The 121,896-nt window shown below is 45.0% G+C and overlaps 1 protein-coding gene across 5 annotated transcripts; it reads right to left on the bottom strand.

Moving 5' to 3' along the window:
- Positions 1–836: 836 nt before the first annotated feature.
- Positions 837–84,733, bottom strand: LOC142579324 (sialin-like). Of its 5 annotated transcripts, none has more exons than XM_075689389.1 (11): positions 84,625–84,733; positions 43,422–43,547; positions 31,493–31,701; positions 30,738–30,974; positions 22,756–22,939; positions 16,383–16,513; positions 16,051–16,200; positions 15,257–15,389; positions 12,926–13,081; positions 9,201–9,286; positions 837–3,707 (listed from the first exon to the last, which is right to left on the bottom strand). In XM_075689389.1, exons 1-11 carry the CDS (start codon positions 84,641–84,643, stop codon positions 3,510–3,512), a joined length of 1,629 nt encoding a protein of 542 aa, XP_075545504.1. In that variant the 5' UTR covers positions 84,644–84,733; the 3' UTR covers positions 837–3,509. The 5 variants fall into 5 exon arrangements, with proteins under 5 accessions (XP_075545504.1, XP_075545505.1, XP_075545507.1 ...); XM_075689390.1 differs by lacking the exon at positions 84,625–84,733 and adding an exon at positions 56,585–56,943; XM_075689392.1 differs by lacking the exon at positions 84,625–84,733 and adding an exon at positions 48,165–48,274.
- Between the last annotated feature and the right edge of the window lie 37,163 nt (positions 84,734–121,896).

The raw sequence follows: 121,896 nt of genomic DNA, 5'->3' as shown, positions 1-121,896 counted from the left end.
AGCTTCTGGCGCTTTCACGTTGTGCACGACTACGAAGACGACGTGCTGGTGGATGATGGTGCTTCTGTATCCGATGTGGTGCCTGCGTTGACCGCCATGAGGGCGTTCGCCTGGAAGTGGGGCCTGATGGAGAAACTGGCTCGCGGACTTGCCGAGTTTGAGGATGCCGCAGATGCTGCAAAGCCACCCTGGCGGCAAGAGAAAATCGCAAAAGTTCCGCAAAAAAAAAAAAAGCTCGCAAATTAAACTCGTTTGCCTGTGTGTTTGGGCGAGAACTTGGACGTAGTTCTTTTCTGGCCGGTAAGTCTATAGACGCTCGTCTGTCATTATCGGTTAATTAGTACATCGCTTACTGCGTACCTGATTGATGTTCCCCACGAACCACTTATTAACGAGGTTTTACTGTAAAGCCAAGACACAATGAAGCCATGGAAAGTATCAGGGAAATTAGCTGTAGTCGAAATTGAAATGTAGAAAGTAATAAGGGGGGGGGGGGGAGGGAAGTGAAAGTCGACGAAAAGGTAACTTGCCAGCGGTGGTAGCGGAACCCACAATTTCTGCATTACGCGTGCGTTGCACTACCAATTGTGCTAGGGCCATGGTTATCGATGCGTCCACTTACTAGGGTATATATGTTTACTAGAGCTAGCCTTGGGAGTGTTAGCCAGCGCCACACACAGCCATATGGAGATGGAACATTCTTTTTTGCCCGATGGCGTCACGTTGAACGTGAAGTGAGGAGAGATGGTACTGGGCTAAAATACCGTCGTATGCTACCTAATGACATCAAGCTGCCAGATTTGAGACCCTCGCTATGAGTGAGCGAGAGAGCAGAATGAAAACGGAGGGGCTCTAATTTTATTAATCAAATCCATATAAAGCCACCAGATAATGAAGCCAAGGAAAGCATCGGGGAAATGTCCTGTGGCTGAAATTGAAACGTACAAAATAATAAAGGGAACCGGAAATGAAATTGAAGAAAAATGAAGCGGTAATTATCAGGTTTTTTAGCGTAGTAACGCTAAAAAACCTGTGTAACGCCAGCGCAAGACTACGTAAGCCAGTGAAATTCAGCATTATAGATAACGTTAGCATTACTTAGAAAAACATGAACATTAACAAGGAAATATAATGGCAGACATATTGCAACGCTGATTTACATGAGGAACAAACAAACTAAGCGGCTCTTTTTTGAACATATAGATTTACTTGTTTATTAAATATCATCGTAGTTGTCAACTCTGAGCACAAAATACAACAAGTGCACAAAACATCATGTGTGCCTCAACAATATACATATATATATATGCATTTTCTTTCTCACTAACACAAACATGAGTAGATAAATATGTACAAGCGAACTTGGTGTTGGCTATTTTCATAAGCTTTCTGTCACCCAACGTCATGAAAAATATATATGGTATAAAACTGTCTAATATTTCGTCACCTTGGTCCAGTGAATGGCTAAAATAACTTTATGTGCCTGCTGAAAAGGCAGCATGACGAGTTCTTAAGTTCATGTATTCTTTGGCACACCTGAGCAGATAGACTACCCGATACAAAGAGAACGGTCGCTATTTCCACAGCTACATTCAAGGGCTTACGAATTTGCCCGTCTAGACGGCATGGCCAGCTAATAAAATCACGACCTACTGTCAGCTGAAGTATAAGGTTACATGCGTTGTCTCATTAAATGGCCATTAAAGTGAGGCTATAATAAGGGTGAGCCTGTTAAGCTGCCATTTTGTAACAGTCTCATTGTTCCATCAGCCGAAGAAACGTCACGCGTCAATGGCGAAAGACTACGAGACAAATTTGAATTTTGAACCGCCACCGTGGCTCAGTAGCCGCCATGTTCTACCGCTGAGCACGAGGTTGCGGGTTCGATAGCTGACCGCAGCGGCCGCATTTTGATGTGGGATGAAATTTATACTTAGATTTGCTACGATGAATTTAGGTGAACCTTAAAAAAATCTCTAACTTGCCCAAACTAATATGGAGGTACCCTCCAATACGGTATCTTTGATAGTCTCAGTGTTGTTTTGGGACCTTCAACTCCACTAATCAGTCATTCAGCTTCGATTTTTATTCCTAAATTGTCACCGTGCCGGAACTCAGGAAGTGATGCTGTAATTGCGCGACCGTCCAAGTTTGCTTCAACAGGCAAATCCAGATCCATTGCCAGGTTAAATTATTTCTTCCATTATCATTTTCTAATAAATCTTGTTTTATATTGAACAACCTTCTTTGACTTGCCTTTGAGTATGCACCACATGGAACGATTTTTATGTGGTTGAAGACTTGCCAACAACCATGGACAGCGCTTGACTTCATATGGATTCAGCCAAAGCATGTGGCACCTCCAGTAAACAAAGCGCATTCGCAAAGGTATATTTTGTGCGTAGATGTCGCGGCTGATTATAAAACGCGCCAACCTACCCGCAAATGTTTCTCTTTTACGCGTCGCTAAGCAAGTATACTATAAGCTTAGAAAGCTTGGCCGTGGAGCCCCTTGCAGCTAATTGAATCTATATTGTACGGACCTGCGCGCCGATACGGGCATGTGATAGAAGCGGTGGGAGCCACGGCCATATTAAACCTCCTCCCAAACTACCACCCCAACCCCCATCCCCTTTTTGTTTCGGCGCAGGCGGATATTGACAGCTACGCGAAAACGCACCAAACTCCACAAGAACCTCACCAAGCAGGAGCTGATGCGAGTACGTTCAGAAACGTGACATGGCAGTCAGCCAGCAGTCTGGCATGCTTCCCCTTAGGTCGGTGCGATGAAACGGCAAACCCAGTTTGCAAAGGGGTGTTTCAGCTATAGCAAAATATCATTCCGTACCACCGCTAAGCGAGCACAGGCCCCTGTACGGAAATTTACTCTTTTCCTTGAGGACGCTCTGCGGACTTCGTTTACTGAACGAAGGAAGCGAAGGGAAGTATTTTCGCAGAAATCTTAAATACTGTGAATATGATAGTTTTGACTACGTTGTTGCTTTACTTTTTGCTTGCAAATGTATCGTTAAAATTTGTCACGGTGAATGATCAATGACAATGGTCCACATTTACTTCTCAGAACACACTTCGCCTTTTTTTTTTTATCTTTCTTCATTTGGGCGCACGCATCTCGCGTGTAGTTCTGATGGATAGTTGCGCAACAGCTCTATTTCGCGAATCAACATCGAGGTGACGCCCGACAACGTACACAAGTATGAGATGTTGCGCAAGGGACAGTACCCCGAAACCTATGCTTTACCCTTCTACCCTGTTCCCCTTTCTTGCCGCAAAACACATTTGATGACCCTATACTTGTAAGCTGAACCAGTGTTCAAGTCTGACCAAACAAACAAACAAACAGCTGTCTCGGTGTTCTGGCCCCACTGGTGCCTCGGAAGCAGCGGCCGGGAGAACATGTCTTGATGTAGCAAATGGTGGAATCGCTTTCCTGCCCGCCAGGTGACGTACATGCTCGCAGTGTCCCGTTAGAATAACACGACGAACGCCTAGAGTCTCGAGCTTTCCGTCTTGCTCTCCTCCTTGGCCGGTTTCTCCTTCTCGTCCATGACAGCCGGTTCCTGTGCTGCGGTGCCCTTGCCCCAAGGCTGAAGTTCGGCGGTGCCGAAGAACAGGAAAGCGGCTGCGCAGATGATGCCTACGGCTGCGGCGATGTAGTAAAAGTAGCTCCACGTCCGGATCGAGTTCTGAAGGGGGGGAAAAGAAACGACGTTCGATTGATACGCTTGCGTGCATTTTGTGCAAGTCATTTATTTTTTTTCCTGACTAGCTGCAAGAATAAGGAACCGCAAGGTATATTGAAAACCTGGCAGCATTAAAGCACAGTAATGAAACAAACACTTTCTGCTGAAGAAACTTGTGTTTCGTAATCTCATCATTTAATACTGGCGCGTGTTAACGGGCCCAGCCATTAATGAATCAAATTGAGTTTCACAACTGCGTGGTTATCTCGGCTTTGAAGCCCAATAGTTTCAGTCTGTGTATCAACGTCTGTCAGGGGTTGCAGACAGGTAAACACATCCGACACACACTGCAGCAGAAAAGTTGGTGGGGCTTTGTCTCTCTCTTTCGATCATAAGCAGCACACAACAAATTATTCTGAGAACAAAAAAAGAAGCAAAAGTAACAAAAGGAAAAGCCGAAACCGTTCGAGATAGCAAGAACTTTAAACAGCGTCGGGGTTCCTCGAATTTGAACACACATACACACACACATAGGCGCCACATTTGTTCGTGCTATACGCGCCTCGGCTTGTTGGTGCAATGCGTGCATATGCAGCCTTTACATAGCGCTATGCAGTAACGTTATGCATGCATATGTACAAGCAGATTACTACATATTTATGTGCGTTGTATTAGAAGCACTAAAGTGCGCACACACTAACTTCATTAACTTGATGTGAACTTGTATTGAACATCGAGTGACATCTCTACCGCTAAACAAATACGAAGTCAGCGAAACAAACAATTAAATTTTATCTTATTTCCTTGCAAACAAACAAACACTAATAACGGCATGGGCGTTGAAATCTAACTATCTATTAATCATATCTATTAACTATCATTAATCTATTTTAGCCGACTTAAGCAAAACATAGTAAACACCAACTAGGCCAAGCTCAACTTCTCGAAAACCGGTCGAGTGGAACCACCGTCCACTATTCGAAGGAATTGGTGGTATGTGAGAATTATATACCCCAATCAATGTGCATTTATCAGGTAGCTGTTCAAATAATTTTTTCTGTAAAGTTGCGTTACGTATGTTTGAAGTTTAGGCAGTTTAAGCCCACTGTATATACTACTTTGTCTTGAGCGGGTACAAATAACTATGTTCACATTCTAACTTGCTCAAAGGACATTCTCACGTTACGTTTCGTTGTCATGGCAGGAAATACTTGTCAGGTTTTATTTTATGTACGCGTAATGCGGCAGCGCCAACGTTAATTTTTTTTTTGGGGGGGGGGGGGGGAGGGGTTCTATAATATTGTAACAGATACGAAAGGCACGGACAAGAAGAGAAGGAAGAGAAGACGAAGAGAACGAGGAGTTTGAGAGGCCGGGCTGCGCTACGATCACGCTACCATCATCGTCCAATTCTCCTGTAAATAAACCCATTCCTCCGCAACTCCTCGTAACAGTTGTGGTGGAGGTGCTGGGTAATCGACACCCGAAGACGGAGGCTGAACCACAAGTTCTTCGACGGAGCCGTCGCCTTGCTGGACTCCCACCGAATTCACCGGAGCTGAACATGTCCCACGACGCAGACGAACAACGGCCCAGTCCAACTGCTGCCCCGACAAGTTCTGTTCTGCAACTGAGAGATGCGCGTCCCTTCGCCGGAAGATCGGACGAAGACGTCGAGGAATGGCTCATCCATTATCACCGGGTGAGTGCCGCCAACAGGTGGAACAGCGCTTCTCAGCTTTCTAACGTCGTGTTCTTTCTAACGGATACTGCGTTGGTATGGTTCGACAACCACGAGGAAACATTCACAACATGGGGAAGATTTGTTTCAGAAATCAAAGAGCGTTTCGGCGACTCCGCGACGAAAAAGAAAAGGGCAGAACAGACGCTACTGCAACGTGCGCAAGTCCACTATCTATCCACTACCGCGAATAGATGACGTCATTGATTGCTTACACGCTGCTTCTTACTTCTCAACACTTGATTTGCGATCGGGGTATTGGCAAATACCTATGGACCCTGCCGACAAGGAAAAGACCGCTTTCGTGACTCCAGATGGCCTATTCGAATTTAATGTTATGCCTTTTGGCCTTTGCAATGCTCCTGCCACCTTTGAAAGATTCATGGACACAGTACTCCGTGGTCTAAAGTGGGAGATATGCATGTGTTACCTAGATGATGTTGTAATCTTTGGCCGCACGTTTGAAGAACATAACGAACGCCTCAGCGTCGTTCTCGACTGCATTGAGAAAGCTGGACTGGTCCTAAACGCAAAAAAGTGTCGGTTCGGCGAACGTCAAACACTGGTCCTGGGACACTTAGTCGACAAGGATGGCGTCAGACCCGATCCTCGTAAGATTGAAGCAGTGAGCTCCTTCAAGCCACCGCAGTCAGCACGAGAACTCCGCTCATTCATTGGCCTATGTTCGTATTTTCGTCGTTTTGTTCCCCGGTTTGTCGACATCGTTTATCCGTTGACAAGTATTTTGCGACAAAATGCATCCTTCAATTGGACACCAGACTGTGACGCATCATTCTCTCAACTGAAGTTTATACTAACGTCAGCACCCCTCTTGCGTCACTTCGATCCATCTTGCCCGACTGAAGTTCACACTGATGCTAGTGGAATCGGGATAGGAGCGGTGCTTGTACAACGTCACAGTGGCGCCGAACATGTTGTCGCATATGCCAGCCGTTGTCTGAGCAAATCTGAACGCAATTATACGGTCACGGAACAGGAATGCCTGGCAGCCGTTTTCGCCGTACAAAAGTTTCGATGTTATCTCTACGGTAGACCATTCAAGATTATCACCGACCATCATTCTTTATGCTGGCTGGTCGGTTTGCGTGATCCCTCTGGTCGCCTCGCACGTTGGGCACTGCGCCTCCAGGAATACGACTTTGTGGTATCGTACAAGAGTGGCCGTCGTCACGCTGACGCAGACTGCCTCTCTTGCGACTACCGACTGCGATGCTGAGAATTTTGAAGACTGCCTCGCTGCTGTTACTCCTACCTTCCCTGACGCGGCAGACTTCGAGCGAGAACAACGGGATGATGTTACCCTTGATCCGCTTTTTGTCGCCGCCCGTACTTCTAATGGCAGCGGTCGCTTTACTGTCCGTGATAAATTGCTGTACAAAACTAATTACTCCGGGCATGGAGCGCGTTTTCTGCTGGTTGTCCCCGAGAGTCTCCGTTCCGACGTTCTACGCGCCATGCATGACGATGTGACATCCGGCCATTTCGGCTTCGTACGAACGCTGCACCGCACGCAGGAGCGCTTTTACTGGCCCAAGATGTACGAAACAACCAAGCGCTATGTCGCTAGTAGTGAAACGTGCCAACGTCACAAGCGACCGACCACCGCAGCCCCGGGTCCCCTTCGGCCATTGACACCGCCCAGTACGCCGTTCGAGCAAGTAGGCATTGACCTTTTGGGTCCATTCCCATTATCCAACAACAAGAACCGCTGGATAGTTGTCTGCGTAGACCATCTTACACGGTATGCAGAAACTGCAGCCATACCGTCTTCCACTGCTGCTTGCGTGGCGGAGTTCCTGCTCCGTTCCGTGGTCCTTCGTCATGGCCCACCACGTGTCATCATCAGCGACCGTGGTCGCCAGTTCACGGCTGATGCCATTGAAGAGTTGCTTCGTTTGTGCACTTCACAGTTTCGTCATTCCACGCCGTATCATCCACAGACCAATGGCCTCGTTGAAAGGACAAACAGAACGCTGACTAACATGCTTGCCATGTACGTCTCCTCCAATCATAAGAACTGGGACGACGTGCTGCCTTTCATCACCTATGCGTACAACACGGCGAAGCACGAAACCACGAACTATAGCCCATTTTATCTCCTGTATGTAAGGTTACCGCGAAGCCCTCTGGACACTTTCTTACCCTTCGTTCTGCACAGTGATGATTCTGTATCGGAGACTTTGCGTCTCGCCGAAGAAGCGCGTCGAATAGCTCGTATTCGTACTCTGGCCTCGCAAAGTCGTTCGAAAGAGCGATACGACGACCGTCACGTACAAGTATCGCTGCAAAAAGGTGACTTAGTCCTTCTTTGGACACCGCAACGCAAGCGTGGATTGTGCCAAAAGTTCCTGTCACAATATTCAGGCCCATATGTAGTTGTGGACCGCCTGAGCGAACTCACTTACGTCATAGCTCGCCTACTGTGCAATGGTCGGCGATCAAGCAGAACTCAGCTGACTCATATTGCTCGCCTGAAGCCTTTCTACCCTCCTTGTCCATCCTGACTCGCCCCACGGGCTTCGTCTGCTTGCGGGGAAATGTAACGGATACGAAAGGCACGGACAAGAAGAGAAGGAAGAGAAGACGAAGAGAACGAGGAGTTTGAGAGGCCGGGCTGCGCTACGATCACGCTACCATCATCGTCCAATTCTCCTGTAAATAAACCCATTCCTCCGCAACTCCTCGTAACAATATATTCGCTTGACTGTGTTATGGCTAAATTAACAGTCAATATTATTTAACAGCTTGCGAAGACAAGCATACATTAAACGAATTTAGCTTAACTCTAATTATAACTGAAACGCGATTAAAAAAATTCTAACTAGGTGCACAGTTTGAGCCATCAACTGCTAATTCAAGTAACTTGTGTCCTGTATGGCCCTTTTCGCATTATTAGTGAAAGGGTTAGGCCTGGATTTGCGAAATTTCTTTTACGTAACTGCCCTTTATGACTTGCCGTCGTCGTGGCGATTCTCTATATCATGCCGATCGCTATTACCAGTGGCCGACGCCCAAACGCCTGCCAACGAGGCAATGCTCTCACGCAAGAGAAGTCTGATAATGCAGGCCTTGTTGAAATCTGTCAGGACGTGAGAACAGAGAACAAACGCGTCAAGCTGCTCCTTCTTCCTTTTATTGTTTCTCTTTCTTGGAACTAATTTCAAAGTGTAAAATTCTGGGGGAGTCGGTATTCCGCACTGGCGACGAATAACACCACACACAAGGGCAAAGAAAGAATCACGACACGAGTGCAGTGTCGCGATTCTTTCTTGTCCCTCGTGGGTCGCGCTATTCTTCGTCAGCGAAGAACTACTAACTTCGCAGCCTATCGCTGAGCCCAGAACAAGGTGAGCAACTGCGAAAACTCACTATATTTTCGGTACCGTCGTGTTCCTTAACGGTCGCTCAACTTCTAACTCACCAGTTAACTCACCCGTACACACAGACGCCCACGAAATGCGCAGGTAAAATAAGATTAACTGGAGAATACTACATCCTCGTTTCTTGGTTAAACAGATCACGTCACTAGCGCCGTTACTGCTCCTATATGTAACCTGTGCATAACAACGGAAACTTCGCCGCGAGTGGGTTCTAGTGCTCCTCGAAAATGAGCTGCGGCGCTAGACAATAAAAAGAAAGTGAACAGAGCTGTTTCTTTTTTTTTTTTTTTGCTTGTGTTATGTTCTTGTTTCCCACTCAACCCAGCTGAATGCGATAAGTGAAATAAAACTCACTTCTTCACTGGTTAGCACTCCAGCGACGTATGGCATGAGAAATCCAGGGAGATTTCCGATGGTGTTTGTGACTCCAAGAAGTGTTCCTGCGCAGAACAAAAGAAAACACGATTGATGGCTGCAAAAACGCTGCGCCAGAATTCAATCTAACGTGTACATGCGCTTCCGCCAATCTCAGTAGAAGCCTGTGTCAAAGTTTCCGAGACTTTATTGGTGCGTGAGAAAATATTGGATGCCTTCCCTCGTTGTTCATTACGTTTGCTTTGCTTCTACTCGTGTCATTGAGGTACACACGAGAACCCTTATTGAAAGACATGTGACAGAAATGCGATATCCCCGCTTGACTGTTGTTGATAGTCTGTTGACCTGACAGCTGAGGGACAGTATGTTGTTGCAGAGTAACTTAACCGGTCAATTGTCGCTAAGTAAGGACAGCGAGTGTCAGCAGTTTAGCTGTTTCATAATATCTGTTTAAATTGTCCTTCGTTCTACCCTCACATTGCATGAACTTATCTGCCTGTTCTTTTCTTCTTTTTTTTCTTTTTAAGGAATATCGTTGAAGAACGCTTTAGGACGTTACTTGAAGAACAAATGGCGGTATTCGAACGCTCTTGATCGTACGTTGCGATTCGACGCGGTTAGAAGACAATTCTCCCCGAGGCAAGCAGTCACCGCCCAGTGTCACGGGCAGAAGCTCGTGTTTCACTCGAACGTGGACGCGAGCGAGGCCTCATTTCCAGGAGCTGACGGAAATTAGAAACGGTCTTTGTTTGCCTCCGGGTGGTCCCGAGATAAGGCGGCATCCGCCGAAGCTGTCGCAGAGGCGTTCTGCATTCGGCACGTTGAAATAGCAGAAGAACCATAAAGAAGGCCTCGGTAAAGAATGGTGTACAAAAGTAAGTCTCGAGGCACGTCGTTTGGAACATTTCCGAAACGCACCGCTGACAGCACGGCAAGCAAGCACTCCAGGCGTTCACGACGCCTCAGTTATTGCATCCTTATCGCTTGCGCAAGTTTACCGTTCATCAAAAGAAAGAAAGAACGAAAGAAAGAACAAGAAAAAGAAATAAAGAAAAAGTCATCAAGTAAGGAATAAAAGGGGTGTCGTAAACGGTGTTGATCGCTAAGCAAGAAGAAAGAAGTGGATTGGCCAAGGCAGTAGAGAGCGCCAGTTAACGACTGTTTAGTGTTTGCGCAGTCGTTGTGTTTACCGTGTCACGTGTTCTCTAGCCTGCTTCAACACCGACATTCTTAAGGGTCCACATTTTATCGGGGTATGGTGAAAAGGTAATGCGCTCGTAGCTATATCCCCGGAGCACTGCTTGTATAGCCTGACGTCTAAATTGTCAAAGCCTGCGCTGTCGCTGGGAAAGTTTCGAGGCGGTGCTTATAGAAACCTATAGCTCGGTTGTCGTCCCTTTAGGGGGTCTCATTGCTGCACACTGTCATGTGACCGAAATTTTCCATGCACGCATTCCAGGCTAAGTTGTTTCTGTGCGAGGAAAACCAACGCAGCAACAATTTAAGGACGTCGGAGAAGGCCCAACTGCGCCTTGTCACTCTACTGAACTCTCTTGCTCGCACAGCTGCCCACACATGTTGTGGGAACGACGACAGTTGGAAAAAGTTAACGTATTTCACGTTTCAAGTATGCTGCCTGCAAACAGTGGCTCTTGGAGCAACAGGCGGGAATGTGCATATTCACTCAACCCACTTAAATATACAACAGTAATGTGCTGGCGTCGCCAGTATCCAGTGGGGTATGCAAAATGTATGTGCGGAAACACGGGTTGACCTCGAAATTTTATTTTTTTCTGGTGACTATTATCAGTAAGAAGATGAAGGTTTCGTCACTTTAGACATTCTTAAGCACTGCTTTCCATGTTCGGACAAGGCGATGCTATGTTGTCACATATATTGTGTGTAGCACGGTGAATGCTGTTGCAACATTAAGATTTTGTGACTTGTCACTTGTTAATCTTTTGTCACATTTGAACGTTTTGCAGAATGCAATGTTCCAGTACTGTCCTCATAAGTAGTTCAACTTTACTGCGGTTCGTTAGAAGAGAATACGGATGGACAAACAGAAGTTATTTCATGTTTTACCTTCAACTTCTCATTTTAGATCTATCTGGCCTATTGGCAACCAAACAATGGTGGGAAGCTACAGGTTATCTGATTATCATGTTACTAACATAATATCATCCGCGAATAGGACGTTAGGATTTTTAAAACGCCGACTATATTATGATCCTCAACATGTAAAATTATTAGCCTACAAATCATTTGTCAGGTCAAAACTAGAATTTGCATTGTCTATTGGGGAATCCTCATCAAGCATACCTTATTAATGACCTCGAATCTCTACAAAATCGCGCCGCTCGTTTCATTCAATCGTCATATTCAGCATTTATCAGCATTTCCTCCCTAAAAACTGCATCCGCATTATCCCCTTATCGCTCCGTCCTCACATTGCCAGCTTATCTTTATTTCCCAGGTTCTTTCATAGCACTATGCGCATTGTACCTTATATCCTTCCCCCTACACGCATATCTCACTGCACCAGCTATCAGCTACAAGTTGCCCTGTTTTACAATTCTTTTTTTTTTTTTGATCGCACAGCAGCAGACTGGAACGACATTCCTAACGGCGTTTCTCTCATCAAGCGCATATCGCAATTCATTGAAAAGGTAAGAAAGAAACTTCCTGTTATTGTGACTATGTATTTTTATTCTTGCCACCCCTTATGTAACACCCCATTTATTGGAGCCATTAAGGTAATAAAATGAAATGAAATTTGTATCAGAAAACGAGCGCTCACCTTTGGGAAGGAATAAATGCATACATTAAAGGAAAGAAAACGACGGCGATTGAAACTGATGCGAAGGCAGAAAGCGGTGATGGATCGCCAAGTGCAAGCGATGGAGACACTCACGGTTTAGTGGTTGGGGGTTCGCTTCAATGACATTTGCCGTCTTTTTTCTATAACTACTTTCTCTCTATCCTGCCCAGAGCACTCCCCTACCCACCCAAATGAACTTGTTCTAACATCCCTCCGCCCCATTTCCTTCACTACACTAAGGAGAGCTTAATTCCCTAAACTGTGGGCACTGCTGCTTGTCCACATAAAGCACATCTATGGGTCCGGCCAACTGGACTGAGCTCGATTCCGACAGTGGCAACTCGGGCTGAGAGTAGTTCATAAATAATGGCTCTCTCTAACTCCGCATGGTAACCGCTCTGCGCGGCAATGTCATACTGGTTAGCGCATAAGTGAACCGACCTCCCTTCTCATGTGGTAGTCTGTATAGCGAGTTAAAGAGAGATCTATGTACTGCTACGACTAGAGAGGCGTTACGTCCTGTCATTCTCTGATCAAAGCAATCGAGCGACAGTGCGAAGGAGGCCGAATGAACTACGCCCGTTCTCTCCGTATAACAGTCGCTCATAAAAAAAGACAAAACAATAACAGCACGTATCCTGTATCGAGGGCTGCCCACGTGGCACTGCACCTCTGCAAGCCACGTTCTTCTCTCGTGCCACAGACACAGACAACAATTCTGCTGATTCAATGCGGCATTAGAAAGAAAAAAAAAACTCGCCTGTACATCCCGTTCTCTCCTCTCTCTCTCTCTCTCTGTCTCCTCAAGTCAGCGTGTGTGTGTGTGCACGGCGTGTCTTTCTTTGTTGTACACGCGTTATGGCGGAGTGCATTCAAGGCCTACCGGCGAAATCGGGCGACATGTCGATGTGGGTGACCATGAATCCCACTTCTCGGACGCCGAGCGCCGCCCCGGCTAGGCTGAGGAGCACCACGGACCAAACTCTGTCGCATCCGGCCAACGGCATCCCGATCAGCAGAAGTGCGGGCACCACAGCGGCTGCGAAGGCGAAGGTCACGGCGCGATTAATCTGAGACGGTCCCGTTTCTCGTGTACTGCAAGAGGAGACGGAGCCACAGAACATCTCGTAATGGGGCCGGGCCTGGTTAGCCCGACTACGGTTTCACTCGGTGCATTTACCACGTTATAAATAAGGGTCGCGACGGGAGGGGGTCTTGCAATAAAGAGACTGCCACCGACACCAAACCAACCCATTCCGCACATCCTATACGGATGGTGCTGTTAGCCTCATTGGCCGAAGCCGTTGCACACTGCGCTTTGTGCATGTAATGAAGAAAGCTTTGTCGGGGAGTCTCGGCGTAATGATTACGAGGCCTTCTGCTCTGTCTTGTTATCTAACAAATCCTTGCCATAGGACGCCATTCGAAAGGCGTTGTAATCAAGAAAAAAATTCTGCAAACGAGAATCTGGCTCTTCCGCATTTGGAAGCATAAAAGCAATGTACTGGAATAAGGATCAAGAATGCAAATTGTGTTTTCTCTGGAAACAGTGGTAAGTTAGCTTAAGCAGAGTCTTTTGTTTACTTTGTTCGCCATGAAACAAAGAGCGAAAGAGTTCGTCAGATGAGGTTATGGAAATTTCATCAATTTCATTAGGATGCACGATTGAAAATGACGCAAGATCTGGAGATTCTGACATAGCTAATATCGCGTTCTCTATAGAACACTATATCAAGGTTTTCTTTATTTCTTTAAATTAATTCTGAACTACTTCGTGCAATGGCGAAACTCAAATTAGAATTTGGATTTTTCTTGATAAAATTATTCTTTAATGTAATTATCCGTTGGTAGCATAACACAAAATTGCCCCCTGAGCATCACAACTTTTGCTGCCGAACTGTTTCATGTACAATGACACTAGAAACATTCACGATTACATGCAGCACATGTTGGACCCGTGAAGTACGACACAAGTTATGACGCTTACTGTGCGAGCTTTACATCTCAGTACAAACGTTGATCTCGCGTTCTCTTATAACCACTTCGAAACGGTGTTTCTGATTTTAGTCAGCTTAACATGAAACCCCCTAGCTTTTGTTTGCAGCTATACACAATGCATCAAGCACCACCGCACTCATCGATCACACTGTGTGCCTCATGAGCATCCCCTGAGAGTTTCTGTTTGTTGCGGAATGCGCTATATATACAGGTGTAGCGTATGCGTTGCACGTGATAGCTTCCACGACATGACCCATTCCGCACTACATAGTCTAATCTGCAAGGGCGATTGCGATCGTAATTTGCAAGGGGAACATGATTCTTAGGTGCATTAGTGCAAGCTCTTGGGCCAGTTGGTGCATGATGAACTTGAAAAAGGCGCCCCGCCTTTTTGCGCGTCCTTTATGTTACCTCCCCCCGCCCCCTTTTCCAAGTTCATGATTCTTAGGTCAAAGAGATCAGCAAAAAAACCGACTCCCGGACGCTTATCCGAAAATGAACTCCTTGCTTAATGCCCTAGTTCGCCGTTTCTTTTGTTCCATTTTCTTTGAGTCGCACTAGCAATCCAGGTTGGTTGTACATATATTTTTCGCTCAATACCTGGACTACCATGCCAGGCCGTAACCTAGGCAAACATCCCCAGCTTTTCATTATTTATAGCATTTTCTTATGCAAGGTTTCTCGAGGTAAACTTCACTTACTAAAATTAGGGAGAAAATGAAATCATGCATTGACTAGTACCATGTCTCAACGGGATGCGTTTATCGATTATTCTTTTTTTAAAAGAAAAATGCCAGTTTAATAACTGTGAAACCGGCAAATACTGAAGCTAAGGAAAGCGCATGTGAAGATTTAGCGGAGGTTGAAATTTGTGCTTAGCTTTGATGCTTCTCTTGTGCGTTCACCTTCATGTACTAAGTAACAAATGTGGCATAAATATCTCTATATTTCGCATAATTATCTCTCCGATCAGTTAACTTGGTGAGAGGAATAATGTTTTGCCGGGGGAGAATTAGTTCTGTTCCGTTTTAAACTTTTGGCGTGCGATGACAAAACAGAAACAGCGGGAGTGCTTTCCTTCGACACGTGTAGCTGACTTCTTCGTAGTACATCGTTCGAGTAACTGTGCGGACCAGGTCCGGATGACACGTGTTTTCAAGGTACTCGGGCGTCACCTGATCAGCAGCAGCTCATGAGGACGGCTAAGAAAACACACCGGAAGTGTTGAAAAACTTCCGGATGGCTGTGGTGCTCATGATGCCCTTCTTTCGCAGCACGTCAGCGTAAACGCTCGCCAAACAGCTGGTGATCGTGGTGAGGAGGTACGGGAGCGAAGAGATGAGACCATTCTGAAAAATGAGAAGGCGGTGCACGTGCAAGTAGCTTGAGGGTTTAAAGTTTCCTTTCTTTACTGAAATGCTCATTTAAATTGTGGGATTTTATGTGCGAAAACCACTTTCTGAGGCACGCTGAAGTGGGGGACTCCGGAAATTTCGACCACCTGGGGATTTTAACATGTACCTAAATCTAAGTACACGGGTGTTTTCGCATTTCGCCCCCATAGAAATGTGGCCGCCGTGGCCGGGATTCGATCCCGCGACCTCGGGCTTTGCAGCCCAACACCATAACCACTGAGCAACCACGGCGGGTTCAACTGCACTTTTCCCGTTAATGCAACGCGCGCGTTTCCGTCAGGCGTGTTCAATATTGTTCCAGGAACTGCTAGCCTGCTACAATGTACCGCTGCACTTCAGGTTGCTAGGAAATTATAAGGGCTGCTGCGCTCAGAAAAAAAAAAAACAACCTTTGTTTATAATAGCATAACCAAAAAGCTTTTGCGCAGTTAGGGATCGAAATAACTGGAAACAGGGAACACCACGAAAAGTGCTGTATTTACTTCCGTGCAAGATAAAGCCCTTATGAAAGGAGACAAATTACTGTTCTCTTCATTATTACAACATTCTTTAAAGAGATGACTGGGCAGCGACACTTTATTTATGGTTTACCCACCTTTTTGATGTCGTAGAGAAGGATTGTAGACAAATACGAGGGAATGATGGTAAGGAATGTGTAGTATATCCAATTTGATCCAAAGTGCGCCAGAGAGAGAGCCCACAGTCCCTTCGACATGGCGATGGGCTTCCATGGTATCTTCAGGTTCTGGAAGCCAGACAAATCCGTTTACGTTCGCACAGCGGAAGTGGACCTTCATGATGCATTGCTTATCTCTTACATTCACCGAAACTGGAAGGAGTTAAACCTAGCCATCTTTCCGCGCGTCACATGACTAAAAAGTGCAGGTCAACAGATTACCCCAATTTTGTTAAGAGGTTTAACTGTACCTTTTGTACTTTTTCTTCACCTTGGTTGATCAAAATGTAGTCATATTCCTCTTGAGTGATTCGAGGATGGTCTTCGGGGCTATCATAGACTAGGAACATCCAAAATACGAACCATACGCAGCCTAGAAAGCCTGAAAATTGAAAGCACACAAAATACACGTTACCTTCATTTATTACATTAATGTAATAAATCTAGCCCGTTGCGTAACCGCAAAAAAGAAGCACAGTGAACAATGGCATGCGCAGGACTGCAGGCTGTATGGCTGTATCTAACGCGACTAGAGAACACAGTCAGTAGAAGAAAGCGACGAGCGCGAGCGCTACCTTGAACTGCCGCCGCAGTGTGGTGCGTCATTCACCAAATTTTCGCCTGTCTTTAATGCTTTCTGTGTTTTTGCAATAGCCTAACAGAGAAGGCTGGTTGCCCATAAACTGCGTGCTTGCTCGGCAATAATTTGCGTGTGTAAACAGCTGTTTACACCCGCAAATGATCATAAGATGATGATGATAATGATCATCATCATCATCATCGGAAGCCCAGGCCCGTATCGGCCAGAAAGGGCGATACTTTGTTCTGATTAAAACTATTGTGATTCTTTTGTTGCTACAAAAGCAAGCTTTCTCTTTGCGAAAGAAAAAAAAATCATATCGCAAACCGGTCTTTCTACGGTGTGAATGTTACAGCATATTTGACCGCTCTCGATACGATTATATTAATGAAATCGCGCCGCTTTACCGCGTTCTTTATTTATTGCTCCGCTTTGAAGATTGCTTTACGGTGACAGCACTGTAAAAATGTTTACGCCCTTTAGGATGTTTTCTTTTTTTTTTTTGGGCGCACTGGTAACACCCTTACCGTTAGGGCCTTACAAGAATTGATAGAGGACGACAACGGAGCTCTAACAAGACGTGTGATCAGAAAAGACTTATTTGAAAACTATGTAATCATTCTAACAGCCTTCAGCGCACAGAAATATCCGACAGTGAAATTATCATGTGCGACAAGAAAAGATCCTTAAGGGTGTAACCATTCTTACTGCATGCTGTAGATATAGCTGGCCTCCACTCCAACAACATTCACAATGTTATTCATGGGCCGTAAATTTATACACAAGTGTTGTTTCGTCGTAGGGTCAGCAGGGCTTTAGTATAGCAGTACACTTCCCACCTTTTATTTCCCTGCCCATCACGCCCGTTTGAACATGCAGCGGATCTGGTACCTAATATAAGCTTAAGCCCCCTTTCTTTCTTTTTTTTGGGGGGGGGGGGGCGGCAAGGAACTCTTTACAAGAGCCATCTTATAGCGATGGCAGTTAGGACTCTGAAGGGGCGCTCGCACCGCCGCACTCGTGCTGTCACGGTCATCCTCATCATCATCATCAGCCTGGTTACGCCCACTGCAGGGCAAAGGCCTCTCCCATACTTCTCCAACAACCCCGGTCATGTACTAATTGTGGCCATGCCACAATTATCACGGTATCGATGCGCAAGCGTGGCTCGCTCGCGGATGGAAAAGGGGGGGGGGGGGGCATACAGAGACGCGGAATGCGCTTAGCTGAAAAAAGCGTCGCAGCCATGTTACCCTCACCACGTAGGATACGAGACTAGGCTGGCTCGTGTTCCAGTTTGTTCCGCGCTCTGTAACAAACGATTGCTTCGCCCATGCAATCGACACACGCATGGGCGCTCCTGCATACTTAGCATCTGTGCGCTCACCGCACCGTGGTGCCATACACTCGCCTCGGCGGAAAGTACGTCAAGCTATATCTAGCGCTGCCAAGTGCCAACAGGTTTATCGCAGTTTTCACGTCGCTCTCATCTCGTACACCATCCAGGTGCGACGTAGTAACGTCGTTGCCACATCCCTCACGCACTAGCCTAGTGATACGGCGACCAAATGCCATGGTGCTGTTCTTGATGCGCCGCAGCGGCTGTCTCACTTGCCTCATCGTACCATGTCGCCTCCGCATATTGTCATACAACACAGCGCGACTACTTAGAGCGCGATGTCGAGCTTCGTTATGGCTGTCAATGCTTCACCTTCGGGCGAAACTCCCTTTTTCTTTCTTTTTTTACAAGTGGGTACAATCCTTCTGGTTTACAACATAAGGTGTACACACCAGCTCTAAATGAAATGCGTTGAGAAAAGCTTTTAACCGAGGTTTTGCTTCCGTCCGCCTTTTCATGTTAGCTGACACATGCTTAGTGGGGAAAATTTTTTCGCAGTGTTTTATTATCACGTACTGCTTGCAGTTTTATTGTAATGTCTTAGAATACACCACCTATGCAATGACAGTGTTAAGGCACGTATAGACTATGTTCCTGCGGCGGACGCGGGCCAATAAATTTAGCCCTTGCGGTGCTCTAGTATAGCTTCCTTTAGTGCTGTAGTACAACTCCGGCCCTATCGAGCTCTTCCATATTGTTTTGTTATCACGAATATTTTCAAAGTATCTCGCTTATTTCAACTGCTGACCAGTTAACGCACTTGTCAGCTTTAAACCCTAGCGCTTCTGCAAGGTGGAGGTTGCCTATAGTTATGGCTGGGCGAGCATCTTAGTTGTTATGACGTTACAATGTACCAGGTCATCTCCAGAATCTGGCTGCAACAGGCACGTGCCTCATTCTGAGAGAATATTTCCTCCGTTACGTTCTTGTTCTCAGGCAGTCAGCAGCAGCCTGAAATAGCAAAACACTGCTCTTAGTGTTATCATAAAAATTTTCTCTGCTCATTTCTTTATTAACACGCAGCTGACAAAGTTAATCTCCAATAGTCTGTCAAAGGACAAGCGCTCATGATCGCCAGTCGGCTAATATAGTCTCTGCAGGCGTACGGTTTTCTAAGTCAATTACTCACAAAGGACCTTGACCGTGAGAAGGAAGCTTAGAGAAGAATAAATATGGGTTGGAATGCACACAGTAGGCATTGCCGAACTCTGACAGGGAGCTTACCGCTGCCGTTGAAAAGTGTACAATCATTGCATTCTAGTGGTGCTAACATATTGGACAGAAACTTGGAGGTTAGCAAACAAGCTCGAGAACAAGAACTACGCAAAGAGTGATGGAACGAAAAATGTTATGCGTAAGGTTAAGAGATGAGAAGAGAGCGGTGTGGATCAGAGAGCGAACTGGTATTGGGGGGGCCAATATTCTAGTGGACATTAAAATGCATATGGCGGATAACCGGTGGACCCTTAGAGTTACAGAATGGGTGCCAAGGGAGAGGAAAAGCAGTCGAGGACGGCAGAAAATTACGTGGGGTGATGAAACTTGGAAATTTGCAGCCGCAAGTTGGAATCGGCTAGCGCAAGACAGGGGTAATTGGAGATCGCTGGGAGAGGCCCTCGTCCGTCCAGTTGACATAAATAATGATGATGATGATGATGATGATGATGATGATGATGAAATACTTTCCTGATTTCTTTCTTGCGGTATTTGTAAATTTCCATTGATTTTTTTTTAAATCCTTAGCATTCAATTTGCCGTGTTTATTTCTCTCACTTTTTTTTTATGACTCCGGCTTGTCTATTTGAGAGAGATGGAGAGAGATAAATGTATTTACAGAAAGGCAGAGAGGTTGGCCTGAGCTATAACTTGCTCTCGCCTGCTACTCTACACTGGGGAAAAATGACGGGGAGGAAAATAGCAGATGAATGGTGATAATGATATGAGGAGGTCCGTATATACAAGTTAACAGCGTTGTGGCATGTCCAGCGTTTCTCTATATACAATGGCTGGGGAAAGGCTATTGTGGCACTTGTTAGCTGGGCTGCGCTGTTTGCATTAGGCCAAGGACCTAAAAAATAAGTTCGTGTGATAGTGGCCTCTTATCGACGTTTGCAATGGTAGAGACCAGTTTCCGTCGTTCTTGCGCGCAAGCGCGAGAAACGTAAATGATATGATCAATTGTTTCTGGTAGCCGACAGTATTAACAATTTAGGCTAGTATCACTGCAACCTGTAGAATGCCTATAACGCTAGGTCAATGCGACACCAAGGCGAATCTGGTGCACCGCGCTTGTTTGGTTTTTTTTTCAGCTTGTGAGGCACATGAAAGTTCATTTCTGGGTCCCATTTATGCACTTGCTTCTGTCGTCAATCTGGTTGGGTAGAGTGCTCCAACGCATGGTTGTGTATTACGCAACGAAGTAGGGCATTTGTGTCCGTTAGTGAGAAGAGAATGCGTATCTCAGAAGCATTATCTACCGCAGTCTTCGCTTAAGCGTCTGCCTGTACGTTCCCTATCACATGAAAGTGTGAAGGTATCCACCGAAAGGCGATATTATGGCCATTTCTATTTGCGTGGTCGAGATGCTCTGTAATTTCTATAGCCATTGAATAATACGGCACACGTCTGAGGACACAGTAAATGGTTTGAAGAGCTGGCTTGGAATCGTAGAATATTGTTCATGTACTAGGAGACACCTCGGAAAGAAATCGAAGTGCCTCCCAAATAGCAACAAGTTCTGCTGCAGTTGACGTTGGTTTACGGTCTAGTTTAAACCGCCGTGCTTGTCTATTTGAACTTTCGATTATCCTATACTTAGTTGCCAACTTTCTTGATCTTTTCCTCAATTCTGTGTCCACGCTTTTGATGTACACATATCTGCGCGCTTTAGTCGTTTAGTTTTTTTTTCATCCATCTTTCTGTGTCTTTATTGCTCATCGCATCTCTTCGTCGTAGAGAGGTCCAACCTTTGTCAGCCTGCCAAGTCTCATTTTTGCTTTTACGGTGGTTCTCCAATGCCAACCGACCTTTGGCTGACTTCCAATCCCGTGATGATCTCCGATTTTAAGCATTTGCTAACGTTAGCGATGGCACCATTACACCTTTCCGAATTTCTTACACCACGTCATATTTATTGTTGCCCCAAAGGGCTCTATGTTTTATTACAGCTGCATTTCGCTTCCCCTTCATCCTCAGGTTATCTTGGTGGATGCTTGAGTAGGCCTTTCCTTCGCTTATGCATAAAACCAGCTATTTATATTACTTGACTATGGGTATGACTTACTGCTGAATTGATACGAAGTAATTACTCGTCTTTTCCTTAAAAATTCATAATTCCTAATTTTGCTGCGCTAAAATTAAGACCTATATATGCCGCTTCATTGCCACACGTGTTCGAAAGTTTCTGTAATTTCCTGCATTGTCCGCTATTAGCACTATGCCGCCCGCATACATCATCCCAGGGGCCAACCATTGCACCATCTGGCAGTTACGTGTATAACATAAGAACCCAATTCACTGTTTCCAGTCTACTGGAAAATGGAAACATTTCTCAACCTAACTGATTTCTGCCGAACTGATTTCCTTGACCAGGCTCCACTAACAAATATAGACACAGATGAACTGTGCCCCTTTCTCTCACTTATCATAGCTCTGATATTTCCACTTATCTTCACACTTCATCGTCTTCATCATCATATGTTCGCTGCAGGACGAAGACTTCTCCAAGTAACATTCCATTACGCCCTTCTTGAGTCTATCGTCTTTATTTATTTATTTATTTATTTATTTATTTATTTATTTATTTATTTATTTAAAGACACCTTACAGGCCCCTAGAGGCATTGCGTAAGAGGGGAGAGTACACTAAAAGGTTTTACAATAATTAGAATACATATGTGAATACACATACAAGAAATACAGTGTAAGAAATACGCTAACATGCAGTAATGTACTGTTAAAAATTGTGTAAAAGACAAACCGAACGCTTTAGAACGCGGGAGATCAGTGAACAAGAATGTTTCACAAAGTAAAATATAACCAATAGAATTACAGAGCAAGCGGGACAATATTTGGCTATAATAAAACAGTATTTAAGGGGTAGTAGCACAATAATAACAGGAAACTCAAGAAAAAATAACACCTCAATTATTCGTATGTTCGTCATGTAAGTTAATCGTCTGCCGCCTTCACCTGCGTTTCTCATTCCTTGGCACCCATCCGGTTATTTTAATACACTATCAGTTATCTGCTCTTCGCACTGATCGATGCGACCAAGCCTACTTGTTTCTCAACTAAAATATCACATACACAAACACACACGATTTGCTCCCATCCATGCCACCGTTTTCCCGTCCCTTAATGTCGCATATAATGTATACCAATTAAATTGCTCATTGCGCTCTCCTTAGGTTATTTTTTTTTCGTCATCTTTTTTATCACATCTACACCACCTCGAAAGAAAAATAAAACCGGTTTCATTGATACAGAAGGATTAAGAGAGAACTGCGGCAGTTTTCACGTTCTGCATTCCCGAATGAGCGTTCACTAATTTGATGGTTGTTGCTTGCTGTCTCGCAGTGATTTCGTAATGGGCAAGGATGGTTTCAATGTGAGCGTAACGTGCGCCGAAGCACGTGCAACGTTACCGAAGACGTAGAATACAGCTGGCCAGCCGCCGAGAAACGACGACGCCGCAAGGAACCCCGAGAAGGTGAGCGCGGCCATGGCACCCACGTGGGCTCCGGCGTGAACCAGGGCAGTGGCAGTGGAGCGCTCGAACTTGGGAGACCATTGCGCCAGCATCGAGTGCATTGCTGGGTACGTAACGCCCTGGAGAAACAAAGCGAAATTTGGTTGGCAGAGGTAATGGACGGACCTAAATGAAGAAGTTAGTTAAATAAAGAAAAAAGCCCCCTGTTGACAAAACAAAACAAGTCACAGTATGCGCAAGGGTCGACGTACATTACACTTCTTTCTTTTTGATCCCGCTTGTTGCAATAGATGACGTACTCAAATTGAAGCTTGTGAAGTGCTTGTACAGTGCTCAGTGAGAGACAAGGAATAATGGCTACGCGTAAACAAAGCGGAAAGCACTTTCTAGTAATTAGAATCTATGGGAAGAAAGGAGCCGGATATTCGCATGAATAGCAGGGTGATTGGCTCAGCGTGTTAGGCACTGGCATGCCGCTCATCGCTGAGGAAACACCCATGTCGAGCACCAGCGTGAAAGAGACGTGAAGGTTACGATATGTGAGATTATCAATGGCGATGCCTGTACGACTGTTATATAACCTTGCAAGATGTTAGAGCAGGCCTTACATGTGCATCGCGTGCAACGAAGGCGCTTTTAGTGTCTTTCCTGGTAACTGGCCCCGACAAGACATTGCAATCACCTGCTGCTGTACGTACTTGCGCAGGTCGTGTACCACGCACGAGTGGCGACTCATTTCATTCATTACTCTTGTTGTTTGAGCTGCATGCTAAACGTTTATGACCAGTCAAACGCCACCAGCAGTCATTAAAGAATACCTCTCTTTATTTTCATCACGGACCCAATGGTTACAACAACCCTGTATGTAGTTCTTGAACGACAAAGGAGCGTATTGGGTATTACAATATGTTATCCCACAAAATACGGTGACATAATAGCAAATGGAAGGTCAGAGTTAACGACTTGTAAAACGTGCGCTCAAAAGGGGCGCAGTCAATAAAAGCTAAACCGAACTCGTGAAATAAATGTTTTCGGTAACAATGTTACGCACATGAACGAAAAATTAATTCTAGCCACTCCGCAACGCTATGCGTCAAAAACATACCTTAGCGCAAGACACAGGCTACAGCGCGCACCCGCCTATAGTTGCAGCTGCAACAGATAGAATTCTGGCGATTTGTTTACCAAGCAACACACGAGTATACATTGCTTAATATGATCCCTTTCACGAAGTCCTGCAATTAAATACGTACTGTCACATTTTAAAATTTACCCATTTCAACATGATGGCCGGGGATGCATTGCAGAAGAGTTGACATCCGGGCCACTTGCAGTAGCGGATGCAGCAGCAAGTGAAAAGACAAATAGAGGTCAATGCACGAGCGGAAGTCCTCAGGCCTGCTTTGTTACAGCAATCGAGAACGCAGCAGAGAACGGCTGGCTGAAATACTACCTATGCGGCTTGCTGAAGTTCATGCTGACATAAAGAGCCGATACTGGATATTTGTGGCAGACAGTGGCCGTATCGAGGTCACACTGAGGAAAGTGTACTACGCGAAACCGGATATGTGCCGGCTGTTTCACGACAGTTCTATATTTGAAAGAGAAAAAAAAAGAAATAAGAAAGAAGGCTGTTTTCATGAGAGTGGCACGTGAAGCCGCAGCCGCTTTGTTAGAATTATGGATCTTCGAATTACATGGTTGAGAGGCAGCTTTTTACGAAGTCGCTGACATATTCCACGCGGGACACCCGAGAAGTTTGTGCACCTTTTCGAACGGTAGCTGCTGCATTATTTCGAGTTTCTGAAGCTTCTGTCTCCTCCTTTCTGAAGAGTAGGCGGGCGCTATGCCCCTCTCGGTGGCCGTTGCCAGCCTGCTCCTCGCTTTCCCCTTCATGCCATGTGTAGATATGTTTTCAAACAAATAATAATAATAATAATAATAATAATAATAAAAATAATAATAATAATAATAATAATAATAATAATAATAAGCTCATGCACAAGGATCCACACAAAAAAAAACCGGGGCGGCGACTCTCATGTTTTGCACCGGTATGCCAGCGTTTGCACCTATTTTTCTTAGGCTTCAAGGAATTAATTCTACCAACAGCTTCTTTGTTAATATTACCGCCTAGAATCTGACGTCTACATTGTTTACTTTTCAACTTGGCTGAAATCAATGCAGTCAAACCAGCCCGTACCAAAGAGCAAGCCTACTGTATATAATGTGTGTGTATTTGTGTGTGTGTATCTATCATGGTTTTCCTGTATACGTGTCGCTTTCTTCCGTAGTATATATATAAGTCGTCAGCAGTGGCTCTGAGAACCGCAAGTTCCGATCTCGTTAACGCTGAGAAGTTAGCGAACTTGAATCTAATCGACGCCGATATCGATGATATGACCACCACACCGGACGAGCTGTTTGCAGTAACCGAGCCATCTCTATATACATGCAAGCAATCAGAGTATGTATGATTCTCTATAGCAGTAAGCGTATATGAAATGCCGGTATGTCTGTGTGTGCGTGCGTACATGATGCTTTCAGCGCAAATGCTCATTAGTTTACATAACACCATGCGATTTCATTACAAGACTAAATGCATAATTAGGTAATTTAACCCAACAATGAATGATTTCGTGAACATAACAAGGAATGCCACAATATTTTAAATCGATGAATTGCTGTACCAATAAGAGGACCTGGCCACAAGCCTCTCGGGAGCATACAGACGCTACTGTGGCTGTACGAAAAGAAAATTCGATACAGGCTACGAGAAATATTTATATAAAACTGGGCCTGGAACATAATAACGCCTTCGACTACCGCCTACCGTTACTGCTATTGCCGCTGTTCAGTGTACCCACCACGTGTTCTTGCTTGTCCGTGCTGCCAATTACACATATGAAGGCGCCGCTTGGTAGGCTAGTTGACGAGAGCAGTAATGACATGCGAAATACGCTATATTTAGAAAAAAATAAAGAAAGAAGCCGCGGTTTCACCCCAAAGGTGAAGCATCGATTGCGATAGCAAATTAGTGGACAGCTATACTAAGTAAGGATAGTAGTTTTATCGGCCGTGCAAACTTGCAAGATATACATGCTAACTAAATTAACAAGAATGGTGTCGCGCGCGTTCAAGCGAAAATGAACACGTCTCACTCGATGACCACGGAAACTCGCTGTCAAAACGCTGCGAGAAAGTGCGGCTGCAGCAGCGAGCGAATTCACCTCCGAGCTGCGTTTTGCATCAACACGAGCTAAGCCGCGAAAACACAGCGCACGGCAGACCCTCCTATCCCCGTCGCAGGTGGCTTTCAAGAAGTAGCGACTCAGGCGAGCGCGGGCAGGCGCCCGGGCCACCCGGAGTAGCACGCGTCCGCGTCAACTCCCTACCCTCACCCGGAGCGTTGCGCGCGACGGAAGACGACGCGCTCTCTCCCCGCTTTCCTGACTTGCGTGCACCATACTGAGCCCTGAAGGCAGGCTCGCCCTCGCACGCGTTGACCCGCACATGAAGCAAACGGCGCGCGGCGACGACTTTAGCGCCCTTGGACTTTATAGGGAACATCATGGCGACAGCAGGAATGCACCTCGAGTGTCCATATAATTGCTTTCGAAACAAAAAGTGACGAGCGAGGTAAAACCTTGGATGTACTGCCCTCGACGTGTGCACATCTGCTCGTGAACATTCCTACCTACCCATGTGTCCGCGCATGCGTGGTTGTACGTGCGTGTGCACCTGCCGTGCCAAAGTCATGCATGCAATGAGGAAAGTTCCCTGCAGAGCAAGGATAACGGAAACAGAGAGTACCCGTATGAAGCGTCATGCAATGTGCAGGCGGCGCCAAATAGTAACACAATAACGTCGGCGCGCAGCCTCGAGTGCACTATGAGACGATAGCGGTTGTGAGGTGGAAAACCGCTCCCCAATGAGTTATTTCGCCCCACGCGTGCGAGGCTGGGTGGGCTGCGACTTACATGCTTCTGTCTGAGACCAACTATAGGGTGTCCCACATAACCTGAGCCAAGAATTTAAAAAATGAAAGGCGCGTTGGAAGCGAATAGAACCGAACGCAAGCTATTCGCAATAGCGTATAGTAACTCAAACAATTTTTTTTTGTTTTCTCCATAACTCACTAATTATTTAAGTTGATTTACCCAACTTTTTAATTATTGGCTGAGGACCGCAAGTGTGATACGCACATTTTAACAGCACCTTCAGAAACCACCGATCGAGTTGTTTCCTTTACGCTACGTCTCACGTAGTCCTTTTTTCCGCGTTGCAAAGAAGGCCCGCGAACTATGAAAAAAGCCACGTGACGGAGCGTTTGCGCAGTGGTATTGTGCTGCTTTCAAGCGCGCGTTCTGTGATCAAGGTCGGCTGCATCGTGACTGGCGACGAGGAAGCGGCAGGGCGCTCTTTATCTCATCGGCAGTGCTCAGCAAGCAGCCTGCATTTTCTCCGTCACCCGACGGGAGCCAACCTTGTTACCGAACGCACGCTTGAGAGCAGCACGATACCACTTCGCAAGCACTCCGTCACGTTTTTTCTTTTTTTTCATATTTCGCGGGCTTTCTTTGCAACCCAGAAAAAAGGACTACGTGAGACGTATTGTAAAGCTAACAACTCGATCGGTGGTTTTTGAAGGTGTTCTACAAATCTGAGTATCATACTTGGGGTACTCAGCCAATAATTAAAGAGTTGGGTAATTACACTTAATTAATTAGTTATGGGGAAAACAAAAATTGTCCCAGTTACTATAGGCTGTTGCCAATAGTATGCGGTCGGTTCAATGCGCTTCCGACGCGCCTTTAAATTGTAAATATTGGCTCAAGTTATGTGGGACACCCTGTATACCTACATACAAAGTATTCTGGCTAACATGTACGAAATTAAATGAATAAAGAGTTGCCATCTAAGCGGATAAAATTAAAAGGTCGAAACCAGATACTGTAAGCCGCCACTTAAAGAAAAAGATGACGAGCATTTTTTGCGTTCTCCTGAGTTAATGAAATGATAATGATTAATTCGCTTTTAGCGATTCTGCTTACGGCCAATGCGTTAATACGAGCTTTCTTTTTTTACGCTTGGAAATATGAGTTTCATTTGACGAAACCGACGTATCTTTTGCGTATGTCTTTTTTGCTCGTTTAAAATGAAAATTAGAGGACGCTTAAGCTTAGTCTTCAAGAGTGGAACGCGATAGCGTTATCGCACCCCGTTCACACCGCCCACTCATTCGCTGGGCTTGCTCTTGAGTCACACAAAGACATAATGATCTACGCGAGCCAAACGTCGTGATCGGCACGGACAATCGGGCCGCGACGCGCCGTGAAGGTGGACGCGATCATGGGGCTGACGCCTCGATGGGATCGTCCTCTATCTTGCTGAGGAGCACCACGCAGACGCATGACTCCTCGCCAGCAGCCCGGCACACATCGCAGGGGACGCTTTCTCACCAGACGCTACTGCGCAGCGATCACGTCAGAGGCGTCCCGCATCGCACGCTGCACCTAGGAATCACGCTGTGAGCGGAAAGAGGAGCCGCGTCGCCTAAACACGAGGGTTCGAGTGACGCATGCTGGTAGAAAACTTATTAAACGAAATATTGAGGCATCCTCGCACCGGTCCCCGCACGGCCCCAATGCGCTCAAATGAGACGAAGGGGAGAAGCGGGTGAGTGGCGCCCCACCTGTCGGGTCAGCGCCGTACATTGCGAGGAGGGGGTATTCTGTGTTTGCCGCAAGATGGCTATGCGTGTGTACCAAGCGCACAATAAATGTAGCGGAAACGTACTTCGCTACTCGTTTAACTGCGACTTCTGTAATTTACATTCTCATAATTATCGATATACACCGCAGTATAACTTACTACGGCACGTTTTTAAGGCAACACCGCATTCACTAGAGGCGCTTTTGTCCCATTTGAACCATCGATCTCATGGCTGAGTGGCAGCGTCTCCGTCTCACACTCCGGAGACCTTGGTTCGATTCCCACTCAGCCCATCTTGCAAGTTGCTTGCAAGTTGCCGCCGACGACACCAGCTTTTCTGCTATACGAGCTCCTTAACGCTGTCGCTTTAATATGGCGCGACATCTTAATGAGCCTACACGGCATCCCTCTTGCGTTGCAGCAATGTACTGTCGAACGGGACGCGGACGTGTTCTGCCGATTTATTGGGCCGTTGTCGCCCTTAAAGATTGAGTACACGGTGGCTTTATTTGTGGTGACTACAACATTCATGGCTCTGTTTGCGTTTGCTTGACGCGGAAAATTGATAGCTTGCGCAGTGGTTCTTGATCACTTGGCTTTCGCGGTTTGCTTATGACAGTCACAAAGCATAGCGCGCTCAAACTAGGCCTGAGTCTAGGAGCTATAGCACGAATTTAGCGGCCACGCCCACATAAAAATTGGCGGCTGTTCAACGAATTAACGAGAATATGCTGAGATTGGCTTCGTCGCCAGTAACGCAACTAGACGCTTTGTTCCAGCCTTGTGCTGAGCACCAAGATGTGCCATGCGTGTCTGCGGGTGTACGTACTGTCTGTGTGATTGCAGTAGATACCGTCACTTTCACCCAATTGTTGGACGTCACGCGATTATCCAGGCGAATATCGCCAGCTTTTCATTTAAGAGACACTAAAAGTAAACACTGGATCATTTAAGAAGGATAAAGTAATCTTGATGAACTTTAATTTTGCAGATATCGCGGTATTAGGTAGAATATTAGAAGAAAGAAATTACAGTCACAGTGACAGTTTTGAATTTCGCGCTAAAACTCCACGGCCGGTACATCAGCGTGACGTGATGGATTGCAACCTATTTCTTTTCTTTTTTCGCATTTCGGACGTTGTGGTTCAGTAAACGTTCTTGAAACTGCCTAAGTTCACTCCATGATTATTTTAAAATACAATGTTGTCCATTTTTACCAATAAATATTTAACTAGGCTCGAGCAGACGGCGTCAGAATCCGTGGCGTCATGGCGCACTGGTGCGGGAACTTCAAGGCTCCGTCATCACTCGTTTTTCGTTTTTGCGTCTTTCCTGGCTTGCCGAGCGTCTTCTCCCGGTAAGAGTGGCGTTTTTGGTATGGCGGAAGGGTACCTTGCTAAGCTCAAATAATTTTTTTCTCTTTTCTGGTACCTTTAAAATCAACATCTCTGTTTCCCATATAGCATGCCACGGAAGAGGAAACTGCTGCTTTAAATGACGGATATACGTACAAACTCAGCAGGCGAAGTGAAGGCTGGGGCGGGGAGTAAGTTTACTTTCACATGTACTATTTAGGCTCATCGCTTACGCTGCTTCTCGCAAGGCCTCCTAGGTAAAACAAATCGGCGACACCGCACTAATGGTCTGACCGCCCATTGACTCAAAGTCATGGGAGCAGCGCCACGCTGATGACGTTCGCGCTTCCTTAACCGCTCGTTCCGAAATGGAAGCCTGAGACCACTGGCGTGACGCCGCTGTTCCGAGCCCCCGGGCCTTTGGTCATTTATGGGACTTTGCTGTGCAAAAGGGTGCGACGTTGGGCTAGTTGGTTCATCTTAAAAGGCGCGTAAAAAGCGCGCTAAAGAAAAGCTAAGACAGGGACAAGAAATACAGCCCTCGAGCGTTCGATTTGCGGTGGTTTCCTTGTCCGCTTTCTCGTTCCTTGCGCTGTTCCCGCACCTTCTAAGAGTCGTTCCTTCTTGTCCCAAAGAAATGATCACCGCACTCCAAGCAACCTTGCAAAAGTCAGCGTCGCCGAGCGCCAGCTCTATCTCTCCGGGGGCAAGTCTCGAGACGAGCACGTCGTCATTGCAGCCCATGGTGACAGCACGCAGCCGCGGCCGTCTCTATACTAGCTCCGAATCAAGTCCGAATAGGGAAAAAGCAAATTCGATGACGCTGCATGAACGGACGGCCACTCACTTCTCCGAGTCCCTGGAGAACGCGGATGGCAATCAGGGCGCCGTAGTGGGCTCTCGACGCGACGGGGATGGCGAGCGTGAGCACCGCGGTGAAGAACACGCCCAGCCCGAACATCCACCTGGCGCCCAGCACCTCGGCGATGCGGCCACCGGGCAGTTGCGTGATCACGTAGCCATAGAAGAAGGAACCGAGGATGATGCCCTGCGTGTAGCTGTCCCACTCGAACTCGCCCGCCTCCTGCGAGACAAACGATGCCCTCAGTCGGAGACAGAAGCTCCATCAAGTGTCGACTGCGAAATTCACCGGGGGAGAAAATTTGCAGATTTGATAGCTGTCCTGTACTCGGCTAATGCTTCAGTGCACATTGTATGCTAATTCAGTTATTACGGTACAGCCACTTCTCATATGTTATGCCAACATATCAAGCAGAAAACTCGTTCTGAAGATTAAGAATTGCTCGCAGCACCGATCTATATGTATTACATACGAGTTTCGAATGCATGATAGTCAAAGAAATGTTGACCGTGAGAAAAAGTGCAATAATGCAGATAAAATGCATTAAAGCCCACGATTTCACAGGCCTAGTGGCGTTGAATTTATTTTGCAGCACGAGTCCTCAGCTCGTATTCGAGACAAAATAACATATATATATATATATATATATATATATATATATATATATATATATATATATATATATATATATACACACACACATAGAAATCGCTGTCCTTCCAAAGGTCCCAGAAACTTACCGGCTTCTGGTCTTCCGTCTTGTTAGAGTACGCATCCGTCGCGTTAGCATAACTGTAGCTGCATTCCGAATGGTTGTGATACTTGTCTCCCGAATCGACACTTTTCACCATGGCCACGAGAGCGACGCTGAGGTTGACACGTAAGGAATACACGTTCAGCAGACCTAGAAATCCCATAAGAACGAAGACGTGTCGGCATGGAATGAAATCTGGAAAGACGTAGAAAAAATAAAGTGGCACAGTTAGAATAGTGCAGTCGTCTGATAGTATCAAATATGAAACTTTGAAAAAAAAATAAACTGGATTGCAATTTTGAATACTTAATTGTTTGAACAGAAAATTAAATTAGCAATGAAAGTAATTAGGAAGAAGGGAGAACTGCAGGGAAAAAAGGGCATATTGTTCACAACACGCAATGAAAAGAAAGTCCTGAGACACATATCAATAAAGCGAAGGAACTAAACAAGTAATGCACGCAGGAAGCAGGCTTCATTTAAGTAAGCTTACTGATATGTATAACTAAAGCCACCGAGACAATGTGGAAACCTATGCGCCGAATTCCTAACTCTTGCGTGTATCCGGAGAACTAAATTTCCTGGTGTTTAAAACTTCGTGGGCTTCTCCAGAGAAATGGAAAAAAATAACGAAAAAATGCACGCTGCATAAGTTAACATAATTCACCTGCAGGCGCTCATAAAGTGAGTCGCGCTTATACTTGAAGAGAGAGAGAGAGAGACAGACGAAAGGCGAAAGATCCGATTAGCTGCCCTACGCTGGGGAGAGAGTGGAGGGGGAGGTAAAGTGATAACAAAGTAGAGATAAAGAAAGAAAGCAGCATAGACATACAATCACAGTCGGTCACTGTCGCCGCATACTGTCATCGCACAGGACCGTAGCACTTGCAGCACTATAAACATCTGTTCAGGCTACAGCCACGTGACCAATTCTGTTGCCTTTAAAAATTGCAACGGTGCCCTCGTCGCCCTCCGCGGCGATGGCTTGTGATGGCGGCATTTTAAAATAAGTTCCTCTGTTAGAGGTCTTCGGTGAAAGCGCGCTATCGCGATTGCGAGCGGTCGCCTCTGTACATTGTAGCGAGGGCAGTCACAGAGAAGGTGCTCAAGGGTCTCCTCGTTACCACAGTCATCACACGAGGCGTCGTCGGCCCATCTGATTCGGAAAGCAGAAGACTTGGTGAAGGCCACCCCTAGCCATATTCGACAAAGCAGGGTAGCTTCGCAACAGGAGAGTCCAGCTGGAATGCAAAGGCGTAGAGAGGAGCCTAGGTTGTGCAGCCGGTTGTTTTGAAAACCTCCTGCGTTCCACAAGGAGAACGGGCTATCACGACTGAGCATTCAATGTTTTCTAGCGGCATCTGTCCTTGGTAATGGTATCGGCTCCTGTTCATCGCATTGAAGAGCCGACTATATTACTTCAAAGTATGTAAAGAAAGATGTGTCAGGCTGGCTTCGTAATTGCTCCCTGTGTAATATGGAAAACTGCTATATCACACCACATTCTTTTCATAAAAATAGCGCTTGTAAAGGTTGCTGGTAGGTCATAGCATAAAAAAAGAAAGAAAAGGAACGAGATAGAGAGATGGAGATGAAGGAGGGAAGGCAGGAGGGTTAACCAGTAACAGATTGAACGTACATGCTAGAATCTTGGTGAAGTGAAGCTTTAGTCAAGCGGTGCTCATTAACTTAAATAAAAATAGCGGCGATGCGTACACTTGTGCTTACTTTCATCCTACGCAGCGTGCAACCTCATAAAATGTTTGCTTTTAACAATAGCAAAGGTAACAACTTGAATCTTGCGCAAATTTTTATGTTTAGGCACTGTGTTTCCCACAAGCTATTTCGAAATGAAAACACTATACATCAGGCGTAACACACAGTGTAATGCGTCTACGCAGCGATGTCACGATGACATAGGTGACGTAGATTATGCTTGTCGATCCTTGTGACGACAGACGTGCGCACTAAGAAGTACGACACCTATCTCGCTACACATTGTACTCGGTCACATTCTCTAAATACGAAGTAAACACTTATGCTTGTGTCAGCACATTCACAGGGCTGTTCTCCCCTCACCTCGGCTTTTATGTCCCCCCTTCCCTTATGCCGGCGCAGAGTAGCAAACTGAGAGCAATCCCGGTTACACTCCTTTTTTTTTTCTTTGTCTCACATAAACAACCGAAAATGAAAATGGTGGGAACACTGTTGCAAGGCAAACGGTAGCCATACTTTCAATTACGCTGTTTATCATTGACTGCAAGGAAGTCTGCTCATTTAGTTCTTTCTGTCGCAGATTTCGCTTCGATTGAGACGTCGACTTTCGCAGCGAGTTTGCCGGAGTTGAAAGACTTTCGAGTGAAACGTCGGCACTTTACTTACTTGCGCAAGCGTTTACACTTGAACAATAGCGAAGAATGGCACCTTAATTGTTCAAAATTACCATCTATAAATCCACTCCAATGATGCAGAGGCCATTGAATCCGCCAGAAGCTTGGCGGTTATATTTTGGCCGTCGGCGCCTTCGTTTGAATGGGAGCTGAACTGAACGTTGAAAAGCCCCAGTCGATCCAGATTGGCCCGGCATCTTCTACTATAATTCCCCGTTCTTCAGAGTCCACGTGCCGTTCCTGCGGCACGGTAGTCGAGGTAATCTCACTTCTTTCGTTACCTTAGCCTCGTTCACGTTCATCCCACGTGTGTAGACGTTTTTCATCGGGCGAGGGGGAAAGGTCTAGCAACCAGAGCGCGGCGAGCATTTCCTCCTTTCTGGCTTGTGCTGGCCTGACGCGGTGCTGCTAGAAATGTGCTGTTATCGCGTGGTACAGAAAAATTTGGGGATGCTTTAGGCTTGTGCTGCGAAATATAGTTGCGGGGGTGTCAGCATATATGCAAGGCAGTCGAGTAAGCATTGTGTAATTTTTGGGCGCAGCAATAACTACAGCAAGCGAAAGTTCTTGGCTGCGCAAGCATGCGACGTGCGTCACCAGCCGCGGTGAATGTGTTGTGAACTATTTTGCCTACATCGGTTTACACATGACGAAGAGCAGCGGTGTGTAAGAATCGCCAACCTAATTTAAATGTCTTCTCACAATATCACCACTTGGCGCGGGGACCAAGACATAAGAGTGCTCGTGCGCGCTCAACCCAGTGCGACCCCGGAACATATAAGCCCCAATCGTTGGAATATTTGCGTCAGCCACCAGTAACGCTCTTACGCATTTCAAGTCTACTTTGCTATGTCTACGTTGGGCCTCCAGTATGAGACTGATGGCGCCGGTCAACACAGAGATCACTGCGATTGGTAAACCAACATCACACATAAGCTTTGTGCTTCAGCTCGACTTCTTTGTCCTGCAAAGGGGTGATATCCAGCAGAAATCGCATGAACATCATGCAGCAGCTATTTCTGAGGACGCAATTACCGGATAACGGGTTTGTGCGTTCGAGAACGGGCCAAGCACGACGGTAAAAAAAGTCTTCCCTTCCTTGCGGTTTGTACGGTATACTGTTATTACTTACAAAAACTATTTCATTCGTAGGCACGAACCGCGCTGACTAATGAGGAAACAGCCCAGTGCATGTAAAAGGAAGTTTAAATGTTCTTCAAAGTAAACAGCAGAACTTAGTACGTTGCAGAACGGCACCCACGCTGTTACGATCGTCCCGTATGTTTCTTAGCTGCTCAGTGGTTCTAAACCACAGCCAAGACGAACTTCATGGCGATTGTTTCAGTAAGGGTACATCCGTGAAACTGATGTTTATAGACACAGTACTGATCTCCGAGGGTCAACGAAGGTTCAAGCGCGCACGCATGCATCATGATGGGTTCTACTCGTCCACCTCACCCGCAGCAGAAACTCCTGTCACGTCGAGTTAAATCACTTAAGTACGTCTCGCAGAATCGTTTCCAATGTAGAATGTATCACGTCGCCCTAAGTAGACCCTGCCAGCACGAAAACGATCACCAGTAACTACTGTGTTTTGCAGTGTAAGTACTCATGTGCTGTGTTTTGGCATGCAAAATATTTGACTTTATATGTGCACACGAGTACTGGTCTTACGCACAGAGCTATGAGATTCATATACTGTTGGACTATATTGTGTTTATAGATCCGGTATGCTACTGAGTGCCATATTTCCTGACATTATTAACTCTCTTTGCGGATGTTTGTTTTCTTTTGCTAAGTGAAAAGGAGTAACCTGTGCCGCCACAAAGGCGCCCCCGTCGACCATTAATCATTTCAATAATTAAAGGAAAAAAAAACTGCTGCCGAGCGTACGTCTGGCAGACAACAGCAACACATTCGCTCAAGTCAGCACGGCAGCGAAATAAGCCTCTTCATAGATGGCGCCACTGCCTGCACAATATAGCAGCGCCCTTGAAAAAAAAAAAAAAAAGAAGAGGTCATGGCATTGTGGTGATAAGATTATTCGGTAGATCACTCTGTTGACTTTCTCGGTAGAGATTGAAAGGCGCAGCTCCTTCCCAGTGTCTCTCGTTTACAGCGCGCTTTTCTGTGTGAATGCCACGGTTTGGGGGTTGCGCGCCGACGCCACGTGGCCTAGGAATGCTCTTCGGAAGAACGGATCGCGCCGCCTCCCCCTAAGCTGAGGTCAAGGTGGCGGGTTCGATTCCGGCCGTGACGGCCGCATCCAGATGGGGACGTAAGGCAAAAAAAAATTATAAATTAAATGAGACTAAACGCTCGTGTAATTAGGTTTGGATGCAATTCAGGGTAGTTAAAATTAATTCGTAACTAAGGCGTGCTTTATGAGTGGATTGTGGTTTTCGAATGTAAAACTACATGTCCCTTTTTCTTTAAGTTGATCAGTTGCCTTCGCTCACAGCAATAGCAAAACCAGCTTGGACAAGACTATCAGATTGTGGAAAGTTGCTTTAGATAAAATGAAACACGTGCCATATTCTGGAATTTATAAATATCTGCGATGAAAAAAGCTGCGCAAACACTGATAAGCCGACGCTGGCAAAAGCGTTCTTTGCAGGCATACCAGAGAGCATCATCATCATCATCATCATCATCAGCCTGGTTACGCCCACTGCAGGGCCAAGGCCTCTCAAAGGTCATGTACTAATTGTGGCCATGTCGACCCTGCAAACTCCTTAATCTCATCTGCCTACCTAACTCTCTGCCGCCCCCTGCTGCGCTTCCCTTCCCTTGGAATCCAGTCCGTAACCCTTAATGACCAGAGAGTATAGGTAGCGCTTAAATGCACGACAGCAGATTGAACAGCGTAATGCTCAAAAAAGGCAATTAAGGTGCGGGTACGACGACTGCGTATACGTCTCTGGAAGCCATTTTATTTATAGCTCGAATATTATTTTTTTTTTGCCTGAAAAAGAAATTATATCTGACAATCATAGCAGCAACTCGGAAAGGGCGTTAACTTCGTGGCAGCCGTCGAAGAAGGCGTGGCACAAGATGAGAAGTCAGGCTTTCCATTTTCGAGATGTTCCCAGCGTAAACTCGTTAACCGGCCGACGGCGCCGCTCCACTCGCGACGGCCTCGTTTCCAATGCACGACTGTTTGATGGTAAACGAAGTTTTTTTTTTCTATCTAGTGTTCGTCCGTGAACTTGGCGAAGCATAAGGGACTGGCTGCGATCCCCACCGAGTTTCAATCTATAAATACGCGGCGTAGTGCGAAGATAACTTTTTTTTTCTGATCGGGTAAGGCTATTGGGCATGGCAAAGCGCTACCCGCGGTTTTTGTATTAACCCGCCTTTGTAACTCAAACAAGGAAAATTGCCAGACTGCTCGAGGAAAATACTCGAGGCATGCCCTGCAGCCACTGGTTCTTCCTCACAAGTACGCGAAGTAAACTCGGGAAGAATCCGCGCGTTTTATTTATCTAGGGAAAAAAAATGAAGTGCGAGTACACGTATTCAAAACGTGCGTTCTCGTTTCACGTTCACGCTTATACCGAGGTGAACGGACCTGCGCCAGATTTCCCGCTATATTATCGCTGTATATGTAGACACAGATCAACTATCTGCCTTATCATAATTTCCTTTTGTTCTCACCTGTTTTTTTTTTTTTTTTTGTCAAGTACAACACTAACGCCTCAGCATCAACATGGCTGCAATAGCACGAGGTTGGATTAACAAATTACACTGACTATACGATGACTATGTTCGGAAATATTGGCATATACCAGTGCAAAATGAAAGAAGGTTAGATCTTTATATGCCTGACTACATGCTTCCGCAATTCACCAGTTTCCAGCGAGAGTGCAAACGCTTCGGGAAGAGCAAGATCAACCTAATTGCTTTTACCGAGAGTGTTAACGCCTTCGATAGAATATACATTCTAAAACCGAAAAACGAGCCCTATCCTTGCGCAGCATTGCGAGACAGCAACGTATCTTTTAGCTATTCTAGTATTTATTAGTTTGCAAGCACGTAACCAGCTTAAACTAAAGAGCGCTGGCGTGGTATCTAAGGTATCCTACAGCGTGTCCCCACGAGATGGAACATTGACATTTTTGAACACGATGAGTATTTTTTCAACAATAGCACGTTTAGCTCGCAAAGAAATCCACAAGCTCTCACAAAACAATTTAAAAATATAGAATGACGGAGGGGTGGGGCGTGGAGGCTCTTTTAAATACTTCGTATTGATTTTTTTTCGCCAATCTACACATTTACAGGTTACAGATATTTCTCGTGCGTTACACTGACCCAGTCGAAGGCTCTTTAAATGTGTGCGTGTCACATTTTTTCTTATTACATTTCCATACATACGCACGAACACTTGGGCATATGCGCACATGACGCCTTGAACTCAGGGGAGGAGAAGGAGGAAAATGAGTGTTGCTTGTTAAAAAGCAGCTGGCAAATGTTGCTTGATAAGTTGCTCTCGGGCGGATTATGACGTCGGTGTAGCTGTCTGACGTTAGGGCATGTTCCGAATGCACTGGGAACAGTGAGTTTGCCCTTCTGTACATTCCCGCCCCGTATGGTATAGTGCTGCTCTCAATACACGGAGATGCACCTGCTTTGTAATTTGATCACCTTAACATATAAATCTGGTGCTTTTTTCATACAGAAGGCCTTACTGTTGTAATTATAGAAGCCACGCAACACCCAAAAAATCCTGTTTGGTACATTTCTAGAAGCACATTTCTAAATTTCTTCAAACACCTTGTAAAGCACGTTAAAAGGCGTATCAAAGTTACCCTGATAGACGGCTTAATAACGTGTTAACTCTCATGATAAAATACAAGTATATTTCTCCGTAGTTTAGAGAGCGGCGCCGTAACGTCACGAATACGAAATCTCAATGTTATTGAAAGGAAATATCAATGCTATTTACTCTAGCTTTGTTCGCCAAAAGCTTCTTTGGAGGTGTCGAATAGTAATGGCATAGAAATGGCATTCAGGTGACCAGAATAATGCCGGCGAACTATATTACATACGTGTCCTAACGCGTGCCGTCTAATACTTGAGGAAGGAAATGTTTTTTTTTTCTATATCGGTGGTAACACCCCCCCCCCCCCCCCCAAATGCAAATTAAATCGAAATAAAATCGCGGTGTTCAACGTTCCGAAACAACACACGGGGCTATAAGGGACACCTTATATAGGGGGTGCTCTCGAGTAATTTCGATCACCCGTGACTATCACTTAAGCCTTAGCCTATGCACACGAACATTTGTCTTTCTTTTCTTTTTTTCTTTAGTTCCGCCCCAGCACGAAGACGGCCACGCAGGTCTGGAATCGCGCGCGTGCACAAATGAAACCTATAACGCCCCCAATAGGACAGAATGGCAGGCATAGTAACTCTACGTGTGGTCACAATGTGTTCGCTATCCAATGTCGCGCTCGCCGGCCTCGTGTGAAGATGCAACACGTGTTTTCGTTAGCTAATGGAAAAACACAGGCAGGATATCTATAGTCAGGACGACAAAATAGAAGTAGTCTGCTTGAGGAAAGAAATGCATTAGTCTTCTGATATCACCATCGATGTGAGAGACAGCCTTCTTTGTATGCGCGAACGAATGCCAACTTTACTTGAAATCCATTAGCAGTAGTCCTTTTCTCGCTCCGTTCGCCTCCAATTACATGCTAACGATAACAGGTGCAGGAAGCAATAATTTCTCCCAACTGAAGGGAGAAATTATTGCTTGAATCAAAGCCGAAGCAGTAATATTTTATTTCGCTGTTGGAATGCATGCTAACTCAGACAGAAAATGGGTGGAATATGACAATTAGAACTGCACGAACAGGCATTCGCATTATGTGAATACGCGCACAAACTCAAAGATATTATTTAGTAAGCTCCACAGAGGTGTGCGAATAGTAATTTTTGGTACCAAATCGAACACGTATCGAATAGCATCGGATAGATTCGAATCGATTCGAACAGTTTTCGAATAATGATCATCGACTATCACTATTCGTATAGAACGATGGTCGCGTCTAGTATTCATAACGCTAGCAAGTTGTTGTAAATACAGTGCACGTTACGAAGCGTTCTTTATTAAAAGCACAAATGGAGCATTAAGAACAAATAAACATCTTGTTCGCATACGTAGGACTATTCAGGGTGTGCGAAAAACCGCTGTATTTCCGGTCGAGTCACCCTGTGTTGAAATTTATCGTACTTCTGCTCGAATTTTACGTTAAATTCCGCAGAGTTGCTGCTTTGAAATATTCGAAAACTATTCCAATATATTCGTATTTACCAATAGCGACTGTTCCATTTGTTATTCGTCCGAGGCCGGGGGATAAAACCTCGGCTGCGACGACCTGATTTCGATGAGGGTGAAATGCAAAAACGCCTGTATACCGTGCATTAGGGGCACCTTAGAAAACCTCAGGTGGTAAACAATAATACGGGGTCACCCACTATGGCGTGCCTCATTATCATATCATGGTTCTCACGCGCAAAACTCCGGAATTCAACTTGTTAATTTGTTATTCGAAAGTTTCAAATATACGTACACCCCTAAAGTCTTATCCGGTCTTCTGACGAGTTGGCCCACACGCAGTTTTTGTAATGTCCTTCACACCCCACGATGCGGTGAGGTGCCGTACTTCTAAACCTTAATGAGAAAACGCGACCAGACAATTACATGTGGTCTTAATTTACCCTCTCATCTAACTGCCCTCTAGATTTTCCCGACATGCGATCATACCTATTATGCTACAAAACTTTTCTTCCTCTTGTTACTATTGCGTGAAAAGAACTTGCCATCACCGTCACAGGTGACTAAATCTTTCATTTTTTTATTTCCATATTAAATAGAAAGTCAAAGTTACCTCACAGCCTTCACTGTCTCAGATGTTAATACAATCATCAACAAACGCAATTATCGACCTACCAGTATTATAGTAATTTCGAGGCCTACGCCTATTCTCGCGCAGTCTCTGTGTCCAGGGTAAAATGAAGGTTATTCGCCGTCTGTTGGCCAAACCAGTACGGCTTTCGTTAAATACATTAATCACAGCCAGAAACTAAACGCTAGCTTTCGTGGTAGGCTTCTCTTAAAATGTCTGCGACATTTCGACGATCCGGGTGACTATCGCGAGCCTAGGCGCAATGCAGCCCCCTTTAAAGACGCCGGATTGACGACTTGAATTCATGCTCGTAAATGTACGTATGTATAGGCAGCTATGCATACTCTCTATTGTGGTTTTCCATCAATTTTTATTCTGCATATGTATTTATGTAAGTTGCTTTGAATGAAATGTAGTAGGATTTAGGCCAAGCTCTCAGCTGTTAGTTAGCCTTTGATCGGCACAAGCTTCTAACTATAGGACAATTCACTATATTTGGCGCGTGTTGCGCTTACGCGAACCGAAGTTAGATACCTCTCCTGCTTTGAATTTCCCTCGAAGGAGAGGAAATTACGATCTTGAGCTGGAAAGCTGTGATAAGCTGTTGCTTCTTTACCAGTAGTTTGTATAGTATGCAGGCCACGTTTAAGTGGTTGATCATTGTTCGTTAATTTTCATACGTATTCCATTCAGAACCCTTTACACACAGCGCATAAATGTTGTTCACCGCAGCTGCGTAGTTGCCGCAGCTTGAAGCGTTATATTTTGCTTTTCCTCTTTCTGAAGCGGCCAACGAAAGAAGCCGGCAACATTATGATCGCTAAAGGTCACGCAATGAGCAGCTTTGTAGAAAGTGCGTGTAACTGTGCGCCACTGCTCATGCGCCGAATGCAAGTGTTTCACAATAGTTTCAAACAAATGTTGAACTTTAGCAATATGCGGTTCTCTCCATATTTGCGGTGAAAAGCGAGTAGGCTATTCCCCTGTGTGTGTGTGAAATTCAGCTTTAGTCACTTCGATAAACAAATACATTTTGCTAGAGAACTCAAAATCAAGTTTACAGGTTTCCTATCGGGAGTGACAGAAATGTGAATGTTAGTCATAGAAAGACAGTGCCAAACCGGTGTAGGCGCAGTAGCGTTTTTTAGTACCTTTTTGCTATCATTTTCAACTTTTTTCATTATATTGCCTGAAATCATTACGTAGAAGATAGGTACCAATCACGAGCGGGACTGACGCCTCTGTAAGCGGCCGAGTGACCTCAGGCGCCCAAATCGGTAGCACCTGTGTGCACATTTCCTGCTTCTTCGTGTGACCACGATTAATGAATCCTTTTCAATTCCTGAACGTATCACGGTTACTAATGATGCTCGCGTCATAGTATTTCGGCTCTCTCTTCTGATGTCATATGCTGCTGTCCATCGCGCTAGGTTCGACAACTGCAGAAACCGGAGCTTGTTGTGGACAACACAGCTGCAAAATGCTTACTGCACACTGATTCAAGTTGAGAGGTTAAATAAAGGCTGCATAACTGTGTCGGTGCGCATTTAAGTCCCGCGACACGTTGTAAGTTTCATAGCAAGGGTGGGGCCTTTAACGGACGATGCAATTCATTCATTCATTCATTCAACCAGCAGCATAAGTTTTTCATGCAAATAACTGTAGAGTAATTATCTTCAGCATACGCTACAGTGTATGGTCGACTACTGGTAAGGACGCGCTTCAAGAGCTTGTCAGTACTATCTAAATCAAGAAGGGGCCATGAACACGGGCGCATTTTCCTGTTTGAAAGCGTCGAGGCAAACTTCCAGTTTTCTTCTTTTTCTTTCATATACAGGGTGTTTTAGCGAATACTTCAAAAAAAAATTTAAGGTTGCCTGTAGGAGATAGCACAGTTCTTGTTCATGAGCTGATCTACTCGAAGAGGTGGACATTACGGGCACCCAAAAATGAAATGCATAACCGACTAATTAATAAATATTCCGTAATAAAGTTTTAATAGTTACCTTATGGCCTATATTGCAATTTAAAAATTCTAGCCATGGAGTTCGCAAGCCGTATCCAGTTTGAGCGAATTCTCATGATGACTCCAGTTTCGAGATATTGATTCCTGCACTTTGCGGAAAAATGCATTGGCGTCCCAGTTACTTCCTTAACGAAACGTTGTTTTGTGCACTGACGCACAAAAGTAGCTGGAAAGCCAACGCATTTCTGCGCAAACTTCGGGAATTAATATCTCGAAAGTAGCCTCTTGCTGAGAATTCGTTACAATAAGTGGATCCGCCTACAATTTGTAAATTGCAATATGGGCCATAAGGTAATAAGTTAAAAACTTCAATACTGATTTTTGTTAATTAGTCGTTTATGCATTTCCATTTTTGATGCAAGTAATGTCCGCCTATTCGAGTAGACCAGCTCATGAACAAGAATTATGCTATCTGCCACAGGAAACCTTAAAATATTTTTGAAATTGCTCGTTGAAACACCCTGTATATATAGCGTCAGACCCATGCGTAGCTTAACAGAGCGCTCACCTACATAGATTAAGCTATGGCCCCTATTGCGTTCAATCTTCCCCAAGACAAAGAAGGTAAAGAGGAAGAACACTCACCGAAGAGTTTTTCTCCTTTTCGATGTTTCTTGATTTTTGGAGGAGATTCCACGGGCAGTGCGGCACCATCTTTGTGGACGGGCTTCATCATCAACGGCGCACTCTCTTCGCCCGGATTTTGGCCGTCTGCAAGAAAAAAGAGAGACACGTTCTCGTTAATTAGGCACGTGCCTCGAGTTTCCAACTTTATTATATCCTTCTTCATTTTATTTCTCCCCCTAGTGGCACGTTTTGCAACCGCTGCCTTCGCGGAATGAAAAAAACCGAAGCCATTTCCATGCATGTGTTTCCGTGCATTTTTTTCAGGCGTTTCCGTACATTTTGCATCGTCGTTTCACGCGAACGACGATGCAAATCGGTGCGTCCTTCTTCTCTGATAGTTCGGACGATTTGTTGAGTAGTATGCGTGAAGTGATAGGTCGTGAATTTGATTCTTGGCCGCAGATGCTTCAATACGATGGAGGAAGAACGCAAGAGAAAATGACAACCATTCCACCCTGTTAAGGTGGAATGGCAACGAAAGCTGACGATAGTCAAAACTCTCAAACGAAGAGCAAAGTGCTTTCGCTGCCATTCCATCTTCACAGAATGGAATGGTTGTCATTTTTGTCGTTGCGAGTCTGGCGTCGTTGCTCCTTCGGAGGTGCCCGGGCTCGCGATTGTAGTTTTTGTTCAGCATCGCGGGAACGTTTTTCGTCGGTGGTCGTTTTGCGCCGGTGCCTTTTACATTCTCGTTGCTGTTCCCTCCGGCGCTCCTCGTACGCATGCTGTTCTTCGGGTGTACGAACTACACGTGTCTTCCCCATCGATAGCGCAGCTGTTCTTAGCGCCGATGCCTCTACTGCTGATATACTGCGATAACCTTGACGTCACGCTATTGTTCACGGCGAGCGTTGTAATCTGCATGTTCCGCATTTTGACATCTGAGCCGCTGCACTGCCCCCATATGGGTTTGTTAGGAATCGCTAAGTCCGTTTCGGTTGCCGGACGCCGAAAAAATTACGGAAGGTTAGTCCCTATATACAGCTTTCGCTGTAAAAAATAAAAAAAATGCTCGCGTGGCGTGCCTTGGGAGCATGTTAACCATATATCATAGTCCAACGTATTATTTTTGATACGCTCGCACCTCCAAACTCATTTAAGCATGGGAAAGTTTATGGAAAGCATGTAGTAGTGTTTTTCAACATTCTGGAGCAAGTGTTTAGCTATGGGTAGCTCGCAAAATCAATTGCTTATAAATTACGGTACTAGCTAACCGTTTACTCAAAAGACCTCTCATGTTTATTTATTCATTTTTTTCTTGCCCGAATGCGCTCTCAGTGGGCAGAAATAAAGGCGAACAACTTGCTGTAATTTTTCTTGTTGTTGATTGGTGCTCTTGCTTTGTGGGCTTTCTAGGTGGCCAAAATTAATTCGGATGCTTTACGACGGCCCCCATAACCCCGTCGTACCATTTAGGAACGTTAAATTCATACTTTAATTATAGTTGAACGAGCAGCTGCGAGTTTTGCGAACGATGCAGCCACGTTGACACAGGGAAAGAAATGTACGCAACAGCATGGTACCTTGAGCCCAGCACCTGTTTCTTTCGCTACGTAGCGAATTCCCACAGTTCATCACACCTGTAGAAGAACGACGGGCTCCGCCGCACCCCGCTTTAATCACAGTTTGATACAGGGGCCTCCTGTAGCGCACTGCATCGGGCAAACCGTTCGAGTTGTGCGAGTTCGTTGGCGCTTAATGGGAACACCAGCCGGCTGGGATGGCCGGGTCATCACGCGGGCGTTCGGAACGAACGGTGCCTCGAAACGCAGCACGCAGCTGTCGCATGGCCTACGTCAGTCGGGAAGCTAACAGAAAAGCTACAAAAAATAATAATAAGAAAACTAAATAAACTAAAAAATAAAAAAGTAGAGAGGGCGAAGGAACGGTCCTACATCGAGAGTAGAAATAGAAATTGCTTGTTGATTTTAAATATAATGTGAAGTACGAAAGTAAGTAAAAAAGCTGCTGACTGCGCTACAACTGTCTATAGCTACATCTGATTAAACCTGAACAGCGGTCAGCAGTGGGGGGGGGGGGGGGGGAGGTTGATGGGTGAAGGAAGAGCCATGGAAAGATGATAGAAAATTATTCGCATAATGGACAATGAGCTTCAGTAAAAATAAATAAATAAATAAACAAAACGTAAACAAAAAAAGCCATAGTTAGCTTGGGTTGTCACTTCGCTGAGAGGGCAAGCGCGAAAAATGGTAAGTGCACTATAATGGTAAGTGCACTCAATAAGTGCACTATAAGTAGCAGCATGTATAGTGAACCGTCTAACTTAGACACGCACGCCACAGCCTCTCTATGTTTATTCATTTCTCATTTTACTTCGGCTAGATAAGCCCACCCACCTGTCTAAACATCAAACTCGTATATTTTAATTTGTCCCGTGAGCATAGTTCCGCGATGTAGAATTTCTGGCACGTCTTGCGGCTGTATTAAGAAGAAGCTCTCTTTGCCTCTTTCTTCGACTTTCCCGCTGCTGCTGATGATGATCAATATGATGATGATGATGCTGTCCTGCACGCCCCTAACGCCGGCCGCCTCGGGACGTCGTTGAGACGTGGCCATGTCACAAAAACATATTTGACATTCGCTGTCGGTGTTTTGTTTCACAATATTTGTTTAAAAGCTGTCATTCTCAAATTTCTGAGGAATACCTTTGTAAAGAATGTAAGACAAGATGTGAGTCACGTGTAGGGTCGGCCTGGATGTGGTTCAAAATGATTTCCACGGATTTTCTGCGACACGGGGACCTTAATGCTATTGCAATAATGCGTGACAAGAGTGTGGCACGAACCAAAGGCGACGCGAGAAGCTCGTGTCAACATTTACGCCGCATAGCATGCGCACAATGCCTCCTGGAGTGCCGTAATTAAGCGTGACCCCCCACAAATGCAGTGCAGGAGCTGCCGCGCTTGTCTCCGTGCTCAGCCGCAACAGCAACGACAGTAGAGGGAGGAGGTGGGGAGAATGTCAGAGAGGGAAAGAGAGAGAGAGAGAGAGTGGGGCAGTTCTGTGGAGCTACAACCCAGAATGGCGCCGAAGCGCACTTAGGGCCGAGAAGACGGAGGCTCGCAAAAGCGTCGAGCGGAGCAAGAACGACGAACACGAGTGGTGCAAGCAAGGTAACTTTTTACATCACGTCATGGCTGCCGTATTCCGTCAATAGATCACCGTCAAATAACGTCAATGAACGCTTACAGCAGACAAAGCTTCACTTACATCGATTCCTACAGTACGTGGGATCTGTATACTTTTTGTACATTACTTATTATTTTCACATTTGAAATTTTAGAAATAAGTCTTCAATTATCAAAACGAATAGGGAAAGTCATGAAATGTTGCCTTAAGTTCAGAAAAATAACTATGCTGTACTACAAATGAACAGGCTGTAACTCGGAAGAATCATTTACGACAGCGATGCGAAAGCAGGGAGACAGACACAAACGCATGCGTAAATATGCATCCAACTGAGGAGGAAGGAAGAAGCAGGAATAGATGGAAAGACAGGGAGTTTGGCCAGCTCTCAGACCAGCTGGCTACCACATGCTGTGGAAGGGGGTTAGGGGAATAAAGTATAATAGAAAAGAGATGTTATAAAAAAAGGAAAGAAGAGTAAAAAGGAAAGGGGAATACGGCACTGCTTAAAGTCTGTCTCTAAGACCAGTTCTCCGCAAGAAGCACAACAACGCTTTCAAAGCCTTCTGCGCTGAGGACGGTCTCGGCCGGTGTCCCAGGACCCTTTCCTCCGACAAAGGGCTTTTGTCGAGACTGCCTACATCGGACTGAAAGTTTTCACACAGGTAAAGACATACATGCGACTACACAACACCAACAGTCACTCGGCACAGAAGTTGAGTCTGTACGAAAATTCGTTTTCTCTATATGCGGAATGAAATGTTTACTGCAGCAATACAAACGGTCGTAACCGCAGATGTTTCTGCACTGGGCCGATGAAATATAAAATGGGGCACACTTCATCAAATTGAGTCGATTATTACCAAAAGCAATGTGGGTGACGAGAGACGTAGAATGGTTGAATGTAAGCTCAGCATCAGGAGCTGGACAAAAACAAACGAGGACTTAGTCAACCGCGTCCGTCTCGTCGAACATGTCAAGAAAGTTGTACTGAAGTACTTGATTTAGCAAAGAGTAAGCTAAGCATGCTACTGCGTTGATCATGTTTCATTGAATTTCGACAGCTAATGACAACAAATCAGAGAAACTATAGCCACCCAACTGGAAAAACAGCGCAGCGGCACGTCAACGCTTAAGAATTCCTCGGTGTACTTACGTCAACCAATCGGCTAGCTGGGAACTTTCAAGCGCTCGAAACACGGCGTTGCCTTTTTTGCTGAGGACCTCAAAGCAGTCAAACAGGCGAGCGACGACGCACGCACAATCGGATGACCACCAAACACACACGGGGTTTCCCGCTTCCGGAAGACGACAGCACACGGGAGGGGAGCTCGAATAAAACAAATAAAGCAAATTGAAACAGAAAAACGTTGAAGGAATGCGGCACTGAGATGGCAGCAGGTGGCAGGCCCGCGCACGGGGCAAGGCTCTTCAAATTCCACTCTTGGCGTCAGCGTCGTTGGCAGTTATGCAGCAGCTGCGGAGCGTCGGCGCAGCGCCGAACACGTTTCTCGGCGCATGTAACGTTGTGGCGGCATCGTCGTGCCTACCTACCTGCCTGCCGGCTTGCCTTCGCCACACGCCAAGTCTAGTGACCTTGTTTCGCGCGACTGGCGGAAGCCGAAAGGTTAGCTTTGCGCGCTGCGACCCACCCCAGAGGCAAAGGCTCGGAGCGGATTGGTTCTATCTTTTCTTTAGTCTTTCTCCTCCTTTTTCTTTTCTTTTCCTTCTCCCTTCTTTGCTTTCTTCGACGAGTGAGCTCAGGTAACGAGAGCGGCTGGGCGACCGGTCTTTCGATGCGGAGGGAGCGATGCCAGAGTGTCGCCAAAAAGACAGCGAAAGAATAAGCGAAAAAAAGAAGAGAACGAACCACATAGAAAGGAATGAGGCTGAGGGCGAGGTAATTGGTGCACTCGGCTGCTCCGAAAGTGAGTGCTTGGAGAACATGCACAGCTCCAAGCGAAGTGGAACCACGACCGTGTACACAAGGCAGAAAAAATGAACACCTGACGAGAAGCCATACCACTGACGTAATTTCGGCGCCGATTCACGGAACACTTTCGGGCTGTATTCTCTCGACTTAAATGGCGTGATTGATGGCTGAAGTGTCGCCGTAGGGAATATGCTACAGTTTGTCGGGACGCAGTGACTCGCACCGCGGGTTGCTTGAGAGGAGGAAAGCCTCCGCTTCCGCGAGCGTCGCCAGAACGCCGGTTTTACAAGCGCGAAAGCTGCTCACTTGCTTTTTCCTCTTTTGCTGATTTGACTCGCTGCATATCACTCTTAATTATGCATGCAGTTGCCCTTCCTATACGGGAAGAGTGTACGTGCACGTGTAATCCAAGAGTGCGTACCAGACTCCGTTGAGGATTTTCTTTATGGCGCGTACGATTGAAGTCCTATCTACCCATTTAACTGAAGTTTCTACTGAAATTATGAAAGAATAAAACAAAAATAAACTTGACTTGCAAGGCTAAGTATCAGGCCTCTGTTATTTCGCTTTTTCACCTTCCCTAATCCTCAGTGCCGTAAACGCGACTTTCTTCCCATGAATTCAAATAATGATTGCAGCTTATTATTATTATCTTTTAGCTTTGTTCACTAAAAGACATTTCAGTGACAAAACAAGTCACGAAAATTTCGGCAGATTTTCCCACGTTGGCAATGTCGTACGTTGTAACGTTATTCCTTTACAAACAGGCCGAATGAGACTCGCCATTAATGCCTGTCCAAAGTGTGGTCAAGAAAGTCAAAGGGTGCTCCCTTTGGGACAAAAAATATAATGGGCTCACTACGTACATAGAAAAAAAAGAAAAGAAAAAAAAGAAGAACGCGTAACTTGCATGCATATAAGCTTACGCGAAGCTCCTGCGTTGCCAAGATTTTTGATGTGGAACAACACCGCGGGAGCGCGTTAAGTCGTGCAAAAGTGTACTCAAGTAAAAAAAAAAAGGAAGAAGAACAAAATGAAAGAAAACCAATTTTTCGTTCTACAACTTCAACATCTATTCATATAAGGTTGTTTCACACGGTGTGCTATTGGAGCACGAAGACTACTCGACATAGGTGAAAGTGTTCGTAGACGACGAGGAGGCAGTCTCAGGAAGCAGAAATGTGTTTAGAAGGCTTCCGAAACAATTGCGTGAAGCGAGGGCTGAGATGGGATTCCAAATAACGTTGTATATCGTAGCTGAACATGAACAAAAAAGTTACAGCACCACTGCTTGACCTTCGGTCACGTACGTTGACCGCAGCGGTCACGCAACGGGCGCCGGCACGCGCCAGCAAACCGCCTCATTCACTCAGGCATCCTCACACATCCTCCCAAGGACGACGGAAGTCGCTGTGGTAATGGCACAACGCAGTCAGCATTTTAACACCCTTAAGGGTGCTAAACTGGCAGTATCTTGCGTCGATTCAGCACCGATATATATAGTCTTAACACCTCGTAACAGGGGTGTGTGCGTAAACATCGCCACGCGCTTCTTGGGTAATAGGGGCGCTAACTATTTTGGTTTTATGCCCCGGTCGGTCATAACAAAGACATTCGCGCCGACTGGAAAGATCCGAGGCCTAGTAAACTCCTGGCGATAAAAAATGATGGCCGACGTACAATCGCGGACGTCGCCTCTCGAGATACGCGGAATATTTTATCACCTTTATCAGGCAGGCACGCACACGAACCCGACTTGCTCAGAATTATTCCGCAGCAATGCTGTCACGCTTACGGACTTTACCGTCGGCTACGTTCGATGGTCTCGCTTGAGTGCTCGAGGAAGATACACAAATGGGTCAGCGTCGTATCGCACTGCTTTGACGCTGTGGATGCTTGTTAATGCAAAGTGGTAGTTCACAGCTTTGTCTGATCGACTTCGATATGTAGGTCACAGACCTATGCTGAATGGGAGTGGTACGCGTACTTCATGCAGCCAGCGTCTTGAACAAACAATTCTGTTGCACCACACTGTATAGCTACCAGTTATATGTATGTGCCTTAGGCACACTTTTGAACATTTGGATAACTTAAGGGATGTCCCAACTTCGGAAAGCCAGATTTTATATGTCTATTTTGGAGCCTTTTAGAACATGCTGTCAGTAATTTACGCAGTGAAAAATAAAACACTGAACTTTGATGCGTGCATTCGCGTAATAGAATGCTTTTAGTGCGTGTGACACGGTGGTATATATTTAGTAATTCTTAATCTTCCAATCTGGAGCGGCAGTCTCAACTTTATGAGTGCCACCGCGAACAGTATATGCCGTATCCCCCTTCCAGTGACGCCAACGAAACCTCCTTGTGAATGTGACTTGATTGATTAGCTAGCTTGCCTCGCGTTTACCGCCAATGGGATTGCGACCATCGTCCGAAATTCGCTGCTGATTCAATGGTAGTGTTATCCGTGGTGAAATCCTCGCTACAAGAAAATCTGGCTTCCAGGCTGTATTTTGCATCTCATGTTCAGACAATGCAATCGTGGTTGCTTCTGCTAGACCCGCCGTGCCATCTTGGTGACTATGGCGTTTTGCTGCTTAGCTCAAGGCCGTGGGTTCCTTCAAGGCGGCCGCATTCTGTTGGGGCTGGAAGGCAAAAGCACTCGTATACTTGGATTTAGGTGCATGGTAATTAAACCCAGGGGGTCAATAATAATGTGGAGTCTCCCAATGTCTCGTCGTCATGTGGCTCATAATTACATTGAACGTGAAGAAAGGGGGTTAACCGAGGGGCCCCTCGGTTAACCCCTTTCTTCTCGTTCATTACAAAACGAGGGTCTCGAATCCGACAGCATTGATGCATTCAAGTAGCACGCATTGGTTTATACAACAGTTGCCTGCACCCAAAAAGGTCATGCACTTGCGACGCCTGCGACAGAAAGGATATTCCACATCCACCGCCAAGGTTTGTGAAAGGCGGCGCTGGCTAACATGCACTCTCAGGGTTAGTTCTAGTGGTAACACATAATTACCCCAGAAAGTGGACGGGAAGACGGTGCCGCGGTAGCTCAATTCGTAGAGCATCGCAAGCGTAATGCGAAGACGTGTGATCGTTCCCCACTTGCGGCAAGTTGTTTATTAATCCACTTTCAATTCCATTAATTTACCATTTCTTTAATTCAATTAGTAAGTACCAGTAATTTCCCCTCTGTTGTCCTTGGTGTCTTTGTTGGCTTCTTATGATAGATTATGGTTTTGGAACACGACCAAAGAGAAAATTATTTTTAATACATCCTAATGCATTTTTAATGCATCCTAATGCAGCTAATTTTAGCCAGAGTTTAAAAACATGCAGGTGCCACATAGCTGGACGTTGCTTGCCGTCGCTTGGAGATAGATCACTTTTTTCACTCCACCTAATTAGATAATTAGTCACAAATAATTTACTTAGATGAAAATGGTCAATGGGAAAATTGTAGAGCGACATGAAAAACTCCCGATACAGCTTTCTTTTGCGCAATACGTGCTACATAAAAGTGTTTTTCCGAGCGTGAAAGAAGCCCGCAAATGCGCGCAAAATTGCCGCGCGACTGGCCACTCGAGGCATTTTGCGTGTGTTCGCGGGATTCTTTCACGCTCGGAAAAAGGACTTTTATGTAGCACGTATTGAGCGACAGATCGAAAGCCGTACCGAGAGGTTTTCATGCCGCTCTACAATTTTCCCATTGACACTTTTCATCTAAATAATATATTTGAGATGTTGGCTACTTAATTGAGACTAATTATATAACTAGCTGGAGTCGGAAAATTGATCTGAGTATATCCAAGCGACGGCAAACAACATTACCTTGGCTCTGTCCAGCTACGTGGCATTTGCGCATATTTAAACTCTGCCTAAAGTTAGCTGGGACAGCCTGCATATTCTTATGATATAGCCTTAAATAATAGTAATCCTACTGTAACTCTGTATGTTAATTTCAAGTGATCCTTAGGTAAGCTGTACAGTATTACATATGTTATAGTTATGTTCCGATATGCATATATCCTGCGAACGTCGTATGCTGCCGATGTAAAGGTCTTCAGGGACTCAGTCAAGCTGTCTAGAGCAGCTTTTAGCCCTGAAGACCATCCAGAATTTTCAGGTGAAATAAACTTTGATTGCTTGCTTGATTGATTGATTGATTGATTGATTGATTGATTGATTGATTGATTGATTGATTGATTGATTGATTGATTGATTGATTGATTGATTGATTGATTGATTGTAAGTACGAGCATGCCGTAGCTTCGGGCTTTGCATTCAAGCTTACTCACTCTATTCCTTATATTTCTGTCTGTTCTTTTTTATTCATATGGACACTTCATCTCGTTCTGAGGACGATATCGCAACCAGAATTATCTAAAGTGACACGCGGTACGCCTGCACCTATCCACCTCGAGTCGTCTTTCTCTGAGCTCCTCTGCTGACGAAGAGCGTCGCTTGCGACACAGGGACGCTCCTGCCGACGCCGTGTTGCGCCGTTCAATTTCCGGTGGGGGTAGGCGTACTAAGAGGGGGACGGCCGCGTTCAAAGGCTCTCTTGTGGGCAAGAAACTTCTTATCGTGTACCACATTCGCACCGGCCAACTTTTACGATTTCATCGTAAAAATGCCTGATTTCTAGAGGTCGCTTACGATTGTCCTACTAACAGCATCAATTTTAAGCTGTTTTCTAAATTTGTGGTTTATTTAGTGCTACTCTGATTTCAACAAAATGCAAATAGAGCCTTCAAGTAATTTTTTAAAGCCTGACTTTTCGGACCTGCTCGATTATTCGGACCTACTGGCGGTAGCGCCGCCAGCTAAGTGGCAGGGGAAACTTTGCCTACCACTACACGAACATTTGACAAATAACTACAATGAACATCTATGTTTTTCTGTGATCTAGAAAAAAATTTTTTTTTTTGCTGTGAATATAGAGCAGCGTTCCTTTTTACAGCGTTTCAAGAAAATAAAGTCAGCTAATGTATTTTGATATACAGCGTACGTCTTGCGTAGAAAACAATTTCGATTACTTTCTCCCCAATTTTCTTTTTTTTTTTAAGGTCGGTAGGTCTGCATGTTTATATGGCGGCAATGGATAAACTTGCAAACATGGAGTAATTAAGTGGACATGCATAGCGCAAGTTTGAATGTCAACTAACAATGACACACACAAGAAAGTATGTGAACACGCAGATGTGATTCCATGCCGAATTTTCTGCGCGCTCATACCCTTACAGTAAGCGAATTTCACCTGGAGCAACATATTGTCGTGGATAAGTTTTCCTGCGCTGCTATTATTTCGTGCATTCATTTTTTTTTTGTCCGGCCGTTTTAGCTCTTATTGGCGAACGACCTGTTACATTTCGATGCGTGTATACAGAGCACCACCCAAATGGTACCATGACAGAAGATTGTAGGAATATTTGGGAAACTTGTCAATTTAGAAATTAGCTTGGAAATTGGCTGTCAGAGAGGACACAAAGCTGTAAATTTTATTGCTCAGAAAATGGTATAATGCAACTTTTCACACTGTGAGTCAGCATCTATGAATGAGCACGAACCACCTTCGAGAAAAGTTGCTTATGTATCGTCGAGTTCGCTGCGTAAATTATTTCTTGAAAGGATTAAGTAAATTACGCGAAAGAGAGCTTCAACCACCGATGTACCTAAGTGGTTTATTTCTTTTTTTTTCCAATGTGAGCGGGAAAAAAACATTGTTGTCGGAAAGTCTGGAGCACTCTTCTGACCTAATAACATGTCATTAAAAAGCTGTTTTTCGAAGTCCCAATATTGACCATTAAGAGAGTTCAATCATGCAAAATACTGCTTTCATTTCTGTTTTAATCTGAGGTCCGTGATGCTTCCATGCTCTGTCTTACACTTTTAGCCCCCTTCACGTCGTAGTCCTGAGTCAACGCCTTCCGAGTGTGGACATATCACTCCAAATACTTAAAACTTTAGCTATCACACTTGTTCACCTGATGCGTGGTTCTGCCATTGCTCTTGGAAAGATCTGCAGAGCCGAATTTGGGAAGCTTTTCGTTAGTATAAGTGTTGTTTGCCGTGCAATTGGAAGGCCGTCTTAAGTAATGGCATATATTTCCAGCATGTCGATTGGCTGATGTTTGCTCATTTCTAAGTATGTCTGGCCAGGTAAGTTTTTTAGAGAAAAGTGTCGACCGGTCGGTATTTCGCAGTTAAGCAGCTGACTTGAGCAACAGCGCGCCTCACACTTCTAAGTAGCTGCATGGCTATCTTATCTCCTCGCGAAGCGTTGTTTATGTACTCGCCGGAGTTGCTCAGGGGCTATGGTGTTGGGCTGCTGAGCACGAGGTCGCGGGATAGAATCCCAGCCATGATGGCTGCATTTCGATGGGGGCAAAATGCGAAAACGCCCGTGTACTTAGATTTAAGCGAACGTTAAAGAACTCCAGGTGGTCCAAATTTCCGCAGTCCTCCACTACAGCGTGCCTCATAATAAGGTCAGGGTTTTCGCAGGTAAAAACTGATAACTACTATATATGACGTTGTTCATGTGCTTGTGCAAGATGTTCCATATATTAAAAAAAGCGTGCCATCAGTAGTGTAACGAAGAGCAAAGGTCTTTCCGTCGCATGCAGAACAAAATGATTCTTTTGTGGAGGATAGAGACAGTGTTCAGACACTATTTTGCCAATTTTATTCAATATAACCTTCACAATGAACTTGCATCAGTTACAGCTGCAACTCATAAAGAGTGTTAGCGAGCAATGACGTCTTCCTTTAGGAAGAGACACCACATACCTGTGTCATAATTAACGCTCCTAGCAACAATTACATACCATTCGTAGCTAGCTAATTCAATATTGTCACTTCGATAGAACAAGAATAAACGCCCCCACAACTCTACGAACAAGCTCCCGTAAATTATCTGCAAACGACCCTTCATTTGTAAGTCACCAATATCCCATCCGTTATTCAATAGAACGAGCATTCTAGAAGCGCAGTGTTCAATACATATTCGGAAACAAGCAACCGTACGACCACATAATATAAGCGATCAACGAGCGAAGGAACAAAAAGTAGGCGCTCTTTTAAGTAGAGAGAGCGGGCGACGACCAACTTCGCACAAAAGGGCCAGCTGCGCAAAGAGGCCTCAAAAGAGAAGCGAAAGGTGGGCGTGACTGAAGCGGCAAACATGTGGGAAAGCGACGCCGACTTTTCTTCTGGTGTCACGCGAAGGGAGCTTCACGTTCGCAAATACAGGGCCAGTTAAGATGCCCGTGAACCCGCCGAGGTTGCTCAGTGGCTATGGTGTTAGGCTGCTGAGCACGAGGTCGCGGGATCGAATCCCGACCCCAGCAGCTGCATTTCGATGGGGGCGAAATGCGAAAACACCCGTGCGCTTATATTTAGGTGCACGTTAAAGAACTCCAGCTGGTCGAAATTTTCGGAGTCCCCCACTACGGCGCGCCTCATAATCAGAAAGTGTTTTTGGCACGTAGAACCCCACAATTAAATTTTTAAGACGCCCGTGAAAATCGTATGCTCCGTTATTCGTATTTACTTGCTATAGCCTTCTGCCCTTTTCGTTCATCCGTGGATCTGCAAACCAGCGGATCTGTTCCAAGACCTTATCCAGGAGCGTCTAGCAGTACATCGCAGTCGCACAGCAACGAGTTTGTGGCACGCTTTGCCGATAAGGAAATCGACAAAGATAAGTGACTCACCACGAACGGGTGTTTCAGCAGAAGTGGCACAGTTTTCAGGGCCGACACGAGGGCAGGATCTTCATAAAACGTATAAACATAGCATCAACGTAGAGAGCGGTGAAAGAGCGCAGATGTGCAAGAGACTCGAAATGCAGAGCAATATACATGTGTAGTTGGATAGCGAACACAACGCTGCTGCATATCCGAAGTCAATGTCGTATGTGATTCGTTTTAGATCGCGACGGACGTACTGTTACACTGCACACTGAGCCACCTGCAGTTTTTTTTTTTTTCGTCACAGGAATGAAATCTGCCAGACCACTCACCGCTGTGGTAGTGCTAGGGCGCAGCTGATAGCGAAGGATGACTTGGAAGCGCTAGCTGGGCAAGTGGGGACCCGCGTCGAAGCACCTCCGACTGACCGAACGCCGTAGCCCTCCGCGACTGACTCGCCAATGGGGCAAGGCTCGACCGAACGAGCGAAACAAGCAAGCCCGGCGTCGAAGCTCTCCGTCGGCGTGGGGAAGAGTTGCCTCCCGAGACACCCCGATGTGGAGAGGGTGTGAAGGGCAGTGCGCCGATGAGAAGACGCGCGTCAGCTGCCTTGACCGCCGAGGCGTCCCACTGCCGAAGGCGTGCCCGAGTGCGCGCGCTGGCTTCGTTCGACGCGTCGCCGATCGCAACTGACTACGCGCTTTCCCCGTGGGGTGCGCGGAACGACGCGCTCATCTCTCCGCGCGCCAAGCGAAGCGAGAAAGGAGGGCGGCCGAGCGCAGCTCGCGACGCGAGGCGAGAGCGTGCGGGCGCGCGCGTGCGAGCTCGCATCCCGCATCTCCCACGCGGATTAGACAAATAGAGTGCTGCTCGGCATCGCCTCCGGCCGATGGCCACAACAAAAACGATCCCCCAGCGGCACAAGAATGAAAACGAAGCGGCTCGTTCCTTACCCTTTGGTCAATCTGGAATGACAGTGGTTGCCGGAGGAGTGTGTTGCGGTCCGGCAGATATTGTTCCGACTCGCGTGACAAGCCTTTCCCCAGCCGGAATCGCGCTTGCGCTGGAAGCGCTGACGTCGGAACCAAAACAACGGCGCCGCCCGCCGTCACCGCCAGACTTGATGAATGGCGAGGCATGCCACCGCTGAGCGTCGCCGTAACGATATAGCACCGCGAACATTGTTCCATAGATTTGCGCTACATTTACTGAGAGACCGAGACTTGGGAACAGGCGGAGTCTGCGGAGGGAAGCGAAAATGTTTACGATGAGGCATTTCCTTTTTTTTTCCCTTCGTTTTTCTTTCTGCTCAATTGGGTACTTCTCCTGAGCTCCAGCCGTAAGTCACAGCGTGGCATCTCGCCTAACGTGCAGGTCGTACTGTATGTAGGTGACAGCAGCTGTGTGAAACGATACACAAAATTGGCTCTTCTTATTGGATAGGGAGTACACTGACGTCATTCAGTAACGCGAGCTCAGTTGGCCCAGTGATCTTGCGAGACAGCATAACAGAACATCGCACGGAGGTGTCATTCATTTTTCAGCAGAACGGGCAGAAAGTGTCAGGTGCGCGCGGTGACGTGAATGCTCGTAATTCTTGCAACTTGAAACTTGGCCGTGTGTCTTTTCCTGAACGACAGTCTTCTTTACGAAAGGGGCTAAACGTAAATAAAAAGAAAAAAGGGAAGGGACGACCTCCTGTAAGCAGCTGCCTCCGCACTCAAAAACGAGGTCGAGGTGGCGGCGTGTCTTGTGATAAGTGCGAGCATACAACAGTAGGCGCCCACAAGAAGTTGACTTATGCGATTACATGCGCGTGTGGGGTGTCTCATCGCCATGACGGCATTGTGTTCAAAAGAGCTATATGGAAAGCAGGTAGTCGCTGATAAGGTTTCGACGGTGCAATATGTCTTTTCTTCGCGTGGCAGCTGTGGAAATATGGCACCTCTTTTTAGATTGGGCGGTATGAAAAAATCGGACGCAAGTACTTAGATGGTGTAACTTATCAGCACCTCTGATGCTTTATTTTTTTCCTTCCTTATTTCTTTCTTGTAAAACATCGGCGCGGAATTGATTGAATATCTTTGAAATTACGCATTTTCTAAAGGCCTCACTGCCGCATTCGTGATCAGTGTTACAAATTCTACAAATTCCTCCAAGATTGAATTTGGCTTGCGTATCGCTAACACACCCGTCCTGAGTAATACCCTTGTCACACGGCAAATCTAATGTCATTTCCAACAAATGACATTTGTTGCGATTAATGTCATTATCGCAGCGCGCTCACACGGCGAAAACTAATGTCATTTCAAAGTGATGACAATGACGATAGTAAAAAAAAGACACGTCTCAAACCCACTTTTGCCCAATAATTATTTTCCAATATGCTAAATTTCACTAGAATATGTGATCGTTGCTTTCAAACCGTAGCGTTCGATCACTAACTTGTGGACATTGCCAACGAAGTCGAGTCGAGCCAAGCCAAGCCAAAGCTAAAGCAAGCAACAGGGCGAAGAGAACGGTAGGCGCGTCCGCTACATCTGCTATAGTGGTACGAGAAGGGCAGTTGGATGTCATCGCCGTTTTGATGTGCATGCGGGCTTCTAATATCCTCATTCTTGGCGCGTGCCACAGGAAAACACGCGCACGCTTTTACGCCAAGTCAATTGAAGCGGCCGCGGCCGATGCTCCGGTGCGAACCAACACGACTGCTGCAGCGAAAGCTAAAGACCGCTGTCTGGTCACTGGACTGAGAGTAGTTTTCTGTATTTACGCACGTGATGGACTTCAATGTCGTTAAAGCAATAATTAGGTAATAAAATGGATATAATAATAGTGATTTTTTGTTAAAACAAGAAAGAAGCATGTACTGTTTGTGAAACACTGATAAACTCGTGGTGTCGAGGATACACATTCAGTTCCAAACGAATGCGAATGAGTTTGGCGAACCCATTCGTTTTTAAATGTCATTTTCGAAAATGTCCTTACGTTTTACCGTGTGACGCCAAACAAATGGCATTATCAGCGAATGTCATTCGTTGTAAATGACATTAGATTTGCCGTGTGACCGGGGTATAACACTAGCATCAAAAATGCTTCACCGGCTGTTCTCAGATGCAGGCACATAACAAGAGACTCAATTATAATATTACATTCGCTTACTGATATTGATAAACAGGCATTTATTTCTTAATGGTTTGTGGGAACTTCCACCTTGTTCAGCGACATCGCCGCTACTGGCGAAACCAGAGGAGGACGAGAACCGCGCGAGCAGTGGTGCGAGCCATGGGCTGTACGCTGCTGGTCAGGATTAAGGCCTGCTGGCTAGGACTGCGCATGTGCACCGACACCCACAGGTTAATTCGGTGCCGAGTCTTTATTTCACAGCACTAACATCCAGTATATTCATAAATTCTTACTTTGGGTAGTTTTTTTCATAAGTATTTCATCTGAGAGGCCTAGAGCACATATATGACATCAGAAAGTTAATCTCGTTAAATGCTTGCTCGCTAAATGTATACAAACATACCTCTTTACCTCTGCGGATCGGAGCCTTCCGGACAATTGTATAGTTTATAAGATATTTCTGAGGTGCCGGTTAAAAGGATGAGATTTCTTTAGAAGCCCTCACGAGTTCACAAGTTTGCTGGATTTATATCCCTTCACTACGCCGGCTGGCATCGTAACAATACTCAAAAAGACCATGGAACATTCGTGCGGCTTTTTAGAATCACAACCACATTTTTAGGGAGGATGTTAGTGTGGCTAGCCTTATTCAGTGCAAAGATAGATTTGCAAAGTCACAAAGCCGTTTGATGCCACTAGTAGGATGTTTAGGCAGTTCCCTGCCATGTCCATTGTTACCATGATGGATCAACTGCTATACACTTTCAGTTCCCGCAGTCACCAGCACCCAAATTTCCACTTGTCATTTTTGTAGGAAACTCTATGCTCTACAACGGGAGTGTTTGACTAGCAGCACTAGCCCTAGGTTATAGCAGTAGGCTTGAATAGGTCGGTACTGGCGAAACGGGGAAGCCAGCAATTCTCGTCGTCTTTTCTTTCACAAGCACTGTGCCTTCACTACAGCTCATTTGCGTACTTTTTCGTTCATTGGCGTCACATTCTGCACCGCTATCGCTGCCGCGCGCTGCCTTAGATGTTGCGACTTTGGCGAGTCACATGACTTTTTTTCAGTGCCTAAAGAATGTGCCTATTTGTACATAACGCTCGAAAGTTAATGTTTCCAAATACATAAAGAAATACTCAACGTGCACTTGAATGAGTGATGGTATGAACTATATATGTGCCAAGTTTAAGCTTCAGATCCTTATCCAACTTCAGCGTCATTTTGGTCATTTATCACGACTCTCCTAATCGCAGCCCATCCTCGATATTTCCGAGTCAGATTCTTCTTCCACGTGCCCTCTGCGTTGCTACTTGTTTTCAACGGACAGTTATTTCACGGCACGTTTCGCCTTTCCCATACTTCCTATGGGTAAGGGTAGAAGCTCGGGCAAGTTGGTAATTCATGAATAAACGAGCACAGCGCGCGGAATCTAGTGACACTGAAAGCGCCAGAGGGAGTCACAATATTTCAGCGTCGTGTGTGTCTCTCTTTCTGTGTCATTTTCTTTCGTGCCGTGCTCGATTAGCGTTTCCTAAGGCTTCGAAAGTTTTCGCCCACCCTATTCTTCAAAGTACATCCTCATTTCGTACGAAATTTCAATTTAATACACCGAATACCTCGCCCAGCGTTAGCTTTTTAGAACCTTCAGGTGACTGGCACAATCAAGAAGCAATACTTACATAATTTCCGAGAACACACATTATTAAATCTTATAGCATGATCCACACATGACCGTATCAACCCCACATTCGACTTAATTTCCAGCATGCCATGACTGTTCACCATTCGGACAGTTGGGCGGATAGACTCAAAGGGTGCACTTTCGGCATTTTCGCTTACGTTTCCCAGCCGCTATAACCTCGTTGTGTGAGAAAGTTGGCAGCGCTCATCGAGAACGCCAACGTTTGCAGAAAGATATGACATCCTGCTCGAAATGGTGTGTGAAAAAGAATGAAAGAATGGCAGTTGTACACCGCAGTCTGCGAAGACGTTCCCGGTGGAAGCCTCACTTTCCCGGCTCTCGCGACGAACACTACAGCTTCTAGCCGTATAGCTAAAGACCGGTTCCCTCAATACGTAGTTTTAGAATATAGGGGTACCCAAGCCTACTATGTACCTGGCGAATAGCGCCTCTCTACTGTGCATGCGCTGAACGCAAACCACTACCTGGGGTTTGGGTTTGCGCTAGGCCTTAAAGAACAATTCCAAATATAGCATGGGTGCCCTGAAAGGGGCCATGACGAGCCATTCGAGCTTGAATTGTGTATTGCATGTTAAATCGTACGCGTCCGATAGCAAGCTGGAAAAACTTGCGCTCATTCGGTGCGCTAGAAAATGTGCATTTGATTTTTTTTTTTATATCGCAGTTGAACCGTCTGGCAACAATAACATGCGACGAAATGAAATCGCACCCCCGGAAACGGCTCCCTCGGAGTAACGGAAGTAGAGTTCAAAGACAATGCCTTTGAGTACAGCAAGCGCCGGAAGCGATTGAAGGAGCTGGAAATATGTCATGGCCTCCATGCGTCGTTTTGTTTTGACACATGCGTCTCGGCGGTCTGCTGCTACTTTTTATCGTGCGAGTGAAGGAAATGCGGACGCAATTCAATGGCGACGCCTCTGCTGCACCATTGAGTGCCAGAACGAGTGGCCCTACATTTCCTCACGTCACACAGTCGAGGGAGGCAGTGATTTAACATAGAAATTTTCAATTAAAATGAGTAGTGAAAGCTCATTTATTGTGTCTCTCATTTCTCAGTTTCTTTGTGTAGATAACCATATTGAGCTCTCTAGTCTCAGGCACAATGATAAGCTGATAATAGTCAAACGACCTTCTCATGGTCCTTTCAAACATTGCTACAGCAAACATGGCGACACCTATTGAATCAACGTGGTACCAAATGTGACACCGAGAAACTCGTAATGTTCAGAGAGGGAGAGAGAGAGAGAGGGAGAGAGAGGGAGAGAGAGAAGACGAAAGGCAGGGAGGTTAATCAGACCCACGTCTGGTTTGCAACCCTGCTCTCGGGCAAGGTGAATATGGGTGAAAAGCGAGAAAGACAGGAGAGAGAGCACAATTTCACGCACATTTGAAGGTTCGCACTCAGTCTACACATCCTTGCCAAGATCTGCGACTTGAGGTACTGCAACAACGCTTTCGTAGGTTTCTGCGCCATTAACGCGTACGGCCATGTTCCAAAGATCTTCATTTCCGAATATGGTCTAGAGTGCAGTCGGTTTAATGCTGTCCGGAGAGCTTCATGCTCGGCACCATACTGAGGACAGAGACATAGGATGGGTTCAATCGTATCTATAATTCCGCATGAGTCGCACATGGGCGTATTCTCCATTTCAATGCGGGACGACTACGCCTTCGTAAATTACACCCCGACCCAGAGGTGGCACAATATTGTCGCCTCAAAGCGGGAGACTTTTAATGGCACTTGTAGCTTTACGGATGGATCAAGCCTATGAAGATGACACTTCGGGAGGTTGGGAAAGACGAGTATTTGTGTGTCATAGAGTTAGCCACGATGTGGAGCTTTCTCGCAGCGTCGGTCTTGGATCGGAACTGGTCGGGCTTCCAGATGGGCAGACCACGCGGCTTCATCGGTGAGGTCATTACCCGCAATGCCGGTATGTCGAGGTAGCCACTGGAATATAATTTCACGCACTTTAACGACAGCTTGATGGTGGTCTTCTCTTATATCATATGTCAGCTGCTCATGATTTCTATGATACGGGGCAAAATGCAGACTCTGAAGTGCTTGCTGCCATAGAGTCGCAAAAGATGACCCATTTCTGAGGTGCCTCTTGCAGGAGCCATTTGACAGCAGCACGCAGGGCAGCGAGCTCTGCCGCCGTTGATGCCGTCATGTGTGACAGTTTGAATTTCATTATAGTTCATAAGGAACAAACGATGATGTATATAGGCTATAACTTTATCGCATTTCACACAAATGGCAAATATTGTACGATATTCCAGCGCTGTTTCCGATTTCGGTTATCGATGCGAGAGCTCGTAGGTCTGTAGTGGGAACATTTCGGCTTGCGTACTCTATTCTGTTTCATTTTTTTGGCTGCAAGTCTTTCAATAACAAATTATTTATTAAATATCCTCCTCATCGCCCATTATAACTCTGCAGCTACAGTTCTAGCGACAGTTTAAGCTACAACTTCAAACATGTAAGTGAATATATACTGCAATAATGATTTTCTTGCTCAGTTACACCTTCTAGGGTTTCCTTCTGAATCTACTGGAGCGGCTAGGGCGTGACGCTAGTGCAAGCCGTTCACCGTATAGTTACAGGCGTCCGCGCTGGGTGCCCGGGAGAGCAAGCCAGTGGCTAATTGCCGCCCCGTAAGCTTGGGAAAAAGGCTTCGAAAACTCATCTTTCACGCTTCCTCTCAGTTTCATAATCATCAGGCTATTTATGTTGTCTGCCCTGCGCTTTACATGTCTTGTAAAGCTCCATTTTTCCTCTTATATTGTCAACTAGAATACCGGCTACCCCCATTGTTTCCCTAATCCACACCGCTGCCTTCATATCTCCTAACGTTACGCCCAACATTTTTTTTTTCTTTCCATCGCTCGTTGCGCAGTCCTGAACTTCTTCTAGAGCTTCTTTGTTAACGTCGAAGTTTCTGCACCAAATGTAGAATGCAATGATTGTATACTTTTTATTTTCGTAGATAGCGGTTAGCTGCCGGTAATGTTGGTAATGCCTGCCGTATATGCTCCAACCTACTTTTATTCTTCCTTAAATTTTCTTATCAAGACCAGGGTCCTTTGTAAGTAATTTGCTAAGACAACGTGCTCTTTCGCAGATTGTAGTGGCCGACTGCCACTCGTGAATTATCATTTCCTTGGCAGGCTATTGGACATTAAGTTTATATTCTGCATAATAATACCCAGCCCCATTCTTACACTTCGTCGGCTATACTACGTTCGGCTTACTACCAAGCATCTGCGCAGCAATGTCACGTCAAACTATCGAGAACTTCCCTTCGCTTAAGATCTCCCACCCGTAGCTGAGCGTAGTATTGTTCCATGCATAAAGTTTCTGCCCTTCGACTTTTTTTTAACGGTATGGATTCTACTGCAAATTTGAGCCAAAGAAGATCTACGCATGATCAGGGGAAGCAGCGAAACGTTTAAGGGAATGATAGAATCGCTCTATAGCGAATGGGCTATCGTGAAATGTTAATCAATTTTTATAACGCAGCGGCTGTGGATAGGACAAGCGCCTCTTCCCTTCAGCGGCACCGTACTACAGCAGGAATTCATTGTCAGGGGTATCCAAAAAAGCACGGCTTGCGTCTGTTGAATACTCTATATGTCTGTAATTTTCATAAACTTATCGGTTTATCTTCTGTTACCCTTAAATACGTTTCGCTTCCTTTGGCAACTATATTAACGCGACAGCGTTAAGGGCCCCGGGTCGAAGAAAATCCAGCGGTGGACGTCGCTTCGGCAAAAGAAATCTCCAACCAAATTCTGAACCACGCCTAGCCAACCGCTCTTCTACCACTTAAGTTACTCATACCTTGTCTTTCATTCTTTACAAAGTTATTTCTCGGGATTTTGAGAACGGCATCTCCACAGCCAAATGTAACGAAAAAAAAAAAACACCGACAGCGCATATATTTTACGTTAGCTCTTCTCAGACTGAAATGTTAAAGTGCGGAACAATAACAGAAGATCAACCCACGCAAGAGGCCGCGTTTCTACCAAAAAGCTTGCCTTCGTGCATAGCGTTCGCTGCTAGCGTTTCCCGGTAAACGTTACGGCTACATAAGCTGCAGTTGCCGGGAAGCGTGAAAGGCAGTCAGGCTACCTGAATGCTATCACGCTCCACTCCTAAAGGCGAAGCCTGAGCGTCCTCCAAATGTTGTCTACGCTCCAATAAACCGGGGCTTGTTTGTTCAATGAATCACATCGCCTAAAGAACGCCACATTTAACGCGATAGCGTTAAGGCTCCCGTTCAGCGGAAAAGGCGGCAGCGTCCACAGCGTGTCCATAAAACCACGTCACAGTCACGTGATGGCTCACAATTATTTAAATTTATAAAGTAAACGATTTTAGCTTTAAAGAATAAATGTAAACATTCTATGATTCGAATGGGGTCCACCGGGTTGGGTGTCGAGCTCGCGAGTCGGACACGCTACTGGTTCTCCACACAGGCAAGCTTGCAAGGTGCGAATATAAGCGGGTTTATATGAATGCCATGCAGTATTTCAAATGAAGAAATACTTGACGATGTAGTTGGCTCTGAATGTCGGCATGTTGTTGCCATAAAAAAAAAACAGCAATCTGCTGTTGCCCAACATAAAGCTCTATTCAACGGCTGTTGAATGCCACCACGGGGCTGCCGCTGCCCCCCCCCCCCCCCCCGCACTAATTACACCGCTGTCCAATAGATGGTGCGCGAGCTCATGCAAGCTTGGTTCCTCACTTCTGTCTTCAGCGTCCAGCATACTGCCGTCAGTTCTGCAATGGATAATGTACTCGGTTCGTCTTTGCCGTCGTGTGCTGGGCCGTGGTCTGTACCTCACGCTGGGCCGTCTTCTGAACCGTGTGCTGGGCCATCTGTACCACCGCTTCGGCATCCGGGGAGACCGCGGAAGACAGGTGCGGAGAAAGCCCGAACCAATGCTGATCGCACAGAACGCCAGCGTTGTAGGCGACGCGCAGACGCCGAATTGCGTGCGCGGGAAGCTGCGGCGAAACGCCAGAAGCGAAGCCTCGTATCGCAAATCACGGATTTGAATCGCGACCGACAGGAGCTTAGTTGCGAACGCCAGGCATGTCTGGCGCGACAAGCGGAGGCTAAGCGACCGAGGCGTCAAGAAGATCCTGCACTGCGAGAGCGAGAGGCGGAGGTCAAGCGAAGCCAATACATGCATCCCGACAAGGCGGGCCTCAAACACATTCCATTGTGTGCAGTTTATTTATTTATTTATTTCGTGATTCATCATTAGTACAGAAGGAGGTCCCGGAGTTACAAGAACTGTCAGGGGGACCTCCTATTAGTAATTTAACATTGCATGAATTAATACATTTTGGCAACATAGCAGCGACAGACATCAGAAAACGCGAAGTTAATGAAAAAAATAAACAATTACAAAAGGTTGCTTACAATAATTGAAGTTCAAAACAAGCAAATGAAAACGATACAGCGTATGAATAAATAAATATGTAGTGTTTGACACGTCATGGAACATAGGAATGACACATGTCAAAGAACACGGCGTTAATGTAACAGATAATTAGAAATAAATATATGCTTACAATACGCAAAGCACAAATGTTATATATACTATGCGACAAAAACTTTGAAATGCCTAAGAAAGGAGAAAAAAGAAGACAAAGGAACATATAGAATAACCAATAAATAAAGGCTGTCGATACAATAGGTAAGTACAGAACCATTGAAAACTGGGAAATAGATTTGTACACAATATATACTTATAGTAACGAATCAGTAGCCAGTAGTGTCGTTAGTAAATATTTCTTCGTCTCTCTCCTGAATGTTAATGTTGTGCGGCAGGCTTTAATATGGGATGGTAGATTGTTCCAGTATTTAATGGCCGTAAAAAGGGAAGTAAACATTCCATAATTAGTGTTTATTCGAGGAAGTAAAAAATTGTTGTTAGAGGAAAATCTCGTGTTGTTAGTGTTGGTGAGAGCAGAGTTATTAAATGCATCTAAAATTATTTCATGATTTAGTGTGCGGTATATTAGTAAAACCAATTTGAGCTGGAGTATGTAACGTAATGGTAGTATTTTTAAGGAACTGAAAATTGGTGCAGCATGTGACATGTAACTAGAGAAATTAATGATCCTCAAAGCTTGATTTTGTAAATGTTGTAGATGTATTATGTGCGAGCGATATGTGTTTCCCCAAACTGAGATGCAGTATTGTAAGTGACAGTGAACAAATGCGTGATAAAGTGAAGTTCTGACGTTTTGTGGAAAATACGAGCGCGTTAGGATTAGTACTCTTATTCCAAAGGCAATTTTTTTTGAAACCATGTCAGCATGCAAGTTAAATTTAAGTTGGGGGTCAAGTTTGACGCCAAGGAAGACAACTTCGTGTGCAGGTGAGAGAACATGAGTTTGTAAGACGAGCGGTGGCGCGGGAGCGATGACGCGTTTATGTGTATGAAAAAGCATAAACTGAGTTTTCGAAGGGTTGATCTGAAGTTTGTTACTTGTGCACCACGCAGATAAGTTACTTAGGTCAGAATTTAGTCGTTTTATTACAGTATTTATGCATTTGCTATTAGTAAATATAGTCGTGTCGTCAGCATATAGAATAGATGAAGTACTGGTTAAACAGTGAGGAAGATCATTAATGTACACTAGGAAGAGTAAAGGGCCTAAAAGTGAGCCTTGTGGGACACCCTTAGTGACTGGTTTAGCACGTGAAAGTGAACCTCCAAAATTCACAACTTGAGTTCTGTTAGTCAAATAACTGCGGATGAGCGTAAGAGCTGGGCCACGAATGCCCAGAGCTTCTAACTTGTAAGAAAGGATGTTATGACAGATGGTGTCAAATGCTTTACTAAAGTCAATGAAAACTGAGCCAACAATATGGGAGTTGTCAAGGGCATGTTTTATTTTGTCAGTGAATGATGTTATAGCTGTTTCAGTCGAATAACCTTTTCGAAACCCGTGTTGTTCAGGCGAGAGAAGATTAAATTTGTGAAAGTAGTTTGTTAAGCGGGTTACAAGTAGTTTCTCAATGACTTTGCTAAAAAAAGATAGCATGCAGATAGGACGGTAGTTTGAAATTAATTCTTTGTTACCTTTTTTTAATATAGGAGTTATTTTACCGTGTTTTAATTCATCGGGGAAAACGCCTGTTATGAACATGCAGTTAACAATGTGCGCGAGTACATCGGCGATATGAGATGATACTAATTTGATTTTAGAAGGTTGTAAATTATCAAGGCCAGGTCCTGTAGTTCGTAAACTAGCGATTGAATCGGATACTTCTTTGGGTGATGTAGGGAACAAGTAAAATGAATAAGGTGTTTGCCTGAGCACTGGCTGTGGTATACTGTCTAGTGAATGATCATGTGTAGGACAGAAGAAAGTATTGAATTCATTTGCGATATCAGTGGCTTCCGTTACTACCCTTGTTCCTGTATTAAGTTGACTCAGTGCGTGGTTTGGTGAAGACAGATGAAGAAAGGACCTAATGGTATCCCAGGTTTTGCGGGTGTTATTTGTGTGTTTAACAATCGTTTTCTCGAAGTAGGAACGCTTGGCTTCTTTCAAGAGTCTGGTAAGTGTGTTAGAATAAGTTATGTACCGAGACTTTAAAGTTACATTAAAAGGTTGGCGTTTTAATTTGTTATGGAGGTTATCACGTTTTTTAATACTTTTTAAGAGGGATTCTGTTATCCATGGGTTTCTAGGGGCGGAGAACCAGTGAGTATTTTGTGTTAGGCTAGTACATTGCGAGTATTGCGAGTACTAGTATTGCGTATTAATATGCACGTGTGTGCATATACAAGCAGCGTTATCTGCGGAAACTGCACAGTGCAGCAGTTCGCACGCAACAATGCAACAAAACAGAACCTGGCTGTGATATACGTTATAAACGAATAAATGCGAAGAAACAACAGTGACCGCGTAAGAATGAAAACCAGTTAAGGGAACAATTACGCTGTTGCGTCATACCCTCAAAGGCGCAGCTTAAGTGTCCCCCTATCTTTTCCATCTCAATATGAACTGGAATACCACCTATTCGCATTTGTTTTATCTATGTTGCTGACATCTGCAGTTCTAGAATAATTCTATCATCTTCTGCTCTGTTGTAGGTGTGGGTGCATGTTCAGTGACCCCATTTGTCTTCCCCACGTGCAGAGCAGCAGGCTAGGTGCACTAGCTGAGGCCGACCTCTGTGCCTTTTCGTCAATAAGATATCTCTTCCACTTGGCTGACTGGTGTCGATAACCGTCAATAAGTGGCACACTAAAGAAGTAACTTGCACAGCATCTACAAAGGCTGTGCCGGTGGTTGTACGCCAGCAAGGGCAGCTGTAAGTGTTGTATCGTTTCGTTTTTAGAAGGCAAGCGTACTTCTGCATTTAGCTTTCCTGCAATTCCTGCATTTAGATTTCTTTGTTTATCTAATAACAAATATTCTAGCTGCTCGACCTATTAGTGCCAGCACTGCTTAAAGTCAGGGGCGGACCCCCTCCAGGTTTTAAGGAGGGGCTCTCCTCCCCCCTTCCAACTGGTCAACTGTAGCACTGAGGCACCTATTCGACAAGCGCTGGAGATGACTTTATAACCAGTAGTGCCTTGTGCGAGGCAATTCTAACTCCATAATTTTTCAAATAATGTTTCAACCGCGATTACTAGGTTGATGTGGCATAAGCAAAAAGAGGAAGGGAGGTATTGTCGTGCTGCTCTGTGCATATTCCCGAGGCACTGCACATAACTGTCACCACTCTTGTTCGACTAGATGGTTGTCAGAGCATAGTGTTTCATGAGCCACCTGAACTTGAAGATACCTGCTCGTGAATTAGTAAAGGTTCCCTTCGGTTTCCTTAGGATACCAGCTATCTTCGTACATTTAGTTGAGCATAATGAGTGGTGTGTTATACCAAAGACGTATAAATTTTGTCCACTTTTGTGGGTAAGTAGATGAGAAACCATAAATACATATTGTTATACTGCCTCACGTTGTCAATGGAGCAAGCCATGTAAAGATCTGTGTGGCAGCTAGACTTAGTTGCTCTGAGTTCATATATCTTTATGCCTTTACCTGCCGAGTTATTAAAAAAAGGCGTTTCCAAATTGCCGATATATTATAAGTGATTGATTGAATTGGTCTCTAGAATAAATACCCGAAATACACTCATAATAATATATTTATTTCCAGAACACAGATAAACATTTGTTTCATTCTATAAAAAGCTCGCTTCACTACACTGCTTGAAGTTGGCCTTTTCAGCGCCAATAACGTACACAAAAAGTGAAAGTCCCAGAGAAACCTTCTGTGGCCTGTGACAGCTGTGGCGAAACCGAGTGTAATGTAGAACGACATTTAGTGATGTACGAAGCAGTGGCGTAGCCAGGAATTTCGTTCGGGGGGGCTGACATTGCAGCTCGGTCTCCTCCTTAAGAGGAAGCCTTAGCTCGGGTGCTCGAATCTAAATACATGTAGAAGAAGGAGAATTCGTTTTTCTCGGCAACCAATGCACCAAATTTGACGATGTTTGTTGTATTTAAAAGAAAAACTTAAATTCTAGTGACTGTTGGTTTCGAATTTTTCATTTAGGTTGTCAATTATTTATTAAAATTCACCAAAATCGCAAATATTCAGGAATCTTAACTATCAAGTTTAAAACTATGTAACTCAGCAATGAAAAATAATATCACAATTCTGGAAATTGCATTTAATAGTAAATCTACAGCTTACAAAATTTCTATGTTACACGTGAATCTCAAGGAAATTTCGCATTATGGAAATACGGCTTTCGCAGAATCCTTGTACACGTAACCAATTCACGTAAGATACGAATTGACACACCAAATTTGTCCGCTTTGACTGTTATAATAGAGGCCGTTTACTGAACAGCGACATGTGAGCTTGATGCACAGCTATTAGTTATTTTAGTATTAGGGGCCATTACTGATAGAATTTGCTAAATCTTGAGATACTATCAATTGTTTCCGATATTGTGAAACGCCGGATCGGCTGCGTGTAGCAATCAAGAACAAACTACGTGAAAAATTGACAAATGGGGTCATCTTGTTCCACGACAATGCCCGTCCCCACGTCGCTGATGTAGTTAATACAAAACTGGCAAAGTTCAAGCTGGAAACGCTGCAACATCCGCCACACAGCTCAGACCTGTCGCCTTGCGACTTCCACATTTCGGGGCAGCCGAAAAAACAGCTCAAGGGAACCAGATTCGTCTCAGACGATGATGTGACAGTCAGTTGCAGACGTTTTGAAGCAACAACCCAAGGAGCTTTATCAGACGGGAATTACGCGACTCGTTAGTCAATGGGACAAATGTCTAAATGCTCATGGAGACTACTTTTAAATGAGGTACCCCGCTTGTCATATATTCGCATTGGCTCACTTTCATTTGACTCGCCCTTGTATATTCTGCAGAACTCCTGGTTTTTATAAGTGCAACTACTCACGATACACAACCGGTGACAGCTGCTCCTGCGAAATACATATGAAGAAATGGCAGCGTCATTGAGATTTTTCACTGGCCGTTGCATATGTACAAGAATGTAAACAAGGATCTTGAATGACAAAATTTCGTTAACGTATTTGTCCTCAACTTGTTCATTTCATGGCCTTTACATTTTTCATATCAGTGGAATACACTGCTTTGCTGGTTTCGAACTGATATAGTTCTAAAGTTCGTGTGATATTTTCTTTACGTATTAAATAGACAAAAACACGGAAGCATTGATATCAGTTATTTCGGACACAATTTTTGGCACATACGAGAACATCTTCTTATGAAAAAATACACATTTTACTTGTTTCGACAGTGCGTAGCGTTCAAGTATTCCATTGCAGCATCTTTAGCAAGGGCAATGCAGTTATTATTCATGTATTTGATCCCTCGACAAATTGTTTAAGAAGCTCTGGCTCGGGCCCAACTCTGACGCGGCCTATACATGTAAAACGCAGAAATGCTTTTCTGACATAACCCCTAAGTTGCTTTTAATGAAATTTGTAGCATTTGAGAGCGAAAGTTAAATTCTAGTATCTGTTGGAAGCGAAATTTTGAATTAGGGCCTGAATTTTGTTTTAAATATATTGAAAAATTTGATAGTGCCAAAGAAATAGAAGCACGACGTTTACAAACTAATAGCTCTGCATCAAGAACAGATGTCGCGGTTCTGTAAACGGCATCTATTATAAGAGTCAAACCAGACAGATTAGGGATTTCAATTTGTACCTTACGTAACTTGGTTACGTGGTGTACAAGGGTTCTGAAAAAGCAGTATTTCCATAATACAATTTTTTTTTAGATTCATGAGTGACATATCAGCTTTGTCCGCTGTAAATGTGCCATTAGATACGATTCACGAAATTGTGATATTTTTTTCATTGTTGAGTTACAGAGTATTAAACGTGATAGTTTACTTGACTGGGAATTTTCGATTTTGACAATTTTTAATAAAGAATTGACAAGCTAAATGAAAGCATCGAAACCAGAAATCAGTAGAATTCAAGTTTTCTTTTTTAATGCAACAAGCCTCATCAAATTTGGTGCAGTTGGTGCCGAGAAAAACGAATTCTTTTTCTACATGAATTTACATAGGAGCACCCTCCCCCCCCCCTCCCCCCCCCCCCCAACGAAATTTCTGGCTACGCCACTGTCGGCCAAGTTGTATCCAAGGGTGGCATTCTTCCGGATCCTGAAAAATTCGTGGTTCCCTGTCGGCGACGACGCGTTCACCACCTTGCGCCATCTTCTCACCGCGCCACCTATTCTTCGCCATTTTGACCCTCATGATACTACTGAAGTGCATACTGACGCAAGTGTATAGGCCTTGGTGCTGTACTAGCGCGGCGCCATCCTGTCCCCACAGAATACGCTGTGGCTCATGCGAGTCGCACGCTGACCAAGATGGAGGGCAATCACAGTGTCATGGAATAGGAATGTTTGGCCATCATCCGGGCACTTGGAAAGCTCCGCACTTATTTATATGGCCACCCTCTTGACGCGGTTACTGAACACCACGCCCTTTGCTGGCTTTCGAACTCGAAAGACCCATCTGGCCGCCTCCCTTGCTCAGCCCTGCGAATCCAGGAGCACAAAATACGCGTGGTGTACAGTCTAGGGTGGAAGCATTCCGACGCTAACGCTCTTGTCCGCTCACCGCTCTCGTGAGCCCCACACCCCACCCCCTGTGAGCGAGCATTGTCGTCCCTCTACATTGACACTGTTGTTGCCGAACAACACAATGACCCCTGCACTACATGTCTTTTCGACCTTCTCTCAAATACCTCAACAGCTCCGGCATCTCGAACAGTTCGGCACCAAGCTTCCAGATTTGGCGATCCGGGATCAGCTTCTGTACCGACGTAACTGTGCCCCGGAGGGACACAGTTACGGAGACTGTGCCCCGTAGACGTCGATTATGGGGGGCTCCGGGGCCCGAGCCCCCTCCAAAATGTTCAGGTGGGGGGTAGAGCCTCCCCCCCCCCCCCATAGTTTCATTACCCGAGTTCTGTCACCTACATCCTTTGAGGTGTCTTTTGAGTTGCCTCTACCATTTCACTTATGCTTACTGCATAATTTTGGCGTGGACGTGCACGGCTATTCATACTTTCGCTTTATTTCCGCAAATCCTGACAATACAAGGACAAGCGCATCAGAAGCATCAGCGGTGGCTACCTCCATATTTCCTCACTTCAACATATTTTTTTTTATTTCCAATATAAACACCGTGCACAGACACAACCTATTTATTTATTTATTTATTTATTTATTTATTTATTTATTTATTTATACACACTGTCAATCCCCATATGAATTATAAGAGGAGGGCAGAAAAAGAGACAGGGATTTTAGTGCAAAAGCAAAAAAGAAAGCATTATACAGCGAAATGTCGGGCGATCGATGGCTGTAAGGCATATAACAAAATCTACAAGAGTATATTGCACAGACAAAATGACATTGGCACTTGGCCTATATGAGGACAAAGGCAAAAACATAACACTGTTTCAAAGTTGCGAGGCTAGCAAATCGCTTTCAATTAGTTTAGAGAAGTGAGCTAAAGATGTGCTCCTGGCAATGGAGGTGGTTAGGTTATTCCATTCTCTGATCGTCAGGGGAAAGAACGAGAATTTGAGGGCATCTGTATGGAATTTGTAAGACGCAAGGGTATGGCAATGTTTCTGGCGGATGGTTCTTGCTTTGGATTCCTTAATATAACGGGACATGTCCATATTTATGTGGCTGTGTAATAGTTGGTACATTACCTTTCAGCGCGCGAATTTCGCCCGATTTCTTATGGTTAGTAATCCAGCTTTCTTAAGCAGGTCTGTGGGCGCATCTGTTCGGTTAAATTTGTTAAAAATATATATACAGGATGAAGTTTATCATATCTTCTAAAGAGAAGGAGGTAGCCAGCTAAGAATTATTTCTAATGGTATGGATAGCCTATGCCTAGGGAATAAATGTGTTGCTGTATCCCAAACACGTTTCAAAATGCTTTGCGTGTTCTTTTTTTCACGCTGCAAAAATTAACCGACGATTATGATACTCTCTAATGCAAAATTTCGCCACAGCTCTATACATGTTTTCATTTCGCAGTGTGAAAATTTTGTATTACGATTATATAGGTACACGGTTAATATTAGGAAGAGAACGCTGCGAGTAGCGTGGCTGTCGTGGGCTAACTGTCTCGTGCGGCTCATTCCAAACGGAGCGAAGTGTGGCGCGACTGCCTCGCTAGTCGGGAGATCGCGAGAAGCAGTGCGTTGGTGATGTGTGGGCGCAATTCACAACCGCCGCAGACAGACATCCGCGTATGCAGCGCTTTGTTTCCATACATGGTATCAGTGGACGCGATTGCCGCATGTCTTATTCATGGCGTCATCGGTGAACAGACGACGGCGAACTACTCTGGCGCAATCTCGTAGCGCAGAGCCCGTCTTGCGCGGCACTACACTTTTCTTCTCACGCTCTCACCATACCCTCCTCTTCCACTTTTCGCCTCATGATTCCCCTGCACCCTCCTCCTCCGCTATCCTCCTCGCGCTCTCTATGCTATCGCCATCTTTCATCTCCCATTGTTCTCCGCGTTCACTCTTTCATGCTTCACTGTGCTCGTTCGCTCGATTACGCCGAGGACGCCGAGGGTTGACGACGCTCAACACAGAGACGGATGCCTAAGGGCTGCGTTCTTAAAAAGCCTGTGGATTTCAGTGACCCCTTCAGCAAAGTCTTTTCTCAACGGTGTGTCAAATGCGCATGGATGATATGTGTCTCAATATTGCTTCTCTTTTCAGTAAGCAATGCTGACGACTCATAAAAAAAGAGAACTCTTTTAATAATTTACGATATTTATTAGGGATGGAAGCAGTGCCACTTGCATACAGATGTCACAAATATATGTAATTCACTCAGTAACGGAAATGAGGCCAAGTCGGGTTCACTCGAAATCAGAATCAATAGCAGTCATGCGCAGCAGCGCTTATCGTCGGACTCATAGAAAAAACAAAAAAAAGGAGGCTGCAGTTTTGCCTGAAAGAGAGGTAGTATTAGTGATAGAGGAGTATAACATAGTTATACAAAGGAAGATTACACCACCGAGAGACGTCATCATTTCAGTAAACAATTCTTCGAGGTCACACGAAATTTGTTAAGTGCACCTGTTAATAACGTGTTATTAAATGTAATATATATATATATATATACATATATATTGTTAGGTGTAGAAAGACACAGACAAAAGAGGCTATTTACAGGCTATTTACAATGGAGCCAGACAACCAGGCCGACACTCGCCCGCGCCAAGGCACAGACCAACTCCATCGTCGTTCTCGCGGCGGCTCGTCTCTTGCGTATCTCCCAATAATATCGTAATAATAATATTGTATATATATATATATATATATATATACAATATTATTATGGGGTTCGTAATGGTGGTCGAGCTCCAGCCCCCCCTCCCCTCCGCAAAAGTGAAACCTTTCCGCCTATGTACGCGGTTGTTTGCTTCTGCTTCTTTTTCCACTCGCACCCTCCTGTGTGACCTCGCCGGCGTTTTGAAGAAGTGCGACTAACATCGGCAACGCTACCACTGACATGGGACGCACACCTTCGTTCGAAACTTGGTCCGCTCTTACCGTGAATGTCAGCGCACCAAACCTTCGCCGCACCTCTCAGCCGGTGAACTCCAAACCCTACCATGGCCATCTGAATCGTTTTTTATGTCGGTGTCGATCTATATTGGGCCACTTCCCTTGACTACATCCGGCAACAGGTGCATTATAGTTGCCGTCGACCATTTAACACGCTATACAGGGACTGCTGCCCTCCCAGCTGCTACAGCGCAGGAAATCCCTACCTTTATAATACTGCAACATTTTGTGCTTCGTCATGTAGGATTTCAAGAACTCCTGAGTGACCGAGGATGTGCCTTCGTGCCCGAAGCCGTTGAAAAACTTCTTGGTGAAGGCGATATTGTTCGTCGCACATGCACCGCCATCGCCTGCACACCAATGGCACCACGGAACGCTTTAATCGCGCCTTTGGTTAAATGATCGCTATTTATATCGCATCCGACCACTTTAGGACCTAGTTCTTCCATTCGTCACCTGCGCCTACAATATACCGCAACGCAAACCACTACCGTTTTCGTCGCTTTCTATCTTCTTTACGGCCGTGATCCATCTCATACAATTGATACCATGGAGGTTTACTGCCCAGACCCACCAACATGCCTGACAGTCCAGAATACTACCACACAAGCAGAAGAATGTCGTCGTTTGATCCGTCGTTTCACTTCGGACGACCATAACCGCCAAGAATCAAAACACAATGCCGGCAACTCGAATCCAACTTTTCTCCCGGGAACTCTCGTTCGGCTGTCCATTCCCGACAGCGCACAAGGGCTCGCTTAAAAACTTCTCTTTAAATACGACAGACCACACCGCGTTCTGGAGTGAAATTCTACCGTCAACTACTTTATAGGATCAGTTACACCGCCGTCGAACACTGCGTCGTAATCGCGAAGTCGTCCATTTGCAGCGGCTTAAGCCGTATGATGGTTCTGCGGTCGCATATTCAAAGCATATTCAGACTAAGTCGCAGGAGGGCTCTTTATTCCGACTACGTCATTGTAATGAAGAAGAGCGCCTGGACGTAGGCAGCAGCATTGCTAAGAGCATTGACGCTCGAGCTTGCAGACTGTACTCGGCGAACCGGTCGGTCCGTCATCGTCCCTTAGTCTTATAAACGTCCTTTATTTTATGTATATGAGCGTCGGTGAGTGTGCGTGCGCTACACGGAACGCCGCCCTATGATGCCCCACTCTCCACTGAAGGAAGACTTTAAGCCCTGAGTGCTAATATGTCCAGATAAATGCTACGCACCTTAAATTCTAAATGGCGTGTCAATTAAAGCTTAAGCAAGAGTTTATTAAGGCGAAAGCCTTATGTGGCTCGTTGCAATGGCTCATACCCGAAAGAAGTGGTGCCTAGTCGAGTGGTTCAAAAAATATAATCAGCAATGGCAGTGGAGTCAGCCCTCCAAACGGCGATTGACACGGTTGAAGCCTATCTCCAAGGGACCGGACTGCGCTGTTCGCCGGCTAAATCGGAGCTTTTACTCTACAAGCCCATTCAGCGGGGTCGCCCTCCCAAACATCAATCTGATCACCGACCGTGTGACGCTATCACCCTACGCCTTCAAGATAGCAGTCCTATCCCACACGTTCCTAGTATCCGGGTCCTAAGTCTCGCAATCTCTACCAACGCCTCCAACGCTTTGGCTCTCAACAAGATCTGTGCCCAATCTCAAAACACCCTACGACTTGAACATATCTCTAACCGACGAGCGGGACTCAAAGAAAAAGCCTTCTCCGCCTCGTCCAATCCTTTGTCATATGTCACATTACCTACGTTGCTGCGTACCTCAACTGGTACCGGGCTGAGCAAAACAAGCTCGGCACCCTCATACGAGGGGTCTACAAGCAAAGCAAGCATTTGACCTCCCGCATTGCACCAGCATTGAACTCTTCAACCAACTGGGAGTTCACAACAACCTTTCCGAACTCATTGAAGCCCAAGAACGCTCTCAGCTTGAACGGCTCACCCTTACTGAAACGGGACGCTTTATTCTATCCACGCTTGGCTTCACCTACTATCAGCAACAGGGCCCCAAACAACCGATCCCGACCGACATACGTAACTGGACCTACATAGGCCCTATCCTTAGAAACGTGCACCCTGAATATAACAGGGCCCGGCGCCAAGCTCGGGCCGGAGCTATCATAAAAGCCCTTGCACACGTACCTGGCGTCACATTTGTTGATGCAGCCCAATACTCCCATGGCACACGATTTGTGGCTGTTGCCACACGCGATGGAGTCTTACACCACGCCTCCAGCGCCACTACCCCCACTGCCGAGACGGCTGAAGAAGTGGCCATCACCCAGGCCGCTCTAGATCCCACCTGTCACACCATCGTGTGTGACTCACGCTCAGCCGTCACTAACTTCAGCAAAGGCCATATTTCTCCCCAAGCTCTTCGCATCTTCTGCCAGGCACCACACTCTAAAGACAGCATAATCTCCCTAACATGGATCCCGGCCCATGCGGGCCCTCTCCACCCACACCTCCCCAATCTCAACAAGGTCACCCCCTCCATTGCGCGAGGCCTAGTCAACCGCGCCGGAGTCACTGGAGATGAGTTAGACACCAGGGACAATCTGAAAACTTATAACGATCTCGTTAAGGCCTTTTACCTTAGTCGCCAAACTTTCCCCCCGCCTCACCCCAAGTTCAGCCGGGCGCAGGCTATGCTACAAACAAACACGTGGCCTTCACCCGCCCGCCTACACCTTATATTTCCAGACGTTTGCACTACCCCCAACTGCCAGTGCTGTGGCATTCACCCGGCTACGCTTCCGCTTATGCTGTGGGAGTGCCCAGTACAGTACACACAGACTAACACCCCGACTTTCTCGTCGAGGTTGCATGAGGCTCTGCGGAGCTCCGCCGTCGACGATCAAAGCCGGGCGACCCAGCACGCCCGTGAGGCGGTGGTGAGGCAAGCCCTCGACGTCCCTTCATGGGAGGCTTAGGCCCGGCCATCATGAAGTGCTGGTTGTACAATAAAAATTTATTCCTCCTCCATGGCTCATGGTATGATCCCCGGCAATGGCTCATACCCACAAAAAATAGCATAATTTGGTATGGCTCACACCCCCGTAAGCAACCAAAGATGCAATGCTGAATAAGAAGGAAGACACGAAAGAAAAAGAAAGAATGAAGGAAGGAAAGAAAAAACGATCGAAAGAACAAGCTAAGAAAGAAATAACCTTTAGATAGTGCATTAGAGGCTTGAATGTGTCCTTGAGGAGATCGACCTACAGCACAATACGTTTACTTCACCGCGCAGGTCGTTATTTCTTGCAAGAAGTCTGAACCGCCCGTTCAGATAGCTTAATACATTACCACGTGTGCAGCAGGATTTCGCCTTCACGTGTTACAGGAGTGTAACATGTTGCCCATTTTTTAAAACTATTTATTGCACTGTATGAAATGACTCTCTGACCACAATGCAGTATGACAGAATGACCAACTGAACGCAGTGCCGACGTACCAAGATGTATGTGTTAAACCATTTCCAAAATCGAGTAATTCACAGCCATCGCAGAAAAAGTTCGTAGGTCCATAGCGAAAATCGATCGAAAAGAAATTTCACTTCGTTCAGTGGACGTGTTCAGATACCCTATGGACTCCGCGTTATCCATCCGAATTATTTTTTTTTTCACAGATGTGTTGAAATGCAAAATTGTTTTCAGTGATCCAGCACTTTACCGCTTTTTTTTTTTGTAGGCGTATGTAAGTTTGAAATTTTGTTTAGGCCTACAATCCCAGGGAAACAACAAACGGTGCTGTTCCTGTAGCTCACGCAGCGAGAGTAGATGCGTACTATTTCAGAACGTTTTTTTTTTCAGCAGATAGAGCCATCGGTATACAATCAGCATCCACGTTTTTCTACACACAAGGTTCATGTAAGCAAAGGTAATCTGTGGGACCATTTAGGTCTATCCCGTTGTAAGTTTTTGGGTTAACTTGTGTCTGACGTGTTGCAGACGAAAAATTGGTGCTCGTGGGTCATCAGGTAAGCCCCACCTGCGGTGGTTCTCGGTACCTATAGTTCGCCACTAGCTGTGTCCAAGGAATCAGTGCCAATATTGTCGCGAAACTGTGGCCACGTAGGTCTTAAAGAAATCGATAAGCCAAAAACCCCTGTTGGCTTTAACGGAAATCTTATCACACGTGCACTCTTTTTTTAAAAAAAGGTAATCAAAGGTTAGTAACCACGGCAGTTACTTCTTAGGACGGACTTTGTCTAACTTTTGACTACTTATTTAGTAGCATAAGTGCTTCATTAGGTGCCCAGTTTTCCCAGTTTGCCATTTTAATCTGCGGAGAATACTCTATAGAAGTTTAAGTGCATAACTTTGATTATTTATCCGAATACATAGGTACTCACCGATACTAGATGTACTCCTTGAAGCTACAGCTATAATTGTCCCGGTAATCGTTAATGATGTGCATGTCGCGTAGTAACTTAGTTGGTAATCTGTTCTGTATGTGGGCTGTTATTCATTTGACGTTCCTTCATGCTTCATGGTTCATAGGTACCCAAAGCTGTACTATAATGTATCTGGTGAGCTTTACTATTACGCACAATGTAAATAATGCATTGCTTCATTTCTGAAGCCTTGTTACGAGGAACGGTGTTGAATCGACAAGTATACATAGCCAGGGCCAGGCGCTGCAGCATCGCTGACATATATTCACAGTATATTTTCAAACATCGGAGAGGGACAGTGAGCTCCAGTCTTTCACGTAAACACGGGCAGGTGCTCTCACAAAATGGTCAGTGCAAGAAACCCCGTTGATAAAGCGCGGCGCCTTCAAACGTGAGGTCACGGCCTCAATACAAACTCGGACGTTGCTTCAGCGCCTCTCCTACAGATATCGGTGGAGCAGTCAGCAAACACGCACACTCGAGCGCAGACAGATTTCGAAAGACGCCTCGTCACCCTTTCTGCCGGCTAAACGCTATGGTTGCCGTGGAATGCCTGGTTCTGTGATAAACGTCGTGTTAGTGGTTGGAGCACGAACACAGTTCTGACACCAGTGGTGGCACAGCTCTCTTTAAAGGGGACGCAAAGAGTAGCCTGGAACTAGTTAACCATGTTCTCAAGTTGTGCTTGTGTTTTCGCGGCGGTGAAGGGTTAGTTATTTGTAGCAGAAGATGAAGGTCAAATTTGTCTTGAAGCTAACGTCCATACAGCGGTGCAGGGGACGTCAACGTGAAATGGATGGTTGAGCTGCATTTTTACTCATCTTTGGCTATGTTGGAGTGAGGGAAGTCCTCGAAGGATGCCACTTTGAGTCATGGCGTGTTTAAGAATACAGTGGTCAATTTATGTAAGATATTTATTTATCCAGACGCAGTGAACTACTCCCAGCAGACGCTGTCAAAATGTATGACTCATTGGGAACTCCCGCGGGAATATCAAAATAGCGTCGCTGGCCGTATGCCCTGTTTGTTACCATTGCTCCATTGGCAAAGAAACTGGTCCATTAGTTGCTGAAAAGTGCAATATACAAATACTGATTGACTTTTCCCATTTAAAGATAACATTTAGGAGCTAATAGTCGCCAGGAAAGTTTGCCTAGTTACGAGAAAGCGGCTTTTCTGACTTTTCCTATACCAACACATAAGCATTTGATTCTCGTTATACGAGAAGCTCGCACGAAATGTATATAGAAAGTAAGAGCTTCATTAGTTCTAAAGGGAAGTCACCATATACAGTATAGCACTGAGAAAATCACCTCTCTAATTCAATTACTGGAAGTCTTATTTAGAACCTCGATTAATGAAGGCACATGGAAAAAATACGAGGGCGAATCAATAGGTCGTTGCCCCTATCTTTTTCTTTTTTGGCCAGAATAAGGTACATGCAGGTAATTACAACTATATGCACCTTACACTATTTTTCCACATAGTTCCCACACCAATTCAGACATTTGTCCCATCGAAGCACTAAACTTGAGATGCCCCTGTGATAGTATTCGTCCGGCTTACTGTGGAACCACCGTCGGACTGCTGTCTTGGCTTCATCGTTGCATGTGAATCACTGTCCTGCCAGGTACTTCTTCGACGGACCCGAAATGTGGAAATCACTAGAGGCAAGATCCGGACTGCATGTTGGATGGTGCATACTTTCTCAGCGCAGTGAACGGAGCTTGTCGGCGGTTCTGATTGCGACACACGCGGCCTCCCCGAACGCTCATTGTCATGCAAGTCTTCGCGGCCTTTTACAAACTGACAGCACCACCGCCTCACACTTCTCAAAGCGAGACACCTTTCTCCATACGCGGGCTGCATTCCCCTGTGGATTTTGACGGGCGTTCATCCCTTCTTCTAGGAAAACGAACCACACTTTGTGGCTCGTACGCCGTGGACGCGTGAAGCACAACCGCCATCTTCAGGAACTGACAGCAGCGCCGTGCCGCGGAGCTACGGGCAAATAAGCTCGGGATCATCTATGAGAGGTCCACCAGTTGGAATATGTGTGTTGATTTCGCATTTAAAGCTGTAATTTGCCTAAAGAAAATAGGGGCAAAGACTTTCTGATTCGCCCTTGTACCAACACCACACGACTCACGTTGATTGAGGTGCGACTATAACAATTGGTTTAACCTAGCTCGAGGGTAAGCAGATGTTTTCAGGTGTCCGTCATCGCGGCAGCTATTCCATTCTTGTAATTAATTATACGCCTTTAAAGAGTTGTCCGTAGTAGAGCTCCACTGAATGAGAATGAGGCGAAATTTGAAGAAAGTTAGTATTTGAGCTTTTTATCTACTACGCGGATTTATTGCGTGAGAAAGTGTCCTGTAAATTTTTAGTAAGTTCTCCGGATTCTACGTGTAGGCACACTTTGGGGCGCCTGCACCAAAATATAGCGTGTTCGAGCGATATACGTGCTTGTTGTAGCTTCGGCATGCTGTTCTCATTTTACTGCACTCAAATGTATACATCACCATTTTTGACGTGACGTTCGAACGCTGCCGCGTAAGGCACACTGTACATGGCGGCGCCGAAACCTTAAGTCGAATACATTACACGATACGTTTAGACGCTGCCGCGTCACGTGTGCAATACATGTCTGCGCCTGAACGTTTCATCAAGTACTTTACAAGGCAGCATCTGAACGTTATGTCGAAAATCGTGATTGTGTAGCGTATGCATTCGAATTCACTAAAATCGGGAAAGCAGCCATAGGCGTAACAGATACGTATCGCTCTGTCACCCTACATTTGCGAAAAATATTATACACGCTACCAAAGGAATAAAGCTCCAGCAAGTAGCACAGAACAGAACGTACGGCGCCAATATCCGGGCAGTACTGAAGAGCTGAGACGGGTACGTTTTTACCCCTCAATTATTCGGAAGTATGAGAGAGGCAACGTGGTAAAGTAGTTTCAAAAGAAAGAAGAGCACCTATTTAGCACTTCAAACATGCACCAGTATTCATGAGCGTGCATTTCAAGAAGTTGCAGCCTTACTGCTATAGCAACTGACGTTTGCACTTTCACTTTTTGTACTATATACAGTCTCGTCTACAGACCTTACAGGATAGCAACAGGTGCGGCGTTTCTTGTCCTGAAGCGCGTCCTTATAGTGAACATGAGATGCAAACCCAGTTACATATCGTGACGTGTATAGATATCATATCCGAGGGTAACTGCTTATTGCACGATTCCCTTATACGTTTATGTTAGATCAATCAAAAATAGAAATAAAAAGATCAAGTAACAACAGGTTTACTGAGATCATTTCAAATGAACACATTCATTCACCCGCCGTGATATGTCGGTGGCCATGGCATTGCGCTGTTAAGCGTCAGGTCACGCGTTCGATCCCAGCCCCGGCGGCAGCATTCCGACGGGCGCGGAATGCAGGAATGGTCATGCACTATGAATTGGTGCACGTTATAGAGCCACAGTTAGTCATAATTAATCCGGACCCCTCCCCCCTCCCCCAACTGAAGAGCGGCTCATAGCCGGATTGTTTTTTGGCACGCAAAACTCTGCCTATAATTGAACATGTTCGGTCCTTGACTGCTCAGAGCTTATTTAGACTCCCTCAACATGACCAGGTGGCATGCTGCTGAATTGTCGCCAAGACTATCGCCTTCGAAAAATAAAATGCGCTGCTTGAAACCACAAAGTAATTTATGTTCGGAAACAACAACAACATTATGAAAGTGGTATGTACTGCAACGGATAACTTTTATAGAAGGTGTGCAAACGTTGTCAATCTAAACTAAGCTGCAGCAGCACCCTCCTGTGGTGTCTCATAATTAGATCGCAGTTTTGGCACGCATAACCCTAAGATGAGCGATGCAGAATACAATAAGGCACGGTGCTCAAACTCGTTTCGTCAGATTAGGACAAGAAACGCGGACGAAAATCATACTTTGCTGTGGTTGCTGCATGGCGGATGGCCCAAGGGTTTCCCGACGGACGGTGCTGGCACTGCAAAATACGTAAGAGAACTGCGAGTCGAGCAAGGAAGCGCAGCGCGGTTTGCGCCCTTCAACGACTTTCAACAGCATCGCATTCGCCGACCTCTCATAGATAAAGGTAAGCCAAGTGCCGCCCGGGCCTGATTAAGCGTTACGTGCCAATATCAGCGCATTTGCCCGATAAGTACGTGAGGAATCGCATAACAAAAGTGTACCATGGGGCTAGTGCAGCCACGTGCACCTGTGGCCATCTCGGACCACTTCAGCCTGCGGACGATGCGCACGTAGTTGTCGACTTGTGCCAGAAAATTCTTTCTTTTTTTTTGAAATCTACCGACTAGTTTTGCGATTACTTAAAAAAGGGCGGCTGTTTGGGGGTTTTTCAGGCGCGGGCTGAAGTTTTGTTTCGGTAGACGTTGTTTGAGGGGCACTGAAATGAAACACTAAATCCATTCGGACTGGTTAATTATTGTTATAAAATATATCTATTTACGTTAATTTAGCGATAAGAGGGTGTATATAAGAATAGAGAATGAAGTACAAATTTCACCTTAGTGAATTTCGCACCGTAACCTCAGCGCCTCGGTACCTCAGTGTCGCGTCATCACAAGCCATCGCCGCAGAGGGCGACGAGGGCACTGTTGCAGTTTTTAAGGGCAACAGGATCGGACAAGAGGCTGTAGCCTCTACACATGTTTATAATGCTGCAAGTGTTACTGTGCTGTGCGGTGATAGTATGCGGTGACAGTTACCAACTGTGATTGTGTGTCTATGCTCCTTTCTTTCTTTATCTCTACCTTGTTGTCACTTTACCTCCCCCTCCCCTCTTTCCCCAGTGTAGGGTAGCAAACTGGATCTTCACCTCTGGTTAACCTCCTTGCCTTTCCCCTTTCCTCTGTATCTCTCTCTTGCTAGGAGTATCTTTTCGTATATTGAAAACTGTGACTCAGCAAGAGTTGTACAAACTTGCTAACTTTCAGTATTTTGGCTCGTTTAGAATACATGCATGTCATTTACCGGGAGAAACATAATTAGTGTCGCGCTGACACAGTCAAAATCAATGACGTCACAACAGCTGGCTGGTGCGCAAATTTCTAGGCGGCGTCGCCATCCCTATGTCATTTCGTATTTTTTGTGGCTTTTTTTTTTCTATTCTAGAAAGGTAATTTACTAAGACAGCTCAACTTACTTTTCACTTTGCTGTCTTTCGGTAAACTCAGAGAGAGCAGTCCACAGACAACTTTTTTGCGCTTACAGTGCCTGATGCTACGACTGTCTTTCTGGTTAATCCACACCGTATGCACCTGACTAACCCTTTGAATCCCACGACTGGGTATAAACCTATAGTTTATTGTGCTTTCTGTTAACGGACACTATGCTGTGCTGAAAACGTCAGCTTATATTAAGAACGGCTAGGGAAAAATTTCATGAGCAATTCCACTCTGTGAAGGTCGATCACCTGCGTAGCTGTTTAGCAGACGAAACAGAGGACACATAGAATTTGGAACAAATGTATGAACATATTTATTGTCCTCATCTGTGGCCATCGTTATGATATAGGTATGCACACACATTTGCATATCCCCTCTGTTATTAAATGTGTCCGTCGCGTGAGACAATCAATGGCTCATGCCTCCTTAAGCAATGGCTCATAGCTCCGTAAACGCGGCTTCCCCATTACGACGACGGTCGTTATCGAAATATAGTCTGTCGCAGACGTTGCAGGTAGAGCCTAAATGACGTTCAAGGAAGTCTCTTTGGAACCTCGCGTTCGCACCCTTGAACTCATCCTCGTCGACCCCTTGATGCCGAACGGTATGCTTAGTCGGTTCTCGCTACTCGCTTACGTGCCACCTCGCGGGCTTACGTGCCACACGCCGCCGCCGATCAAACTCGCTTCGCTGCTCCCTCCGTCGCTCTTCATACGCGCGCTGTTCTTCTGTAGTCCTGACGACGCGCGGCCGAACCATTTCACCGGCAGAACAAAACTGAGATCGGTTACGTCGTTCACATCTATACAGCCGTTAGGTCAGCCGCACTTGGAAGAGCTATTGGTGATGATGATAGTTTTTTGCACAACGCAGCCAGCTGTGGAAGAAGATGACAACGAAGAACGCGATAGCAGTGACACGAGCGCGCTCACATGGTTGCGCCGAGGGGCGCCAACGAAGAAGACGACGACGCTCGAGTCATTGCGGATTATGACAATTTCTGCTTACATATGCCGCAAAGCCCCGGATCTGAGCCATGTGCTCCCTGTAAAACACTTAAGTTGAACTTCTAAATTTATATTTCCTTCTTCGTCGGTGTTTATTTGACTCTAAAATACAACTTACCACCAGTATAAACGGCGGCCGAACCTGCTCGAATGTCGCACCCAAATTCATGCCTATAGAATGACCACGTCTTGTGACTTCGCAATCTCGCGGAACTTTCGTGGAACTGGGCTATTTTCCCGCATAGGAAGAGGCTGCGTAACTTGTCAGGTTCAGTTTTTTTTTTTATTTTCGGATGCAGCGCAGTTATTGGTTTACTGAATGATGAATGCTTAGCGGTCAGCATACGGGGGGCATTTGGCAAACGTCGCTATTGACGAATCCCACCACATTTTTTTTTCTTATAGGGAGTCAGGGAGGGTGCGACCACATTAAAGGCCGCGTTAAAGGTGTGGTCGGAGTATACCGTTTACCTTCTGCTAGACTTGCAGGATGCCCATACGACCAGCGCTTATTGCTAGGACGCATGTCTTTTAACAACGTTGAGAACAAACGCAGTGACCACTGTAGATGCGTATGGAGTGATGATTTTAATATGGTGGAACCTAACAGCGTCAGATCGTGCGGGCTTTATAAAAAATTATGAGCAACTGCGTGCCTAACCAAACGTGTAGTTCTGCAGTTTACTGGGGCCCTATATATGTTTCGTAGCTCTAAAGCCCCTAAGAGTGGAAGGTACAGCGCCTCGCACCCTCACGACCTTCGCTGTGCTATAGGTGGGCTTAAGAAGCCCTCCAGTAGGATGCGACAGCAATGGCTTTCAAACTTTTGACAATGACTTTTGTACGTAACAGGGCGTTCAGTCAAATCGGTCAGGTGATTTCATAACCTTCGACGTCGCTTGGAGCTATTTCAAAAAAATGACGACAGTGGCGCCGCGCTTCTCTCAAATTTATGTTTTTTTTTCGGCATGCCGAACCTCTGTTTTTTTTTTTTAGAACGATATAGGTATTGATCGTAAGGGATAGATAGGAGGCGTATCTAATGAATAACTGCACACTTTGTCCTAATGCCCTTTTAACGTAACGGTAAAGCATGCGGTGGCACCAATTCAGTGGAATAACACAGCGCCAAACACGTTCAGGCGACGTGCTCTTACCAAAACGATTGTAATTATCGTGTGCTAATAGTGTAGTGGCACTTGAAAATCTAGGACGATAGCTGTTATTCGATAAAAGGTTACGAAGTTGCACCCTACAAAAAAAATATTTAAAAAGACCTAGCGAGTAAAAGATCCAGATACGGTCACCGATACGGTTGAACGAGCAGTCTTTTGCAAGACACGTCGAAACAACGCAGTTTCTGGCAGTCTTTTTCACGGGAAAATTACGTGGAGACACTTTCCCCTAATTGGTATTTGACTTTCTGAAAGAGCATTTTTGAAAAACACGCAGTAAAGACAGAACATTCTTCTAGCGTTATGCTAGTGCGCATCCTAGGAAATGGATTTGTAAGAAAGCGCTTGTTCTGTGCTCTCCGTCTTTTATTGCACAATTCTTAATTATTCAAAGAGAAACGGCAGTAAGCACGGCAAAGCTAAATTACTAAGACTTAATTAGAAAAATGTTTTCGCTAATGAACACGATCTTTAAAGTAAGCAGCAAGCCATCCCTTACAAATTTTTTATAGAAAGCCTATAGACAGTCTATAGACGTCTATAGACTGTCTATAGACTTTCTATAAAAAATTTGTAAGGGATGTTACGGCTGTCATTAACAAGACATGCGACTGCTCGTCAGCGATGTCCATACGCCGGCTAAAATACCTGCCTTTCATTAAAGGGTTCTCTCTCTCTCTCCTGCTTGACGGGAAATAAAATAGCAGGACAATATAATGCATGAGCAATGTATGCATAGACAATAAAATATTAAGTATCGATTTAAATAAAACTAACGTCATTTTATTTAGGCCGGAAACTAAAACGCTCGCTGTAACATTGATTTCATTTTATACGAATGTAAAATTGAGATTGAGCCAGCTTTGAAAATCCAAGCCGCTGTTTTTACTGAATCGCTCAGTTGGAATGCGCATGCCGATAATATATGATTCACAACAAATAGAATTTCTAGTCTATATAGTAAATCGCCATAAATACATGCTTACTCAAGATCCTGTTATGCAACGCTTACACAAACAAATATTTCGTACTGTTTTACTATACGGGACAACACAAGCAATGAAAATTAAATAAAAGTGCTTGTTGCTCAAAAACGAGCGACAAGTTTATTCATGGATGTGCCATGGTACAAACACACTCAACATTTCAGTATTTTTCGTATCCTCAAAGTCACAGCGCTATATCCCTACAAGTGACCTTTTTTAGATGTACAAATGCAGTAATTTTTCTTTTTCTTTTCTTTATTTGATTTTTATTTATTGAATACTGCCGGCAACCGTTTCGCCGCGAAGCAGGAGTGGTTACAGTGCAGTATAGGTTAGATTTGTAACAAATCATTGCCGTCTTACGATGACAAAGGAACCATGGAATACACAAAGGCGTAGAAGGTGTTTTTAGGTGTAGAAGTGTGTTTTTTTTATTTAGGTGTTGTAGCGCAGTCCTACGTAGTAAAGACATTGCTCTGTTCCCACCTAAACCGTACCATACCTGCTAATGTCCAGCGCTGTTCAATTGTGTCAACCTTTTTTCGCACCTCATGTCTCAAAGAACCGCCATCGTACGTATTGCCAGGTATGATATTCGCAATCGTCATCATCATCACCAGCAGCAGCAGCAGCTGGGAGTCCTCGAGTTATCTGGGAGTCCTCTATAGCAGAGAACGTGGCCCTTAGCACTGTATAACCCTCACAAGTTCTTCTAACCTCACTAAGGCCAATGATATCCCAAACAATGCCTTATAGTTCCTCAATGAATCCTGCTAAGCTAGCTTCACGCGAGAGGGTTCGGGTGTTATGCGTTGCGAGGGTTAGTTTCCATTGGTGGCCTGTCCGGGTCCAGAGATTCTCAACACCCTTTGCTGCGTTACAGGTCTGACCGCCGTGTCTGCTGCTGGAGGCTGAGGGCCATTTGTTGATTGAATCAGTCATTTGTGAGAAAATGGCCGAATGCTCACCCAGGAAGGCCAATTCCTTTTCTGGTGAGGGAGTGTCTTTTGCTGAAGCTTAGTGCATCTTCCTAATTTAGTTGTACATGGATTAGTATAGCCACATTGGCTCTCGGTATCTTTTGCCGGTGTCAGACGCCACTCCAAGCCTGGAGATGCAGTGTACTGGAGTAGGTGAATTCGAGCTTGCCACCTTCAGATTTAAAAGAAAGAAGGACAAAGGATTCGAACTTCTAACTTTGGTAACCGAGCAACCGAGATAGCTCAGTCATATCATATAATCCTGTAAGTAGTGAGGCCACCTTATCTCGGGGAAGTCCGGCCCAGGAGATCTATACACGTCTAAAATCTCCCTTGATTTATCTGCGATAGAGGGATAGCACAATATAGCATTATCTCAATGGTTCTAACGTCATGGTTCCGGAATCTCACGTAAGTTTCATAATGACAATAATATCTCTGTTAAACAGTTCTCAAAGGTGATATTGGTTATGCAATTTTATCTATTTGAAAACGTTTGGTAGTTAGTATTGTGACCAGCTTTACTAATCAACGCTCTATATGTTCCCTTTTCATTTATGTCAATTTTTGTATTACTGATGTACTCAAACCAATGGGCTTCCTTAGAAGTGTCCTTGTAATATTAGTGCGTTATTTCTGTTAGTATAATGATCATTTTTAGACGGATGAAAGCAAGCCGGGTTTATGGAACCTGAATCATTGTCTTCAAAGAAACGTCGGTGTTGATCTGTCATATGTGCGCACAAAGTCGAACTATATAACTGACGCACGGACGCAGGGCGGTTTTCAGGCAGTATAAAGCAGCTCTCAGAGTGTCATCCTTGCGATACTGAAGCACTGCACCACAAAGATTTAATGTTTCTATCGTGAGACATGAACCTAGTGACAAGGTACGCTTGTCCTGTCCTTGACTAGTGGCCACCCTCTCAAACCTTTTTATTTACGCATCTAGTTCATCCCTACTCTCGCTACAGGGCGGTATCATCATGTGGAGGCTGCAAAAACTGTGATCCCCACCTGTCTCACTCCCTACAAAAAAGAAATAAATTGGCATCCGTACCTGTAAGTTTGAAGCCGTAAAAGTTAAATATAATGCGGGAAATTAAAAACACAATACACGCGATGTATAGGATCCCCAGGCATTACTCATACAACGAATTTATTTAGAACATCTTGATTTCGGAAGTTATACAATAAATTATTCAAGTTTACGACATTCAATAAAAAGTTTTCGCCTTTCGCGAGAATGAAAAGAACTGTCGTGAAGTGAAATGTCATAGCACTGTAGAGAGAGACAGACAAAATGGGAGGAAAGGCAGGGAGGTTAGCCAGTGACTCTGCCCGTTGGCTACCCTGTGCTGGGGAAAGGGAACTATAATGTAAGAACAAATGACATACATTTCAATATGAAATCACACTTAACTTATATCGTATACTTATATGTGAAAGAATGGAACAATCTTCCTGAAGCCGTGGTTTTAGAGTCAAATCCCTCCAAATTTAGAGAGTTACTATCAGACCATTTCAACCCAAAATAGCCACTTTTCCTCAAGTTTCCTCTCCCAGCAATCCGACTTTCTTGTGTTACCGCCTATTTTTCCTTCTCTTCTTTTTTGCCACTTATGTTTAGCGTGTTTCACATTTACGTGTACACTTTTCTTTTAATTTATTGCTACTCAGTTTGAGACATTTTCGTTGTTCCATTTATACCTGATATTTCCTACAGTTTATTATTTATTTTTCTGTTACCTTTGTTTGCATTTTTTCTTCTTTTTTTCAGCTGATGTATGGCACTTTCCCATCGCTGTCTGCCCCCCCCCCCCTTATGTAATGTCCCTGAAGGGACCCTTAAGGGAATAATAAATGATGATGATGATGATGATGACCATCTACGAAGCTGAAGTCTTCAGTGGGAAAACGACGTGCATGATTCCGTATTTGCTGTTACAAATGTTTGTGGCCGGTTTCCGAGATTGTCCGTGCTGTTCGGTTTGCGCACATCCCATCAGCTTATCGTTGCCACGTATCATAGCTTCATGCGATGCCTTATCACGTGTTGCGTATGCTCCCCATTTCGGTATTCTCCTCGTTGAAAAAGAAAACAGCAATCGCTAGATCCCATAAGACTGAATTTGCGCAAGGGAGTCGCAAAAGCGATTACAGAAACAGCGAATGGGAGCTTTTAGGGTGATGCCATTTTTAGGGTGATGCCGAAGTGGTCGCTGTTTTCTGTCGTAATACGCTATACACTTATGCTTGGCGCTGTTGACTATGACTGCAGCCACAAAGCATGCGCTTGCTCCACTCCATAAGTACAGCGACGGAGCAATTTATGTTACGATGTTATGAGTCCCGTCTCTGCTTTAATGTTTATGAAATGCGATAACATTTCTTTGGGTACCTCTTACGCATAATTTCGTCACCTCACGTCTCGCACCGATAAACGTAGGAGTGCGATGAAGAGAGTGCAAAGTTTGACGTCGAAAGCTGGCGAGAGGCATTGACGTCATTCCAAAGACATGCGGATAAGAGAAAAAGAAGGAGAAAGGGAAGAAGAGGAGATCTGAGCAGAACTGTTAGTAAACTTCAAGCTACAAAAGTTGATGGTTATTCCTTCGGTTTCATCTTGTACACCACCGAGTAACTGTGTCTGCAACACCGCTGGCGGCGCTCCTTATCGCACCAGCGTTCTGAGATGCCTGGTAGCTGCAGGAGGGCGCTGTTTCCGCATCATAAAAAAAAATGCGAGAAACAGAGGCAGTGACTTGGATGCAAATAATTGAAACAAGGAAGACCATGGCGATTTATAAGAATGAGAAAAAAGAAATTAGAAGGTAAAATCTGCCCGATAACGCGAAGGGAAGTGCTTTGCTATTTGATACTCGAGCTGGTTGCCTAAGGACAAAAACATACCGGAGAAAACACTAGCAACAAGATGAGGCATGTGTATGCTGCAGCGAAAATCCGGAGACCGCTCACCACATCCTGATGGAATGCGAAGCGATCCACCCAGTGAGACCCGTAGGTAGCGTACACCTTCCAGAAGTGCTTGGATTTAAAGTGGACGGAAGCATCAACCGGTCAGCAGTGGAGATAAGCAGGAAACGTTTAGAATATTGGTGGGAAAAGAGCAGGAAAGAGATTGATACGACCGGATCCGTTTCAAACATAGATAGCGGTACAAGGTAAATGGAGAAGTTTTGAGCAACGCAAAAATTAACCAGATGGCACAAAAATGCTAGAATGAAAAGGATGTATAGCATATCTGAGTAACCAAGCCGGCTAGGTGACCATTTGTCACCGCCCCTTTTCAAAGAGGTTGCCAATAAGTAATAATATTGATAATCAGAAAGAGCTGCCTCGCGTGCTTCGTCGCGTCAACGTGTCAGCCCCGTCTTTTGTTGGAACGACGCCTGATGTACATCAGCGCAACGCTAGCCTCCGTACTCGTAAACGCGCCTTAATGTGAAGCTCATGCGTGACTTGATCTGGATGACGCCTGACGTAAACGTGACGAAGGAAACGCAATGAGGCGTCTTAGACACGTTCACGCCAGGCATCATATAAATGAGAGCGGGTATTCTGAAAGTGTCCATTGAGCGGACTGTTCATTTCAACGCGCACTGATTGGATAGAGTTTGGAGCTGGTAAGGCATGCGCCAATCATCACCGCCGGTTCTCAAGGCCTATTCATTCACCGCGCTGAAATGGACAGTCCACTTAGTGTACGCTTACACAATGCACCCAAACCCAGGTCAAGCATGCATGGGCTCCGAATTAAGACGCATTTCTGAATACGGGAATAAAATTTGCTTTCGAACCGACCCGGCTATCGCTTTCAGTGCTTAGCCCTTCGGGCTAAGCTGCGAGTCTTTTATTAACCACAGTAAGCAATGTGATTTGTAAAACTGACATTTCTTGTCGCCTTGCATCAATTATCCCATCGGCAACACACATGTCACACCAGCATTTCGGGCGCATTTTATTCCCGCTAGCAGAAGTAAAACTATGATGTGATACCCACTGATAAAAAGTTTATTAACTTTGGTCAACTAGCAAACTTTTTAAGTGATTTCATTTAAAATATACGTATTACTTATGGATTGAAACGCGATTCACGGAGCGTATGTACGTTGAAAGCGAGAGCCGTTTGACGCATTGAGACTGCGTTTGTTCCTACAGCAGTCACCTCTCTCTGGTGGCACCACGCGCTCCGAGTATCGCGTTTTAATCGCTGAGCACGCATGTACACTTAGAAGGATTTCCGACACTACCGTCTTTGGCATAATTATCATCCTTATCTTCCACAAGATACATAAGTTATCCATGTAGTTTCTTCCCGTAGTGTGTAAGGAAGCCTTTCAGGAAAAATAGCAAAGGAAGCGTCACGCATTTCGTACAAAATTTTATGGAATGATGTCTCAAAGGTGACACCGTTGTATGATTACGTGCTCACTTGTAGAGTCGGCGTGGCTTGAACAACGACTGACTTGAAATCCGCAAGCGAAAGGTGTAACTACTCATAAAATGTCGATAATAAATATATGATGAAGCAAGTAACGCATTATTCGTGAAGTCTGCTGGTGACAATAAAGTGTCGCAAAATATATAATCGCTCCGTGGCTACTGCGCGGTTGTTATGTGCTGCTTAATATTTTCGCTCACATACCTCGCATATTAGGTGAAATGCACCAAAAAAATATGTTCACCACGTAGCCTAAATCGGTATGTTATAGCCTTTATATTTATAAGTTTGCGGTGGTTCTTTAACGAAAGCAAGTGTACATTTAGCTATAAGACTGAAAAGCTGCAGGAGCAAAGAAAAGCACGCGCATCTGCTTCTTGACTAGGCTAAACGCACGTAAACTATTTAAAATGAATCTAGACCTTCCGTAGACTGCTTAGACTGCATCGACTGTTTTGCGTACCCTAAATTTATCCTCTTCTTCAACGAAAATTTTCTGCACTTACCACAGGCAAAAGTTAACTTGCCCATTTATTTCCTACGATAGGATTGGTTATAAATTGGTTACCTTTGTAAGGTTTCTAAAATAAAGCAAACGAAAATATTATGACAATAACACCACTAGCTATACAGAGGCAAACTATCGACTGCATAGAATAGCGTCTGCACACTTTCTACGAATCGCGTAACAATTTTTTGTCAGTGACGTACGTGTCAGTGGATCCACTGAGAACTGTTAGCTTATACATAGTAATGCAAACATGTACAAGAATTAAAATAAATAATTTGTGATAGATTCAGTTGGGCAGTCCAAACGGAAAACACTATTGCAGTTTCTCTGGTCTCTTGTGGCCTCGTGCATAAAGGAATGCAAGTGGTCTGTCATCCAAGCGCCGACTGGACTGTACAGAGGCTTGTGACTATTACCGAACATTCCTGTGCGACTGTGTTAAAAATGACCACCTCTTTATTGTTTTATGTATATTTCCTTCTTATCTATTGTCCCTCTTAACCCCTCCCCACTTGTAGGGTGACCAAGTGGTCCTCAAGCTACACAGTTACCTCCTTCGTTAACATCCCTCCTTTTCCCTTTTCATTTCTCTCTCTCTCTCTATCTCCAACTAGTGGTCAACTGTTATCTTCTTTTAATGTACAGGCCTACGATAGCCTGCTGCTTTGGTGGGCGGATGCTTCAATCGGCTCAATATGTTTCGCTGCCGAGGTTCCTCGTATACAGCCTTAATGGACTTTTCCTGTACACTTCATTCAGTTGCGGAAAAATGCTGTTTAGGGCAACTTGCTGGCGCCCAATCTATCCATCTCCAGTATACGTCACGTTCTCGATGGTTTGGGAACTTTAGCGGGACATGTTCTTTTAAAGCTAAAAAAATGAGAAAGAGTATGCCGCAATTTAAGAAAAAGGAATATTTCACATATGTTGTGAATGCATTGCTTGTTATTACAGAAATAAACTTCTGCATATTGCCAACCTTACTCTGGTTTTCATTTATTTAGTTTTTTTGCTACTGCGTCCTTTTCTGTCTTCCTATTTTTCCGGTATGGATTGCAATGCAGCCTCGCTAAGAATGTTTCACGCATGCAGTGCCTGCACTGTGAAGTGTACGTTCCAAGTATGCAATGTATTCAGCCTCTCTTCCCTGCACTCCAGGTAACATTTATCATAGTATAGAAAGATATTAATAAGAACATCACAAGGATTTAGTATTACGAGCTGTTTCCGAGAAGAGGTAAAATGGAAAAACTGGTGCAGCCATTTGCATTTGCATACACATGTTTAAGATATCCCCCACAAGACACTCTACTCGTATTGGTGTTGCTCTTCACGTGGTAACTAGTCCCTAAGCTAAAACATGGCCGGCCATTGCTGAGGAGATCACGGCTTGGTCGTACTGATCGAATATATCGATCGCACACCGGACAAGCAAGGAAGTCCGCGAAATACAAAAAAACCTCATGATTGTTGAGTAAACTAGGACATGGTGACGGCCTTCGTGCATATAGATCCTTAACGAGGTGACTGCAGGGGTGACGCAGTAATGCATAGACTACGGCTGTATCTATGCGCATTCATTGTGTGATAATAGATGCAAGAAAAGTGTGGCGATTTTGCTCACATGCATCCATCTTTGATTAAATCGACTGTTACTTTGTCTTATCCTGCCGTTTTTCCCAGGGACATGTCCTGCGCCGCTCTTCTAAACTTCAGAGCTAGTTTTAGAAGGAGTCTCAGTATTCTGCTCGTAATTACTTCTAATGAAGGTTACGTGGCTGCTTATGGTACTTCGCAGAACTGTATAGAATTCTTCTACTGCTTTTATTTTACTGTATCATCTAAATTACTGATGACATTAGCCGGCTTATCCTTCATTGCATTCATCACGCCCTGTCCTATGCTGACTTTTCTTGTCCCCTATTTCGTGTTGCGGCCATTTTCTTGCTGTTTCACCAGCTTTGATAGTCCAGTGAATTTTATCTGATCTCTTTCATGCTTTGTCGCTTCTTTATTAGATACTTTGTTAATTGGGAGTAGCTTGCCTACTGGGTGCTCTGGGCCTTACCTCCCACTTCACTTGCTGCTTCTGAAGTCAGTCTATCGACAGTTTCATTTATTACCTCTATGTTATCTTCAACTTCCTGTTCTAAAGCCTGCACATTTGTTTATACTATACCTAAATTATACCAGAAGCTACAGCATCACCTGCTTATTCCTAACAGTATCGGCCAGTAGACCTGCTTTCTTAGTACTACACTTTGGTACTTTTGGTAATAAACCTTGGTAATAAACTTTTGGTATTTAATATTGCCCCCTTTCGCCCGTGATGTCCATTCGATTTTCTGTTTATCGAATATTTGGAGTCAGAAAAGACAGAAAGTTGGAATATACTCCTCGTCTTCTGATTCAAGCCTAGGTACAAAAATTTGGAGGACGCTTAAGTTTCGCCTTTAAGAGTGGAACACGACTGCGTTCAAAGATCCCAGACTGCTTCTCACGCTTCCCGGCAATTGCAGCTTATGTAACGTTAATGTTTACCGGGAAACGCTGGCGGCGAATGCTATGCACGAAAGCGAGCTTTCTGGTAGAAACGTGGCCTCTTGTATAGGTCGATCCCGGAAGTGCGGCACAGCCACGGAAAAATAAAAAAAATAAAAGAAAGGTTTTCACGTTTCTGTTATTGTTTCACACTTTTAATATTTCAGTCTGAGAAGATTTAACATAAAAGGCATAGGCTAGAGGTGTTTTATTTCATTACCTTTGATTGAGAGTGGTCATTCTCGAAATCCCGAGGAATTACTTTCTGATAAATTTAAGACAACATATGAGCAACTTTAGTCATAGTATGGTGTGGCAATATAACCCGCCTATACCGGATTTATTATAGCAAGGCATGGCATATACATATACCTAATATATATACGGGAATATTCGCGCAGGCGGACACCAGCGCCGGACGCCGACACCGGGTTTTCTGCGACACGGTGCCTTAACGCTATCGTGTTGAAATTCAGTTTACGATGTTCGAAGGTCGTAGGTATGTGTTCCAACAAAATGAGCTTTCGAAGAAAAAAATTACTTGACTTTGTAAAGTAACTGACTAATAAAAATAATATGTCCTATAGCTTCTATAGTGGGTGTACGGGATAAATAAAGATGAACTGAATCCAAAAGAAGCAATACGGGAACGGGCCCGTACTATCATTATCTTTACAAAAGAGAATGGAGGAAACCAGGCGGAAATAGGTTTATTGCCTTTTGTGATCAACGTCCTAGATCTTACTGCGACTGTGTGATTATCCGTTTGTGTTAGGAATAAATACATTGTGCTTCACAGGGTTTTCTCTTATAAGCTCTGTAATTAATAAACAAAAATAAACAAGATAATTAATATGCAGAGATTCTTTGTTTTCAACGGTTGACTCTTATGACTGGATCATCCTATATTTGGCGGCATAGTGCTACATTTGCAATTACGCCATGCCGTAGCTTATTACAGGGCTCCCTGAGGAAAATGCCATAGAACATGCCAGAGTGGAGCATCTCACCAAACAGAAGTGCTCACACGGCTAAAAACAAAAGAGGAAACGCTGAGCCGACTGTTATCGTAGGCACCGTTGCAAACACCGGCAGCATGAACACCGCCAACACTGCCGCGTTTGTGCCGCCCTCTTGCGTAAGGAAATGAAAATGGTTTTCCTAGGAGCTTTGTTTGTTACGTCCAGATGGCGTTTCGCTGCTTGAAGCAAATCGACCGTTGCCCAGCGGTCTATTTAGACACCACCGGCCTCGGAGCTCGGAGCTAACGCAGCAATAAAATTCTAGTATATATATATATATATATATATATATATATATATATATATATATATATATATATATATATATATATATATATATATATACATATATATATATATATATATGTATGTATATATGCCTATGTTGAGAACCTGGACGGGTACAAATACTATAATGGGAACTTTCTGCTTAATCTAAGTGACAGGCACAGTCTGGTGATTGTAAATATCGGACCTAAATGTGACGATTAAATAACGTAAGTAGGAATTCCGCTCTGATATCCGAGGAAATTGGCTAAAATGACGATAGATGAAGAAGGAACCGAAAGCTTAGGAAGCTGATTGTAAAGGCATTACGTTGCATTTGGCCCACTAAACCGACGAAGACACATAAGCAGGTGTATACCACCACACACGAAAGTCATAAACAAATAAAAAGAATGAAGCAAGCATTCAGGAGGTAATGAGAAGTGCTTGAAAGGAGTGAGATTGCGATGAACCTGAGATCATCACCGAGACAAAAACTAAATTAAAGGTGCAAAATATACGACGGGAAAGAAAAAGAAGACCACGCAGCTGGTCGATTAATAAATTACCATGCTATATCGATCGTCCCCCTTCCTCATTACATTTATTTATTTATTTATTTACCTATTACTAGTTTCTCTTAGGTTTTTTATTCACGGTTTTCCTTTGATTGCCCATTTTTCTTCTCGCAAAAATTTCACTTTTTAAGTTCCAACGTTCAAATTGTTCATTCCCGTTGTCAGACTAAACGCCGCATGAAACAGCCGTGCCACATTAGGGCGGAAATTTGCGCTGATCCTAACTCTCTTGTGTGCGTAATCATGCGAACGGCAATTAAAATTTGCAGTCGGTTATCTTGGAGCACTGGCAGGCTAGAAGAATTCTTCTAACTGATACTGTGTAGAAACACGACTGCCTCTAATTTTTCAATGCAAACATACCCACTCACAGCCGTCAACAAAAAGTTAATTATTCAACTTTAGTAATTGGGCTTCTGACAGCGATAATTATCATCTCACTTTGTATCCCCCTGGTCACATAACTTAATTGCACAGGTGGTCTTTAAGGGGCTCTAATTTTAAGAAAACCGTAAAGCTTCATTTTGAACGCACTGTATATTGTACTACAAGCCTTAAAAGCTTGACTGCAATCTGGCAGCTATAAATTTAGAAAACCTACCTGACAGAGTTAAAAAAGAAATGCGGATGACATTTTGAAAAATAGAATAACATGGCTTTATGTTTCCATGCTTACAACAGGAGTTTGAAAGGCTCCAGCAAATTGCCCTCCATTTCTGGGGTTCAGCCTATCATCCCCAAACCCTTTCTTCAACTTTCTTTTCCTTCTTTTAGTCTGCTATCCACAAAGCACAGTAGCCAATCAAGTTCAGCCTGGTCAATTCTTCCCTGCCTTTCTCCTAATTTTTCTATCTATATATCCATCTACTTTTCCTCGACTGCCTGCCGAGATGTAGAACTCTACTTTGTCCCTCTGTTCCCCATCAATGCAGGTGAGAGTGACCTTACAGAATACGCCTGATTTGAAACGCAACACTTAGGGCTGCGTTTTCATTTGCATGGATCTGTGGCCATGTTCGGGCAAACTGACATAAAGAACTATGCACCAAAAGCCTCCTCTAAATTAAAAAAAAAATTGCAGTGACTACAAACAAACACGTGATAAACAGAATACATTTTTCCCTGTAAACTCGTGTTATCCAATAAAACAAGAACGCCGACCAAAACAGTTGTAGCGACATGTACGCACGAACCGTATTTGTTTTAGGAAAGCTTCCTTTCCCTCTTTCCCCCTCCCCCACCTCCTTTCGTGTGCTGGCTGCTGCTGTTTTGTTAACTATACAACAACTTGGGGCAGGGTGTGTACAACTGAGCATGCGGCACTGTGTATGTGAGCATTATCGGCAAAAGAAAAAAAAATCCCCTGGAATGAGTGTGCGCCACTGGGTATAAGCCTGAACAGACAAGAATTAAAAGAGGCAGGAAGTCAAGAAGTCGGCAGTTGACAATTGGAAAACACGGTTACACAGAAACGTAGGCGTCGGCAACAGAAGCAGCCTTCTATGGAGAAAGAAGTTAAAGGAATATTATGGGACCAGACCATGCATTCAGGGATGAGCATTGATCTGCATAGACGAGAAGTGAATAAATATCAGTAAAGAAAGAAAAACGTAAGCGTCGCTTATAACCGATTCCCACATATACCTGGGGTCTTCTGATTTAAAAAAACAATGCTAGGGCGCGTGACTCTTGGTAAAATGTTTAAATATTTTGGAGCATTCGTCCACACGTGCCGTTTCACAGACGTGTGCGCCTTTACACAGCCGTTGCACGGCTGTCTGCATAATTTTACAGCACTATGCCTGGAAGCTTGGCGTGAACGTGCGTACATAAACTCGAACACCACTTCGAGTGTACCTTGTACCATTCGAAACAGAGAGAGAATATTTCTTTTTAGGAAAGGCAGGTTAAGTAGCACCCCCATTCGGTGAACCCGCTGACCATAAGGTTACTCTGCCAAAGGTGCTAGTAAACATAGGAGGAAACCTTCCGTTCCTAATTTGTTGCATAGACACAGGTGGCATCGGAACCGCGCTATGCTCTTTCATCTTGCGTAGCCCTCATTTCCAACAAGTTGACGTACTTATACTTAACGACAAAGGACACGTACTGCTCCGTCACTTCGAATCAATCCTATTTATGCAACAGACCATTGGACAAACACGAGAAAGATATCTGAGAGAAGGGCTAAAAACGCCGCTCTAAGTTCTGAGAGTGGCAAAGCGATGCTGCTCATCGGATGAGCGAGTGCGCCAATACATAATCCCAGTTGGGCATTCTATCATGCGTGTCGTACAAGAAATGGTATACGTATGAAGGTGTTGACAGCACGGTGCAAACATACGTGATGGAAACGATTCAATTTAATTGTGTGACCGTTCGTTACGGAGTCGAGTGCGAAACTCATCTCTGTTGAATCCGTATGGGAAGCGCCCTGCAGGACGAGCAAGTTCGATACGCTCGGGACATTTGTTTAGGCAGGTGAGAATCATATGTTCTGTGGGAACACACAGCAGTTGGTGGTGGCCTTTCTATTAAGGCTGCAGGAACTCTTGCAGTGTTCCTTCCGGTAAGCATTCCGCCCAAGCTAAATTAACAAGCTTGTATCGTCTGCATAGCTGACAAACAGAGGACTGCAGGAAAAGCAGAGGAATCGAGTTCAAACTAACCTCAATTGACTTCGAGCTAACTACTTCCAAAAGAAAAAACAAAAAAAGCAATGCTTATGAAGATTCTAGGAGTATAGACACTTTTCTCGGCAATCCCGTGGGCGCCGCCATGTTTGGTTACGTGGTGACGCGTCCATTGCTTGCCTCAGTTGCCTCCATTGCCTCAGCTGCCTCTATTGCCCCCGCGTTTACAATGGATGTGCATGGCACCCGGTGCGTCTCAAAAACCTCTGTTTCAGCGGATATCATAGACGGTGACGGCACGAAGCTTTGGCCACAGCTTAATAAGACGTTTTCGACGCAGACGCCTTCATAAGGCGTTTGCGGAGCTCCTTACGCCCTGTGTAAACTGCACGAGTAGCGTATACGGTTCTTATGCTACAGAAGCAGGGATAGAAATGCATTCCACGCTGTACGACCTTTCCGCTTATCAACTAAATCAAGATGAGTATACTTAATTTTTCGTTCTTTATTTGGCAAACAATGAAAAAGCAGCTTGCTGTGTTTCCGACCAGTAACGCTCCTCGGTGCAATCAACATCTAGCTGATTGTTTATTTTCTGGCTAATAACTCGCGGGTGTGCTCAGTTGCGACATACTTATTTGTTCTGCGCGCAAGGCTTCAAATATTCAAACGTCCAGAGTCAAACATTCATGAGCTCGGTGTAGTCGCCACGTAACCCATCCTTCGCCGCATTGATTCAAGAGTGCGTCCATTCACTTACTTTCTATACGTTGGCGATAGAGTGGGCGTAGTTTTCGTGTGAGTTGGGGCCGGTGCGTGTAGATAAGGAGCGAGAAACTTACTGTGCCAAAAAACGGCGCTACTTTCTTTGTCACTGTGTAACGAGTGCTATACTCCCTCTTGCCGAAGTTCCGAGGTTGACGTCTTTTCTTTGGAGGTTAGCGATACAGCAATGGTGGATCAGTGAATCTTTTTTACCTTCGAAAAAAGCCGTGCATCGCGAAGGCCTGGTAACATAGGCAGTCCTCATGTGGCAGCGTTCCAAGAACTTTGCCGCACAGATTCATTCCATTACTTACTATGTCAGTCAATATATTTTCTTTTTTTTTTAGCCAACTATGCTGCACATGTCTTACCTCTCTATATAGATGTGTTCCACATTTCGCAACGTGAATAGAGCACAGTGCCTTAGCGAACCCCATTTGCATTTCCGACAGCTGATCGTACAGTTAGCGGTGCAGAAGCGGCAGTGGCTTCGCGCGCTTTTGCTGAGGCATTGCGACGTGCGGCATGCCGACGAAAGTGACATTTCGTACCCCTAGAGCAAACTGTTCCACGAAAATCATCCATAGTTAACATTTGTTGTTACCCTGCAAAGAGGAAGGAACGCTCAGCACAAGGCCAAGTGTGCAAAGGCCGCATACTTTGATAAATCTCTGGCTTATCGGAAGTGCGCCAGAACACCTGGCGCCGGTGAACACAGGGAATGTTTGGAGCACCTTCTTTTCCGGGAGATGTGTATCGACAGCGACGTCGCGGAGCCCAGAAACTCAGAAACTCGCAGAGTTGTTTTCGTATGGCCGCTAGCTAGAGCTCACATCCTTCTTTATCAGATGCGATATGCTCTCCGCTGAATAATTCAGAGACCTTAGTGGGGAGACCTTTGCCCCTAAGGATGCAGCAAGTTGCGCGTACACAGGTTCTGTTTCTGTGTATTTTTAGGTGGACAAAGTCAGACGCACGTTGAACCTGGAGTGTTACATAAATGACTATAAATTACTAAACATACTTATGTGCCCTGCCCTACGAAGGTCATTGATAAAGTTTTCACTACAGCCGTGGAAGAAAACGAATTAAGCAGTGAACGTGAGATGGAAGTTTGACCACTTTCTCTTGATTCGCTTCTCAACATCGTGTATTTCTTCCTTTCTTCCGCCAGTCGAGCTAGCCGAAGACGTTTCATTAGACCACCCGTTAGTTAATCCGCAGTTAGTCTTAGATTATATATTGCCCTTTGCTGTACTTTTGATCGGTTTTTCATGTAAGAAAAGGCGGTCGAGCCATTGCTCTGTTCAAAAGGAGAAACGAGGCGAACTTTCGCAGTGTAAGCAGGTCGTGTGTGCCATGGTTTCGTTTGCCCAATGAATCATTGCATAGCATGCGGAAATTTCTGAGCGTGTTCTTGTACATGGGCCTCATCATCTTTTTATTTATTAGCTGTGAAATACAGGAAACGTGTGCTCTAATGGGGCCCATTATGCCATAATGCCAAAAAATAAAAGCAGTCAGGAAAGAAAAAAGAAGCAACTAAAAGGTAGCAAAACGACAAAAATTTGTTGGCGAGCTAGTTGGTGCGAATCCATGAATACTTTGTTTAGCGCAACCGCATGGTGCTCACTGCGCATGTTCCTCTGGTTTTAGCGGTCTATAAAGGAGTGACGCAATTAAAATGGTGTCAGTTGAGAGTAGCGCCTTGTCCTGTCGTCTTTCTTGTGCCTGTCGTTTTGCGCTAAACAAAGTATTCATTGTTTAAACAAGTCCGTAAAGAAATTACCGAAGTCTATTGGCACAAGTCTAGAATCACAAGGAAAATCATGGCTGAAATTGCACAATCAGGCAGTGGCAGCACCAGAACCCCCGCACAAGATAACCTTGCTCAAAAGTGCATGCACAATTCCAGTATTACAACCTTTTTTGCACTACTCATTTGCAGTATTCACAACTTATGTGTTGCGTTCCCTTATCATCATAGTTGCGCACCTAAAGCTTCTTCGTATTCACAAGGCGACCATAGAACGGCCAATTCCTTTTCCGTGAAGGTGTCAACGTTACCGTATTTCCTACTTCGCAGATGTCATTTGGCGGTGCCAATTCATGTTTGTCGTTGCAGCATTGCTCTGGGCTGCTACCACATGCAGTTGCATGGCGCCGAAGCTAGACGCCCTTGCGACTGTGTTACGGCCGGGCGTGTGTCCACACCTCCAATTTCTGAATATGGAAGCGTGAAGTTATACGCCGAGAACTTGTACTAAAGCAAGCCGCTTTTTGCACGGTTTCATAACAATCGGTCAGATTGTTTTAGCCGGTTGTGATTGTCGTACAATGAAGGCTTGCGTGTTACGTAGTCTTCGAGCTTCGTAAAGTACTCATGGTGCTCCAAGAAGCCTCTTTGCGCTTAACGCTGGTTGCATTATGCCCCAGTGCGTAAGCAGAAAGCTCGGCCAGTCAACTTAGCTCCACCAGTTAAGGGCCGCTCATGAAGCGTGCGCTAAAAATGCACGAGTTGGCAGTTTTGCGTTCTTCGTCTCCGTTTCTTGCGCGGCCGTCAACCGTGAGTCCAGTGGAAGGTTAGACGATTTTTGGCATACCTGTAACTCAATTAATAAATCTTGCGCTATATTTATACCAGACGGCACACTTCCGTCCAAAAGTTCATGCGCTTTGATGGGCCTCACAATTATTGTCAACGACGTCCCACCCCATAGGTTTTCCGCCGTTGAGACATTCTTGGCGAACTATACACAGCGGGAGTTAGTAGTGCCTGTGAAGTGCATCTGTGTGGCTTTCTCTGGGCGCGTGCCCTTGTGCCACATTATATCATTGAGTAAGCCGCAACTAGCCCAAAAACATATCCGTCTACACAACGCTAGCCTAATAGCGATCCCAATATTTTGCTGCAGTGCGTCCTTCAATTACTACACCGTCATCGCCAACGTGAATTTTCCTCCACGAGCATTAGCTGCATGAACACTCATATTTCCATCGCACCCGCTGCAGTGAATAGCAGACGCCTTTGGGCAGCGCTTGCATTGCCTAGACGGCTTAATCACGGCCACGGTCACCTCTTGAAGGCCTTTAGATACGATCGGACGAAAGAGTTGCAAATACTGTTATTACAAAAACAAGGGAAACTATTCTGTCAGCCTTATTCCCACGTAAAACGACACAGCAGATCAGAACACGTGAAAACTATCTTCAGGGTTAATCACTGCTGCGCACGGAGTCTGTTGGTGTATAGCAAGGAAACAGCTTCCGTGCGGCTGAAATTGTCGCTTGTGACAGGGCTACCTGTCGACTACCAATAATTTATAGGACGTGGCTGCTTTAGCACAGCCGAACGTTGTGAATGCTTGGACACGCGTAGGTTACTGTATGGCCGCTGAGGTAAATGTGCGTTCGTAAGTTGAAACCACTAGACAGTTCAAGAGTACGCATCTTTCGATTGCATATACCGGAAACCTGAGTTCTGAGTTTTGCGCTGTTTGTTGTGCATCTTCTTTTTTTTTTATTGCAATAAAGACTTGCCCTTAAGGCATTTGTTGTGCATCTGTCGAGCATAGAAACGTAAAATGTACAATTTGGTGCTGCAGGTTACGCCAGATGAGCGCGTAGCTCAGATATTCATATCATCTGCTCTAAATAAAAACAAACCAATAAATTACTTTGTGATCAGAGCAGTCAGATCAGTCCTGCAGGTCGGAACTCCAACCTTACAAACAATATAGATTCTCGTTATTTGCATGTTTTCTCCCTGCACTCTCATTTATCATGTGATATACAGCATGTTTAATTTAAAATTGTTTTTTGTTGTAGGCCATTCTTCATTGCTTAGGGTCATTTTATTGATATACAACGCCTATAGACGGTGTTTTTAGCTATACCAATTTTTAAAGATTGCCTGTAGCAGATAGCAAAATTCTAACCCTTGATCTAAATTAATCGATGAAGCGGCCATTAATTCTACGAGACATCAGAACGCGAAAATAAATAATTAACATGATTACTCCAATTAACATTGTAATTTATTACTTTATGGCGCATATCCTAATCTACGAATTGTAGACATATAGTGACTTCGCAAGGTGTATCCATATGGAACGAATTCTCCGGACTGCAACAGTTCCCAGACATTAATTTTCAATGTCTCTGACGAGTGAGAAAAATAAAAGGCATGGGAAACGCAGGGAAGTCAAGAGGAAGCTTTAGCTCCGGGCCTCTTATCTAAATACATGGGAAATGAGAAATCATTTTTCTCAGCAACCACTGCACCAAATCTGATGAGGTTTGTTGCGCTTAAAAGAAAAAGTTCAAATCTAGTGTCTGTTGGCTGCTAATTTTTTATTTAGTCGTAAATTTTTAATAAATATTGGTAAGAATCGCAAATTTTCAGACAACGATACTATGCAGTTTACAACTTTGTAACATAGGAATGAGAAAGCATATCGCAATTCCGCAAATGACACCTGATACTACATTTAAAGCGGACAAAATTGATGTATTATACCTGGCTTTCAAGAATACCACCATGTTGTGAGTAGAACACATGCAAATTGCTCGTAAAAAATGTAACACATTCAGGTAAAATATAAACTGACATTTCTAATTTGTCCGCCTAGGATCCTCTAATGGATGCAGTTCATAGAACTGCGATAGCTCTTCTAGGTGCAAAGCTAGGAATTTGTAAACTTCGTCCTACTTTTTCTAAGCCTACCAATTTCTGAAAATTTAATTACAAAAATTCAAGCCATAAATCTAAATTTCGCCTTTAACAGTCACTACAATTTAACTTTCTTTCTGAATTGCAACAGATTTCATTAAAATCGGCCAAGAGGTTATCTCAGAAAGGCGTTTCTGCGTTTTGTATGTTTTTTAATAGGCGGCCTCGGAGTTAGGCCAGAGTTAAAGCTTCCTTTTAACCAGAAAAAATTCTGGTTTGCTACCCTACACTGGTGGAAGGGTAAGTGGAAATGAAAGAGGCAAAGAATAGCGGAGAGAAAAAATCAAAGCCCATTTACTCTTCAAAGCATTGTTTTACTCTCGCAAAATGTCGAGTAGAATGAAATGCATTGCTCATTCCGTCAGCAAGGAGAGAGGGAAGTGTTCTTTTTCACTCTGCACTTTCGAGAGAGAGTAGAACGCCCGTTCAACTCTTGCGGCAATAGAGATCAAAACGTAGTGTAAGCTCCTGCTTCAACTGTAGGAGGCTGGCCCCGAACATGGCATTGCATCATTTACGCACGCTGCACAAATAGCACACCATTTTGCTTCTAAGATAACAGGGAGCCACAGTGCAATGGGAAGCGGAGTCAGTGCTCTGCTTTTTCACGCGGAGTTGCCCCGCCGCGCGCACACACATCGTGGAACAGCACAGCACCAGCGACAGGTGAACTGTCCAACGGGCAGGAACGAATGCCATCCAAAGGAGATTGCGTGTCAGCCATCTTGCGCCGCCTCGAATACAGGGCAGTCATTCATCATTCGTTGGATATAACAACAAATACTCCACGCTAAGTGAATTCTAACTTAAGTGCACATTCTGCGTATATGACATGCTGTCGCCAGGAAGTCGTTGTGACGGTAAGCCGACGCGATTGACATCGGAGACGCAAGCGCGCTGCGTCTCTCGATGTCAATCGAAAAAAGTCAGTCGTTGCGATAATTGCATGTGGTTTTATCGCTTGCCGCCATCCGTAAGAGCTTTGAAAATCGCAAAACCCATCAAAACCATGGTATGTTCAATTACACCTGAGGCCAGGGGACGCATAAAATGGTTTGTTTACCAGCCCATGATTCCGAGCCTATGCGGAGCGTGCTTAGCATGCGTTTTGCGTGTTTGAATTTATTCAGTTGAGCAGTCTATTGTGTATGGAATGCTGTTGAAATAAGCAGTTACATAACAGAAGGCGTCATTTTGCTCGCGGCATGCTTTCGTTATAGTAAGCCGTGCGCTTGGAGGTATATTTCGCCAATATTTAATCTGCGACCACTTAAGTTACGTGCAGCGCCAGTGCTATAGTTAGAAACTTTGCCGCAGGCATTCTGCTGCATGCTGCGAGAGGTCAGTTGGGCGCGTTATCTTGAACTCACTGATAACGCATGAGGAATTCATATTTTAGGCTGAATAAGACTTATATGTTTTTGCTCATGTATTGAAATGGTCTGATTATAAGTGTGATTTTACGTCTCGTGTTGCGGTTTTCGAGCTGAGTGCGAATGTGCAAGAGTGTTTATGTGTACGAAATCGGTGAACTGGCAAGCGGCTACTTATGCATCGCAATCAAATATAACGGCTACTGTGTGGAATTACAGTTGCAGGGGCGTTTTGCATACGCTTACTGTTTTGGACATGCCTGTGCATTTGCTAATATGAGTTGGCGCTGCAGTGTTTTCTCAAATGAACAGCTAAGTCACCTTCCTGGGAGGGTTACAAGGGTAAACTGTGCATCTTGCTATTCCATGCCAGATCAAAATATGTTTATTGCTTTAATATTTTCAGTGGAGAAATAAAGCATCAAAATGAAACATTGCCTTAATGCTGTGTTACCAGTCGTCTGTCATATACAAAACAAAGAGTTGGTCTAATAAACTAATAACTGTGGTCTGACAGCAACTTTTACATGCCACAAAGAGTGTAAAATGCTAGATTTCAAACTGCAGCAATAGCCGAGTTTGTGAAAAACGAACTCCATTGCGTACTTCATAAATGAAAATAAGTTCGTGCCTTTAAGTAAGATTAGATGCGGGCCGGAGTAAAACGTTTCTTGTTAGCCTTGACATGTGGGTAAGCTTGCCATAAGAAGAATGTTGATCATTCTTGTAGGCACACCAGTAATATCCATTGAACTGGAGGACCATATTTTCATCCCTAGTGAGCATCATGCTTGAAGATGCGATCCTCAAATTAAGGCTTGAACAGTGGCACAACCACACTCTAAAACAAAATTACACCCTTTGGGTCGTATCTGGCCACACAACAATAATCGTCATCTGTCTTGTCCGTATTTCCTTTCTTTAACGCTGCGAGCCCGGTACTTCCCAGTAACGAACGGCGTGCGCGTTATCAGCGTGACCACAGCATTCCCGACAGGAAAGTAGTGGGCGCGGCGTTCTCAAGAAAGAAAACGCAAACAAGGCAGATGACGATCATTGTTGTGTGGGAGATATACACCCGAAAGGGTATACCTTCGTCTAAGAGTGCAGAGATGGTGCGGGAGGCACACTGGGCACGTGTTTAGGATGTGTCACAAGTGGTGTTTGTGACACGCCAGACTAATGACTGACTTATGACACTTGACAATGACCAATATTCTATTTATTAGTAGGAGTATTGTAACATTGGTGCTGAACGAGAATGAACTGTCAGTTATTTCTTATTTTCTTTAAATCTAAAAGTTGAAGTTAGTTTAGCAGCTGACTATTGCAGTAGTTTGGATGTTTCGCATGCATTCCGGTAGGAAGACTAAGAGCTAAGACTTTCTTTTACTGCAGTGACCTTATTCCTTGACTGTCTTGTTGCTTTGCACTATGTCCTCGTGTTGACTTCTGCACACAATATTTTTCAAGCACCCACTTTATATAACGCAACAAAGCAGCTGAAAGGACACAAGGATGTCAAAGAGCCACCCAGCACGACTCCACATGGTGAAGAGGCGCGCACTCCGAAGGATCAAAATACATTACCATGCAATAATGGACGAGAAAACTAGAATGTGAGAATATTAGGTGTACCATTTGACTAAATGTGACCAAAACTTTCAAAAGGCAGTATGTCACACCAAGAGGAAAATTCTCACGTTCTCTAGGCCTTCACCTTGGGTTATTTTTTATAATGTCTCTGATGGGAAATTCAAGATTAAGTATGCTCTGTGGAGACACACGCATAGGAGGAACTGTCATTGTAGAGCTGGAAATATGTTATTAAGAAAAGCTGATTTGGGCTTCGTAAGAAGTTATCGCTTTTTGTCTTGCCTCTCAACAGATATATGCAGGTCCCACAAAAGAGAGAGAAAACATTTATTTGGACCATCGAGGTCATTGCGCTAGAGGTCGAGTGGGTGGTGCCGTCATTCCAGGACTCCACTGGCCATGGCTGCTCGACGTACTTGCTGGACGAGAGCTTGTTGTCCTGCCAGGTTATCGCCGGTCAGCTGCACCTCCCACCGCTCAAATGACGTGCTAGGCGTCTTTAAGTGTTGAGGTTTGCCCGCGCACCCCCACGAGATGTGAAAGAGTGTAGGGCGTTTGTTGCCGCACCACGGGCAGATGCCGCGATATGTATGTGGGTACATTTTGCTGTATCTATGTAGGTTTGGGAATGTGTTGGTCTGAATAAGTCTGAGAGCTACTACCTCCTCCCCTTCACAGAAATGTCACAAAAAAATGTGGTACAATACATTGCACGTTTGCTTAGCGACATAATAAATACTTGTAATCAACACGGCGCCTCTGCTGACTATAGAAAGCAACAGCTTATGCTTGGTTAGCTGCTGATATCATTTAACAGCACATAAATGCAAGGGTGCTAATACAAATGAATCACTGTCATTCTGTATTTTAAATGCTGCCGTGAAGCAGAAAAATTTTCATATATGTCATCAATTTTATATATTTTTTACGCTTAATTTCAGAAGCATGGCTTCCTCCTAGGTTCCAGAAAGAGGAAGCATTGGGGGAAGGATTGATTGTATAAACTTTAATACAGTTCCAGCAGGGCGCGCGTCAGCGCGCAGCGGGCGCCTCCCACGCAGGATACGACAGGGAGTACCTGGAGGCCGCTGCGCAGGCCTGCTGGGCTGCCCATCGCTGGTCTTGGAGTAGCGGCCTTCGTAAGGTCTTCTCCCACTTGTCCTTGATAAAGTCGGGCGGAGTGTTTCTACACTTCTAGAGCGCATGCGCGATTGTCGCCGTGCCGCCGCACGAGGGGCACGCGTCGTCGAAATAGACATCCGGATAGATGTTGTGTAACCTGGTGGGGTTGGGATACGTATGTGTCTGTAACAAACGAGGCGTTAGCGCCTGCACGCGGCCTGCTTAGTTTGGGGTGCGGGTGCGGAAAGAGACGTCGCCCCAGGTGAAAGTGTGTAGTGATTTCGTTGTACGTTACCGGGGCGTCCTTGTTCGCCTCCAACTCGTGGAGACGCGGTTGCTTGGGGCAGACGGCGCGGTCGGTAAGCGCGCGCGTTGCGTCGTGGGCTGTCTCGTTGAGGTAGGCCGGGCCGCCCGGGATCCGACCTAGGTGGGCGGGAAACCAGATGACGGTGTGGTGCTTGAGGGTGCCCGGATCAGCGCTGCTGAGGACGCGTAACGTCTGGTCGGAAATGACTCCTCTCTCGAACGCTTTGATGGCCGGTCCCGAGTCTCTGAATATTGTCGAGCATTGTCGTCGAGCATTGCCAGGGCTGTGGCCACTTGCTCCGTCACCTCGGGGTGCTCCTTGCTCCCGGAGCGGGAGCGAGGAGCAAGTCCTTTAACTGTGTGCACCGTGGTGCGCACCTTACGTGTTAATTAGAAGCCACAGAGTCGCTTGCAATTGAACAATTAATTGGGCACGTGTAAAATTGTGGTTTCTCCTGTGAAATTGTCATGTGTGTGCTTCTGGCAGGTATTTGAGATTTTGATTAGAGTGACACAATCTACTAGCCAGCCAAGTATGCTGGCGGAGGCAGGGATGTCTTCAATGCAAAGAACTGAGAGCATCTGCTTGGACCACTTGTTCACCAATTGGCGGATGTGAACAGATAGTGTTAATCAAGCCAAAGCTCCTTAGATTGATGGCTTCTGAAGGCATAATTTTTATCAGGCAAAATAAAATTAAAGCATTTTTGCGCATAGTAAATTTCTGTACTTAAGATAGTGTGCACAGTGAGGCACTGTATTAGTCTTCCGAGACACATATATACTTGTTTTGAGGCGAAGACAAGATTCTGTGAAGCGCGATAGTTTTTCATACTTTAGTGTACCTTAGCCACTTCAGTGGCAAAAAAGCTTTAGTTTCAAGTAGTTGGTTCATTGCGCAAGTATATGCATAGCCACATGCAAAATTCACGGGCATGGAAGGGACGTGTAAAACAGGATGATGCCTTTTCCAATTTATGATTATTTTCTTTGTCTTTTTTGTGCACTTCCCTGCCTGTACTTGTGCTTATGTCGCCTTTGATGTGTCATATTCATCACATCTGATTTTTGGTTCACATCTGAAGCCATGCTATAGTCAAGTTAGATAGCATTTTCAACTAGTCACAATAATTGACCATGTATTTATGTAAGCTGCTCCTCAGAAGTGTAGCGTTCATACCATAATGTGGAATCAAAAGCTATCATGTATGACAAGAAATTTGATGCGAGATTTTAATGCCAGTGCTCCTTGCAATTTTATTCTCATTTGCTACGCTCTAGATAATACTGTAAATTTAATTTTATTTATTTGTGAGAAAGTGCAACGGCTCAATCCCAACAGCACCAGGAAACTACTCTCGTGAAGGCGCCAACCGAATAGGAAATATGATACGCCTCTGTAACGCTTTCAGGCTGGGCGGAATATTGCTGCAGAACCACGCAAGACACGCTTAGAAACAATGGGATGCAGCCCATGCATGAATAACTTTATCTGAAATATTTATAACCAAAGCGAGACCTGCGGCCTCACATGAGAATATACGACACATTTCTAAGTGCACTGTACTCTAAGTCAGAAACAGCCATACTTTGTACAGGACGTTATGAAATGAGCTGCTGCCTTAGAATAACACTTCACACTTAACACTTATCCGTACCTTATCCGTCGCATTTCGCGAAGGTTGTGGGTTCGGTCCCAACCTTGTGCAAGTTGTTTTTTCATCCATTTTGATTTCCATTTTTTCATCGTTTCTTTATTTCATTTATTAAGCACAAGTAATTTCCCCATGTTGGCCTTGGTGTCAGTGTTTGTTGGCTTATTATGATACGACTAATAAAAAATCGGGCCCCTCGTTTAATCCCCTGCCTTCTCATTGAAGTAGGCAAAGAATGCCATTCGCATTATAAACACCCTATATAGAGCAGCTTATACGCCGTGTTTTTTTCATTGCCTAAAAACAGCAACGTTTTCTAAGTAGGTTTCTTGAAAACTGATATCAAAAATGATTTAAGAAGTGGTCATCAGTACTGACCTCAAGAAAGAAATTTTGGATTTTAATAAATCTCATATTCGTTTATGCGAGAAGGCCGAGCACTCGCTTCGCTTTGAATTAGATACTGTAGGGCGTCATTCCCTTAAGAAAACCATAACCAATGTTCTTGAATTTTTTTTCTGTGTTTCTTTTCTGCTATTTTCGAGTAGTATTTACAAATCGACCGTGGCTATGTCATTCTGCTGAAGAATATGAGGCTGCAGGTTTGATAGCCGGCTGCGGCTGGTAAGGACCGAATAACAAAACGTTCGTGCATTTGTAAATTCCGTGGCAGGTTAAACAACTGAAGGCCATGTAGGTTAAAATCATTCTGGAGGCCTCCACTGCGTCTTCTCAGTAGCTCATGCCTTGCCTTATCACGTTCAATCACTCAGATCAACCGATCAGAGGCTAAAGATAGCTGCGCAGTGCAACACGCACTTCAAGTAAAAATAGATAGACAAAAGAAAAAGGCTTGAGTGCACAGCACGCATAATCGCGTCACAATCAAGCAAGACGAGGCCGCTTGCTTTAGCTCCCAAGGACACTACGCGGGGTGCGTGCTTTTATTACGCAATTACAGTTATGCACGGCAGCAACGAACAAGCCGTCTCAAGAAAACACACACACAAAAAGAAAAAAACGATATTATGCAAGCACCGCATGCTCGGCCACTCTATAGTCTTCAATATCGAGCGGGTCATGGGGCTTTTATTCGTTTATTTCCTTAAGACTGTGTGAAACAGTCAATTGAGCACGTGGAGAGAACACATGCGAGTACGAGCGTCGCTTGCTAATCTCTTTCCTTCATTATGATTTTATTATTTTTGAGCTTCTTTCACAAAGACACAAATTTCGTTGCGCCACCAGTTCTTGTCCACTTTACTTTTTTTTCTAGCCTCCCTCGATTCAACTTCCAGCGATACGTCTCTCGTGGCATTTTCTCATGTCTACACATCGCAGTGGACGCTGTTATCATGCGTGTTGTGATCCGTGCATTGCATAAATAGACGCCGCTTCTGAAGGCTAACAAAAGGAAGGTTGCATCGCAATGAAGGTAGCAGCTTAGCCTAAGGTGACGTTCGCATTTGCATCGGCGCCCGTTTACTTCATTTTACTTTGCCTTTCTGGAGCGTTCCTGCCATGCTGGTTCTTGCGAGATCGCTACGGCAGAGATCCGTTGAATTCCGTAAGACGTTCTGATGAGAATTCCTTGGGTATGCAAAGAGCTCATAGTTCTGATGCCATGGAACGGCGAGCGTGCCCGCCTTGAGAGAGGCTGGTAATTGCATTGTTCGGGGTGGGTTACCTTAAGCCATATCGTACCCCTCGCTTCCTTTCTTTAATTTCTAAACAGTGAAATGCGAGTGCTCACTGGATATCACTGAAGACTTTGCTGACAGTGCTTTATTGAGGTAATATTTCAAACATCTACTGGTTTACTGATTTCGAAACCCATGGAAGTGTCCATATTCCTACTTACGTTGCCATCAAAGGTCTAAGCAGTACGTCCTCCCCTGCAATGGATTGGTCCGCATTTCAAGCATCCATGCACGCCGCACGCAAATGCGGTCTTGCACGTAGCATACAGCTTGTGATTGCTGCTTCTCATGGTCAGTTACTCGCTTGGACAAAGAGATTGAATCGGAAAGGCTAGGTGCAGAACATCGGCGCGCCGAGAAGAGATACCGACACACAAAGTCGATTCTAGACCTTAGGGCGGCCAGGCGCACGCATAATGAAATACGTCGTCGCATGGACAAATTAGACTACTAAGGATGGAAATCAGTCTTTAACTCTTTGGACACCCGTAAAGCACTCTTTCGCGCATGGCTAACTCGTGAGGACCTTCGCTCTCCTCCTCAACAACCGCAGCCCCTTAAGGCACTGGCTCTCCACCAAGGCTATCGAGAAGTGGATGTTGGAGAAGACCTTTGTGAGACAGTTGGAGGTAACAGTGTGCTACTAAAGGATCTGGAATTGTAGGAAGTTTCCTTCATGCAAGATGTGGCAATGGACCAACCTTTCTTCATGAAAAAACCGCAGGCTTATCTAGCCATTTGCAGGGGTTAATCTTTCACGTCATTGATCTCGTGTCTTCGATCCAAAAAACAGAAGTCATTCAAACGCCTCTCCGTAGCGCTATTTTTAGATGTGAGGTGCGCTTACGATAATGTTTCCCATGAAGCCATCGTTGATGCGCGCGTGGCTGCTGAAATCGGAGTCCGCACTTTTCGGTGGATTCGAAGCTACCTGACCCGAAGGAGCTTTTTATTGATATGGGCACTCCAGACGTATTTCTGCCGTCGGCGTCGCCGTCGCCGTGAGGTATCGTATAAAGTGCAAAGGCGATAAAATCGTCGCCGCGCGCCGTATGCTGTACGTGCGACTGAAATCATGCGAGGGTGAGCCGGCAATCGCCACTCAATCTCGCGCACGCAACGGCGGAACACGGGGAGGAAGCGTGCCGCCTTCCGTCGCACCCAAGGCTTGCGGGAGGGCAGGGAGGGCGGCGCGTTATACTCCGGATGGCCCAAGCGGCCGCGCGCGTCCGGTTGGGCCGCTGTATCTTCAAAGCCATCTGGGACGGGTACAGAGTCCGCGCTGCGCTGTGTTTTCGCAACTTGGTTTGCGTTGATGCGAGCGGCTGCACGAAGGTCAGTTCGCTCGCTGCTGCTGTCGCGTTTCCTCACTGCAGCTTTCTCTCTCTCTCTTGAGAGCGAGTTTCTGGGACCATCGAGTGATATATGTTCGTGTTTACTTGTGCGTTCGTGACACCATGCTTGTTAATTTAGTTAGTATAATAATAATAATAATAATAATAATAATAACAATAATAATAATAATAATAATTTATGTCTATCCAGACAGTGATGGGGCGAGATAGAAAAAGTCCGAGGTGGCTTAACTAGCTCTCCCCTCAACAGTTGCTTTCAGCCCCATGCCTGTTTACAAGTTGATACAGCTGATAGAAATACTATCCTTACTTCGCATAGCTAGCTGTCCACTAATTTGCTGTGACAATCGATGCTTCGCCTTTCGGTCGAAACTGCGACTTTTTTGTGTGTGTATTCGACGACGATGGTCAAACAACCGACCACTACACCAGCCGTGGAGTTCCGCAAGGTGGCGTTTTGGGCCCAGTTTTGTTCAACATAGCTCTTATTGGGCTGCGGGAGTTCCTGCCGCAGTCTGTCAGTCTGTCAATTTACGCACATAACATTTGCATCTGGGCTTCAGGAGTAACTCATCTACAGATTCGCGCAGGATTATAATAGGCTGCAACGCTGACGTCGGCTTATCTTCAGAGACAAGGCCTCAGCGCCTCAACAGCAAAATGCGCATTAGTCGCCTTCGCGCGAAAATCAATGACTGGATGCCCGGTGTCTGTTAATGGCCAGCATATCTTGTACAAGAGAATCCATTGATTTTAAGGGATAATTGTCGACCGCGACCTCTCCTGGAGCCACTATGTAGGAAGATACTCCTCTCGATCCGTCACTTTTTCAAAGCCATTGTTGGAAAAACATGGGGCCATCGGTGTGTTCTATGCTTCAACTGTACAAAGCGTTCTTTATGCGTTTCTTGCGTTATAGCACTCCGGTGCTGTCAAGCACCCTGACAAGTCTCAGGGTGCTTGAGAGTATGCAAGCTCAAGCGCTCAGAACCTGTCTTGGTCTATCGCGACACACTTCAACAGCCGCAACAATTGCCATCGGCAGGCAACATCCCATCATTGCGTATGCCGCCATAGACACCCTTAGAAATTATCTTCGACACGTTTCCCGACTCCAGTCTTTTTCTGGCATTGAAACATTTTTGGGCATCATAGCCTCCTACCATCCTCTCTTCCAGCAGACTTCACGCCTGCAAACAGTTCACCTTGTCCTTTGTGGTGTCTCCGGCAATCATAAGTTGAGCTTTCCATCCTAGGAGTTGGAAAGAAATTAGACGTGCGAACTTGTGCCCTGGATAAAGCCGCTTAACATCTACTGCATGATTCCTACTCCAATCGAGTTCACATTTATGCAGATGGCTCTTCGACTATGGCCAGCTCTACTTTGGTAGTCATTCCATCGATGTCAATCTACAAGGAGTTCAAGATCAGCTATTTCACAACATCGACAGGTTCTGAACTTGCCGCTCTCCGTGGTGCAGTGATTTATGTACCGCAACAATTTCTAAATCACTGGGATATATTTTGTGACTCTTAGGCAGCCCTGCAATCAAGCGGTGGACAGAGGCCACGACATCGTATTTTAGTGGCTACCTGGGCACTGCAACATTACTGGCAATGAAAGCGTCGACAAATCGACCCGTGAGGCACATGGTGAATGTGAAAACACCTCGATACCATTGTCGAGAACAGATGCAGCGCGGCATCTGAGCGGTCTTTCCCACATTATTTATCTAAGAAAACGGAATGCATCGGAGTTAACCAAACTGCCCTTATATGTCAGCCCCGACCTACCGACCCAGCTCGCGCTGGCGGCTAGGGGTCAGGAACTGCTGGACGCATATGGGACCTGAGAAGAAGGTTCCACCCCATCTGGTGCCAGCGCGCACCAACCTTTACTAAGGGCTCAGTATAAAAGTTGATTCTCTCTCTCTCTCTCTCTCTCTCTCTCTCTCTCTCTCTCTCTCTCTCATGGACCTACATATGTGATCACAACTTATACCCAGCTTTAAACGACGGGAAGAAACGTTACTGCGTCGCTTGCGAGTAGGAATTTCCTTTCACCAACGCCTACTCATTCCTAATTGGAATGGCGGACAGTGCCAATTGCAGCACATGTCATGTCGAATGAACGACTAAAGGTCACCCGTGTGACTGCCCCACATACGAAGATGAAAGGAGTGCCCTTCGGATAGCTTTGGGGCATTTAGACGACAGGCCTTTCACAGAGGAGAAGATCTTGGGTCCGTCGCCTCGTTCGTCCGCTATGTGCAAGGCCACAAAGGCGCTGCGGCGTTTCTTGAAATGCACCACCCCGTATGACGGCCTGTGACTGACTCGACGGTAAGTGCCAATTGTGTGCTTAATAGTGCAAAGTGTGAACTACTCTCTTACTTCTCCTCTTTCAATCTCCTTTCCCTTTCCCCAGTGCAGCGTAGCCTACCAGGCTAAGCCTGGTTAACCTCTCGGCCTTTCCCTTATGACTTCTCTCTCTCTCCCTCTTTTGGGGAAATACGACATAACGAAACGGCGAACTCATGCGTCTGGGTTTAACTGATTGCTTCGTTAGTTTATAATATAAAGGGCAATGTGAAGTAGGGCAGTAGAAAGCCGAGGTTCCCGCTAAGCAATGCGTTAAGCCAATTAGTGCTCTCTGTTTTTTTATCTGGTGCATATTAGGTACGAACACCACTGAATAGACACTGCATGATTGCTTATAAGTGAGGTGCAACATGAACAGAATATGTTCTACAATAGGGCGCACTAGTCCCTTCTCCACATGTGTCTTCCGTCTACGCAACATGTTCCCTGGTTCATCTCCCTCTTAATTGTACGCACGCACATGCGCGCGCGCGCGCGCACACACACACACACACACACACAGAGAGAGAGAGAGAGAGAGAGAGAGAAGAATAAAGTGCCACCATCTGGTTTTGCCTGTTAGAATAAAATAGGATGAAACACACGCAGCGAAACATCTACACGTCACGCGGCAAGCATGCACCAAATAACGCTTTCCCACTGCCCTCCTTTGTTATGTATCGGCTCAATGAAAGCAGTATTTCGGAGAATATTCGTCTTTCACAGATTTATTATCAACAAATACTTTATTGAGAATGCTTTATCTCATACTCGAACTGTAAAAATAATTTCATACTTCGTCTACCGGTAAGGTGCGAGTGCACGACCAGGTGCGAGACCCGGCTAAAATGTGTTTGACGTTGCCTACACCCACGAATGCCCTTTAATAACCATGGAAGACCAATTTCATTCCAGGAAATTAAATTGAGCGGCCGGTACAGCAACATGCATGGTTGCAAATAACCCCAAAGATTCCAAAGGTGTCGCAAGCTTCCTTTTACGGCGCTGGTCTGTGCGTGTTAAGGTCAGAGTATTTACTTGCAGTAGCACATTATTTGCGACGGTAACGTACGGCTTTCCTCCGCTATGTGGAGAGGCTACAGCGCTTCCCTTGAAAGGTCTTGTGCAAGGCAGCAACAAACAAGGTTTACATTGACGGGTGTTATATTCCCTTCCCTCTACTAGAAATATTCTTCTGGGGGGATTGCCATCGGCTTATCCGAATACTCGAACAAGACCTCCTTTGTGCATAACCTGACGTTGCGCACACGTTCACAAGTGTAGCCATGTGTTGTGAGAACTGCTGCCGCTGGGCGGGCTAGAGGACAATCGCAGCGACATTGTCGCCAAGAAATAGGCTGAATGGAGAGCGCAGCACAAAGGAGCAGCAAGCCGGTGTTCGGGCCTGGATCTACCCCACGGTATATTGCTGTACAGTCATTTGGTTTACTACGAGGACGAATAGTGTCCCTGTGCATAGTGTCCCGCCCACACGCACTCATTGCTCCCTTTCTCTCCTTTTCCTCTTTCTATTCCCCTTTCCCCCATCCCCAGTGTAGGGTAGCAGACCGGATGCTCTTCTGGTTGACCTCACTGCCTTTCCTGTCCTTGCTTTCTCTCTCTCTTTCTTGGTTTACTAGAATATATACAAAATAGAGATATGCTAGAAGCAGAGACAGAGTACCAAAAAGTCGGGGGGGGGGGAGAGGGGTTAACCAGACTGACGTCTGGCTGGCTATCGTGCAAGGAGTAGAGGGAAGCAAAAGGACAGAGAGTTGACGTGCACAGTTAGTACTATAGACACAAGCGATTATATACAGTCGAATAAGATGATGCTGCTATCCCTTGACTTTATGGACAAATGACTGTGGCATATTTTTTTTCTTTCTTTCGTTTGTGGGACGACAAAACTTATAGCAACGCCATTAAGAAGACGGTTTAGCTCGGGCCCAACGCCGACGCCACCTTTTCAAATACATGTAAAACGCAGCAATTTTTTTTCCTCTGTGATAACTCCTGAAGCAAGTTTAATAAAAGTTGTTGCACTTGACAGATAACGTTAAATTCTAGTGGCTTTAGGATGCGTAATGTTGCTTTAACCCAAAATTTTCCTTTCAATTGCTGAAAATTTGTCAATTTGAAAATAATAGAAGCGCGAAGGTTACAAATTAATAACTGCATCAAAAACAAATACCGCAGTTCCGTAAACTTCACCCGTTAGAGCATCTTAAACGGGCAAATTTGTTATTTTAATATAAAGCTTTAAATTAAAGCTTTCGTGCATTTGTTACAATGTGTATAAAGGTTATGCAAAAGTCCTATTCAAAAGTTCGTAATACAATTCCCAGGCATATATAATGTATCGGTTTCGTCCCTTTAGATGGATTCCTAAATGTAGTTTATAGAATTGTGATCTGATTTTCCATTACTTAGTTCAACAGTTGTAACGATGATAGCATCGCTTTTCTTTAGTTTACATTTTTCAACAAATATTGTTGAAAAATCGACAGCCTAGATAATTATTCCGCTTCTGCGGTCACTACATTGTAACTTTTACTTTTAAATGTAACAAACATAATCAACTTCGGTCCCGTGGCCGCCGCGAAAAACAATATCTCCGTTCCCATGTATTTAGATAGGATACCCCGAACTAAAGCTTCCTCTTAAGGCGTCGAACTGAGAGAAGGATATACTATTGAGAAGCTTTGCTCCGCGACACCCTATTTCCTCTTTTCTTCCTTTATTTATTTTCATCTCTTAACTACCTCCTTCCTATGTAGCTAGCAAACCGGGCGCGCGTCTGATTGTCTTCTCAGCCTTTTCTTGCTCTCTTCTTTGTCTCTTTCTCCTTGACGACTCCTACCCTCTCATAGTTAGACAAA

This window comes from Dermacentor variabilis, chromosome 4 (genome assembly GCF_050947875.1).
Source record: "Dermacentor variabilis isolate Ectoservices chromosome 4, ASM5094787v1, whole genome shotgun sequence".
Classification (NCBI taxonomy): domain Eukaryota; kingdom Metazoa; phylum Arthropoda; class Arachnida; order Ixodida; family Ixodidae; genus Dermacentor; species Dermacentor variabilis.
This window is presented reverse-complemented; position numbering and strand designations above follow the sequence as displayed.

Bases quoted from the DNA above. Each gene is read 5' to 3' on its own strand.
- LOC142579324 (XM_075689389.1), bottom strand. The intron at 22,940-30,737 runs GTGAGTGGCCGT...TTGTTTCTCCAG, and splicing joins TTCTCCAGGGACTCGGAGAA to GGCGTTACGTACCCAGCAAT. The intron at 15,390-16,050 runs GTGGGTAAACCA...CTCATTTTTCAG, and splicing joins TTCTCTACGACATCAAAAAG to AATGGTCTCATCTCTTCGCT.